The sequence below is a fragment of the Tasmannia lanceolata genome, unplaced genomic scaffold, assembly GCF_043159265.1.
Source record: "Tasmannia lanceolata isolate RefF3 unplaced genomic scaffold, GAP_Taslan_0.1 ptg000011l, whole genome shotgun sequence".
Lineage (NCBI taxonomy): Eukaryota > Viridiplantae > Streptophyta > Magnoliopsida > Canellales > Winteraceae > Tasmannia > Tasmannia lanceolata.
The window spans coordinates 14,206,374-14,350,552 of record NW_027518688.1 but is presented as its reverse complement, the minus strand read 5'-3'; the positions used below and the strand labels follow the sequence as shown (position 1 = coordinate 14,350,552).

Here is a 144,179-nt window from a genome sequence, read left to right as displayed (position 1 = left end):
GGTTTTAATGGCTGCTGTGATGGTGGTAGGGAGGTGGTGGAGGGCTATGGTAGTTGTAGAGATAGTAATGGGGAAAAAGAAGAAGAAGAAGATGATGGTGAAGAGGAAATTAGGTGGGAGTAGCGGCTGTCATGGAGGCAAGGGCGGAGTAGTGGCCGGATTCCAGCAATCCGGCCGGAGAAGATGGTGGTGCCGGTGGTTGCTGACTTCCAAACCCACAAACCTCCCTTTCTCTCTGTGATATCCAAAATGAAGAAGAACCCTTCCTCTCTCTGCTCCTCCCTCCTTGTAGCTCAAAGAGATGGAAAAATCCTCTTTTGAAAACCCTAGTTCGATCCCTTTTGTTAGGGAAATGATATATTCCACCCCCTTTTGCTCCATGGACACCCCTTATCTGGTGCATTATTACTACTGTCTTGCACTATAGGGAGGGCGGCTTGGGTAAAATAGAATCAGAGGAAATGATATATTTGACCCCATTTCTTCTCCGGACAGCCCCATCTAGTGCAATTTCACTATTTTTTTTAATCTACAGGGGGGGGGGGTACAAGTAAGAAAGAGAAAAGAGTGATACATCATTGTTCTTCTTTTGTAATGATTTTATAACAACTACACCTTGTTAATTGCACCAATTCATTTGTCTTTTCCTTTTTTCTTTTTCTTCAAATGACTTTGACAATTACACCTCTTGGCTTGTCTTTTTAAAATGAGAAGGCCATTGATATGAACACACCCTTGTCTTCCCAAATTCACCCCACCTTCTCTTTTATCTGGGAATTGACGATGGCACAAATTTAGCTTGTCTTTTCTTTCATTTTTCACAATTTTCCTTGAAAATTTGCAGGAACCCCTCTGAGAAAAGAAACAACCTTTCGAGAGCCTTACATTTCTTGAAGGGCAAAGTAAGCTAGTGAAACCTTGGGTTCTTCTCGCATTTGGATTTGGTTTCGGAAATTTGGGGATTCGATTCGGGAATTCTGTTCCGGGACTCGGATTTTGGGATTTATTCAAAAAAATTTTTTTTTTTTGGAAATTGGGGCTAGGTCAAAATGGGGTGTCTACACCCATATCTTGCACTCAAATACGGCTATCATATCAATGTAGAAATTTGTAGCAGTATCAAGGCGGTAACATATCTGTACAAATATGTGTACAAGGGCCATGATAGAGTGTTAATTGAGCATAAAAATAATCATACGGCAGCAGGCGGTGCAGATGAAATTTCACAATTTTTAAATGCAAGATGAGTGGCAGCTCCAGAAGCATGTTGGAGGATTTTTTTCTTTTGACTTAAATTCAATTTTACCATCACTCTATCGTCTTCAACTCCACCTTCCCAATGAGCATATGGTTTCATTTCGAGAAAGAAAACATTTGGATGAAGTGGTTTAAGACCCTCATAATAGCATAACCATGTTAATAGAATATTTTAAAAAGAATGCTGAAGATCCTAATGCGTGTCAAAATTTGTATCATCAATTTCCAGAGCATTATGTTTGAAACGCGAAGGAAAAAGTTTGGACTCCCCGTAAAAGAAAAGAGGTGATTGGCAGAATCTATGTTGCAAACCCTACTAAAGGAGAAAGGTACTTTCTTAGGTTGATTTTGAATCATATACATGGTGCAACTTCCTTTGCTTCTCTTAGAACTGTGAATGGAATTAAGTATCCTACATTTAGAATGACAGCAATGAAACTTGGTTTTTTGGAGCAAGATAACCACCTTTATTTAGCACTCAAAGAGGCTTCCGAAATTCATCTTCCATCAGCTCTCAGAAAGTTGTTTGCAACTATGTTAGTTTTTTGTAATGTCACTACAGTTCGTGAACTATGGGATGAATATTCAGGTGATATGGGTGAAGATTTTCAAAATCAAGGTGTTATGCAAGGCCCGATTTTGACAAATAATTTTAAAAGATATTAATGAATTTCTCTAGCAACATAATAAATCCATTGTAAACTTTGATCTCCCTGAAGTGACTGAACTTGGTTTTGAATATAGTGATGGGCAAATACCTGACCTCATTTTGAAGGAATTGAGAGTGGAAGTGCCTCAACATCACTTGGATTCCATCTCCCTCCTTAATCCTCATCAAACTGAAGCATTTGCTCTAATCATGCATCATATTGACACAAAAAGGCAGGCATTTTTTTTATTGATGGGCCTGGTGGTTCCGAAAAGATATTTTTATATTGTTGCTTATTGGCAAGAGTTAGATCTTCTCAGAGGATTGCATTGGCTACAGCTTCTTCAGGTAACTTTATGGTTTTTTTTAATAATACAGAGATCTTAAAAATATCCAAGTTGATACATTTTCTATTTTTTAGGTATTGCTGCTCTCAACTTACCTGGGGGGAAACTCATTCTGCATTTAAACTTCCTCTTCAACTTTATTCACACTCTAACTATAAAATCTCAAAGCAGTCTCATGAAGCAAAACTCTTGCGAAGTGCTTCCCTTATTTGGGATGAAGCTCCTATGATACACCGGTATGCTTTTGAAGCTCTAGATAGATGCTTGAAGGATATTATGTCAAACGATGATGCTCCTTTTGCTGGAAAGGTGGTGGTATTCGGGGGTGACTTTAGACAAATACTACCGGTTGTTAGAAAATGAGCCAGGCTTGCAATTGTGGATGCATCATTAGTCAATTCTCATTTATGGAGCTCAATTAAAGTGTTGAAGCTCACATCAAACATGAGAGCTGCCGGTGATACTCAATTCCAACACTATCTTCTTCAGTTGGGTGATGGTATTGAACCATCACATGGAAATGACTTGGTTAGAATTCCTGACAGCATGATAGTTCCATGGGCCGATATGGATTCATCAATCAGTCAACTAGTCGATCTTATATTTCCCTAACTTCAAGAAAACATTCAATCTGTGGAGTACATGATGTCTCATGTCCTTTTTGCGTTAAAAAAATGAAACAATCCATTATTTGAATGACTTGATGTTGGAAAAATTGTCTAGAAACAAAACAAAATATTGCAGTTTTGACTTAGTTCCTAAAGATATTTCTAACCTTTATCAGCCAGAGTTCCTCAACAATCTCAATATCTCTGGTTTTCCACCTCACCAACTTAATCTTAAGAAAGGTATTCCAAACATTTTGCTGAGAACCATAAATAGGAATTTAGGACTTTGTAATGGGACAAGATTAATTTGCAAAGAAACACATAGACATATAATTGAAGCTGAATTGGTATTTGGACCCCAAGCTAGAACAAGAGTTTTTATCTCAAGATTCACACTCCAATCCTCTACAGATTCTGGATTATCTTTTGTTCTCCAAAGGAAACAGTTTCCAGTCCGGCCAGCTTTTGCTTTAACTATTAACAAGGCACAAGGTCAGACAATTCCATATATTGGTCTATATCTTCAAGATCATGTTTTTTCTCATGGACAGTTATATGTTGCACTCTCAAGAAGCATTTCCAGTCAAAATACTAAAGTACTGGTGCAAAAAGGGAAACTTGAAAATAGAGCTGGTGTATGCACCAAAAATATTGTTTACAAGGAAGTCTTGAGGTTATGTGGAAGTTCTATGTAGCTATTGCATTTATGATCTCAACTCAAACAATCTCAATAATTTCTCAGGTATGACTAGCTTTTACTTTATTTTACTTTATTTTATTCTTTTGTAGCCATTGCCTTTAATTTCTTCCTTCCTCTTTACCATTTCATTTCACGATGTGTTGCTTTTACATGTCTTATGTTTCTTCTTTCTTTTTATTTTTTGTATATGCAAGTGATATCTATTATAGATAGTGATGAAATTTGTTCAAATGGAGTAATGATTCCATTATGCAGTGTCGTTAATAACATGCCCGATAATTGTATGTAAATATGGCTTAAATATATTTGATTTATGGATTGTTTCATAGAAATTTCATGATATTAAATATTGTCACACATGCTTTTCAAGAGTTCAAGGTATTGATGAGTGAAAATATTGCGTTGGACTTGATCGTGCACATTAAGAACAAAAATCACTAAAAGGAATGGACTGAAAATCATACTTGCATATAATTCATTTGTGATCACCGCTACTATGTTCATTTTTCCTACTCCTATTATTACTTTCTTCTGCAAAATAATATTTCACACATGTAACACAATGGATATGCCTTATTAATGCTTTTTACACAATGATTTTATGAATCTTGGGTTGCTCTCACCATTTTGCCACATGCTTTGATGAGGTTGGGCCTCTCACTTTTACAGCCATGCGTAGCATGGGGCGGAATACTAGTGTGTGTGTGTGTGTCTGTGTATATATATATATATATATTGATTATCTAATTCAATCAATTATCTCAATTCAATATCTCAATTCATTATTAGATTAGGGTTTACTTCTTGGTTATGTTCCTTTTCCTAATCTAATCAATTCTTTCCATTTATCCATTCTGTGGATTATCAATTAGATTATAGGATCTTTATCCATAATCTATCCCTTGATCTATTAGTCATAAAATTGATCCGTATTTTCCATCACGGATTTACATTATTAGATTAGGGCCTACTTCTTAGTTAGGTTTTCCCCCCTAATCTAATCAATTATTCATATCTATTCATTCTGTGGATTATCATCAGATTATTTGATTCCTAGATTAGGTTCTCCTCTTAGTTATGGTTCTTTATCTAATTCAATTCAATAAATCTATTCGTTTTTCAAATTATGATCAGATCGATGGTTTTCAAGTTATCATTATCATAGTCACTATCTATCCTTCGGTCTTTTGGTCGTCAATCCGACCCATTGCCAAATGACATCATCTATGGTCAGTTCTTCGTTTAATTACCTTTCTTCAGTGACCATATTCCGTTTACCGATTGTCTGCTTATCTTGCGACCTTTATTTGAGCACGAGTACCATTGCTGAAAGTCCTACATTATTGAGTTTCTATTCATTTGTCCTTATGTTGAGTTGTGGGGATCTCCTTTTATAGTCGTCATGCTGCTGGATTTTTTATAAACACCTTGAGCATGATTGCAATCCTTTCAGAATTAGTGATAAACCATGAGTTTACCTTACCACGATCCTTTTATAGAGTTGTCATGCTGCCGAATTTTACCCAAAAATATTTTCAGTGTGACCGCTATCCTTTAGGGTTATTGATAACTTATGTGTTTACCTTACCTCGACCCTTCTTACAACTGTTATTCTGCTGGTTTTTACCCAATGGGGAGATGTGTTTGTATTATCTCTGGTTTTAACTTGTGTATAACATTTCCATGAGATTGCCTTCTACTAAAATTGATGTTTGTCATTTCCATGACAGGAGTCTTTGCCATTCATTCGTTGTTGACATCAAAAGAGTCTTTATTTCTGAACATGTTGGACCTTTATTAACCTTTGAGGCTAAGTCACCATTTCTACTTCATTTGTTTCCCCTCAATCTAGATGGCCGAGCTAACTATGAACAATAAGCAATCCCTGGCTGAAATGTGGGAAATAATATCTGCTTGGAATAAAGAAGCAACTCCTATGAAAGACGAAGCTAATGAGAAACCTGTAACTTCTGAGAATTCTGTAGTCCAAAACCACCCTCCTGTGATTCCTTTTCCTGTTTCAGCCATAGTGACACCAATTGGAAATTCCAAAGGTAAGAAACATGTTGAAGAGAAGTGTCTCCCATCTCTCACTTCAGTAGGAAATGAGGAAGAACTTGCTAAAGAGGTTGAGAAGTTGCCTCCTATGATCCCTGTTTTTGTGCCAGCCATAATAGCACATATTGATGATTCTAGGAGCAAGAAACATGTTGAAGAGAAGTGTCTCCCATCTCCCACTTTAGTAGGAAATGTGAAAGAACGTGTTAAAGAGATTGAGAAGTTGAATCTTGATTACCAAAGTGTAAACAATCCAAAAAATGATAGCAAACCAGTTGCCAATTCTAGAAAGATCAGTGATCTTGAGTCATCTCATCTAGTATCTCAGGATATCGTGCATAAGTCTGATCAAGGAGAGGAGAAACCAGCACGTAAACCTAAGAAGAATATCACCCTATTACAGAGACCTACAGCGGTCATTCTCCGAAAACTTGTTAAGGATGGGCAGTTGAAACTTATGGCTTCGAAGCCACCACTCAAGGTTCTTCCAAGATTCTATAACAAGCATGAATACTGTGAATATCACCAAGGCCCTGGTCACATCATCAATCGCTGTCGCTCTCTCAGATTTACAATCCAAGACCTCATAGATAGAGACAGTTCCATTTGGCCCGGGTTTAATGCTACACAGAATCCTTTGCCTAGAAGTGTTACTATTCCTCCAGCTGTTGCTAAAGCTAACTCGACGGTTGAGCCTTTTGAAGATCCCTCCGTCATCATTCGTCCCACATTTGAACTAGGGGGATCGTTACCGATGCCAGCGAGATCGTTAATGATGCCAGTTATTGAAGATCAGCTGAATCCAAGTCAACAGGACCTACACTAGGGTTGAACCCAGGGGCGATGCCAGAAATTTTGCACAAGGGGGGCAAAAATTATAGTAATTTTTTATCTATCTTGAAATTAAGATAGAAAAAATTTCTATCTGAAATTTTGCAAGGGGGGCAAAAATTATAGTAAATTTTGCACAAAAAAGGGAGATAAAAATGGTAAAATTAAAATTTTAAACTTATTTTCTATCTTAGGGATGATTGGAAAGGGGGGCATATTTTTTAAAAAAGGGGGTAAGTATTAAAAAATAAAGGCATATTTTTTTTTTCCAAAAAAATAAGGGGGGCAATTGCCCCCCTTTCCTCTCATGTGGCATCGCCCCTGGTTGAACCCCCAGTTATGGACATCATGGAGGAAGGAGTGCTACCCATAACCTTTCAGTGCTAGTTTATTTACCATTAAAGAAGTGTCTTGTGTTTTATGTTTGTCTTTCATTGAGTGTACACCAACTTTCTTCTCTCAAAGTTGGTTAGCCTTATTGTGTCAATGTCAAAAAAAATATATGGGTGTCATGTTTGTCAGTCGTGTTCATTCAGAGTCTGTTGTTTTTGTGATGAAAAGCAAGACTCCATCAGCTTTAGACATTCAGTCAAAAGGCAAAATTCGAGAAGAGATGTGAACATCAAGCATCAAGTGAAGCTGATGAAAACGTTGAGAGAAGACTTTCAGAAAATGAAGTCATAGATTTGATCCCCAAGAAGAACATTTGGGTTGTACCTCTTGGTGGGATTTCAAGTCATTGTATTCAGAGATTAGGGACAGTTCTTATGTCCTAAAAAAGAGAATATTCAAAAGAAAGAAAAGCATGAGAGAAAGACAAGAAGGAGAAGGGAATGTTCCCCTAAGACAACTCCTTAGGAATATCAAAGACTCAAATGATGGAGTCAATGACATAGATTGAATATATGAATTGTCTCCGGCATTTGGAGACTAATAAGAGTTGTAGAGTATTGAACATAATATCAAGATCTCTGAGACGAGTATAAATTTGAGTGGAGCATTGTGCTTGAAGTCTTGCCTGTAAAAACCGCCAGACTCCTCGACAAAAACATTCAAAGTCTTGAACCTTAAGCATTCAAGAGCTTGCACGTCAAAACACCAGGAGGCCATCTTTGGACATTTGAACTTTAATAGCCAAAATCCCAACGTTTGAAAATCCATTTGTAAACCCTTTGAGCAAACTTTAAAATCAAACCATTTCCTTCTAACCATATTATAAACCAGGGGAATTTTTTTAATTTTGAGTTCGAACTATGTTATGACCTGATCACCAGCTCTTCAGGGGTACGTAGGCAGCCTGATCAATTCATGTTCGATCAATCTTTGGGAAAAAGTCAAATTATTCAATTTCAACTTTTGAAGCTAAAAGCTAAACCATTCTTTGACAAACTCTAAAAAGCGAACTATGCGGATTTGATCCTCTATTTTTGGTGTACGTAGACAATCTAGCTAGACTAGATTCAGTCGAAATCCTAAGAACCAAAGAAATATCCAACCCTTTTGAACCCATGCCCACCTAGAAAGTCCTTCTAGTGAAACAAGCAAACGTTTGAAGCAAAAAAAAAGAGATAAAAGAAAACGATAGAGTCTAAAGACCTGCTAGGCTGAAAATTCAAAAGGGAGGTCTAGGCAAAATTTAGAGCCATTCACCTGCTAAGATGACAACCAAAAAGTCAGCTTAGGCAAAAGATAAGGTATCAAGCCCGCTGGATCGAAAACCCGAAAAGGCGATCCAGGCAAAAGTTAGGGCAAACGGTCTGCCAGATTGAAAACCTAGAAAGGCGATCTGGTCAATGGCAATGACTTCCCGCAAGGAGTAAATCAATGAGACGGAGGAAGAATCTTCAGTCAGAGCAAAATCTCAGAGTCCAAGTAGTGCCGACAAACTTACTTTGACACTCATCTAAACTCGGGGCATCGAAACCGAGCAATCCGAAGGAGATAATACCATGACGAAAATACTGACAGAGGAAATTAATATCTCTTGACATGGTCTTCGAAATACTCTAAGAGTGGCTAATCCATACCCTTGAAAAATAACACATCAGATCCAAGAGTGAGTCGAGTCTCTTGAACAATAAGAATTTTCTTTGATTGAGTAATTGGAAATCGGTTCCTCCTTCATATTTGTGTTCCCTTTTCTTGCAAAGTCCAAACTGTCTGATGCTGGAAGAATTGGAGTGTGTCCTTCAAAATGCGAAGAAAATTCAGAGTAAATTATGGTGTAGGTATCAGAAGGGGCAAGAGACATCCCATGCAAACCTACTGAGACCTTAAGCCTCCAGAAGTGAGCAATGTAAGAAAGAGATTATCAGACTCAATCACCATGGTGATTGTCCTACTCCATACCAAAAAAGAAAACCTTGTGCAGCCTCAAGCCTTCATGAAAAAAGCATATTTTCTTCAACCATCATTGTTCCGCCTCCTTAAGACTCTTGTCATGGAAGCACAATACACTAGGGGCATCTTTTATGTCTTGCGTCATAAAAGATACAGACACACAAAGGCAATCAGTGCCAATGTCATTAGCAAGTTGAGATGAGAGGGGTAGGAGCACATCTCAAGCCAAACCTCTAAACTCTTCAGTTAAGTCCACTCTTCAGAAGAGTCAATTCTCCAAGAAAATCAATTTTCCCAGCGGAGTTTAGAATTTGCTCCCACAGCCTTCAAACCCCAGTAGAATTCAGTTCTCTCATAAAAAAGGGTCAGTACTCAAAACCCCAGCAAGTTATCTGAGTCAGGTCCTCAGCAAGGAACTCGTACTCCCAATTTCCTCGGCAAGAGGCAAACAATCTAAAAATAATGATAATAATCATTCAAAATCAATCAATTCCTAGTAACACCTGCTGGTTCCCAGGCTCTTCGTGGTCTACTATTTCGGTACACCATGGACCCTTGCATTCTAAGTGGCTCTTCATGATCTGTCTTTTAGGCTGTATCATGGACCCACTATGCTTATTCAATTCTTGGCTCTTCATGGTCTACCATTTCGGTACACCATGGACCCTTGCTTCCTGAGTGGCTCTTCGTGATCTGTCCTTTAAGATATATCATGGACCCACTATCCGTGCTCATTTCATTCATCTCCATTACTTTCTTGTTGGGCTCTTCGTGGCTTATTACCACGGACCCCAAATTTAGTGCTAGGCTCTTTGTGGCTTATTGCCATGGACCCTAGATTTGTGGCGTGGCTCTCATGGTTTGTCATCGTGGACCCTCGATTATTTCTTTGCTCTTCATTGCTTATGACTATGGACCCTTGATTCTCAGTTTTCTAACCCACCAATCATCCAATATCTTTCTTGCGAGGCTCTTCGTGCCTTACCACTATGGACCCTCAATTTCTGCTTGCTAGGCTCTTAGTGGCTTATTACCATGGACCCTAGATTTGTTGCGTGGCTCTTCACGGTTTGTCACTGTGGACCCTCGATTACTTCTTGGCTCTTCGTAGCTTATGGCTATGGACCCTTGATTTCCAATTTCCTAATAAATCAATCACCCCATATCTTTAAAGCGAGGCTCTTCTGGCTTACCATCATGGACCCTCGATTTCTGTTTGCGGGGCTCTTCGTGGTTTATTACTATGGACCCTCGACTCCTGTTTGCTTGGCTCTTCACGGTTTGTCGTCGTGGACCCTTGAATATTTCTTGGCTCCTTGTAGCTTATAGCTATGGACCCTCGATTTCCGTTTTCCTAAAAGATAAAAAAACAACAATATCTTTTCCGCGAGGCTCTTCATGGCTAATGCCATGGACCCTCGATTCCAGTTTGCTTGGCTCTTCATGGTTCTTCGCCATGGGCCCTAGATTTCTGCTTGCTTGGCTCTTCACAGTTTATCACCGTGGACCCTCAATTTCTGCAAGGCTCTTTGTGGCTTATCGCCATGGACCCTTGATCAAAATTTTCATTCAACTATTGTTCTTTCTTGTCTAATTTGGTGAAAAGCTGGACCGCAGCTCTATCCAGTTATTTTTTTGTTAGTAATGAAAAAGTGTAGACACCCCATTTTGATCGTGCCCTAAACCTTCCATGTTTGTTCAAAACCCCATCAAATGAAATAACTAGGGTCCCAAACTTTACCCTAAGCTAGTTAGGGTCTCACCAAGGTCCCTGCAAAATTTCGTCGAAATCCAAGTGCGTTTGCCTAGCGAACGAACCAAAGAAGTGTCCGTAGTGTAAACCAGAAAGGGGGGTGAATTTATCCTGAGCGGTGCAGATCGTGGTCCGAATGGGACACGATAGCATTGTGCGCTTATCAAAATCCGCGCATCCGTGCGCCCATCAATTCCGGTAGTGCCAATATCAACACTTTGTTATGCTTATATATACCAACTTTAACCCTCATTTTGAGGCTAATCCATTTTTCCCCAAATTAGAAAGAAAGAGAGATAGAAGACTGAAAATTCCCAAATTGCAAGACCTTAACTCCATCCGACCTTTCTTCTCCGGCAAACTTGCCTGAGTTCCGGCCTAGCTCCGATCATTATTTATTCTTCATTTTTTTGCCTGTGCTATTGTTCTTCTTCTCAAACCCTAACTCTAGCATCAAAGAAACCCTAGATCTAGCTTTTGCAAACCTTCAAACCCTAATCTCTTTTGCTCATCTTTTATTCTCCGATCACTTTCCTCAAAATTTCAGCCATTTTCCATTCGAGCATTCAGATTTCTAGACAAGAATCATTTTGAGGAAGAGTGTAAGCCCAATGGTTTCCACCTTGGCATTCCCATCTTCTTTTGATGATTCCAATATACAAGTGATTTTATATCACTAATGTATTTGAATGTCTAAGTTGTAGATCATGATTGTCTTAAGACAAGATTGCTTGGATTGAGGCCAAGAAGCACTCATTTGACCACATTTGGAAGGCCAAAGTCGTCGGAAATCCAAGACTCTAGAAGACTTGAAGCATTGCAAGTGAAGGCCATTTTAAGTCTATTTTAGTTTGTATTGATCCAATCCTAGCTTAAGTTTAAGAGACATAAATAAGTATCCACACACCCTAAATGCTTAAGTGGTTGTCCTTCTAGTGTTCCAACAATTTGGAACCCTCATAACAATCCCACTTGGTGAAGATTTGGAAGCCCAAAACAAATAAGAAACAAGAATTGAAAATCTGCTGGAAATAGGCTTCTCGGAGCTCCGAGATTTGGTCCAGTCACATTTTCTTACCTTCTGTTTCATTTCCCGGAACTCCGAGGAACTCTGAGAAAATCTCTCGGAACTCCGAGACCACTTGTTCGGGAACAAAATTATAGCCGTTGGGATTTTTGTCAGAATTACCACTATGCCCCCAAACGGTCATATTTTGGGTTTTCTATATATATGGGTATTCTAAACTTCCCAACTATTAATTCTAACACTCTAAAAACCTATTGGAATATCCTAAGAGTGAATCAAGCTTGTTTATGCCTCTCATCCTCTAGAATTAGGAATTGGATCATTAGGCTCAAATTTGTACATCTTCTTCAAACTTTGTAAACCCTTGTGAGGGATTTTTTGTTTCTTTCCTTCTTTATCAAGACGATTGTATTTGGGCGAGTGTTCGGAGAAGCGGAGCCCACTCTCCATGGTGAGGATTGCCACCAAGGTTAAAAGCAATTGGAATTGTAATTGGCACCGATCTTCGCTGAAGTTAAGAAGATCAACATAGTAAAGCCATCAACGGGTTGCTTCTCGGAACTCCGAGAGAATTCTCGGAGCTCTCCGAGAAATTCCTCGGAACTCCGAGAAAATCTCTCGGAACTCCGAGACCACTTGTTCGGGAACAAAATTATAGCCGTTGGGGTTTTTGCCAGAATTACCACTATGCCCCCAAACGGTCATATTTTGGGTTTTCTATATATATTGGTATTCTAAACTTCCCAACTATTAATTCTAACACTCTAAAAACCTATTGGAATATCCTAAGAGTGAATCAAGCTTGTTTATGCTTCTCATCCTCTAGAATTAGGAATTGGATCATTAGGCTCAAATTTGTACATCTTCTTCAAACTTTGTAAACCCTTGTGAGGGATTGTTTGTTTCTTTCCTTCTTTATCAAGACGATTGTATTTGGGCGAGTGTTCGGAGAAGCGGAGCCCACTCTCAGTGGTGAGGATTGCCACCAAGGTTAAAGGCAATTGGAATTGTAATTGGCACCGATCTTCGCCGAAGTTAAGAAGATCAACATAGTGAAGCCATCAACGGGTTTGATTGGTGAAGTGGAGTAGGCCTCGCGTTTTGAGGACCGAACCACTTTAAATCTCAGGTGCTTTCTCTCTTATCTCTTGCTTTATATTTACATTGCACTTAAGATTTAACTTGTGTGCTTAATTGCCTTTTTGATCTCTTAAATCTTCAAAATTGGGTTAGAGTTTTCAAAAGCTTAAAACTTGTTAGGAACCTAATTTTTCCTCCTCATAAGTTGCCATTAGAATAGTACTCGGGCCTACCCTTGGAATTTCACTTGGTATCAAAGCCTTAGCTCTTAAAAGATTTTCTTTTCTTAAAATCTTTGGTAAATTTTTTTTAAAATCATTTGAGGAAGATGAGTCCGCTTTCACCTTGAGTACTAAGGATCTACTCTCTTTTTCTTTCTCTTTTGGCTTCTTCTCCTCTTGTTGGCTAGTGAGGAGCATATCATTAGTGATAAGAGATCCTACAAGCTCCTCCATAGTTAGCGTCTTGAGATCCTTTGATTCTTGTATGGCGGTGACCTTTGGATCCTAATGTGGAGGAAGTGACCTAAGCAACTTACCCACAAGCTCATCAGTAGGATAAGATTTACCAAAATTAGCTAATTCATTTGATATTTTAGAAAATCGGGTATACATTTCGGAAATACTTTCATTTTGACCCATTCTAAACATTTCATATTTCCTCTTTAACAAGTTTATTTTGGAATCCTTGACTTGTGATGTTCCCTCGTGGGTAACGGCAAGAGTATCCCAAAACTTGGCGGAATCAAAAAGAGCTACTCTATTAAACTCCTCCGTAGATAAGGCGCAAAACAAAGAGTTTATAGCTTTGTAATTTAAATTTGCATGCATTTTCTCTACAACATTCCATTCTTTAAATGGTTTGGAAGACAAAGTGTATCCATTTTCAACAATATGCCAAAGCTCCACATCTATAGAGAGAAGATAGATGCGCATCCTTGTCGTCCAATGTCCATAGTTGGACCCATCAAAGAAAGGAGGTCTAGTTGTGGAATGGCCTTCCGGAAGTCCGGTTCCATTTATGTTTGCCATTTCATAATTAAAAAGTTGCCAATGATCTTATGATCTTTCCCTTGTTAAAATTTTAAAAAAAATTTACCAAAGATTTTAAGAAAAGAAAATCTTTTAAGAGCCAAGGCTCTAATACCAAGTGAAATTCCAAGGGTAGGCCCGAGTAATATTCTAATGGCAACTTATGAGGAGGGAAAATTAGGTTCCTAACAAGTTTTAAGCTTTTGAAAACTCTAACCCAATTTTGAAGATTTAAGAGATCAAAAAAGCAATTAAGCACACAAGTTAAATCCTAAGTGCAATGCAAATATAAAGCAAGAGATAAGAGAGAAAGCACCAGAGATTTAAAGTGGTTCGGTCCTCAAAACACGAGGCCTACTCCACTCCACCAACCAAACCCGTTGATGGCTTCACTATGTTGATCTTCTTAACTTCGGCGAAGATCGGTGCCAATTTACAATTCCAATTGCCTTTAACCTTGGTGGCAATCCTCACCACGGAGAGTGGGCTCCGCTTCTCCGAACACTCGCCCAAATACAATCGTCTTGATAAAGAAGGAAAAAAATAAAAAATCCCTCACAAGGGTTTATAAAGTTTGAAGAAGATGTACAAATTTGAGCCTAATGATCCAATTCCTAATTCTAGAGGATGAGAGGCATAAACAAGCACTTGGTGAAGATTTGGAAGCCCAAAACAAATAAGAAACAAGAATTGAAAATCTGCTGGAAATAGGCTTCTCGGAACTCCAAGCTCGGAACTCCGAGAAATTCCTCGGAGCTCCGAGAAATTCCTCGGAGCTCCGAGATTTGGTCCAGTAACATTTTCTTATCTTCTGTTTCATTTCCCGGAACTCCGAGAGAAATTCTCGAAACTCCGAGAAAATCGCTCGGAACTCCGAGACCACTTGTTCGGGAACAAAATTATAGCCGTTGGGGTTTTTGCCAGAATTACCACTATGCCCCCAAACGGTCATATTTTGGGTTTTCTATATATATCGGTATTCTAAACTTCCCAACTATTAATTCTAACACTCTAAAAACCTATTGGAATATCCTAAGAGTGAATCAAGCTTGTTTATGCCTCTCATCCTCTAGAATTAGGAATTGGAGCATTAGGCTCAAATTTATACATCTTCTTCAAACTTTGTAAACCCTTGTGAAGGATTTTTTATTTCTTTCCTTCATTATCAAGACGATTGTATTTGGGCGAGTGTTCGGAGAAGCGGAGCCCACTCTTCGTGTTGAGGATTGCCACCAAGGTCAAAGGCAATTGGAATTGTAATTGGCACCGATCTTCGCTGAAGTTAAGAAGATCAACATAGTGAAGCCATCAACGGGTTTGGTTGGTGGAGTGGAGTAGGCCTCGCGTTTTGAGGACCGAACCACTTTAAATCTCGGGTGCTTTCTCTCTTATCTCTTGCTTTATATTTGCATTGCACTTATGATTTAACTTGTGTGCCTAATTGCCTTTTTGATCTCTTAAATCTTCAAAATTGGGTTAGAGTTTTCAAAAGCTTAAAACTTGTTAGGAACCTAATTTTTCCTCCTCATAAGTTCCCATTAGAATAGTACTCGGGCCTACCATTGGAATTTCAAAGAGGATACAAGATCAGAAGTTTGAATTTCTAAAAAAAATAAATAAAAAAAGTCAGACATTAGAGAGATTTGCCAGCTGTTCAAGGTTTTAAAGAGATTTTTAGTCTTCATTACAGGTATTTGATATTTCTCTTTATGATTCAAAGCAGTTCTTTTATAATCCACGGCAACTTTCCTTAGATAAACTCTCATTTTTTTTAGAATCATAATTTTGTAGATAATTGATAGAAATTTTGCCGGATCTGGGAATTTTGTTTTTTAATAACATAATTAATGGTGTATAACTTTTTTTTTTTTAGGATGTGAAGATTTCTATTTGTTTGTATATGTTAGTTGAGAATATATGTGTTACCTTGTGGATTAGGCTAGAATTTTCTTCTACAGGTCAAGGAATTTGATAGTGCTTGTGATCTTTGTCATACAATTTTTTTTAAACTGATAAATTTTAATCTATCAGGTTATATGGTAAGAGTTAAGGGGAAAGTAATTGATTATAGGTTTATCTCTGAACTGGTGTTGATTAGTTTTTTTTTTTAGGACCTTACACATTATGTGTGGCTGGTTTGAGTATGAAAATGGGACTGATTCTCCCAAATCTCCATGCTAGCGTGACCAATCCCTTTAGCTTTAAATGTTTTGGCCTACATATTATACTTGTTCAGTTTATCATGATTGTTTTATCCATAGTACAAGCCCTCATATTCAGTTCTTTACCCGATGTTTAGTTTGTCATGAGATTGTTCTATCCATAGCATAAGTTCTCCTGTTCAGTCCACCACATGACTGTTTTGTTCCTAGCACAGTATGCTTGATATGTTACTTCAATTCTTTGAGCTTTAAACTTAGGAATTGCTATGGCTATAGAAAGATGCTGTCATGATTAAAGAGAAGGTAGCCAGTTCAGATTTGAGAAAGAGTGTAGTAGTATCACATTTTTTTTAAGCTTATAGCAAATTATAGGTCTCTTCATAGTGGCTGAGTGTGGGTCTTAAGAGGCATATGAATTTGGACTTTAGATTATACAAGTCTATGTCAATGTTGTGATTATGGAATAGAGATGTATGTGTTATTTTCATTTGATTATGTAATCATCCCTTTATCTCTGTGTTTATAAAAATTCAGGTTATAGCTCATGTTTGCCTAGAGGTGTACAGGTGATTTGACATTGGTATAGCCATGTTCTAGTGTTGACAAACATTCATAACATTAGCAGGGAAGAGGTTTAGTAGTTATAACCATGGGCTGAATTTTGTGGTATTCTCATAATTATATATTTGATAGACTTGCATTCACACAGAACATGGAGCATGGGTATAACTTCTAAGCTCACTAGTTATTTGTAAAATTGTCAGCAAGGAGTGCTTATAAACCATTATCTTTATTAATAGTCTTGGTAGTCATAGGAAAACCATACTAAAAAATCTACATAATAGTTTTAGTTCTAATCCAAAGGGTCTCATAACCTGTGTGATTTTTGTCACTCTTAGGCGTGAGATTCTTTAGCCTGATGTCAGTTAATACACTTGGAGAACCAAATAGCTTCTAAATTCTTAGCTTCTGATTCAATCACTTCCATGACATCAACTTAATCATATTTGATGGTCACATAATATGTGCTTGTCTTTTCGACTTCAATTGGTTCATTAGATAGTTATGGAGTATTGTAACAAGCCCAATTTTGATTCTTGTGCAACACTTGCAGTAAAAAAAAAGTCATGTCAGTAGCCATGCATAAACATTGCCCAATTTTGATTATTACAGCCAATCAACCTGTTTCTATTATCATAATTGATTTCTCATCCTCTGTTCATTTGAGAGTAGTAGTTACCCAGTAAAGAGTAAGAGGTTCTAGTACAATTTTTGGAGCATGCATGCATTATTATTTGTTCAATTCCTAGAATCTGTCACATGTTGCATGTTTCTGTGGGTTTGTTTTACTGAACTATATGATAATATCACTAGGAAAGTCAACGTTAATAGAATAAGAGAGATTATATGATTACATCCTGGTTTCAATGCTCATCTAGCTTGTCCTTGTACTCTCACAGTAATGTCCATAGCTATTGTCCTTCACTTTTATCTCTACTGCACCATTGCTCCTTACTAGCTTCTATACCACCAGCCATCAGTACTTTTGGATCTAGCAGGTCCTTATCTTTGCAGCTCCAGCCATGGAGTTCGGTGGCAATCTTTGATTCCAACTACCTAAATATCACCTTTTGCCTAATTTCTATCATTACTCCATTGACATTACTTTTACTGATCTGAAGAGGAAGAGTTCTTTGAATATTAGAGCTTCTAATATTGCAACGAACAGAGAGAAGAAGGAGAAGCAGGGGAGGATCTTTGTCATTTTATCTCTCAACCATCATTGACCATCACCCTCATTTTGCCTCTACAAGTTATTATCATTGTCTCCAGATTTTCTTTTTCATCTTTGGCACAACAGGAACTAATGTCTTTGCCATTCAAAATTTTATTGAGGAGTCGGCCATCTAGAGTTTATCATCCCTATTGAAAATAGAGCCAACACACTTCTTGGATAATGGCAGCCCACATTACTTTGATATGAGTACCCTCTCTTTTTCACTTTAATTTTGGTAGCCCTTTCTTCCACATATCTCAAGATTCGGGTTGCGACATACCTTTCTCTTCCCTGTTTTTCACAGTTGTAGACTTTGGTCGATGATGAGTATGACTTTTGAGTTCACTGTTAGGAGTTTTGAGTTCTTTCTCTCTTCGATATCCTCGCAAAAGCTGGTTCTCTCATCACTTGATTATCCTTAGACATGGATATCTAATTTCATCAAAGCTTTAGAGGTCACATCTTACAAAAAGAAAAGAACTTTGAGGTATAGATGGTGGTATTCAAGAACTCTCTGCTCTCTGCTATTAGTGGTTGGATCTTTTCATCCTTTTCTTCTTCCTTATTAAGGACTAGCTAAGTATTTTAGATAGAATTCTTTCCTCATTGCAAAGGCGATGAAGGTGATAGCCCAAGCCCATTCTTAGGAGACTTGCTCGGTCCAAGCAGCTCTCCCCTCTCTATTTATAAGACTTGCTAAGTCTTTCAGATGTGTATCCCTTAAGACCTTAGGTCCTCTTCTTCATTGCAAGGGTGACGAAGGCGTTAGTCCAAGCCTATCTTTAGGGAAGCATGTGAAATCCTTTTACCCCCTCCTTCTCTTTTCTTTAGAAGATTTTCCTAGCCTTTTAGATATGTAACCTAGAATTTTAGGTCCTTCCTTCATTGCAAGGGCAATGATAAGGATACTTGGAGCCCACCTCTGTGTCTAAGAGACTTACCTAGTTTCACTAGCACCTTTCTCTATCTCCTCTTCTTTTAGGAGACATGCCTTGTCTCATTAGCACCCCTCTTAGCGTCCTTAGTTAAAGAGTCATTCTTTAGCATAGGAGTCAGTTCTTCAGTCTTTCAGGAGTCTGTCCTATCATCATAGGGGTTAGGATTCTGTCCAACCTCTCATTAAGTCATGTGATTTTTATCTACTCCTGCAAGGTATAGGATGCTGTCCAACCCTTGCAGGGATGTGATTCCATCCAGCCCTCCCCGCAAAGCATAGGATGTTGTCCAACCTTTGCGGGATATCCAGAGTCTATCATACCCTTATGATGATAGGATTCTGTCATCTTGAGTCAAAAATATCAAAAACATCTGAAAAATCTCAAAAATCTTGAGTCATAGGAGTGTAGTTAGGAAATTCGATTCCGAGTTGCATTGGAGTCTTAGGGTTCGTCGTGTCGAGTTGTGTGTCGAGTCAAGTTTTGATGTGTGTTTTGTTGTGTTTTCTTACCTTCTTGTGCAGACCTTATGCCTTTAGCTGTAGCATGCATGTATTTGCACACCAAAACATAGACATCATTTAGGTATGACATTCATAACCTAGTTATTCTTAGGTGACACTTATTTGATTTCTTTTATGTGTGCTTATTAATCATCTCCGAGACATGCATGATTAGGTAGACGTCTTCTTGGAGATATATGTTCCCATTTCATATGACTTTCGCCCAAAACTCTTCAAAATCAATAAGTAAATGGCATAAGAGACCAGGTGTTTGCACTTGGACGGATGAGGTGCTCTTCGGACCTTTCAAGTTCGTAACCAGGCACGACCCTTTATATATCTCTGGTTATCCATTGCAACAGAGCATAGTATGGGATCCAGGGCCTTCTTCCTTGGATGACAACTCTTCTTTGTTTAAGGTACGTCTCGAATCCGGGCTAGTCCTCTAATCGAGAGGTATCTCACTTTTTCATCGCCACTCATGCTGTGAGAGGCACCTTTTGAGAGTTCCTTGGTAGAGCTCTCCTTCACGTGGATGATCTAGAGACTTTCCAGGGGCTTGTCCCCCCGCCTCTCTCGGATCGAAGTCCACAAAAAGTCAAGTCATGATCTGTCGTTCCACAGTGTACCACCACCCAAGTGCGGAGTCAGGAATACTTGTGTGACTGATGTGTTACCCGAGTTATATGTTTTGTGGTAAACTGTCTCACCAATATGTTTTGAATGCTGAGTTATGTGTCCAGCGTTTCATCAAATTAATTATAAGTCATGTTGAATGTTGAAATTTTAAAACTAAAATTCATTTTACCCTTGTGAATACTGTTTCAAAACCAAGAACCCAAAAATTTGTTTTGTTTTGACCATTTTACTAGTTTACCCTTGCGAATACCATTTTAAAATCGAAAATTCAAGATTTGCTTTACTTCATTTTTGGGTCGGCCAAAATGTGTTGTCTATTCAACTTTGCCATTCGTGTGACAAGCATACTCTTCCAAAGAGGGGCATCTGTAGACACCCCATTTTGACTAAACCCTAAACCTGTCATTTTGATTAAAAATTCTATCAAATCAGTGATTTAGAGCCCCAAATTTCTCTCTAAGGTAGTTTATGATCTCAAGTAGATGCTCGCAAAATTTCAAAAAAATTGGATAAGAATTGCCTAACAAGACGAGCTGAGTTAGAATTGTAGTGCAAAAAGGGAGTGAAATATCCTGTAAACCAGCCAGTTTCTGCACTAGAGCAGAAAGAGGGGTGTATTATCCCTGTAAATTCGCCCATGAAGAATTTTACTTGAAATTACCCTTTTTTTTAGTCAAAGCACAAAATATAATGAAGAGGGTTGTTTGGGGAACCTTAACTTATGAGGTAAAAAATTAACACATTTTTCTATAAATAGGAGATCAAGGGCCCTCATTTGGGGATCTCTCTTCTAAATCTAGGGTTTGTGCTTAAGAGAGAGAGTTTTCTAGAGAGAGAAGATTCTAGAGAGAGAGAATTCTAGAATGAGAAAGAGTTTTAGAGAGAGAAAGAAGGAGATCTAGAGAGAGAAGGAAGGAGGAGAAGAAGCTTTCAATAAGAGATCCAAGAGAAGAGCACAATGTTAGTAGATTTTGAGTTTATTTTGAGATTTCTTTAAAAAATGTAAGCCCAATGGTTCCCACCTTGGCATTCCCATCTTCTTTTGATGATTCCTATACACAAGTGATTTTATATCACTAATGTGTTTGATTGTCTAAGTTGCAAATCATGATTGTATAAAGACAAGATTGCTTGGATTGAGGCCAAGAAGCTCTCATTGGACCACATTCGGAAGGCCAAGACATCGGAGATCCAAGACGCATGAAGACTTGAAGCATCGCAATTGAAGATCGAAGTCGTTTTAGAATGTAAAGATCCAATCCTAGTTTAGGTGTTTGGAGGCATAAATAAAGTAAAACACACACCCCTAAATGTTTAAAAGATTGTCCTTGTGGTGTTGCAACACTTTGGAACCCTCATAAACAATCCCCTCTTGGTGTAGAGTTGGAAGCCTAGATGAATAAGAAACAGAATTGAAAAACCAGCTGCATATAGGCTTCTCGGAACTCCGAGAGATTCCTCAAAGCTCCGAGAAATGGTCCAGTAGCTTTTTTCCATCTTCTGTTTGTATTCCCGAAACTCCGAGAAAATCTCTCGGAACTCCGAGACCACTATTTCGGAAAGAAACTATAGCCGTTGGGGTTTTGCCAGAATTACCACTATGCCCCCAAACGGTCATATTTTGGGTTTTCTATATATATATGGGTATTCTAAACTTTCCAACTATCAATCCTAACACTCTAAAAACCTATTGGAATATCCTAAGAGTGTATTAAGCTTGTTTATGCCTCTCTTCCTCTAGAATTAGGATTTGGATCATTAGGCTCAAAATTGTACATCTTCTACATACCTTGTAAACCCTTGTGAGGGATTTTTTGTTCGTTCTTTCTTATTCAAACGATTGTATTCTGGCGAGTGTTTGGAGAAGCGGAGCCCACTCTCCGTGGTGAGGATTGCCACCAAGGTTAAAGGCAATTGAAATTGTAATCGGCACCGATCTTCGCCGAAGTTAAGAATATCAAATAGTGAAGCCATCAACAGGTTTGGTTGGTGGAGTGGAGTAGGCCTCACGTTGGAGGACCGAACCACTTTAAATCTCAGGTGCACTCTCTCTTATCTCTTGATTTTCATTTATTGCACTTAGGATTTAACTTGTGTGCTTAATTTTCATTTTTGATCTCTTAATTTTCAAAATTGGGTTAGGGTTTTCAAAAGCTTAAAACTTGTTAGGAACCTAATTTTCCCTCCTCATAGTTGCCATTAGAATAGTATTCGGGCCTACCCTTGGAATTTCACTTGGTATCAGAGCCTTTGCTCTTAAACGATTTTCTTTTTTTAAAATCTTTGGTAAATTTTTTTTAAAATTTTAACAAGGGACAGATCATAAGATCATTGGAAACTTTCTATTTGTGAAATGGCAAACATAAATAGAACCGGACTTCCGGAAGGCCATTCCACAACTAGACCTCCTTTCTTTGATGAGTCCAACTATTGACATTGGAAGACAAGGATGCGCATCTATCTTCTTTCGATAGATGTGGAGCTTTGGCATATTGTTGAAAATGGATACACTTTGCCCTCCAAGCCATTTGAAGAATGGAATGTTGTAGAGAAAATGCATGCAAATTTAAATTACAAAGCTATAAACTCTTTGTTTTGCGCCTTATCTACGGAGGAGTTTAATAGAGTAGCTCTTTTCGATTCCGCCAAGGTTATTTGGGATACTCTTGCTGTTACCCATGAGGGACCATCACAAGTCAAGGATTCAAAAATAAACTTGTTAAAGAGCAAATATGGAATGTTTAGAATGGGTCAAAATGAAAGTATTCCTGAAATGTATACCCGATTTTCTAAAATATCAAATGAATTAGCTAATCTTGGTAAATCTTATCCTACTGATGAGCTTGTGGGTAAGTTGCTTAGGTCACTTCCTCCACATTGGGATCCAAAGATCACCGCCATACAAGAATCAAAGGATCTCAAGACGCTAACTATGGAGGAGCTTGTAGGATCTCTTATCACTCATGAGATGCTCCTCAGTAGCCGACAAGAGGAGAAGAAGCCAAAAGAAAAAGAAAAAGAGAGTAGATCCTTAGCACTCAAGGTGAAAGCAGACTCATCTTCCTCAAATGAAGCGGATAGTGATGAAGAAGAAGCTTTGAGAAAATTCAAAAGCTTATGGAGAAAGAAGCACAACAAGGATAAAAAGAAGAAGAAAGAAGAAAGTGAAGTTGATGATGGTATAAGATGCTATAATTGTAAGAAGACGGGACACAAAAGACCGGAGTGCCCTCTTCTCAACTCATCTTCCTTGAAGTACAAGGGAAAGAAGAAGGATTGGAAGAAGAACAAGGGTCTTGTAGCCGCTTGGGATGCTTCTAGCACTTCGGAAAAAAGCTCAAGTGAAGGGGAAGCTAATAAGGATGATCTTTGCTTCATGGCACTCACCCATGAAGATGAGGTAAATTCTAACCCCTCTTGTAATTCATCAAGTAGTGATAGTGGAAATATATCTTACGATGAATTGTGCATTACCTTGCATTCTCAAATTTCAAAAAATAAAGTTCTTAAAAAATCTATTTCAAAATTAAAAAATGAACTTGATATTTTGAAAAATGAGTCATCTTCTTCCATATCTAAATCTCAAGCACAAATTAAAAATTTTAAACTTGAGATTAAAACCCTTAAGGATATTTTGGATAAGAAATCTTGCCAATTAGTACAATTTCATAATGTGGCAAGCTCTTTCAAATCTTATGAAGATGACACTAATGATTATTTAAATCAAATAACACATCTTCATAATGAAAATGAAAGGTTAAGATTATGTCTCCATGGATTCCTAAATGGTGATAAAATTATTGACATAATCTTGAAGAATGCTAGTCATAGATCTAATCGTGTATTTTATGATAGGACTAGTCTATCTAACCCTCATGTTAGATGCCATTATTGTGGAATCAACGGTCACTACCAATTCCAATGTGCATCTAAGATTAGGGATTGTGGTGGAACCAAGAAAGCTTGGGTTCCCAAAGCCCCCATATGATTCTCTTCATATGTGTTTTTAGATTAGGGGCTTGCACTTGAAATTGAATATCTTTTTATGGTTATTTAAATATCCCCTCTTTTGTTGAATAAAAACTCTAAATAGGGGGAGTTCTATGTTTGTCTTTTTCCTTGAAAAAGGGGGAGCTTAAAATTGTAAATTTTATCCCGTTGATTTTCTTTTGCCCCATATCTTTTTAATTGATGCCAAAGGAGGAGAAAAATCTAGTGTAAGGAAATTATATGTATGCTTTTATTGGAAAATCTCTTGTGCTTATCATCATAAAAAAGGGGGAGATTGTAAGCCCAATGGTTCCCACCTTGGCATTCCCATCTTCTTTTGATGATTCATGTACACAAGTGATTTTATATCACTAATGTGTTTGATTGTCTAAGTTGTAAATCATGATTGTGTTAAGACAAGATTGCTTGGATTGAGGCCAAGAAGCACTTAATCCAAGCATCGCAATTGAAGATCGAAGTCGTTTTAGAATGCAAAATATCCAATCCTAGTTTAGGTGTTTAGAGGCATAAATAAAGTAAAACACACACCCCTAAATGTTTAAAAGATTGTCCTTGTGGTGTTCCAATACTTTGGAACCCTCATAAACAATCCCATCTTGGTATAGAGTTGGAAGCCTAAATGAATAAGAAACAGAATTGAAAAACCAGCTGCATATAGGCTTCTCGGAACTCCGAGAATATTCTTGGAGCTCCAGCTCGGAACTCCGAGAGATTCCTCGGAGCTCCGAGAAATGGTCCAGTAGCTTTTTTCCACCTTCTGTTTGTATTCCCGGAACTCCGAGAGAAATTCTCGGAACTCCGAGACCACTATTTCGGGAAGAAATTATAGCCGTTGGGGTTTTTGCCAGAATTACCACTATGCCCCCAAACGATCATATTTTGGGTTTTCTATATATATGGGTATTCTAAACTTCTCAACTATCAATCCTAACACTCTAAAAACCTATTGGAATATCCTAAGAGTGTATTAAGCTTGTTTATGCCTCTCATCCTCTAGAATTAGGATTTGGATCATTAGGCTCAAAATTGTACATCTTCTACATACCTTGTAAACCCTTGTGAGGGATTTTTTGTTCTTTCTTTCTTATTCAAACGATTGTATTCGGGCGAGTGTTCGGAGAAGCGGAGCCCATTCTCAGTGGTGAGGATTGCCACCAAGGTTAAAGGCAATTGGAATTGTAATCGGCACCGATCTTCGCCGAAGTTAAGAAGATCAAATAGTGAAGCCATCAACGGGTTTGGTTGGTGGAGTGGAGTAGGCCTCGCGTTGGAGGACCGAACCACTTTAAATCTCGGGTACACTCTCTCTTATCTGTTGCTTTTCTTTTATTGCACTTAGGATTTAACTTGTGTGCTTAATTTTCATTTTTGATCTCTTAATCTTCAAAATTGGGTTAGGGTTTTCAAAAGCTTAAAACTTGTTAGGAACCTAATTTTCCCTCCTCACAGTTGCCATTAGAATAATACCCTGCTCTATCTCCTCTTCTTCTTGGAGACTTGCTTTAGTCTAGTTAGCACTCCCCTTAGAGGTTATAGGTTAGGAGTCAGGCAATAGACTAGGAGTCTACCCTTTAGTTAGGAGTCTGTCCCATAAATTAGAATTTGTCCTCTAGTTTTAGGAGTCAATCTTTCAGGAGTTTGTCCCACTGCCATAGAGTCATAGGAGTCTGTCCTATCGTCATAGGGAGCTAGGATTTTGTTCAACCTTTCATCAAGCCATGAAATTCTGTCCAACCCTTGCAAGTTTAAGAGTCTGTCCTACTCTTGCAGATGTTTGGAGTCTGTCCTGCCTTATTGAGTATGGGAGTCTGTCATTCTCTTCTAGGAGGCTATCCTTTATAGAGGTGTACACCCTTTAGTTCTAGGGATTTTGTCCTTAGCACTGACACTCCGTCAGGCTGTGGATCACGGGGTGTGATCATATAGGTTTCCTGTAGCGGAAAAGGTGAAAGCTTAAAATTTTGAAAACACTTTAAAACAGCAAAATCATCAAAAATAATTTTTAATGTCATGAGTCATTAGGAGAATAGTTAGGAAAATCTGTTCCTAACTACGTTGACTTGATCCCCTCCCACGGGGTACGTAGGCAGCTTGGGATCTCATCCCAAGTCCAGTCAAACTTTGTAAATAAAACTTTTGAGAACTCTTTAAAATACAACATTTGCAAACCGTTTTTGAAAAAAAATTTCTCTAGAGTTAGGAGTCTGTCCTAGATGTCTTGAGTGTTTTAGAGTTAGGAGTCAGTCCTAGCTAGAAGTTTGTCCTCACCTCTGTCCGGTCAATTGGCGATACTCTTCGCCGACTAATGACTAGATTAGGATGCGCTAGATAACCCATTATTTTCTTTAGGACATATAGCCTAGTTGCACATAGGATATAGGAACCACTTGCATTAGCTAAGACTAAAACTTGCATCTAGTTAGGACATATAGGGTGTCTTGAACTTAAATGATATCGCCCAACAAGCTTTAATCACAAGTCAAGTCCGCTCTGTAGGGCCGAGTCTAGTTGATTGAGTTTAGGATAGCGGTCCTAGATGTGTTATGCATTGTAGTTTAGAATAGGCGCGCAAGAACTACGTGGCCTTGATTCCTGTAGAGGCGGGGATACATAGGCGGCTTCGGATGAATATCAGACCATCCAAATATTCGGGCCCGAAAAACAATTAGAGTCTTAGAGTTTGTTGTTAAAGTTTTAGGGGTCTATGATCTGGTACTTGTTCGTATTTCTCATATAGTAATATGTTTGAGTGTTTACTCTCTTTAGATTTATCTCTTGTGTGATTTTGAATTTTTGGCTCATTGCTTATTGTTAACAGAGAGATTTGAGAATGAAATGTTGTGTGTTAGCCGTCTTGCCCTAACACACACATATATATTTATTATAAGAACAATATGAAAAGATTATAATTCCCTTAGGCTACATAAGCTTATTCTAACACTCCCGCTCAAGCTAGAGTATGAATGTCATACATGCCCAGCTTGTTACATAAATCACTCAATCGAACTCCATTCAACCACTTGGTAAACATGTCTACAATCTGATCATTCGTTCGAGTGAAGTTTGAAGTTGACCTGTCTGAATCCTGTGACGAATAAAGTGACAATCCACTTCTATATGCTTAGTTCGTTCGTGAAATATCAGATTCATAGCTATGTGAATGGCTGACTTGTTGTCATAGTAGAGGGACGGAGGTGAGGAGTATGAGAATCCAATCTCTGACATAAATGATCGTAGCTAAATTAATTCACAGCTGGTGTACGCCATGGCCCTGTATTCTACTTCTGCACTGGAACGAGACACAACGTCCTGCTTCTTACTCTTCCAAGAGACTAGATTTCCACCTATGAAGGTACAATAGCCATTAGTAGATAGCCAATCAGCAGAAGATTCGACCCAGTCTACATCAGAGTATCTCTCAATTCTCAAATGGTTATGCTTCCGAAAGAGAAGACCTTTCCCAGGAGTTTTCTTCAGATACTTCACTATCTGAATCACAACTGACCAATGTGATGTCCGAGATGCACTCATATACTGGCTAACAACACCAACAACATATGCAATGTCCGGACGAGTGACTGTGAGATAGATCAATCATCCTACTAACCGTCTGTATCGACCAGGATCGTCTAGTCGCCCCCCTGATCAGGTGAAAGCTTGACATTCGGATTCATAGGAGTCTGTGCAGGTTTGGCTCCCAAAAGACCTGTTTCTTCCAAAATATTAAGAGCATACTTCCTTTGGGACAAAGATAGCCCCCTTTGTGAATGTGCCACTTCAATGCCTAAAAAGTATCTCAGAACACCAAGGTCTTTTATGCTGAATTCATTCTGAAGGAAATCTTTGAGGCCTTGTATTCCTGCTTTGTCATTCCCTGCAATAACAATGTCATCAACATATACAACCAGGAGAATCAGACCATCCTTGCTTCAAGAGCTGAACACATAATGGTCTACAACACATTGTTTCATACCAAATCGTATGATGGCCTCACTGAATCTCCCAAACCAAGCACGAGGAGACTGTTTAAGACCATAAATCGCCTTTCTAAGCCTACAGACGGTATGCTACAACTCCCCATAAGTAACAAATCCTGGTGGTTGCTCCATATACACCTCCTCTTGCAAATCAACATGGAGGAACGCATTGTTGATATCCAACTGATATAGTGGCCAAGACTGATTCACGGCCAAAGAAATCAATACACGGATGGATGGAATCTTTACCACTGGAGAGAATGTCTCAACATAATCAATCCCATAAGTCTGAGTAAAGCCCTTTGCAACAAGACGGGCTTTTAACCTCTCAACAGAGCCATTAGGTAGGTATTTGACGGTGAACACCCACTTACATCCGACTACCTGAGCATCAGGAGGAAGGGAAGGCAACTGCCATGTCTGATTTTTTGCCAAAGCATCCATCTCAGCCTCCATAGCTACCCGCCATCCCGAATCAAGCATAGCCTCTTGAGCAGAGCGAGGAATAGAAATCGATGATAAAGACGATATAAATGCGGTATACGAAGGAGATAACCGAGCATAACTTACCGCATCAGAAATAGGGTGATGAGTGGTACGAGAACGAGTACAGATCGCAATGGGTGCATCAAGAGAATCATCAACCTGAGCAGCATCATCAGAGGATGAGGGTAAAGAAGGACCTGCTTGCTGAGAAGAGATGGCAGGGTATGAAAGCTCAATTGAAGTAGTAGAATGCTTGCGAGTATATACCTGGAAGGGACGCTGAATCGGATCTGGTGGCAAACTTGGAACCGGAACCGACAATGGCAACAGAGGAGGAGATACCGGTAAAGAAGAGGAAGCACGAAAGTAGGGAGTATCCTAAAAAAAGGAGACATCAGCATTGATAACTTTGCGGCAAAGTTGAGGACTGTAGAATCGGTAACCCTTCTGGGTTCGTGAATAACCCAGGAAAACACACTTGATTGCCCTTGGGGCAATTTATCAAGTCTTGGAGTGAGATCCTGAACAAAGCAAACACACCCAAACACCTTGGGAGGTAATGGAAACAGATCCCCAGAAGGGTGTAACACCGAAAAAGGGGACCGATTGCTAAGAACTGAAGAGGGTAGATGATTAGCTAGAAAGCAGGCTGTAAGCATGGCGTCAGCCCAAAAAGATTTGGGAACATGCATCTGATACAGAATGGTGCGAGCTATATCTACAAGATACCGTAGTTTTGCGCTCGGCAACACCATTCTGTTGTGAAGTGTGGGCACAAGACGACTGATGAATAATTCCACGACTAGAAAGAAACTCCTGAAAACCGTGCCGATCAGAAAAATTCTCACGGGCATTATCAGTACGTCAACATTTAAGGGAACATGAGTATTGATTTGTAATTTCAGCATAAAACAAACAAAATGTAGAAAACACCTCAGAACGATCATTTATTATATAAAGTCAGGTCATCCTGGAAAAATCATCAACAAAAATAACAAAGTACTTCCCACCAAACATAGGAGTACGACATGGACCCCAAACATCATAATGCACTAACTCAAAAGGACTACTGACACGACTGACAGAACGATACGGGTAGGAAACACAATGGTGTTTTTCATACTGACAGGACTCACAATGAAAATGACTAATAACACCATAAACAACTGAAGAATGCTGCAGACACTTAGGAGAAGGATGACCGAGCCGGCAGTGCCACATAAAGGAATCTGCTGAGGTACTAAACATCGTGGGAGTGATAGCATCATCCAGGTAGTATAGACCATCTGTCTTATGCCCTGAGCCAATCTTCTTCCCAATCGTAAAGTCCTGAAAAACACAATAAGACGGAAAGAATGTTACTGAACAATTAAGGCAATTAGTAAGCTGACTAACAGAAAGAAGATTACAGGAAAAAGTAGGAACACAGATTACAGATGATAAGGATAAGTGGGAGGTGGCTGTAACAGTCCCAGTGCCTGAAATAGGACATCGAGTCCCATTGGCCAAGGTGACCATCTTAGTAGGAGCACAAGAAGTAAAGGAACTAAGAAGTGTACTATTAACGGTCATATGATGAGAAGCACCAAAATCAATGAGCCAGGAAGCGGAGTGCCTAAGGGAGCAAGATGGGTTGCTACCTTCATTGGCAAGTTGAGCAGCTGGTTATTTTTCTTTTTCCTGTAGCCGCAAAAGTGACTCATACTCAGTCCGAGAGACGACCATGGTGTCTGAGGTAGCAGGAATAGGACAGTAGGTGTCTCAAAAGCGAAGTGGGCGGCTTGAGCGGGACGCAGCTCGGGATGGAGATCGTAACATAAATCAATAGTGTGACCCTCCATGTCACAATGACTGCAATAACGTCAGCCACAACCCCCATAAGTACAGCCTCCCCCTGAATCTCGGCCAAAGCCATGGCCCTGTCCGCGACGACCGCGACCACGACCCCTACCACGAGTGCTCCGAAAGGAACCAGACTGGGCAGCAAAGGCGGACTGGTCACCAGCAACAGAGATAGCCGGATCGATACGTATAGCGAGCTGAACACGAGAAAAGATCTCATCCAAAGATGGGAGCGTGCCTAACCCAAGGATCTGCTGCCGAAGAGGGACAAACGCAGGCCCTAAGCCATCCAAAAATCGAGTAGTACGGAGCTCATTCTTCTGTTGAGCCAAGACCTTAAGGTCGGTGGACGGTGGATGATAAATATCAATCTGCTCACAAAGACCAACAAAATCCGAATAGTACTCAGCTACGGTCTTATCTCCACCCGAGATAGAAAGAAGTCACTGTAAACATCAGTAATCCGCGTGAGATTGTTGCTACCGGAATAGAGTGTCTCAGCACGCAACCAGACTGCCCGTGATGTATACAGAAATAGCATGTGGCTCGCAATCTTTGGTTCCATACTTTGACAGTGAAGAGACTGGAGCTGGGCATTCTCCTAACTCCACTTATCATACCCAGCATCTTTCGGATTCGAAGGATCCGTCGTGAGGAAACGTAACTTGCCCTGACCTCGCAAATAGAGGTGAATAGAACGACTCCAGGCAGGGTAATTAGCACCATCCAATTTAATGGATGTCATAGAGGTCACCGACACCCGAAATGAACCGGAGGAAAAAGTGGATGGCAAGGCCATATTAAACACCAAAACTCAAATGGGATGTCGGTGAAGCAGACCAGACAAGACACACCACAACAATCACAGACACCCATAGAAAAGGGCAGCCAAATATAGGCAAGCAAATCACCACAGAAATAAACAATCAGAAGGAAAACCATAAACATCCGTCGGAAGAAGGACCCCAAAAGAACAAGCACAAAGCCTCATACTTGTGGAACTACAACGAAACATAGAGACAAAGCTTAAGTCATCAAGGAGGAATCAAAGAAAAATGTAACAAAGTGGAGCTGCGACCAAAAAGGTGAGAAATGTAACAGAAAGATGTAGGGCAGGAACACCCGACGACTAGAAGAGAAGAATGCTATCCTTATAGGTCAAAGAAGATGGGGAAAGATGTTAAAAAAAGAAGGGGGGCACGCAGGGGGCAACTTGGGTTTCCCAGGGGGCGCACAAGGGGGCGTGCAGGGGGCAACCTGGGTTTTCAGGGGGGGCGCAGGGCAAAGAGGGAAGAGGTTGGGTTTTCCAGGGGGGCAACTAGGGAAGAGGTTGGGTTTTGTACAGAGAAAAAGAGGAGGAGAAAGAAAGAAAAAAAAATGAAGAAGAAGGAGTTAGGGCATGGGCATGGACTTCAATGGAGGAAGACAAGAGGTCTTCAATGGAGGTTCATCGGGCCTTGATGAACCCTAGGGCTTTGATACCATGTTAACAGAGAGATTTGAGAATGAAATGTTGTGTGGTAGCCGTCTTGCCTAACACACACATATATATTTATTATGAGAAGAATATGAAAAGACTATAATGCCCTTAGGCTACATAAGCTTATTTTAACACTTATGTTATGTATAGGTTCATGCTAGTGTGTTTTCCTCTGACATGTTGAGTGATTACTTTCTTTAGGTGATTCACATGCTTAGTTATAGCATTTGCATGCTTATCTTTTCCAGTGCTTATTCACATGCTTAGCTATAGCTCTCACATGCTTAGATGTAGCTCTTTACTATTGTTGATTATTACTTTTGCTATCATCTACTGACATTTGTTCAGTGTGCAGGTTTGTCTCTTTAGTTGTAGATGTGCATGTATATGTTTACCGTTTACTTAGATGAGTTGAGTTAGGATTAGATGAATGTATAGAGACTGGTAACATGGTTATATGTTATTAGATCGATACTAGTCTTCTATGTCTCTTTATGAGACGGTGGATTCTAGTATTCATTCTAATAATAGATGATACTGGTACCAACTCTCTTTAGGCATAGATGTTAGATACGATGAATGGAGACATGTAGCAGGGTTATCTAATATTGGATTGACTCCAGTCTTCTCAGCCTTCCTGAGAGAAGACGGATTCTAGTGTTAATTCCAATGTCAGATAATACTGATATGGACCCTCTTTAGGACTTTAGGACTTGTGTGTTTTCCTTTCTTTTATCTATCCCCAGGACATACATGCTTAGGTGGACGTCTTCTCGGGGATATCTGTTCCCATCTCGCATGATTTTTACCCAAAATTCTTCAAAGTTAATAAAAATGGCATAAGAGACTGAGTGCGCATGGGCGAGTTGGATGCCTAACACCTTCCCAACTCGCAATCAGGCACCGACCCATATATATGGTTATCCATTGCACACAGCCTTTGTTTTTTGTTCCATGGATGGTTACTCTTTCTTATTTTAGGTACGTCTTGGTTCAGGGCTTGTCCCCGAATCAAGAGGTATCTCACATACATCGCTACTCATGCTGTGGGGGGCACTCTTTCGAGAGTTCCTTGGTAGAGCTCTCCTTCACATGTGGAGATCTTAGAGGCATGGTTTTAAATTTCGACCGAAATCCGAAATTTAGGACCGAAATTTCGAATTTCGGTGGGGACCGAAACCGAAATCTGTCGAAATTCATTATTTCCCCATTTACCAAATTTCGGCCGTAATTCCGGTCTGAAATTTCGATTATATGCCTTTTTTAATTAAAAAAAAGTGTTACAAAATTTCGGCCCGGAATTTCGAACCAAATTACCAAATTTCGGACCGAAATTTGAGATTCCGACGAAATTTTGGACCGAAATTCGTGATTTTGCCGAAATTTTCATTTTCGGTGGGGTCCGAAATGGTTACTGAAACCAAAATTTTAAACCATGCTTAGAGGCTGTTGGGGGCTCGTCCCTCACCAATCACATGATCGGGGTCCACAGGGTGCTGAGACACATTCACCAATGTAAGCAATGGAGCCAGATTTATTGATGTGAGTGCGCTACAAGTGAAAGGGGTAGAGACCATTCTCACTCCGCCCGCGGAAAAGCATCCTCCCCGTGGCTTTGTCCTTAATATAAAAACCAGATAAGTCAAAACAAATAATACAATTATTATCATTGGTGAGACGATGAACAGAGAGAAGATTGGCAGAAATATTAGGAACATGTAACATGTTGGTTAGATTAAATTTCGCATGTTGAGTATGAAGGATCTTATGCCCAATGTGAGAGATATGCAAACCCGCACCATTTCCAACAGAAACCTTATCAGTGCCTTGATATTCAGAATACAAGAAAAGGTTGCCAAGGTCCGAAGTAAGATGATTGGTTGCTCCAGTGTTGGTATAACAAGTTTGATCAAAAGCGACAGGAGAGGTAGCCATAGAAGCAAGCCTTTGGAGTGGTTGGCACCTTTGAAGCACATAAGGTAGGTTATAGCAATCCATAGCCGTGTGACCAAAACGATTGCAAAACTGGCAAGTGGGACGATTGCCGGTAGCGGGTAGGGTTGGAAGTAAACCAAAACCACGTCCTCCATGCGATGTACGTCCATGACCGCAACCACGATGGAAAGGAGATCGATTACCACCTCAGTTGGACGAAGGAGAATATGCATGGCGGTGTGTGAAAAGTGTGGTTGTTGTATGATTCAGATGATGGAGGTTGGGAATGATGACGAGCAAGCCGCATTTCCATGTTCAGAAGAAGCCCATGAACAAAGGCAATGGAAACGGGCTCTTTTTTATTTGTGGCATAGATTTGCATAACAACGGGCTCTTTTTCGTACTCTTCAAGTAGACCGTCTAAAATATGAGTTACTTGATCGGATTCATCAATCAAGTGACCAACAGTCAATAACTAATCAATAATATTATTATGTCTAAGGCGATAATATGTTATAGATAGATTGCGTTTGCAAAGATCTTGTAGTTGTCTCTTTAATTCGATGGTGTGGGCTTGAGAGAGAGAAGAAAAATGCTCTTTTATTGCTGTCCATATAGCGCGAGAGGTGTGAAGGCCTACGACTTGAGAGAGGAAGTGTTCAGCGAGAGTTGCACGCAGGCAACTTAAAAGATTTTGGTTCTGCCAGTGCCATTCAATGTAGGCAGGATTGATTTCCAATGTAGGGACTCCGTTCTTATCATGACGAGACTTTTCTGGACAGGGTTTAGAGCCATCAACGAAACCCATGAGATCGTGACTGAGGAGAAGTCGTTCAAACTGGGAGCGCCATAGCAGAAAATTATTACGATCAAGCTTAATAGAGACGAGATTGTATATATTAGAGATGATGAAGGAAGGGGAAGAAGATGATGAGGAAGAAGAGTTGTTGTTGGTTGATAGGGCCATGAGGAAGAGAAAAGAGATGTTAGCCTAGTGATAGGCTCTGTTACCATAAAAACTTTGCAAATGAAAAAGAAACGGAAGCTTCACAAGAGAAGAAGGAGATGAAGTTAGACCAATCCAAGGTGCTTTGGTCTGTGTTGTTGCTTTATTTAATAAGATATGTGATCGTTACAATGAGTTATATAATCCCTTGATTGCAGGGATGCCAAAACTATAGCGCAATAAATCCCTTGATTGAAGGGAAATTGAACATACAATAAATGTAGAAACAACAATTAATGGAATGTAAAGATTCCTTATTTACAAGGATTGTTACAATAGAGGTTGCACGTGTTAGTGAGATTTTCTTCTTTGAGAGGAGTCTCGTTAATAGGGGCCACATTTGTAATCCCGAGCTGAACTCATTGCAGCAGGATCAGTAGTGTAAATACCCAAAATACCCCCCTTTAAATTTTTGTCCCCTCTTGAATAATAAGGGGCGTTTTTGTCCGTTGGTATTTGACTCAGATTAGGGTTTTCTAATGAAGCCTATAAATAGATTAACTTGTGGCTAAATAAATCCTAAATGGTTGTACAACCCTAGAAAGAGAAATCAGATAAAGAGAATGAGAAGACAGAGGAGATGGCGATTTCAGAGTCGAAGCCGCGAGTCCAGGTAAAATCTATGAACTATGAAGGATTTGGATACTTAGAAATCCTAAAATAAGAATTGATAAGAAAAAGAAATAAGAACTTCGATTAATATGGATTAGAAAAACGAATCTTTGGGTTGATCTTGAGTATTATTGGATCTAATATTGATTTACAATTCCAACGAACTCAAAATCAATATATAAGAATTTGAATTCAGAAATTTGAGTTTTGGAGATTCAAATAAGAATCTTTAGCGATTTTTCATAAATCGTGTATTCGAATTTGGAGCTTAAAGTCGAGTTTGATGGATTCCTCTCGTCGATATGAATCCATCGGATCCAACCTCGCTCAAATTGAACCCCAAACGAAGGAGTTATGGTCGTTTTAGTGACAAAAAGGGAGAAAAATCGTGTTTCGGAAAAATCTGGGTCCGCACATGGGGCGGACGTCCGTGAGTACCAAGTTTGGCAACAGATGGATCCTCGGACGTCCGGAATTCCTAGACATCCGGCGCGACAATTTTTTCAAAACTTCAAAAATTCATAACTTATTCGTTTCTTTTCCGTTTTCGACGCTCTTGTACTCTACTGATATGCCGAAAATATCATCTTTCTGTTAAATATAGTTTCAATAAGTTTTGAAAACTTTACAATAATGATATCACCAAAATACTAAAATAGCTATAGAATGGGTTACCTTTTAGGACCCTTATTTGTTACTTATGCCTTGTTCAGATCAGGATATTGAATCGTAATCCGAATTAAGAAAGGAATCAAGCATCTATAACATACTACTTTTTGTATTTGAAAACCCTCTTCATATTGACTTTGGAAATCTGTATTGACACATTTGAACTCTTGAAGTAGCTTTGAGTCTAGCATGCCATTTTTCTTACCTATTACTACTTTAGAACCTTTGAAATAACTGTTCTGAAATATTGTTATGAACATATGTTCTGAACTCTGAACTTGTGAACTATCAGTTTGAACTTTGAATATTTTAAACCATTTGAATATGAACCTTGGACACTTTTGAACACTTCTGTAGAGGCTTGGATGATTTTCGGACCCTGCCATATGGGGCTAAAATATTTGGCAACTCTGGACCCACCGTGGTGGTAGTACACTAGAACTTCTGTCCCGTCAGTGGGATAAAACGCTGGCCCTGTCGACTTGTATCTGAACTTTGAGGAACTGGTTCCAATACCGTGGACTATCGGTGTATAAGCAATAACATGTCTTATGAACCATGTCTATGACTCTGAAGTGTATTTGAACTCGGAAACCTTTGACTTTGATCAGAACTTAGACATTGAATTGCTTTATTGCACCTTTTATTTAGAACCTTGTTCGGGATACACTATATTGACTTTGTGCCTACTGTTCAGTTGAGAATTCAGTATTCAGTTTTGACTTTGTTATCTGACTCTATTGAACCCTGTTATGTTTAGACCATACTTAGAGTAGTATTTTATTATGTACTGAGCTTTTCAGCTGACTGAGGCTATTTAACATTTTTCAGGTCTTGGCCCTCGTGATGTTAACAAGGAACAAGACACTTAGCTGGGATTTGGATTTTGGCTCAGAGACTAATTTAGTTTATTTGTTTTCAGTTCATTGGGAAGTGAGTATTTGGCATAAGATGTAAAGACCTTATTATATTAATTGTCTTGACTCGTAGGGAGAGATGGGATTTGATTTGACTCTGATGGGTCCTCTTAGATTGAATTTTGATATACATTTTAATTATCAATGCCAGGTTATTTCTGTTATCTGCTTTGTAGCCTTGTACATTTGTGGGACTTGTCTTGTAGGTGTACGGCGCTGTCATGTCCTACGCCCAGGATGGGGTTTGTGGGGTGACAAGTAGTTTGGGATCCTTCCATAGCTAACTTTTTGCCATCTTCCTTGCTGCCCAGTGCCCAGGAAATCCCAACCTTAATTGATCTAGAAGAGATGTATTGTTTCTAAGTTCAACACAAAGACGGGCAACATCAGTTCTAGACCCTGCTAAGGTTGATCCATCTATTTTTAATACTCTCCCTACGAGTCCTCCAAAAGATACTAAGAAGTCCTCATTGTAGCAGAAAAAGGCTATTCCCATTTGCCCTTCCTAAATTTTCTTCTTGTTTTTGTATCCTTTCATACTAACAACAAGAGGAGGGATGTTGAAACCCTCTATCCTTCTCAATAGGTCAGCTCTCTTTGCCTCTTGTCTAATATGAACAAACCAGGTACGTTCTTGCCTTTTCCCCTCTGAATCTCGTACCATTTCCCATTAGAATCTGAAATATCCTTCGAATCCCGAAGCATCTTTGATCTGGTTGTAAACCTGGAAAAGTAGCCATTTGAAGAAGGGTTTCATAGATGGATCTATCTACGGTTTGATTTCGATGATGCTTAGTTAGTGAACCAGTACTGAGAAATGAATTCAAGTACTCAAATCGAAACGATTAGATGAAAGGAATTCCTTGAATTTCAATTCAAATCTTGCATACGAAAAGAATCAAAGATAATTGAAGTTCAAGAAGAAGAAACTCACCCAGAACTCTCTTCTTGAGCACTTAAAATTAGTATCTTCTGTCCACTTTCAGCAGAGCAGAATTCCAGGGAAAACTCCCAGTAGGCAAGGGCCCAATCTCATATATGAATGTCTCCAGAATTCAAATTTTATTGTGAATCATTCTACACTAGAGCTAAAATGACAGAATTGTCCCTCACTTAAACCAGCTGTGAATAGACCTAGCAAAAAGTGACCCGGACCTGCTGGTCCACTCGGCCCGCCCGTACGGGCAGGGGCCGGGTCACTAAATTAGTGACCCGTGCAAGTTTGACTCTGCCCATGCGGGTCACGTCAAAACTGGGCCAGGCCGGGTGTACCCACGGGTGCCCGTAAAAACCCAAATGATCCAGATTTTATATGATGTACGTAGACCTGGCTAAAAGTGACCCGGACCCGCGGGTCCACCCGGCCCGCCCGTAAATTACTAGTCCGGGTCACCAATCAGTGACCCGTTTGAAATTGACCCGCGGGTCCACCCGGTCCGTCAAAACTAGGCCGGGCCGGGTGGACCCGCGGGTGCCCGTAGAGAAGTGCAAAAGTTTTATTTTGGCACTTTTGGCACTATTTTTTCCCTAAATGTCATAACTTTTACTTTGTCTATGTATTTTTTTCCGTCATTGTCATAACTTTGGGTTTTTCTATGTGTTTTTTTCCGTAATTGTCATATTTTAGAACATTCTTCCTTCTTTTTTTTCGTAATTTTTCTACTTCTCTTCCATTTTTCCGTAATTTCTCATTTAAAACTTAGTACCCATGATTATTATTTATTGCTATTATTTATGGCCAGCCACTTTTTCACAAATCGTACTTCTGCCAATCTTTGCAGTTTGCACCACCCGACAATAAGACAAATCTCTCAAACAGTCAACATAAATGGTTGGCGAAGGTGGCTAGCAAATCCCCATACAAATAAAAAAAATCTTAAAAAATATGTCAAAAATCCGGGTGACCCACGGGTCCAAGCTTAGTGACCCGTAAAATGTTCTGGGTCATTTTGACCCGGACCCGTACGGGCCAGGTCAAAACCTGCCCGACCCGCCCGTTTGCCAGGTCTAGGTGTAAGCCCTTATAGTCCCATATTTTTCAGAAAGTAGTGCTAACCACATCATAGGATGATCTGAACTGGCCATGTGATGGAACACACCGTAAATAGGTCACCCACCAAAAATCTTTTCCATAGGATGATTCTAACCCTCCGATCTGTAGATGTTACCATAAATAATAATATGTAATTCCTTCATAGATCAGAGGGCTAGGATCATCCTATGAAATTATTTTTTGGGCACAACCTATTTATGTTATGGCCCATCACATGGACGGTTGGATCATCCTATTATAGTGTCGGAATAAAAACAGCAGAAAAGGAAAAAAACCTGGTGACCCGCAGGTCTACCTTGCCCATATGGGTGGGGTCCAGGTTCACCAAATTGTGGCCCGTAAAATTCCGGAATGACCCACCCCATACGACCCGTTCTCGTATGGGTTTGGTGTAACCCGGCCCGGCCCTGCCCTGCCCTTTGCCAGGTCTAGCTGGGAAGCGCAAGTCTCTGGGCGGAAATGTCCAATCTTATCTTTTGTGCTTCAGCACCTTGTAGTTTGAAAAGAAAGTCATAAATACATGACGGGGCTACCTCAGGGAAGAAAGTGGAGCGAATAATATATCACCTCCGTCTTCTTTGTGTTTTAGGTAACATAGAATGATAGACCCGAGGTCCAAACCAATCCCTTCTTACTGTGCACATTTGGAACATTTTTCACGTATAGGTGTTGTCTGAAGGTTTAGGGCACGTTTGGCTACCAGGAATTTTATTTTTTTCGTGTTAAATTGGGGTCTCCAAGGTGGAGATGAGAATGAAGTTCCTAGGAGTCCGGAAACAGAATCCATTTCTAGCTGCATCTCATCCTAGAGAGACTAAGGGGCCGTTTGGATACGTGGATTTTAGAATCCAGGTTTTTAGTTTGAAAACAGTGTAAAGATGGTTCATGATCAAGCTGGTGTATGCTGTCCTTACAGCGTTTCTTGGATTTTAAGTGAGAAATTCAAGTTTTAAAAATATCTCCTGCATCCTGAGATTTCTAAAACTTGGAAATATAGGAGGATCACAACTCTCTTGCTAACAGAAAGAAGGGCGAGAAGTTAAAAACAACGGCTGGTCCGCTTCTTCTCTAGTCTCTTAGCTACAATTTCGAAGAAATCTCGGATTCTTAAATCCGCGTATCCAAATGGCTCCCAATTTTCTATATTCTATTTCCTGATTTTTAGGAAATTCACTCTAATCTCTAACTTGGAGACCAGATTTATAATGAAAAGAAATTATTGGTAGCCAAACGGGGCCTTGGAGAGGCTTTCAGAATTTTTTCATGAAAAATAAAGGCTACTGATATTTGCGCTACGGTGTTTTGATAATGACACAAACTCACCTTGTCTTTTCGTTTTTACCTTTTTTGCTAAGCTTTTTGACAGCTGATTAAATAACAAAAGACAAGGTGAGTATTGAGTGTATATCATTGCCAAAACATGATAGTGCAAATATCAGTAGCCAAAATAAAATGTTCATTTTTTGTAAACTTATTTTCTGTGGAATCTTTTTATCCAAGTAAAATTTTCCATATTTTTCAAGGAAAAGTTCAAACCAACTTAGAGGAATTGGAGTGGGACATGTAGCTCAATGGTTGAAGCTTGGTTTCTTAACCTTGAGGTCGCAGGTTTGATCCGGCTTACATACCCCAAAAAAAATAAAACTAACTAGACCATGGAATCTTATTTTTCATGGACTATTTTTCCACAAAAACATTATTTTCCGTGACTTTCTTTTCTCTATAAATTTTCTTTACTTTTTAACTTCTAGTAGTTTCGGAAGTTTTTCGATATTAAGGATAAATTGTCTCGGGAAGTGATATGTTCATCCCTCTCTTCCTATGGGCTATGGCTGCCCGCCCCCTTTAGTGTATTTATGACTACTCTTTCTACACTACAAGGGGCTTCCCGGCGATGAAAAAGGGGCAAATTTATCATTTCCCTAAATTTTCTTACAACATAGTTGATGCCTAGTTGACAATGGTAAATTAATTAAAAAGTAGATTTTAAACATTAGACAATTTTTCAGTAGAGATTGATTATTTAGTTTAGGAACTATATGCTAAATTAGTATTAGCCTAATGCCAAGTCTATGGTAATTAGGTCCGCAATATTGTGACCAGGGATTTGCTAGGGAAATTCCTAGAAAGGCATTTCAGGGCTGACTTTTGCATGAGAGAATAGCCACAGGGCTCACTTTTCAAAAGAATGTTCCTTACTCATGTAATTCATCTAAAATAGTTGTTCTATCATGCAAATGTCAGCCTTTGATATTTAAATTCTTAAATATCGAGGGTAAGAAATTCATTCACAATCATTTCCCTCGTGAAAATTACTTTTGCGAGCCTATACTTCCCTAGTCCCAAAGGACCATAGAAATCTAAGCTCTGCTATCTTGAGAATCTCAATAAAATATCGAAAAATTAGCTTTGATTTATATTAAATTTGGGAAGAGTCCCCTACGTACATGAATTGAGAGGCCAAAAAGAGACCTTCAAAACAAAACATTGAAAATCAATAGAAGCAATTTGCTGAGACCCAATTAGAAAACTTCAAAACTAAGTGTAAAAAGGAAAAACCCAATACCCATTCATCTCAAACATGGAGTTCTTAGAACCAAACAACTCTTCCCCTTATTAATCTCAACCCTCCTCTTCCTAGCAAGAGCAGCCATTGCCACCTTCTTCTGATCAAAGGATAAATGAAAATTCATGCCCATAGTACTAGTAGCCTCCAAAAAAGAGAAATTCAGGCAAGGAATACCATTATGGCTGGAGTAATTCTCCAAAGTCAAACCAACCCTTGATTTTAATGAATGTGACTTATCATCCCTACATGGGGATTGCGAATATATGATGGACGGTCTGGATGGTTGATGAATGGGGCACTTCAAATCAAGATGGTCTCTGGATTGGAGATTACCCAACTGATAAGAAAACAAAAAGGAAATAAATAAATAAGAAAAACCCAGAAAAAGGAAAGGACAAAAAAAAAATTGTTAGAGGAATACACCTTTAATTGCCTTTCTTTCATCACCAAATTCTCAGCTTTCAGTTTTTCATAGTATTCTTTCACCTTCATTACCTCCTGAATAAACCACCATCTAATTGGTCACTAACAATTAAAAGAAAAAAAAACAACTCAAAAAAACTCACATGCTTTAGCTGTTCTTGCAGGGTAGATAACATGTGTACATTATCCTTCAGCTCTTTATGAGTCTGCAAAAATCCAAACAAACCCAATAAAAAAACAGTAAAAAAACTTGGAAAAAAAAAACAGATAGAACCCATGGACCTTCTTTGGAGGTCTAATTCGAAGAAGAGGCGTAGGAGGTAGAGAAGGTGTTTCATTGAGAACTGATCGATTTCTTTTGATGCCCCACCGGAGAATCGGAATGGGTTTTGATTCCACAATGAGATGCCGGAGTTGGAGGAGGATTCCGGCGACTTTGAGTTCGTCTTCTGTAAAGGAGCAGTTTGTTTCTTGCCTTGTCTTTAGCCTCAAAATTGACATTTTTGGATGAAATAGAAGAGTGGAGAAGAGGAAGAAGAGAATGGTTTTAGAGTTTAGATTGGGAGAGAAATTAAGGGTGTGTTTGTGGGCTTGTGCCACGTGTAGGTCGGATGGAGAGGAAGGTTTCTAGGGTTTAGGCTATTAGAGAGACTAGAATGATTTCCATTTTAGTCATGAGATGTGGATTGTGGGGCCCCACAAATAAATGGTTCAGATCAATTAGATCATAGGCAACCACCAATTTAGGAGGTCATTCATATTACAAAAGATAAAAAAACAAAGGGGAAATGTTATCAGCACTACTGTATTTTGATGATGGCACTCCTCACTTTATTAAAAGTACGCTATGGCCCGCATGCACCATAGGATGATCCAAAATGTCCATTAGATGGGCCACAACCTAAATAGGTTGTACCCCAAAAATCATTTCCATAGGTTGATTCTAACCCTCTTATCTGAATGTTAGAGGGTTGATCCTAACCCTCTATAGATCGGAGGGTTAGGATCAACCTATGGAAATGATTTTTGGGGCACAACCTATTTAGGCAGTGGCCCATCTAATGGATGGTTTGGATCTTCCTATGGTACGGGCCATACTGTACTTTTAATAAAGTGAGGAGTGCCATCATGAAAATAGAGTCCCTCACTCCCTGTTCGCAGCGGATCGGTCATACGGACCCGTACCGGTTTGGTTTGATCCATGAACTTTCATGATTTTGATAATATATGCTCTTACTCAGGTGTGAGGTGAGATACTGCCTTCTATGTATGCCTTTGTGGGTGATACTAATGATCCTACAGCTCGTATAGTATAGAAAGGTCCAACCAATGAATGGTCTCATTTATTCCTCTTCTCCATAGGGGAATCGATGAGAGATGCGAACAAAGGCTGTGTAGGCACGAGTATCAAAGCTTCAGTCCCAGCGTAAACGCCCCTTATGGTTTCTACTAACTTGGTTATTTGGACAATTGTAACTTCTTGATTTGTATCGTTTCCTGTACTGACCTGCCTAGCGAGACCCCGATGGTTCTAGATTCGGGTTGATAGAAAAAGGAAGGTGAGATGATCTTATCCTCGTCGAGTCATTCGCGCCGCTCTCCTCAACCTGTTCTTTACCTCCCTAGGCGGTCATTAGAAAGCATCTGGGACTCGGCTAACCGGGATGCATTTGGCCAAAGAAGGTGATAGCCTTGTAGATTTGTTCCCATGGTTCGATCCCAGTAAAATGCGGCGTGTTTGAATTCTGATAGCTTTTACGCCAGAAAGGGGGACCACCCTCTAAGTCACGACTCTATTAGAACCTAACCCTTGCTTTACCCGACACTGATGCTGCCATTTCGGAATCAAGGAATATGGTTACGACTTGTTAGGCCGTGTGGTCGACGCGTTGGGAGTACCTATTGATGGAAGAGGGGCTCTAAGCGATCATGAACAAAGACGTGTCGAAGTAAAAGCCCTAGGGAGAGTTTGTTTCCGCGCATTATAAGATACTCGTGCCCTAGAAACTCCAACTAGTAGGGCCAATTCAGGCGTGAGTCTTGTTCCCAGCCTTGGCGCAAAGGGATGAGTGCATAAAGGGGTGTGAGTTGTTCCCCGATACCCCTGCTTAAAGGGGTGAGTGCATAAATGCCCGTTAGTAGAGCATGCTATCGATGAAGTAGGCCCGCCAAAGGGAAAGCGCAAAGGTTCCTACAGATTGAGGGCAGGGCATCGATCGTTTGTTCATGGTCAAACAAAGCGAGGGTAGCTAAAAGTTTTATTCTATTCTTTGAAGGTTCTGTCAGAGATTGAAGACCATTTTCCATGCTCGTCTATCAGCTCGACCAAGGAAAGAAAGGAGGTAGGCAGCTTGGCTGTCCAAAAACTTACTAATAGGGATGTGGATGAGGGGCCGCTTTTCATCGCTTTGAACTCCGGTTATAGGGGGACTACGTGTAGGGGCCCCCAATCACGTAATGCCCCCCCCCCCCCCCCTTACCCCTTTTAGCCCTTATTAGTATAGTACAAGTGTTGCCGAAGCGCGCTAACTAGCTAGCCTTTTTCCGTAGGCTGCTCTACTATATTATAAGTCCATCCATTCATCGTGCATGGCCAATTCGGTTCCTTCTCTTGTCGGTTCTCATCGTCTTATAGGGCCCAGTTTTTTAGAAAGATGCGGGAAAGCCAACCAATATGAAGTCCCTTTTCAATCTACTTATTTGTACTTGTTAAGGACATATACATGGGGCCTATCAATCAGAAGGCTAGGGTGAGTAGTACGGTAATGAGTTGATTCGAAAGCTTTCAGTAGAAGTCTTACTTACACTGGGGCCCGTATACAGATCGAATTGAGTCACAAAATCAAAAATTCAAGGCCAATTGGAACCATTAACTATTGTGGATTCATGAACAGTTCTGATTCGATCAAATATCTTGGATTCATGTCGGATTGGTCCATTGGGGTCAATCTATTAAGAATAGGACTACATAGTTATGGTTCATTCACATTAACAGCGAATTGAAAAAGGGACTTGTAGAATACATGGGAATGAGAAGAATTATAGAATGGATTGTTAACCATGCTTAGATCTCGGGTAAATGAAAATTTTATTGATAAGACGGGGTTACCCTTATCCTTTTTATAGTCACGAATCTTGTATGTGTTCCTAAGTATCAGTATAAATGAGCTTTCCATCTTGTTCGGCTATAGGTGAAAGCCCTGAATCAAGAGCCGCTTGGCATTTCAACTTTCTCTATTTGTTCTATTTTATTTTTTTTATCAGGATTGATAATCTTTCCTTGAGACCAGGAATATTGGGGACGCTGCTAGCCTCTTGACCGAAGCGCCAACCCCCCTCCCCTCATACTCTAAAAAATGCAATATCTATAATATGAATGACTCTTGCCCGGGGGAAAAACTACATCCAGTACCGAACCAATGATTTGAGCAATACGCCCCAGGTTTTTGCTTGTATCGCTCGCTGGTGGGGGTGTGTGATAGATATGGCGAAGTTCGAGTAGAACACTCGGCTCACTATCACTCGCTGCTTGTTACCACTCGCTGCTTGTTACCACTCGCGGATTCTTGGATTCGGTAAGCTACGTGTCCGGTGCACGGAGAACTACCTTCGGTCCCCCAGACTGACTTACTCATGGGAACCTTCCGGCCGCCCAACGACCTATAACACTAGTCACTACACCCACTAGGGTTAGGAAGTAAGCCCCGCAACCCAAAGCAGCGAAGAACAAATAGAATTTGGGGTCTTAGTGCGGCTCTACGAGTCATGTCACCTATAGGGATTGGCAGAACTATGGGTCAAGGGATTGGCCTGTGCTTTTTGATAGAGGGCTTCTGAATTCCCCGGTAAGAGTTAAACTTACACATAAAGGGAAGTGATATTTACGCCCCTTTTGATCACCAAGGACACCCAGCACCAATGTGTCAAACCCACTGGATTTTCTGACATCAGGTAAATTAGACATTATTATCTGCTAATTCTTTGGTTGTTGATATATTTGACCCTCTCTTTACTAGGGACAGTCTCCTCCAGTGTAAAAGAGAAGTCATAATACATTAGAGGGTTGTCCCGGGTAACAAAAAGGAATGAATATATCACTTCCCAATTCTTCGGGATTTCCTTCTCCTTTGAATTAGCATTTTACTTTTTAACAAGTGGCTCGTCTAAACATTCTCAAAATGGGATTCAAATATAGATGATGATGTGTAATGGCCTAAATACCATTCTAACAGGGTTAAATTTATGGGGTGGGCCGAGAGATTACTGTAGGCAAGGGTCTCAATTAGACCTGGCAAAATGGCACCCGTACCCGCGGGTACACCCAGCCCGTAGCAAAATTTGCGGGTACGGGTACCAATTTTTTTTGCCAGTCAAAACAATACCCGCACTCGGCCTGTACCCATGACCAGCGGGTGGGTCTGGGTCGGGCCATGGTGCCTACAGGTTACTCGTCAAAACTAGGGTTAGATTTTTTCTTCAGTTTTCAACTTTTCATTCACTAAACACTAAAGAATCGATTCATTGTTTTTTCTACGGTTTTCTCTCCTTCCAAACTTTCTCAAAGCATAAGTCGGGACACTGAATATAGATGCATTTTTTTGTGGTTAGTTAAGACTTGATTATTTGTCTTACATGTGGGATTGGTCTCTTGTTACCTGTTTGCTAGCAACAGTTACAAGGTGCTACTTGGTTAAAGTTAAACCTGTGTAGCGTGAGGGGTTACATTTGGAATTGGACTCTTGTTTTGTAAAATTTAATGTGTAAGAAGAAGCCCTCAGGGGTGGTAAACTTCCAGTGTACATATGAGATACTACTATTAAGTATTTGTATGACATGGGTTTGTAATACAATAGAAAATGGGATTATGAGTACAATCTCTGCCATTGATTTTCTATGGGATTATGGTCCATAGAAAATGAAATCGTCATTGCCACAAAAGGTTTTTTTTTAAAATTAAGTATGTATTTACTGGGTTACCCGGGGGTTTACCCAACCCGCGCGGGTTGGGTCTGGGTTAATGAAAAGCCAACCCGGCCCATAGAACTATGGGTATTTTTTACCCGTACCTGCTTGGTACGTACCCGCGCGGGTCGTACCCATACCCGTGCGAGTTACCCATTTGCCAGGTCTAGTCTTAATGGATCCACTTCAAATCTACTTCGGATCGGATCACTTGTGTTTCAGTCACTATCCATTCAAATCCCTTATCGGTTGGATGGAATGCGGAGTGTTCTTAGAGTGTCCCATGTCTCGATTACAATCCATTTCAAATCGTACCATCCATCAGAGTGTCCTAGTAAGTCCTACTTACGTTGTACACTTAAAATTCTCAAAAGAGGACAAGTTGCAGCATGACGATGCATCGGATTAGAGACTTAGGGGCCGTTTGGATAAGCGGATTTTAGAATCCGGGATTTCTTCAAAATTTTAAATGAGAGACAAGAGAAGAAGTGGACCAGCCGTCATTTCTTGATTTGTCGCCCTTCTTTCCGTCAGCGAGAGAGTAGCAGATCATCCCATGTTTCCAAGTTTTAGAAATCTCAAGATGCAGGAGAGATTTCTAAAACCTGGATTTCTTACTTAAAATCCAAGAAATACTGTCATAACAGCATACAACAGCTTGATCATGAACCCTCTTTTACACTATTTTGAAACTAAAACCTGAATTCTAAAATCCGCATATCCAAACGGCCCCATAAAGTCAAATTTGTTAGAGAAGGAAAAGAAGATGCTGACTCAAGACTAACATAAATGTCAAAATATTGAAAATAGAAATGTCTTAAAAATAGATATAGCTTATTTTTACTAAAATACCCTTGAAATAAAACTAAATGTTTTAAAATTTAATTGTATTTTTGTAAAATAATATAATAATATCGGATTTCGATAATTATTTCGGATTCTATGATCGAGATTTGAAACATCCATGGATTTTAGTAGCGTGTCAATGTCTTGTACATTTAACTTCGAATGCCGATAGTCCATCCGACAGTCTGGATCCATTGACACCCCTACCGGTATAGCATGGTATTACTGTTAGGAAATAATCCTAACGGTGGATGTGGCATGTGCAAGATCAACAGCCTAGATCATTTTGTTAGTTGGTTTTGTGAAAAGGCATTAAGTGAAAAGTCATAAAAGAAGGGGTGTAAATGTAAAAGACTTTTGGGGAGGGAACCAGCGTGATGATGAGTTGTGTTTCTTCCCACAAATGTCTATTTATTCTCTCATTCGGTCCCTGCTTGCATACAACAATTTCTACATCCTTCTCTTGGCAATCCACGGCAAAAAGAGAGAGGAAGTCGGTCCCCATCACTGTCTGTTGTGGAGCGAGGAGAAATACCAGAATGGAATCCTTCCGGTGATAGCAAAACGATATTCGGCTCTCAGTATGTTCCCTTTACTGTTTCAATTTCTTAATTGCGGTTTTCTCAAAGTTGGACCACCAAAGATCTGTTGCCCGTGTTCCTATTATGATGAACACTTACATGTGGTATTAGAACCACGGTTCCGGCGAGAAAATAGCATTAAAATGGTAAAAATTGAAAAAAATAGGGTTGTTTGTGTAAAAACCGTCGTGTTTTATTTGCCTCCATCAATCCACGAATCATATCGACGATTGAGTGCTACCGGAACGTTATTTGTGTTCCTACGAATCCAACGCAACAAACGGTTCGTCGATCCGATGTCAGGATTGCATTTCGTGGGCATTTAAAGTTAGAGATTTCACTTTTTGGGGAGTTTTGGACTTCGCCGGAAAATAGCGTGCCGCCGGTGACTAGCTTGTCCGACCAGATATTTTCCGGTGTGGTTACGTAGTTTATTGAGAGATGAGTCCAACGGTGTATTGTGCGCCTCAATCGGACGTCAAATGAAGTCAGAATGTTAAATCGAAATTTGTGTGTTTTTCGAATTTTTCTGCAATTTTTCCACTGTTTTAATGAAGAAGATGAACAGTGTCGGCTTTCGCGGGCTGCGCGGGCCCGACAAGGATCCGAACAGGATCCGCGCACCAGATGAGGCCTGATAAGGCCCAAAAGACCCTTCTGGGCCCACCAGAACCGGCCCAGACTCGTCCAATCACTGTTTTAGGCCTAGTTTGGCCATTTTTGGGAGTTTTTGGGCCCGTATAAGATTGCTTCTAGAGATTTTGGGCCCCTCTGAACCCGATTTTGAGGTCCGTTTTTGCATTTGAGACCCGTTTTTGAAAATGACAGTGTAATTTTTAAACTTTTTTATTTTATAAATTTGGATTTTAGTCAAAATTTTTGGGTTTTGAACTGGGTTAGACCAGTTCTTAAGGTTTTGGACCATTCTGGACCCATTTTTGGGGTCGATTTTGACGTTTGAGCACTGTTTAATGAACTTATAGTGTATTTTCAAGTCTTTTGACTTTAAAAGTTGGGTTTTGGGTGAAAGTAGGACCTCTTCTAGTGCCATAAGTGTTGTAATGCACTATTATGATGAAATTGGGTTGATTAATATGTTATTAATCAATCATTTTGGTGTAAAGCCTCACTATTGTTTCTTTTGATGTTTCTTTTGATGCGAAACCCTTGGTGGTTTCCATCTTGAGTTGGAAAACTCTAGAAGATTGAATCTCATGCCATTAAGATATTCTTGAGGACTCGAGTTTTGCTAATGGGGCAGTAATAATCAGTGATTGTTTTGAATAAATCTGTGACTGGCTAAAGTCATATAGAATGCATTGGTTTATCTTGTTGGCATGGTTTCTTTGTTTGAAACTAGTTACTTCAATAAAAGTAACTATTATAAAGTTTATATGTGTATATTTTGAAAAACCCCTAAGACAATGATCTTTGGTCTATCATGGAACCTGAAATTGGTTTTATATACACATGTTTATGCATCTTAGTATATGATTTGTTAATCAATTTTAGTTGACAAAGGAGACTTTGGATTATATCTTCTTCTGTTAGTCATTATCGGAATGAACAATTAAAGTGAAAACTCTAATTCTGTCGAGTAAACAGAATCCCTTAGGGTTAGTGGTTAAATTAATTGTGTCATATATTGTGGCACCTTATGAATTATGAAACCACATTCGGTTGCGTCTGTTTGTCCAAGAGCAACACTTAGCCCAACGGGACTGTTGCTTTACACAAATAAGTGGTGTGAGGAGGCTAGGCCTAGGTAACTCGGTTTGGGGTTATGCTTCTGCCCAACGGTGATGTGTGCCCCTAGTACTAGGTTATTTGGTTCTAGTCGGTGTCTTGGGAGAGCCAATTGTGTGTCGTGGCATGGCCCAACGGACGGCCCACGGTGACATGCCCGGTGTCTCGCCATAATCACAGTATTGTGATTGCCTGAATTAAAAATCGTTTGTCTATTGTGGCACGGCCCAACGGACGACCTACAATGACATGTCTGATGTTTCGCAAGGATCACATTTTTGTGTTTTTATGGTTCTGGGCAATCCAACTATTTTCCCTAAAGATGAATGACCGAGGATTGTATATGAGAACCAATTGTGTGCCGTAGCACGGCCCAATGGACGACCCACGGTGATACACCGGTGTCTCTTCAAAATCATGGAATCGGGTTTTCTAAAGTAAAAACCAATTGTGCATCGTGGCACGGCCCAACGGACGGCCCACGATGGCACGCCTGGTATCCAATTAGAAGCACACTTATGTGTTACCATGATTTTATACATTTTAGTCATTCTTTTTAGTTGGATTGGTTGAAATCGTGGATTGAGTTAAAATAAACTCCATTTGTGGACTGAATAGGTGTTATAAGAAGTGAGCATGTTTGGAACTGCAAGTCTGTGTCTGTGACATTAAAGTTGTTGGTATCTTAGTGTATTTTCAAGATATTGATTATGTTGAGTACTTTAGTGGGTCAGAAACCTTAGCAAGTGATGGAATAGGTCATCATAGTTCAAGGCTACAAAAGCCTAGACTAGGCATCATTGAATGACAGGCCCACTATAACACCCACATCTAAAAGATGTTTATGAATAATGGGAGTTTAATGTTGGTATCAGTCTAGTAGTAATGGAAGAGCTCCATTTCTGGATGCAATTCGTGATTTTTTTTTTAAGACTCGAAAATGCAAAGGAGTTCTTGAATGTAGTTTGTGAATATTTTTAAGATCATTCGAAACACTTGCAAATACCTTTATAATGTGTTTTGATAACCTTAAAGTATATTAACTAAAGTAGTAGTTTTGAGCACATTTTGAAAGACCTTGAATTCAAAACCTTAGTTGTGCTCATTTTACCTCTCTTGGTTATTTTAAAAGGGCAACATTAAGTAAAGTGGTCAAAAAGAGTTTTAGCAAAGGCAACATTTAGTATCCTGCAGATGTATTTGCTCAATAATTCAATTTAGAAAGATCGAACTTGATATCAAGTGTCATCCGAGTGTGTGACATATGACACATAATGTATAAATACCCTATGCTTGTAATGGCTAAAAAGTTAAGGTAATATCCTGTATTATGATTCCTATTTAGTAAGTACTCCGGAAAAGGTTGGTGGATAGATTAAGGCATTACTATTCACATTTAGAATTCTATGTGAGGTCTTCTTGCGAGTCAGGTACTTAGTAGAGAAGAATATACCATTATATCGGGAAATAGAATAAAGATGGTAGTTGAATCCATTGTTACTCGCCACTCTTTTCTGAATATTGGTTTCATATGGACTAGAAACCTTATTCTAGAAAACGTGATTCTTTAGGCTATGAATCAAGATTTGAAAGTATGATGGATTAGCTCTAATTTTTCGTTTCCATTTAGTGATTTTGGTTCTCTTCAGGGCAATCCTTATTGACTTGGATTGCACTTCTCTCAAGGTCAGACTTAGGTCACCTTGCATTAGAAGGAGATAATCAGTCATGTTAGAAATAAACAAAGTCGAGTGGACAAGAATTCATCCAATCAGTGGGTTAAGTTTTGAACCACATATCTGTTGACACCCCATTTTGACTGGACCCAGGTTCGCTATGTTTGTGCGAAGCCTCATCAAATCAGTGAGCTGGGGTCCCAAATTGAACCTTAGGGTAGCGTAAGGTCTCCCATAGGTCTCCGTAAAATTTCGTCGAGATCCGAGCGCGTTTGCTCAGTGAACGAGGCAAGAAAGTGAGCGCAATGCAGACCAAAAGAGGGGCGAATTTATCTGCACTAGGGGGTGTATTTACCGAGCCATTAAATATAAGGTGTGCAAGGGGGGTGAATTATCCTGCGATGGGCGCGCCCGGGCTGAATAGGACAAAAGTGGCGGGCGCGCCCTATCATTTTCCGCGCGCTTCATCAAATGGGGGTGCGGATATCGGCACCCTTATTTTAATATATAAAAAAATCACGAAGAACAGAGGGAGAGGATTCATCTTCGTAAAAAAAAAGCTTCAGAGAGGGAGAAGAAAAAAGAGAATTGGGGAGAATCTCAGATCCAGATCTGAGAATTAGAAAAGAAAAGAAATCTGATTCTCGTCTAGAGAGAGAGAGAGAGAGAGAGAGAGAGAGAGAGGGAGGGAGAGAAGGAGAGAAAGAGATCTGATCGATCACTTCTTCCCTCAAGCTTGCCGGAGCACCGATAATTACCTTCCTCGTGTTTCCACCTCCACCATCACCTTCTCCGACGAATCGCATCGTCGCTAACCCTCATTTCTCCATTTCCAATCCTTTCTCTGATCTTTATCTCCGATCAAGATCTGCTCAAGGGGGAGGAGATCGAAGCATTCATCATCTGCTGGAGTATTTTCTCATAAATTTTCATTCTCAATTAAGGAAAAGAGGTATTATGTCTTTTAAATTATTTTTAATTTATTCTTCGTGTTTGCTGTTCATCATAGTATATAGATCTGCTAGATTTTGAGCATTTGGATGGTTCTCATAACTTGATTGAAATATGATTGTATTTTCTGTGTGGAGTTTATGGCTATCATTTCAAGATCTGCAGTAATTTTCCTATTTAGGACTCGCTCATGAAGTTATGATCTGTTTGGATTTTTATTTTATTTATATATATATATATATATATATATATATATATTTAGTAAATCTGTTGGAATTTGGATTTTGTTCGTGAAATCCACGTTCTTAAGAGGTCTTCACTGTGTTCTAATCCAATTTGAGATGATTTGGAGAAAATCTGAGAAAAGGAAAAGAGGAGCTTTGATTATTCATTTTAATACATTAATCTGTTGGATTTATCTTCTTGATCATATTTTTTTAGTGTGGGGATTTTCATTCTATACTTTCTGACATTTGGAAAATTAGGTGGAAATCTATCATCCGAGAAATATTTTGGGAATAAAAATCAATGGATTGTGCAAGTATCATTACTTCATTGAAATTTTCATTTTTTGGACTGCTTGCGAATTTGTGTATGTACCATAGCTGGTTGCCTTTTGTATTGTAAATACTAGCCAAGTCCATAACCAAAAGTCTTCATCGATTTTATGCAGGGCTTGCATTTAGCTTTGATTTTTTTTAGTGGACAGCCCATGCTTTATCCAAAAGGGGAATTAAAAATGTTCACCTATATTATATAATTGGTTTCATTGAGCTGCAATCATCAAGAATTGCAAAAAGCACATGTAGTTTTATTTCATATCAAGATCTCATGTTTTCATTCTCATTTGTGATGATGATAGGCTGTTTACTTTTATTTTCTGTGGTCATTATTCCTATGATAATTATCAGGCATATTATATGAAAGAAATAGTATCTCATGATCACTTGGTGATAACAGATTTAAGTAGGTGGCTGTTACAGTTTTAGCTGAAGGAAAGATATGGTTTTGAACGATTTTTTAAGCAAAGGATTTTAATATCAGTATAATATTTGGGAAATTTATTTCGTTGAGTAAGTCATAGAAACTTTGAACATTTGACTTCAAATGAGAATTTTGGCTTCAATAGTGGTGATATTCATTGTGCAGCAAAGTATCAAGGGTTGTTATTATCATCTTTACCTTGTGGTTTACGTTTTAAAGAGTGGAAATGTCTGAATCGGGTTGGATGTGGTATGTGATAAAGTTTTGAGTGCATGGTATCAAGAGCATGTCTCATTTTTAGTGAGAGATTTTCATAATCATGAGTGCTGTAACCTGTTATGGAGTTCCAATACTAATATAATGCACAATTGATATTTGATACATGAAGTGAAGGGAAAATATGCTTATGTGCATCTTCTTTATATTATCCGTAGCACAAAGCTGAAAAATTGTTTGAATTCTACTGTCTTGCACACTTATTGCAGTTCTATTTGATCTTAGGACGATGAAAAACACTTCTATGCATGTTTTCTTATTGATTGCACAACACGAGGTGGAGGGTTTCATGCTATAAAATTGTACTAATCAATACATCAGATATCTATGGTATGTTATATTAGCATTGGAACTCCGTATGAGAATTTCATGATGTCTGCATTTGCATGCACTTTATAATTGTCTTTAATGCACAAGGAATATTTACCACATCGCTTGTGATGTACAGAAGTTATCCGCATGTATTTACATATGCTTCATGATGGTGTAAATGTACAAGGTTCTGACCACAAAATATGCCTTGTTTTGGGCATTAAAATCGGCCCTCATTTCAACCCTGTTTTATGCACATTGTTAAGCACGATTCAACCCCACTATGTTCAACTGACTCGACAGTTTTTTTTTTTTTTTTTTTTAAAAGAGAATCTGAATCTGTTGGATTAATCAATTCAGTTTTGATTATGGCATCGGAATTTGTTGGTTGGGTGGTAATATAATATTCTGTGTCAGCATTGATAATCTCTTAGTTTTTATACCTCCAAATTGTAACATGAAATTTCAAGTATTGTTTGATTTTCATAAATGAGATGAGAGGTAGATATCAAATCATTGATTTACACTTCATGGAGTCTCCGTTTCTTAGTGTCACTTTTTGAACAAATGAAAATGATGAAGTGTATAATACTTGGCTGTTTTTGGGGCATGCTGTGTATGAAGAGGCTTTACATAGTATTTCGGTTTAGGCAACTTTGTTAATTTATAGAAAGGAATACTTTGTTGGCTGTTATTTGAGCAATTTAAATTCAGTTTAAAATACTATATCCTATAATTTCTCACAGGTAAATGCTAGCAGGGAATAGGGCAATGAGAGAGTTATCTGGAGCCCCATTAGGAGACACCTCTCATTAAGGTGATTCTCCTTTGGAGACATGCCTTGTCATTTTAGAATCTATCCCTTAGGGAGCTTTTTTTTTAGTTTTATAGAAAATTAACCCATAGGAGACACACACTGTCTCAATAGAATTTAGTTGCATCTTTGAGGAGACAAGCTCTGTCTCACTGGAAAGTCGTACATTCTTAGGGGGACAGGCTCTGTCTCGATAGTGAGTTTCTCTTTTAGGAGGCTTATTCAGCCTCATGTTAAAGGTCCCCCTTCTTTTGGAGCGAGTCTTTGACTCGTTCATCCTTTAGCAGTATTATTAGAGAGTCTTTGACTCATTCATCTTTGACGCTTTCGTCTCTTAGTTGGTATTATTAGAGAGTCTTTGACTCGCTCGTCTCTTAGTTGGTATTATTAGAGAGTCTTTGACTCATTTGTCACTATTAGGGAGTCTTTGACTCCATTGTTTTCTGTAGTTGTATTATTAGAGAGTCTTTGATTCATTTGTTCTTATTAGGAAGTCTTTGATTCATTTTGTCCTTATTAGAGAATCTTTGACTCGCTCGTCCTTTGATAGCGGTATTAGAGAGTCTTTGACTCATTTCCCCTTTTCCTTTAGTTATTTTTAGGAGCTTCTCCTTAGTGTTGTCGTCACTCTTGTTTGTTAGGGACTAGCACAGTCTCATTAGAGCTTTACCTTTTGGGATTTTAGATCGTTGTCTTTATCCTTGATCATTAGTTTACCTTGTTTAGGGGTTTCCCCTATTTGCCCTAGGGTTTGGCCCTAGGGTTTTGCTTTGTATGTTCCCTCTGGCCTTTGACCAAAAGGATGAAATCAGAAATTTAAAATCCAAAAACAAGTTAAAACATTTAAAAATCCAAAAATATTGAAATACCTTAAAGTTCAAAAACATGTTAAAACATATAAAACTCAAAAACATTAGAAATTTAAAACATCAAAAATATTTGAAAAATATCAAAATCCTTAAATCTTTTGAGGTGTTGAGTGTTTTAAAGTAGCAATTAGGAGAGTTCGCTTCGAACTACGTTGGCTTGATCTCTTCCACGAGGTACGTAGTGCAGCTTGGGATCTATTTCCCAAGTCCAGTCAAATTTTTTTGTAAATAATATTTTAAACCTTCTTCAAAAATCTTTAAAACCCTGTTTTCAAAAGATCTTCCTCTAGAGTTAGGAGTTTCTCCTAGATAGAGAGTTTTAGAGTTAGGATTTTCTTTTGATAGGTTGTTTGATTGATTGTTTGTTGTGTGCTTGTTTTAGAGTTAGGGGTCTGTCCTAGAGTTATAGGAACGCCTCCGTCCGGTCAGTCGGCGATCCACATCGCCGAGTGATGACTAGAGTAGGATACGTTAGTCTATCCTTTGTTTTTCTTAAGAAACACAGCCTAGTTATACATAGGTTGTAGAAACCACCTGCATTAGCTTAGGGCTAATCTGCATTTAGTTAGGGCATATAGGGTGTCCTAAAATCCACAATTCACTGGAATTTAAATAATTGTACAAGAAACTTTAATAACTGGTCCGGTCTTTTAGATCGTGTCTAAGATAGAGGTCTAGGTGTCTTAGGCATCATAGCTTAAAATAGGTTCGAAGAACTACGTGACTCTGATTCTTGTGGAGGCGGGGATACGTAGGCTTCTTTGGATGAACATCAGACCATCCGAAGACTCGGGTAAATCATTTAGAGTCTTAGGATTTGTTATTGTGTGTTTTGTTATGTTTTCTTACTTTCTTGTACTGATCCTATGCCTTTAGCTGTAGCATGCATGTGTTTGCACATCAGAATTTAGACACCAGTTAGGTATGTCACTCACAACCTAGTTGTTATTAGGTGACACATCTTTTATCTTACTTTATATTGTGTGTGCTTATTATTTCATCCCCGAGTCATGCATGATTAGGTAGACGTTCACTCGGAGATATTTGTTCCCATTTCACATGATTTTTACCCAAACTTCTTTAGAGTTAATGAAAATGGCATAAGAGACCAAGTGCTTGCACTCGGACGAATTGGGGGTGCTCTTCAGACCTTCTCCATTCGTAATCAAGCACGAACCCATATATATTTTTGGTTATCCATTGCACAGAGGATTTGATTTTGGGGTTCCATGGCGTATCCATGGATGGCGACTCTGAGTTTATTTTAGGTATGTCTGGGTTTCGAGCCTTGGCTCCGAATCAAGACATATCTCTTTCTTTTTATATCGCCACTCATGCTATGCTATGAGGGTGGCATCCAGTTTGAAAGTTCCTTAGTAGAGCTTTCCATTCAAGTGGATGATCCAGAGGGTGTTAGGGACTCTTTCCCTCACCGTCCTTGGATCGGGGTCCACAATATCTGAGGATAGTTTGGTAAAAGAAGAATTCTAGATTCACTTGATTTTACTGATTCTAGTAATGGTACGGGGTACATTAAAGGAAAATATACAAATATTAATCAGTTTAGGGTGTCACCATGAGTATCAGTCCATTAAAGGTCATTCACAATGACATCTTGGATCTTTTTGATCTGGCAGTTAGTGGCGGAAGCCGTTACCCTTTTTGATAAATTTTTTAGCCATAATTACGTGTGTGTCTCTCTAATCAGAGGTAGTTGGCCCTGTCTTTGGTTGTGATGTATAAGGTAAGAGTTAAGAACTAACATGACTTAAAAGATCAAAACAATGAGGATCAATTATACAACTCTTTGTTGCCTAAGATTGTGGGTTAAAGCTTTAAAACACCTGTGCATGTTGTGATCCAAGTAATGTTGTGTCTAAGACTCCTTAAGATTTATGGGTCATAAAGGAAGCTGAAATTGAGAAACATGCAACTTTGGGTTGTTTGTATGAGGCAAAAGTTTATAACCCGTAAATTAAAGGATTGAGCCCTATGACCACAAGTTGCAATTGCATAGGTTATCTTAAAGTATTTAAGGATTTTAGGTTCTGTTGGTTGACCCATAATACGTAATGTTGCGATTAAATTTGCTAAGATTTTTAAAAGGTGGTGACCTCAGTGGGAGTGTAGTGCCTTTAGTAAAATCATCTTTGAGGAGAACCAGGTTATAGAACTGATACTGGTGATCCAAGAGAAGGTGGTGCCAATGCTCGTTGGGGCACCAGAAGGCAAATTTCGTTAACAACCCACATTATAGATGTTTTAGTGGTGACGACTACCGAACAATCTTTGGTATGGTCGCATTAAGTGAGAAGGTCAACTTTTGCTAATGACTATATGATATGGTCTTTCTAAGTGGGTAGAAATGACTAAATAATTTCATTTCTTTTAGTCAAGCCCTAATGAGTGATCAATACTCAATGGCTCGAAGCCGTGAAAGAAGAGTTTCTCTCAACGAAACTGTGCTGAAGACTTAGGAGTCAAGCCATTTGGTTGTATATGGGTCTGTATGACTATGAGAGACTCCATAGGTGGAATTGGGAGATGTAAAGAAAAATTGAATGCAAAAGGCTTCACTCGGAAAGAAACAATAAGAATACTTTCTCTCACATTTTAAGAAGATTCTTTTGGAATGGTCATGAAGTTTGTGACTCGTTGTGATCTAGAGTTACAATAAATGAATATAAAAGTAACTTTCTTAAAAGGTGACCCGTTTGAGGTTACTTATAGCCTGAAGGTTTTGAGGCTAAGGAAAGAGGCACAAAGTCTGTGGACTTGAGGGGTCTGCTTAAAGTTTAGAGCAGGCTTCCCGACAATTGTACACAAAAGTTCATTAAGTACTCTCTGTGTTAGATTTTAAGGAATTGTCACAGGATAATGGATATATCTTAAGGTCAGTGGGAGTCATATTATCTTCCTCGTGTTATGTGTTGATGTTATACTAATTGCTAGTAGTACTTGGTCATGTTCAGTGATATTCATACAAAAGAATTCAGGTGAAGCATCCTACATGATAGGAGTTTAGGTTCACCAAGTTGGGACTCGAGGATTGCTGAGATTGCAGAAAGCCTATATTGGTATGTCCTTTAAGTATTGAACATGGATAAATTACTCCATTTGTAGTTTTCCTATAAGTTAAGGATGATGTATTCAGTCAGTTCCAAGATCAATCTATCATAGGAGCAAATAAAGTGGTTCCCTAATAGTTCCGCAATTGGGGGTCAATTGAATGTTTAAATCTGCACCGATCTAGGTATAACCTATATGGTGGATAAATTTAGATTGTACCAATGTTATTTATGTATGGATCATTGGAAATTTGCCAAAAGGTTATACATTGTTTGTAAGGGACTAAAGGTTTAATGCTCACATACAGTAGATCAGATAACCCTAGTGTGATTGGTTAATCTGATTCCGACTGTTGTTGGAACACCTAGAATTCTGCTTCAGTATATTTCGCAGAAAGTCCTAAATCGTGGAAGAATGTCAAATAGACACTAAGTCGCTTCCACCTTGGGTACGGAGTTTATTGTGTATTTCAAGGCCTCGTGTTATGCCTTGTTGCGGAATTTCGTCTCAGGATTTTATCTTGTTGATAGTCAACAAGATACTAAGAATTTAATGTATTAATTCCGCTGCGGTTTTACAATTTCAAGAACGACAAATCAAGTAATGGGGTCAATGTATTGACATATTGTCGTGAGAAAGTTCAGAATCAGTGTGTATCTGTAGATTACATAAGCTCCGCACTTATGTTGGCCGATCCTTTAACTGAGGGCTTGTCACCAAAGCCCTTCAGAGAGCAAATAGCGCATAAGGTTGGTTGACATTTTGTATAGCCTATAATAGTGGGAGTCTGCATTAAGTATTGAGATACACTGAAGTGATCACATTTTATTTTATGATTCTGATATATATCATTTTCTACCGCTTCATTTTGTGCACATTATGTAAATGGATTGTTAGTAAGAGGTAGAATGTCTATAGACTGTTTTGGACCATGTTTACATCTTATGCATGTATGTGTATACATTCATGTTAGTAAGAATTACTAATAATATAATTGTGGGGTAGGCTATTGGGTAGAGTTGGTGACCCAATGGTTACATGGTTTATTAGTGGTAGTTTTTGCTGAACGGAATGTTGTGTTTATTATCTAACTAACTTAAAGATATGACCCTTATGTTTGGCTCAAAGATCTTGCTAGACATGTGGGAGAATGTTAGGAAATAATCCTAACGGTGGATGTGGCATGTGCAAGATCAACGGCCTAGATCATTTTGTTAGTTGGTTTTGTGAAAAGGCATTAAGTGAAAAGCCATAAAAGAAGGGGTGTAAATGTAAGAGACTCTTGGGAAGGGAACCAGCGTGATGAGGACTTGTGTGTCTTCCCACAAATGTCTATTTATTCTCTCTGCTTGCATACAACAATTTCTACATCCTTCTCTTGGCAATCCACGGCAAAAAGAGAGAGACAGTCGGTCCCCATCACCGTCTGTTGTGGAGCAAGGAGAAATACCGGAAGGGAATCCTTCCAATGATAGCAAAACGATATTCGGCTTTCGGTATGTTCCCTTTACTGTTGGGAAATAATCCTAACGGTGGATGTGGCATGTGCAAGATTAACGGCCTAGATCATTTTGTTAGTTGGTTTTGTGAAAAGGCATTAAGTGAAAAGCCATAAAAGAAGAGGTGTAAATGTAAGAGACTTTAGGGAGGAAACCAGCGTGATGAGGAGTTGTGTTTCTTCCCACAAATGTCTATTTATTCTCTCATCCGGTCCCTGCTTGCACACAACAATTTCTACATCCTTCTCTTGGCAATCCATGGCAAAAAGAGGGAGGAAGTCGGTCCCCATCACCGTCTGTTGTGGAGCGAGGAGAAATACCGGAATCGAATCCTTCCAGTGATAGCAAAACGATATTCGGCTTTCGGTATGTTCCCTTTACTGTTTCAATTTCTTAATTGCGTTTTTCTCAAAGTTTGACCGGCAAAGATCCGTTGCCCGTGTTCCTGATATGATGAACACTTACATGTGGTATCAGAGCCACGGTTCCGGCGAGAAAATCGCATTAAAATGGTAAAAATTGAAAGAAATAGGGTTTTTCATGTAAAAACCGTCTGTAGACACCCCCATTTTGCTCCACTTTATCCAACAAAGGATTTCATTAGTTTTCATCATGTTGGGTCGGTTTCCTGAGTACTTTCATTTTCCAAGTCATTCCTATGTGTTTCCCTTGCTTTCCATCAATGTACTTTCCCATTTCCATTCATTATCCAAAGGGCTTTTCCGTGGAAAATTTGGATTTCATACAAATGAGTTTTCGGCCAATTTGAGAGAGACCACCATTTTGTTTGAAGAATTGGATTCTATTTCGCGGAATTCGATCATCAGTGGGGCCCACTATATAAATTTTGAATTTAATTCAACAAATTTGGAATGGGGCTCGTAATATTAAATCTCGAGTTTTGGGCCCATTTATGTGGCAACCCACTAAATGTACAGTTCGGATCATTCAATGGATGCGATTTGCAGAGCACAATTAATTTACTCCGTTGCTCATCAATTGGACTGTTTGGATCGTCCTATGGAAATGATTAGCAGGAGTGCAACCACAAATTGAATGGTTCGGATCACCTTCACGGAAATAATTTAGGGGGCACAACCCATTTGTGCGGTAGCCCGTCAATTGGACAGTTAGTATCATCTCATAGAAGTGGCTTTGGGAGCACCATGCGCTTATGATATAGCCCACCATCTGGACGGTTTGGATCATCCTTTGATGCATAATAAACGTCCACCGACCATCTCTTTCTATCTCTATTAGAAAGCAGCCCATGTGCTAATTAAGAAAGTGAAGAGTGCCATTACCAAAAGAGGCAAGTCATGTTTTAGTTCTTTGGGAAACTCTCTCTCTCTCTCTCTAAAGAAAGGATATCATGATTAGATATGTCTAGAACTCTCTCATATATCTAATGTCAGCAACTTCCTCTTTTAATTGATAAAAGAATATCGCCTAATTCTCTCTTATTTTGGCAAAGACCGATCCACTAATTCTATTAATCTGGGCAATTGGAAAGCTGCTCGTTTGAGACTCTTGCTCTTATGTAAAGAAAGAAGGCCAAGTTATCATTTTTAATATTTTATTAGAAATGTGTGGCTGTCCAAGAAGGTTGCTCAAAAAAAAAAGGGAGAACATTCTAGCATCTTTTTCATATCGCCCTTGAATTGGATTCCAAAATTGATCTCAACCCTTGCTTCCCTTGGCCTAAACTTGGAAATTCGTCCCAATCCAACTCTATAAATACCACCACTCTCATCCAGGATAAGAAAAAAAACTAATGACTACGCCCACCTCTTGTAATTCGTCCCCTCTCTCCCTCCTTAGAAAATCCTCAATTATCTTCCCTAGAAAAATTGCCCAGCACCCCACCTATTTCTCCCTCTCACCGCTCTTGACCCATCTAGGTGATCATCACATCTCATCGAATAGGCTATTGCACCGTAGATCATTCAGACCTCATCTCCATCATTATTACCCCATAGCCATGCCCCATAGCTACCATGCTCCATAGCCAAAAAAAAAACAAAAAACAAAACATCATCCGAACATCCCCTCATCCACATATACTCCATCCCGGCAAACCACATTCAATTAAACCCATTGGCCACTACCCCTTGACCGAAACCTATAACCTCTACCCTCCATCACAAAAACCCAAAACTCCATATCTCCTCCCTTTTCTTCAAATTCCATAGCCGAATTCAACAATTCACTTATTCAGTTGTTAGTTGTTGGGCCACTTTGGTTGACTTAGCCGAGGTGCTTGAATTGGGAATCAATCTCATCAAATTCACCGTCGAAAGAAGCTGCGAGGATCGACACCAAACGTTGGGAAAGGTAGGCCTTTGTTGGTTTTCTTTTTTCAAATCCATATTAGGGTAGGGATCATGCTAGTAGTAGAATCCTTATAAAATTCATCGTAGTTAGAATTCATGCATGCATATATATATATATATATATATCATTCCTCATCTCTATTTCTATTTTTATTTGTCCTAAACCCACTTCCCCTTCGGCCTACCTTGTAGGACTTCTCTTGTGCACCCCAACCCTCTCCCTTAAGCCGTATCCCAAAGCCGCACCCCAACCCGCGCCCCTAAGCCGTGCCCTAAAGCCGTACCCCAACCCGCAATTCGACCACTACGTCTACCCGCACCACCATCCGCAACCCGGGCCTGCACCCAAAGCCTATTTGGACCCAAACCGTGCACTGTGTATGGTGCACACATTCGTGCCGCCCAATTCCTATGCACTGTGAACATGTACCCGAAGATGAAACCCCTCTTAGCTAGCCCCACCGCCCACTTAGCTAGCCCAACCTCACTCGCCATCTTAGCTAGACTTCACTCGCCCACTTGGCTAGATCCCAGTCGGCCATGAACCCCAACCCCCGAACCTAACCTAACCTGGCCCCTAACCCGAATCCAACTCGGACCTAACCCGAGTTAATCGAACCGGACCCAATTCTTCCCAACTTGGTCTAACCCAATCCAATCCGGATCCAACCAGGACCCGCCCGGTCTAACCCAACCTCACTTGAGCCGTACTCAGACTCAACCCAACTCAGCCACATGCCCAACCTAACCCAACTTGACCTTAACCCCATCCAACCCAATTCAATTTGACTCGCGCCCAACCTGACCCTAACCCAATCCAACTCAGCCCTTACCCAAACCCAAGGCCTATTTGGCCTCACCCCACACTCTCTGAGTTCACATCCCCATAACATTCGGCCAAACCATGGCCTACACCCACTCAGCCACGCCCATCATTGAGGTCACTCTCCCATACCCCACCCATCTCCGTACATATCTTGATTATCATAGAACCCACTACAAAGGCTCCCCTTCAACCTCATCAGTACCCGCTGTCCCATGGCCATCATATCCATAGTATATTCACCCTACCTCACCCCATGGGCTATATGCCTGTCATATCCCCATGGCCATCAGACCATAATCCTATCACAATGCATTATTTAACTAACCATCACTCACTCCCATCCATACACTACTTTCCATCCCTACCCCATCACCCATTAATTAAATATTCCACCCCATACACCATCAGCACCTTACCACCTCATCCTCATCCAATAGCCTCCATGATTATCCCACCCAATCCAACATCCATCCTATGCTCCTCCCAAATCAAATCTCATCACCATGCCCACCCCCCTTATTAAAGCAGATCCTCTCCCACAACCAAAACTAACCCAGACCCAAACCCAAACCCAAACCCAAACCAATTCGACCCTTCTCAACCTAGACCCACTCGGTCCTACCCCAACTCAACTCACTCCATCCTTCTATCTCCTCAACCAAACCTAAACACAAACCTAATCCATTTGTCCGAGTCTCATCTTTCCGCTCCTTCAATTTCATTCCCAAATGAATCTTTGTCCAACCTGTTGGTGTCAATTCTCAACTCGAAAGTCCAAAGGCCCAAAATCCAAACCTAGTCTTCTATCTAAGATCTCATCTCAAATCTCCCAATGGAACTACGTGTGGCTTGATCCCCACCACGGGGTACGTAGGCAACTTGGCACTCCCAAGTTCAGTCGCACCTTTCTGTACCTTTCTCCATCCTCCATACCCGTCTTCATCTCTTCCATTCTGCTGTTCACCCTCTCATTGCCTTTAAACCTTTTTGCATGTTAAATGTTTCTTTTTGCTGCATTGCATGATTAATTGCATAATTGTTCTTATCGTATGCTTAGAAATCACATGCTAGGCATTTTGCTTTGCTTTCTCTTGCTTTGCATGCTAGTTGATTTCTTTGCATGATTAAGGTTGTTTGTTAAATTTGGAACTCAAAAGAATTCAAAAATCTTAAAGAATCTAAGAACTCGTAATCACTTGAATTATAACATTTCAATCTCCTAAATATAAAGTTCTAAGGTTCTAAACTTAGAAATCATACTCTAGGTTCCCCAAAATAGAATTCTTGGAATCCAAACTTCTCAAATATACTGAAAATGCAACTTAGGTCCATTGCATTAGATTTAGGTTCATATAGCATAGGTCATCTTAAGTCAAATCAATTAATCAAATTAAACCAAATCTCATCAAATCCCATAAAATGTCAAATCACTCATATAGGCATCTAAGCATTCTAGCTAGGCATTAGGATCACAACTCCTGGCCCGCATGAGTCTAAACTGTGAACGGCTAAACAATTAGAATGCATTTAGGTTAATAAGATTCACATTCACCTCCTCTGTTAAACCTAAATAATTAAAGCTTTTAAAAGTTCAGCAAGGTCGGTGCTGTACACTTCGTGCGGTACACCTTCCGACTTCGTAACCAGGTAACTTGTCCAGAACTCAAAACGTAGACCAAATTAACAGAGTTAATCATGGGTCCTAGATCCCTAATCTAGGTGGCGACTCTGGTCAGTTGCTTCTTTTCTTGAAGTTAGGACTTTTATCCTAAATTTATGAAAAAAAAGCAATCATATTCAAATCCAATGGACAAAGGCGCTATCATCATCATAAAAACACACCCTCGTGGGCCACCCCCTCCGGGACGTGTGGTACCTGATCCCGCGAGAGGGGTGGGGCGCGAGCCGCCACGCTCTCTCTCTTGGTCTCCCGTACCCACGCGATTGGCGTGTGCATTTTAATGTTGATTTGAATTCGTCTTTCATGTGAACTTGGGATCACTAAGGCAATCCGAATTCCACACGAAAGAGACTGACAGAGTCGCCACCTAGATGTGGGATCTAGGACCCGAAATTAACCAGAAATCTAGACTCGCTACCTGGTTACGAGAATGGAAGGTATGGGGAGTTATCCGCCACATGCACCATTCCTGCCCGATAATCGGTCTTCGATTCCAAAAGCTAACTCTTTTAAATTTATTTTAAATGGCTCATTCAACTCTATGTTAATGTGCGAACTAAGTGACATGCATCCTATGATCTAATTTCAATGAGAATCCTAAATGTGTATCTTGATTTATTAATTTGTCTGGATTCAATCTAAGTGAAGGTTCTCCTAGAATTCTAATTTCATGGAAAGTCCTAAGTGATTTGATTAAGTATTTACAAGAAAATTAATATACAAAACACCACAATTTGTTGTGGTGCCGACTCGCGGGTGGTATGCCATCAGACATCCAAGCTGCCTACGTACCCAAGCCTCACTGGGATCAGAGTCGACGTAGTTCGGTGCACCTAAGCTAAGTTACATATGCCTAACTCAACTAAGACACCGACCTAGACGGGATTGACTGTTTCAACAGTTTTAAGAGAAGTTATTTAATTCAAGTTGAGGATTTTATTATCTTAGGATTTCATCGAAGATGCTATATGATCCTATCTAAATGCAAGTTGTCCCTTAGACTAATGCAGGTTAGCCTACATCCTAGTTTACTAGGCTTGTCCTAGGGAAAAACTGGATGACTAGTGTAACCTGACCTATGGCACGGTTGCTATACATAGCAAGCGTCCGTGATGAGGCTGGACTCCTAACTCTAGGACTCCCTAAAACTTAGGACACAACACGACACGACACCATTGTTCCTAAATTGGGCTCTAAGGGTTCTTACGACGGAAACCATAATCCAATGGTTCCGAGAGACACGAGATGAATCGAGATGATGAATAGTGTGAGGGAATGGGAAAGATAGAGAAAGGTGCGACTGAACTTGGGAGTGCCAAATTGCCTACGTACCCCGTGATGGGGATCAAGCCACACGTAGTTCCACTGGGGATGTTGCTTGGATTTTGGAAGACAGAATTGGTATTTGGATCTGGAATCGGGTTTGTATTTGAGCATAGGACTTGAGATTCAGAAACATTGATCTAGCAATGGGATTTTGGAATTGGGAATTTGCATCAAAGAATTGATCATATAGGAATCATCAAGGGTTTGAATTTTCGGAATTCAAAGTGGGCGGGCTTATGAGATTCGGCCAAATGGATTCAGACATGCGACTCGGATTGTGTTGGGATATGACTTGGTTGGATTGGGTTAATGGTTAGGGTCAAGTGAGTCGGGTCTAAGTTATGAGCAAACCCGAGACTAGCCATGGTCTAACTAGGAGGAAGCAGGGTACAAACCAGGGTGCGGACCAGGGTGCACCAGGGTGCGAACCAGCAGGGAACTAGGGTGCGAACCAGCAGGGAACCAGGGTGCGAACCAGCAGGGGAACCAGGGTGCAACCAGCAGGGAACCAGGGTGCGAACCAGCAGGGGAACCAGGGTGCAACCAGCAGGGGAACCAGGGTGCAACCAGCAGGGAACCTGGGTGCAACCAGCAGCGAACCTGGGTGCAAACCAGCAGGGAACCAGGGTGCGAACCAGCAGGGGAACCAGGGTGCAACCAGCAGGGAACCTGGGTGCAACCAGCAGCGAACCTGGGTGCAACCAGGGTCTAACCAGAGTGCGAACCAGCAGGGAACCAGGGTGCGAACCAATATCGAACCAGGGTGCGAACCAATAGGGAACCAGGGTGCAACCAGCAGGGAACCAGGGTGCAACCAGTAGGGAACCAGGGTGCAACCAGCATCGAACCTGGGTGCAACCAGCAGCGAACCTGGGTGCAACCAGGGTCTAACCAGAGGCTAACCAGGGGGAAAACAGACCCTACATGCTTCCTAACATGGTTTTTCTTTTAAAGTAAAAGATATGCATGAAAACAGACCCTACATAGAATTGAAATAAATGCCTACCTCTTTGGAAACCCACTTTGTGTTTGATTTTTCTTTGATGTTAATTCCTTGAAGATGATTCCTTGCTTGATAATGACTGCTTTTGATATATATCACCAAACGTATAAAATCACCCGATCCGGCAAGGATGGCTGAACCCTTGAAGAGATGAGGGAGAGGGATGAATTTTCTAAGAGAGGGGTTCTTCCCTTTCTTCTCCTTTTTGGATGGTGGGATGAGAGGGTATTTATAGGAGAATGGGATAGGAGGTTAGGTGAGGTTAGGTGAGGTTAGGTAAGGTTAGGTGAGGTTAGGTAAGGTTAGGTGAGGTTAGGTGAGGTTTGGGTGGTTAGGATGAGAGGAGAGGTTAGGTGAGGTTAGGTGAGGTTTGGATGGTTAGGATGAGAGGAGAGGTTAGGTGGTTTTGGATGGTGAGACCCAGGTCAAGATCTGTCATTGATCTAACGATTTACGGAAATCGGGTCTCGGAATGGAATCAGGGTCCGGGCTATGAAGTGACCCTAGCTTATTTTGTCCCGATTGATGATCCGTAAAGTCAGATCAAGATATTAATGACCTAAAACATATAAATCAATGATAGAGGGGGTTCTCACATGGATTTAACACACTAAATTCACTAATCAGGGTATTTTTCAATTTTTCGGATCTAATCATCTCACCAGGTACATCTCTTTATCATTTTGTTTTTTTCAAAAAATTTGAGGATGGATCAATATATTAGGTTATTGTTGGTTAAAGTAAAGCAAAATGTGGGTGTCTACAGATGCCCCTCTTTGGTAGAGACGACGTAGTCATCGAATACCAAAGTCAAAATGACAGAACCATTTTGCGTAGCTTTAATCGACAAAGGACCCCCTAAACACAATGCAACCTAATATAATGCAAGACCTTAGATGAAATCCTAGAATTGGAATGCAATAAAACAAACCCGCTGCGGTGCCGCTGGCAACGAGAGAAATGGGATACCATTTTCAAATGGATTTTCGGAGGGAAAGGAATATCGCTTTTGAACAGCTTCAGAGGAAATGAGACGTCATTTTCAAATGGTCTCAGAGAGAATAATGGATGACTTTTGAAAGATTCTTAATGAAAACGCAGCATCATTTTTGAATGGGCTTGGGTAAGATGAAATACCATATTTATACGGATTCCAAGGAAATGAGACATCATAGTTGTATGATGTTCAAAGGGTATAAGAGACCATAGTTGTATGGACTCGAAGAGAATGAAATACCGTATTTGTACGGATTCCAAGGAAATGAGACATCATAGTTGTATGATGTTCAAAGGGGATAAGAGACCATAGTTGTATGGACTCAGAGAGAATGAAATACCGTATTTGTACGGATTTCAAGGGAATGAGACATCATAGTAGTATGATGTTCAAAAGGGATAAGAGACCATAGTTGTATGAACTCAGAGAGAATGAAATACCGTATTTGTACGGATTCCAAGGGAATGAGACATCATAGTTGTATGATGTTCAAAAGGGATAAGAGACCATAGTTGTATGGACTCAGAGAGAATGAAATACCGTATTTGTACGGATTCCAAGGGAATGAGACATCATAGTTGTATGATGTTCAAAGGGGATAAGAGACCATAGTTGTATGGACTCGAAGAGAATGAAATACCGTATTTGTACGGATTCCAAGGGAATGAGACATCATATTTGTATGATGTTCAAAAGGGATAAGAGACCATAGTTGTATGGACTCAGAGAGAATGAAATACCGTATTTGTACGGATTCCAAGGGAATGAGACATCATATTTGTATGATGTTCAAAAGGGATAAGAGACCATAGTTGTATGGACTCGAAGAGAATGAAATACCGTATTTGTACGGATTCTAAGGGAATGAGACATCATAATTGTATGACGTTCAAAGGGGATAAGAGACCATAGTTGTACGGACTCGAAGAGAAGAGGCACCGTTCTCAAACGGGCTTGAAGAATTTAGAGATTTTTCATGAGCTTGAATTTGACGTAGAATTGGATTTTTTTTTTAATTAAGGATTTGGATTTGATAAATTTTTTTATTTTTGGAAAATGAGGTACCGTCCGCAAACGGGCTCAAGGAGAAGATGAGACCATTCACAAATGGCCTCGAGAAAAGAGGCACCGTTCACAAACGGGCTCAAAGAGGACATGAGACCATTCACAAATGGACTCAGAGAATGAGAAACCTGTTCACAAACGGGTTCAAGGAGAAGACGAGACCATTCACAAATGGCCTCGAGAAATGAGGCCCTTTTCACAAAAGGGCTCAAAGAGGACATGAGATTTTTCATGAACTTGAATTTGACGTAAGATTGGATTTGTTTGAATCAGGGATTGGATTTGATGAATTTTTATTTTTGGGAAATGATGTACCGTCAGCAAACGGGCTCAAGGAGAAGATGAGACCATTCACAAATGGCCTCGAGAACAGAGGCACCGTTCACAAACGGGCTCAAAGAGGACATTAGAGCATTCACAAATGGACTCAGAGAATGAGAAACCTGTTCACAAACGGGTTCAAGGAGAAGACGAGACCATTCACAAATGGACTCGAGAAATGAGGCACCTTTCACAAAAGGGCTCAAAGAGGACATGAGATTTGGGTACGTAGGCAGCTTGGACTCAGAGATAATGAAATACCGTATTTGTACGGATTCCAAGGAAATGAGACATCATAATTGTATGATGTTCAAAGGGGATAAGAGACCATAGTCGTATGGACTCGGAGAGAATTAAATACCGTATTTGTACGGATTCCAAGGGAATGAGACATCATAGTTGTATGATGTTCAAAGGGGATAAGAGACCATAGTCGTATGGACTCGGAGAGAATGAAATACCGTATTTGTACGGATTCCAAGGGAATGAGACATCATAGTTGTATGATGTTCAAAGGGGATAAGAGACCATAGTTGTACGGACTCGAAGAGAAGAGGCACCGTTCTCAAACGGGCTTGAAGAATTTAGAGATTTTTCATGAGCTTGAATTTGACGTAGAATTGGATTTTTTTTTTAATTAAGGATTTGGATTTGATAAATTTTTTTATTTTTGGAAAATGAGGTACCGTCCGCAAACGGGCTCAAGGAGAAGATGAGACCATTCACAAATGGCCTCGAGAAAAGAGGCACCGTTCACAAACGGGCTCAAAGAGGACATGAGACCATTCACAAATGGACTCAGAGAATGAGAAACCTGTTCACAAACGGGTTCAAGGAGAAGACGAGACCATTCACAAATGGCCTCGAGAAATGAGGCCCTTTTCACAAAAGGGCTCAAAGAGGACATGAGATTTTTCATGAACTTGAATTTGACGTAAGATTGGATTTGTTTGAATCAGGGATTGGATTTGATGAATTTTTATTTTTGGGAAATGATGTACCGTCAGCAAACGGGCTCAAGGAGAAGATGAGACCATTCACAAATGGCCTCGAGAACAGAGGCACCGTTCACAAACGGGCTCAAAGAGGACATTAGAGCATTCACAAATGGACTCAGAGAATGAGAAACCTGTTCACAAACGGGTTCAAGGAGAAGACGAGACCATTCACAAATGGACTCAAAAAAATGAGGCACCGTTCACAAACGGGCTCAAGGAGAAGACGAGACCATTCACAAATGGACTCGAGAAATGAGGCACCGTTCATAAACGGGCTCAAGGAGGACGATACCATTCACAAATGGATTCGAGAAAAGAGGCACCATTCACAAACGGGCTCAAGGATAAGACAAGACCATTCACAAATGGACTCGAGAAATGAGGCACCGTTCACAAACGGGCTCAAAGAGGACACGAGACCATTCACAAATGGACTCAGAAAATGAGGCACCGTTCACAAACGGGCTCAAGGAGAAGATGAGACCATTCACAAATGGACTCAGAGAATGAGACACCGTTCACAAACGGGTTCAAGGAGAAGACGAGACCATTCACAAATGGACTCAAAAAAATGAGGCACCGTTCACAAACGGGCTCAAGGAGAAGACGAGACCATTCACAAATGGACTCGAGAAATGAGGCACCATTCACAAACGGGCTCAAGGAGGACATGAGACCATTCACAAATGGACTCAGAAAATGAGGCACCGTTCACAAACGGGCTCAAGGAGAAGACGAGAACATTCCCAAATGGCCTCGAGAAAAGTGGCACCGTTCACAAACGGGCTCGAAGAATTTAGAGGTTTTCATGAATTTGAATTTGACGTAGAATTGGATTTGATGAATTTTGGATTTTTTTTTTTTTTTTTTGAACTCAATGAAATCGGGGACATTATAGATCGTGCCCAGTAAAGATATTGGAAACCAAGACTTTGACGAATGATGAGACGACCAACCTTATGAACGAAGAACCATTAGTAACAAGGATGGATTAGGAACACTTTTATGAAACTTCAACAAGATTTTTCTCAATGAGACTGTTGGTCTTGTCTTCTGGGGATTTTGATAACTGAAACCTTGAACAAGACAGTTGAGATTGGTAATTTAGAACAATGGCTCTCTTGGATATAATCATGGAAAAGTGGGATTTGCCTCTTGACAGGTGTTTAGATAAACATTTCTTGACCAGGATAGTATTTAACAACTGGAAGGAGATTCCGAATTTTAATGGTTCATCTTTCTGAGAAATTGGCTCAACCACCATTGCATCTGGGGCTCTTCCAAGCTTAAGGTGCCTTCCTGGGGTATGATCTTTTTACGAAAGTTGGGCTTTCTGATGTTTCTACTTCTGAACTCTTCTGAGTTGATCTTCTTTGAAATGTAGCTGTTTGACTAGATTCTCGAACTCCTTCATACGATCGCAGGGAGCTGACGAGGCTGGGCCTTCTTCACCGAGACAGTTGCATCATTTGGACACCAGGACGACGATTGACTCTTTCTAAAGAGAAAACTTAGATAAAATGCACTACTCAAAAGATTGAGCAGCTCTGAAGGAGTGAACATAGAATGACAAAGATTGACTGACTACACTGACAGACACAGTAATACTTCTGACTTAGTTAATATTTTATTTGGTAAGTCTATCCTTTCAAGGAATGTTTTTTTTCAATTGGTGCACATGGGACTTCTTCCTTGAAACAGTAATGCCTCAAGGATTTAATTACACCCCTTAAGATTGCTTAGCTTCAATGCCCCCAGTTTTGAGGATATCACTTGAATTTGCTTGAATTTCAGTTGATCTTCAGTCTTGATACCGGCTGTAGCCTTCTTATACTGATTCTCTTACCGTGACCAAGTTACCTCTTCAGGGTTTTTAACTTGGCGGACCGCGCTAGCCTTAACTTTTGCCTGAACCACCTTTCTAGGTTTTCGATCCAGCAGGCTATCCCCTTAGCTTTTGCCTAAGCCGCCCTTTCGGGTTTTCAACTTAGCAGGGAAATGATCTTAAATTTTGCCTAGACCGCCCTTTCAGGTTTTCAGTCTAGCAGATCTTCAAACTCCGTCCTTTTTTTTTTCTTTTTGTGTTTCGGGACCTAGATCATTAAATCTGAACACCGGAGGGACTTTATAGGTAGGATAGGGCTTTTCAAAGAATGGCTTAAGGTTTCAACAAAGATTTCGACCGAACCTGTGAACAGGTTGCCTACATATCAGGTTGTGTGTAGTTCAGGGCGAATGCCCCTAGTTTGAAGATAAATTGTTCGAATGTTTATTGATTTTTCTTTTTTTTTTCTGGAAAAATTGACTTCTCTTCTTTAGGAACTTGTCCCTCTTTTTTCTGAAAGGATTGAATTTCTTTTTCTTTTTTTTTTTCTTTTTTTTGGATCGACTGAATTGCTTTTCTTTTTTGAATCGACCGAACTCAGTTTAACCGAGCTGCCTACGTACCCCAGTGTAGGGATCAGGTCTCGCGTAGTTCGGGGCAGATGCCCCTAGTTTGATGGGTTTTCAAGAAAATTTCATTCAGGCTCAAAGGGTTTGCAAACAGGTATTTGTTTTGACATTGGGTTCTGATTTTGGGATTTATTCGGCCAAAGGAGGCCTTCCGATGTTCAGATTGGCTAGAGTCCGTCTGGTACTGATTATTTTTTTCTTTTTTGTTTTGTTTTTTTTTTTTACGGAGTTTGACGGCATTTCCAGGTAAGAGATAATGGATCTTCTTCTTCCAAGATTCTAAAGTGTGCTTTCGACTTTCATAGAGCGAAACTTGTTCTTTGACATCCTCCATCTATGGATTCGTTCTGATGATCACTTTTCAATGCTTGCTCTTGAACTTCTTATCTTGAATTTGTTGGCTTTATGTTATGAATTTGAGAACCAAGGTCATTAATTGGAAATATGAAAGTTGTTTCCACTCTATGCCCCTTGTATAGCATATATCTTCTCACTTTCTTCATTTTCTTTGAGCTTTCCAACTATGTCTTGCCCCTGGTATCGGTTGTAGCTTTTCTAGACAATCATCTTATTCTTGAAATAATTTTATCAATTCTTCACACTCTTCAGAGGGTAATGTATTTTCAATCGGCATTTACTGAATCAAAGTTTCAGTGCCAGCGTTTACCACTTCAATTTCATTTTTGAAAAGCTGGGATTGGCGCTCCTCCTCTTGTTCAAGTAATTGCTGTGACTCAAGTGGAGTTTCGTCAATTTTGTCCTCATTTGAGGAGGGAGTCTTATTTTAAGATCAGAAGCACACTTAAGAAACAAACACAAGTGAATTATTGGACACGACCTATCCTGAACATGCTCAGGATTCACAACTCTAAATAAAAAAGAGAGATGATTTGCCTGGACTAGGCATTGACCTTGAAATGTAAGACCGGACTCAACAATTGTACTGACCATGATGACTGATTCGCATAGGGGAATGCCCCTAGTTCAAGGATTATGATAGTGAACTCTGAAGGACTTAGCAAAATATTCTTGAAAAAGGTTGCCCTTAGAGTAAGAAAGGACTAAGGGTACAAGTAAGATTGGATCATCTGGACCAGGCATGATCAGATCATGAGATTGCATAATCGAAAGATTGTGAGATTCTGCTCCTGCCAGTTAGGGGATGGCATGAAGATACGATCGAATTGTATGACAGAAGAATGAAAGACGCACGATCAAGAGATTAGATGAGATAGCATAAGATTGCTTTCAACGGATAGATCATGAATGACTAATCCTATGAGATCTTTGAAAATGATGGGATTTATATCCTAACCCTAAAGGGAAAGTTTTTAATCTTCACACATTTTAACAGTGTTACCTGAAGGCATCAACCCTAATCCTAATCTAGCGGAGTGGAGAGAGGATCTCGACTCATGACTTTGTTCGTGTATCTAAGGACCGATCGTAGCCATTGGAAGATGGACCACGGCCTAATCTAGACACAAATGGGTAGGATATCCTAAACTAGGCTCACACACGTGATGCACATGTGTTCGTATACTACATGCATGTGTGGGTTAATCTAGGGGTAAGGCCAAGAGTTCCCTTAGCGCGAATCCCTGTTCGATATACTGTACCAGTGTCCGGCGTATCAGTACGTGAACAAGAGATCCGTTTACGTACCATAAAGGTACTAGGCTAAGGGTGGAATGCTTCTCTAGAACAGAGGCACCAGGTGATGAAATCCCAGTCAACCATGCTAGATAACACTCCGGGTTCCTAAAATAGGACTGTGTGCACGTGAGATGCAAGGGTTTAGATGCAAGTGATGTAAGTGTGTGCAATATGTTTGCGCAATCTATGATGCCTTCAGGTTTTGTTAGATTAAGTTCAAGTAAAAGGTGATGAGAAAATAAAACAAGACAAATTAATCTGACAAGTATAGAGTTTTTATGAGCCAGTTAAATTAAATTCAAATGAATTATCTTTTGGAATTTTAATGAAGTTAGGTGATCCCCAGCAGAGTCGCCAGACTGTGGTACCTGATCCCGCGAGAGGGGTGGGGCGCGAGCCGCCACGCTCTCTCTCTTGGTCTCCCGTACCCACGCGATTGGCGTGTGCATTTTAATGTTGATTTGAATTCGTCTTTCATGTGAACTTGGGATCACTAAGGCAATCCGAATTCCACACGAAAGAGACTGACAGAGTCGCCACCTAGATGTGGGATCTAGGACCCGAAATTAACCAGAAATCTAGACTCGCTACCTGGTTACGAGAATGGAAGGTATGGGGAGTTATCCGCCACATGCACCATTCCTGCCCGATAATCGGTCTTCGATTCCAAAAGCTAACTCTTTTAAATTTATTTTAAATGGCTCATTCAACTCTATGTTAATGTGCGAACTAAGTGACATGCATCCTATGATCTAATTTCAATGAGAATCCTAAATGTGTATCTTGATTTATTAATTTGTCTGGATTCAATCTAAGTGAAGGTTCTCCTAGAATTCTAATTTCATGGAAAGTCCTAAGTGATTTGATTAAGTATTTACAAGAAAATTAATATACAAAACACCACAATTTGTTGTGGTGCCGACTCGCGGGTGGTATGCCATCAGACATCCAAGCTGCCTACGTACCCAAGCCTCACTGGGATCAGAGTCGACGTAGTTCGGTGCACCTAAGCTAAGTTACATATGCCTAACTCAACTAAGACACCGACCTAGACGGGATTGACTGTTTCAACAGTTTTAAGAGAAGTTATTTAATTCAAGTTGAGGATTTTATTATCTTAGGATTTCATCGAAGATGCTATATGATCCTATCTAAATGCAAGTTGTCCCTTAGACTAATGCAGGTTAGCCTACATCCTAGTTTACTAGGCTTGTCCTAGGGAAAAACTGGATGACTAGTGTAACCTGACCTATGGCACGGTTGCTATACATAGCAAGCGTCCGTGATGAGGCTGGACTCCTAACTCTAGGACTCCCTAAAACTTAGGACACAACACGACACGACACCATTGTTCCTAAATTGGGCTCTAAGGGTTCTTACGACGGAAACCATAATCCAATGGTTCCGAGAGACACGAGATGAATCGAGATGATGAATAGTGTGAGGGAATGGGAAAGATAGAGAAAGGTGCGACTGAACTTGGGAGTGCCAAATTGCCTACGTACCCCGTGATGGGGATCAAGCCACACGTAGTTCCACTGGGGATGTTGCTTGGATTTTGGAAGACAGAATTGGTATTTGGATCTGGAATCGGGTTTGTATTTGAGCATAGGACTTGAGATTCAGAAACATTGATCTAGCAATGGGATTTTGGAATTGGGAATTTGCATCAAAGAATTGATCATATAGGAATCATCAAGGGTTTGAATTTTCGGAATTCAAAGTGGGCGGGCTTATGAGATTCGGCCAAATGGATTCAGACATGCGACTCGGATTGTGTTGGGATATGACTTGGTTGGATTGGGTTAATGGTTAGGGTCAAGTGAGTCGGGTCTAAGTTATGAGCAAACCCGAGACTAGCCATGGTCTAACTAGGAGGAAGCAGGGTACAAACCAGGGTGCGGACCAGGGTGCACCAGGGTGCGAACCAGCAGGGAACTAGGGTGCGAACCAGCAGGGAACCAGGGTGCGAACCAGCAGGGGAACCAGGGTGCAACCAGCAGGGAACCAGGGTGCGAACCAGCAGGGGAACCAGGGTGCAACCAGCAGGGGAACCAGGGTGCAACCAGCAGGGAACCTGGGTGCAACCAGCAGCGAACCTGGGTGCAAACCAGCAGGGAACCAGGGTGCGAACCAGCAGGGGAACCAGGGTGCAACCAGCAGGGAACCTGGGTGCAACCAGCAGCGAACCTGGGTGCAACCAGGGTCTAACCAGAGTGCGAACCAGCAGGGAACCAGGGTGCGAACCAATATCGAACCAGGGTGCGAACCAATAGGGAACCAGGGTGCAACCAGCAGGGAACCAGGGTGCAACCAGTAGGGAACCAGGGTGCAACCAGCATCGAACCTGGGTGCAACCAGCAGCGAACCTGGGTGCAACCAGGGTCTAACCAGAGGCTAACCAGGGGGAAAACAGACCCTACATGCTTCCTAACATGGTTTTTCTTTTAAAGTAAAAGATATGCATGAAAACAGACCCTACATAGAATTGAAATAAATGCCTACCTCTTTGGAAACCCACTTTGTGTTTGATTTTTCTTTGATGTTAATTCCTTGAAGATGATTCCTTGCTTGATAATGACTGCTTTTGATATATATCACCAAACGTATAAAATCACCCGATCCGGCAAGGATGGCTGAACCCTTGAAGAGATGAGGGAGAGGGATGAATTTTCTAAGAGAGGGGTTCTTCCCTTTCTTCTCCTTTTTGGATGGTGGGATGAGAGGGTATTTATAGGAGAATGGGATAGGAGGTTAGGTGAGGTTAGGTGAGGTTAGGTAAGGTTAGGTGAGGTTAGGTAAGGTTAGGTGAGGTTAGGTGAGGTTTGGGTGGTTAGGATGAGAGGAGAGGTTAGGTGAGGTTAGGTGAGGTTTGGATGGTTAGGATGAGAGGAGAGGTTAGGTGGTTTTGGATGGTGAGACCCAGGTCAAGATCTGTCATTGATCTAACGATTTACGGAAATCGGGTCTCGGAATGGAATCAGGGTCCGGGCTATGAAGTGACCCTAGCTTATTTTGTCCCGATTGATGATCCGTAAAGTCAGATCAAGATATTAATGACCTAAAACATATAAATCAATGATAGAGGGGGTTCTCACATGGATTTAACACACTAAATTCACTAATCAGGGTATTTTTCAATTTTTCGGATCTAATCATCTCACCAGGTACATCTCTTTATCATTTTGTTTTTTTCAAAAAATTTGAGGATGGATCAATATATTAGGTTATTGTTGGTTAAAGTAAAGCAAAATGTGGGTGTCTACAGGACGGGATCCACATCGTCGTATTTTATTTGCCTCCATCAATCCACGAATCATATCGACAATTGAGTGCTACAAGAACGTTATTTGTGTTCCTACGAATCCAACCAACACAACAAACGGTTCGTCGATCCGATGTCAGGATTGCATTTGGTGGGCATTTAAAGTTAGAGATTTCACTTTTTGGGGAGTTTTGGACTTCAGCGGAAAATAGTGTGACGCTGGTGACTAGCTTGTCCGACCAGATATTTTCCAGTGTGGTTGCGTAGTTCGTCGAGAGATGATTCCAATGGCGTATTGTGCGCCTCAATCGGACGTCAAATGAAGCCAGAATGTTAAATCGAAATTTGTGTGTTTTTCGGATTTTTCTGCAATTTTTCCACTGTTTTTATGAAGAAGATGAAAAGTGTCGGGCTTTCGCGAGCCGAACTGGGCCGCGCGGGCCCGACAAGGATCCGAAGAGGATCCGCGCACCAAATGAGGCCTGATAAGGCCCAAAAGACCCGTCTGGGCCCACCAGAACCGACCCAGACCAGCCCAATCACTGTTTTAGGCCTAGTTTGGCCATTTTTGGGAGTTTTTGGGCCCGTATAAGATTGCTTCTAGAGATTTTGGACCCCTCTAAACCCGATTTTGAGGTCTGTTTTTGCATTTGAGACCCGTTTTTGAAAATGGCAGTGTAATTTTCAAACTTTTTTATTTTATAAATTTGGATTTTAGTCAAAAATTTTGGGTTTTGAACTGGTTAGACCAATTCTTTAGGTTTTGGACCATTCTGGACCCATTTTTGGGGTCGCTTTTGACGTTTGAGCACTGTTTAATGAACTTATAGTGTATTTTCAAGTCTTTTGACTTTAAAAGTTGGGTTTTGGGTGAAAGTAGGACCCCTTCTGGTGCCCTAAGTGTTGTAATGCACTATTATGATGAAATTGGGTTGATTAATATGTTATTAATCAATCATTTCGATGTAAAGCCTCACTATTGTTTCTTTTGATGCGAAACCCTTGGTGGTTTCCAGCTTGAGTAGGAAAACTCTAGAAGATTGAATCTCATGCCATTTATTTTATTTCATCCCTGAGTCATGCATGATTAGGTAGACGTCTTCTTGGGGATATTTGTTCCCATTTCATATGATTTTTGCCCAAAACTCTTCAAGGTTAATAATAAATGGCATAAGAGACCAAGTGCTTGCACTCGGACAAATTAGGGGTGCTCTTCGGACCTTCTCCATTCGTAACCAGGCACGAGCCCATATATATTTCTGGTTATCCATTGCACAGAGGATTTGATTTTGGGGTTCCATGGCCTATCCGTGGATGTCGACTCTGAGTTATTTTAGGTACCTCTTGGTTTAGGGATTTATCCTTGGATCAAGAGGTATCTCATTCATTCTGTATCGCCACTCATGCTATGCTATGAGAGTGGCACTTATTTTGAGAGTTCCTTGGTAGAGCTCTCTTTCACATGTGGAGATCTTTGAGGATTGCAGGGGATCTCGTGTCCTCGGCACTCGTCCTTCTCAGATCGGGGTCCACAATAACATACATCGGTAAATTATAGTAGAGAGCAATTGTTGAGTGCTATTCATATTCATTCCTTTCATTTTTGAATCAATTATTTTATCTCTAATTGTTATCTGATGTGCAGCTACGAAGTGGACTTAAATCAGGATTTCGATGATCCCAATTTTAATGAGACCGACGCCACTAAGACCGAGTTTGAGACAACCCACCGAGGCCAATACGATGCGGAGTTGTCTTGGAATTTTGGAGGTGATGTTCATGCTAATGATTCGATTGGACCGAACGATGGCAGTAATAACGATGATGATGACTTCGGTGATGATGAAGAGGACTTCAGTGACGATGATGACATTGGTGATGAGCAGCCGATGGAAGCAGATGAAATGGTTGTAGGGGTTGATGAAGTAAATGAGATTGTGGGACTTGAGGAGTTCACGGTTGGGGCAATGTTCCCAAATCTTAAAGTCTTTCAGAAGAAAGTCAGAGAGTACGCAATCCGGCATCATTTTTTGTTTGTCCCACAAGAGACAAATCCCACAAAGTATGGCGTTAGATGCAAGGAGCGTAGCTGCCCATGGCGTATCACAGGGACCACTTATACAGATTATGTTAAGGTAAAAACATTTATCCCCCAGTACACATGCTCAGGCACAATGAAAGGGAACGATCATCCCATGGTCACTGCAAAATGGGCTGCTGAAATGTGTCTAGCCTTATTCCCCCGCCCAGAAGACGTCAAGGCTACTTTGATAAGAGAGTACATCAAGGTCCAGTGGGGTATAACAATGTCCTATCGAAAAGCCCACATGGCGAAGGAGCTTATACACGAAATTAAGTGCGGAAATGCTGAGGCGTCTTACCGCATCCTGCCTTCGTATACTAAGGAGTTGGTAAGAAGGAATCCTGGCACAATAGTGTGGTTGTGCCGATCCCGAGAGCTATGGCCAAGAGGAGATGATACTTTCGCCCGTTTATTTTGGTCATTTGGCCCTAGCATACGTGCGTTCAACCGACCAGTTAAGCCCCTGGCCCTAATTGACTGGATCCATTTGCGGGGGAAGTACAGGGGGACTCTACTAGCCGCAACTGGGATAGACGGCAATGTGGGTTATTCCCGCTGGCATTTGCAGTAGTCGAGGGTGAGACGTATGAAAGCTGGGTATGGTTTCTGCATTTGTTCTATCATAATTTCATTTCAGCAGGCCGAGATGTCATCATGATTGGGTCCGACCGGATGAAGGGGTTGCCTAGAGTCGTAGCTGAAGCTTTGCCCAGGTCACACCATAGCTATTGCATCCATCACCTCAGTGCCAACTTCCATTCAACCTTTAAGAATGAAAAGCTTCGGAAACTCTTTATGACATCTGCATATTCCCTAAGGGAGGGTGCTTTTAAGGATGCGATGGAGAGTATTAAAAGTCAGAGTAAAAGAGCACACCAATGGATATCGGACATTCCTAAAGAAAATTGGGCCAGCGCGTATTTTGAAGGATGCAGATATAACGTGTTGACAACTAACGCAGCTGAGTGCTTCAATGCCGTTTTAAAGGGAGCAATGGAGTTGCCAATTGCAGCACTTGTCGAACACACAAGATGGAAAGTTCGCGACTTCTTTCAGTTCCGTCAGAAGACATGTAGCGAATGGACAACTCGTTTGACACCAAAAGCGGAATCCTGATTGGCCGAAGCACGTAAAGAAGCGGGTGGCTAAACGCCGTGGCAGTGTAGTTGGACCGAATTTCAAGTAATGTCCAAGTATCACGTTGACCAGGTGGACTTAGCTAAGCAAACATGTATGTGTCGTATGTTCCAAACGATGGGAATGTCGTGCGGGCATGCGATAGCAGCCATGGGACTAAACCACCAAGATCCATACAGTTACTACCAGGATTCTTATCTGGCCAATGCGTATCGGAAGACTTATGATGGAGTAGTTTATCCCACGTTAGATCGATTGCAATGGCCGGATCCTTCCCATACTTTGCCGTTGGTATTGCCGCCAAAAGTAAGACGACAGCCAGGGCGATCCAAAAAAGTCAGAGTGGAGAGAGGACTGCAAAGAGGAGTTCATCATAAGTGCGGTACCTGCGGGCAACTTGGACATAATAAGATATCGTGCAAGAATCCTCCCATCATAAATCGTCAGCAAAACGAGGCTCCAATCGGGCCTTCCGCACCAATGGAGAACAGGTATGATCAATCTAACATGGTTTTTTTACTAATTATAGTCCTCGATACAACCCGTGTGGGCTTTAATCGATTCTTGCAAATTTTATTGCAAGCCTAGTCTATCCTGTCTGCCTCCACTTTTTCTATAAGTATGAATTGCAGGCCCGGCATTTTTTGGAATACATAAACATTTTTTGGAATAATTGTTTTGGAATACATGTATGTTTTTTGGAATAATTGTATGTTTTTTGGAGTACATGTATGTTTTCTGTAATGGGATGCTATAATTAATGAGAAAAAATATTTTACGAAGCAAAGGGGAGCACGGAGAATCTACACAAGGACAGCAAGCTGAATCTACAAGCACTGTGCATATCCTGTGACCAATTACTCCTTAATATATAAATGCTTTGGTAGAACTGGAACAAAAGAATCTCAAAATTGTATTGCAGCTCTGAAGTAAGCAGACCGTCATTTCCTTGTCAAAACCTGAAAGGCCATACATAGAATCTATCTATGAGGTGCTTGGCCAGCATACGAACTACATTATCCAAAATATCATCCAAGAAGATAAGCCTAATACATCAGATGTCAGTATATATAAAGAGTCTGAGCAAAAATGTATCCATCATCATCAGAGAACTGAAGCCATCTACTGCTCTGGGGGTGGTGGTGGAGGATATGAGGAACTGGCAGGCTGCTGACCCCACTGACCACCGGAGAGGTACAAGTAATAGGCGGTCCACTGGTCATCAATGTGTGTAGTAAGAGTCTGAAAGCGACTGGCCATCTCTGTGTCAACGTGAGTAGTGAGCGCCTGGAAGCAACTAGCCATCTCCGTGTCAACGTGAGTAGTGAGCGTCTAGAAGCGACTGGTCATCTCCGTGTCAACGTGAGTAGTGAGCTTCTAAAACTGAGAAGCCATGGATCGCTGAAGGGCCTCCTGCATAGCGGCGAAATCCTGAGATGCCCATGGTGCCTCAGGTGCCTGAGTATCCTGATTTGCCTCTTCTTCTTCTTCTTCATCTTCTTCTTCTTCTTCTTCTTCTTCTTCTTCTTCTTCTTCGTCTCCAGGTGCAACTTCAACTACTTCTTTGTTTAGAGCCATGCGCCGAAAAGACTTATCATCAAATGGAGAGGTAGGAATGATGGTCGCCTCACTATCCAGAGCAATGCCAGAGTTGCGGAAGATACACGTAAGGAGCATGTCATATGGCAAGGAGGCTCTGGACCGCTTAAGTGTTTGGCACATAAAACGGAAGATGATATAGGGTAGACAAACCTTGCGACGCTCAAGAATACAATAGATGAGGTAGGCCTCTAAGGGCCTTAGAGCATCGGTCATGCCCCTGCGAGGGGTGAAGTTGTTGAACATGAAGTTGTGAAGCATCTTAGCTTCAGGAATGAGATGGGAGGCTTTCACTATCATGTTGGGTCTATAACTTCGGTTAATCCGACCATACACAGTGTCGTGATCAAGATCATTAAGTGAATGGATCCCATTTTCAGGCCAAGTAATGCTCAAAACCATCGGGACTAATCTCAAGCATCTCAGCAAGTTCATGATAATTGAGTCGAATCGTTGTTTTCTTGACGCAAGAGTCAATTTGGAAGTACGAATGACTGATTGTGAGATTGGCATAGAAAAGACGTACCAATCTAGGATAGATAAGCTCATCAAGATGAAGAAATTGTGTCCATCCAAGAGCGTCAAACCGAGCTTGAAGGTCGAAGTGTTTGAGGACGTCGGGCTCTATGAAGCGTCCGGTTAGGATACCACGATTAGCCATTTTTGGCCATGCATTCTTGGCTTGTGCAGAGGAGAAGTAGGAATTTGGAATAAGCTCCGGTTCGGGAGCCGGAGCCCTAGCTTTCTTAGACCGCTTCCTCGAAGGTCCTTCATTGTCCTGGCCTTGGGAAGAACCTTCGATTTGGAGATTTTTGGTTCGAGGCATGTTGAGAACAGTTAAGGAAGAAGAGAAGTTGTAATGGAGAGAAGAAAATGGAAAACCCTAGATGGAAGAAAATTGAGAAGATGAAAGAAAATGGAAGAGAAATTGATTCTAATGGAAAAGATGAGGAAGAAAATGAGGAATGTGGAAGAAAAACAAGAGAAAATGGAAGGAGAAGGAGTGTTAATGGAAGAAAATGGAGAAAAGGAGGAGGAATAGAGGAATAGGAAGAGAAATTGGGGGTTTTAGCAAGGAGGACGCATTTTATGGGTTTTTTGGTAAAAAAGAGGGTTTTGGAGGAAGAAGATAATGAATTAGGGTTAGATTTTGAGGGATTTTGAGGGAAAATGGTTAATGGAGTTAGGGTTTGGAAAGGGTTTGAGAGAGAAGGGAAAAATAAGGAAAATTAGAAGGGGCAATTGAGAAAAAATCGCACGTTCGAGGGTTTAAACGCGCTTAATTTGCTGGGGAATTCTGAGAAATATTTCAAAAATTCCGAGAAATTAGAAGGGGCAATTAAGACTATATCTCGGAATTCCGAGAAATATTTTTTTTAAACCGTCAAGTTTGCTGCGGAATTCCGAGAGAAAGTCTCGGAGTTCCGAGCAAAAATTATTTGTTTTTAAAACTTAGATGTATACTGCGAAATTCCGAGAATTTTCTCGGAGTTCCGATCACGGAATTCCGAGAAAAAATCTCGGACTTCCGACAATTTCGTTTTTTTTTTAAGAACTTAGATGTGTACTGCGGAATTTCGAGAATTTTCTCAGAGTTCCGATCACGAAATTCCGAGAAAAAATCTCGGACTTCCGACAATTATTTTTAAAAAAAAAAAAAACTTATATGTTTACTGCGGAATTCCAAGAAAAAATCTAGGACTTCCCAACAATTTTTTTTTTTAAGAACTTAGATGTTTACTGCGGAATTCCGAGATTTTCCTCAGAGTTCCGTTCACGAAATTCAGAGAGAATTCTCGAAGTTCCGAGCAGTTTTTTTTTTTTTTGTAGACACATATCGATTGGTCGAACCCTTGATAAAAGAAAGAGATGTTGTGTATGAATTACTCACATATTCTTCTGAATTATATGTACCCGCAGGATTCATTTGGAAAACTGGTAGAGTTACATGTATATTTTTTTGTTTACATTAAAGATACTTCATGTTTACATTACATGTAGTATAAGACACTAGTGTAACACTACATTGATTGCAAGCCGACAATTATATTCGAATAGTGTATCTCACATCAAGCACCATATGTGAACTCATGAGCATGCACAACAACCAAATCCTAATCCCACCAATTATTAGATGCCGAGGTCTTGAAAGTTACATTCGATTTGTACCTGCATTGGAGTTGCAAAATGAAAGAGACGGTCTGATCCTTACACAATGGAGAAATTGACATACATTACAATTTGGAACTGAAGAAATGGAATAAGTGGTCTGACAAACAGCATAACACATTACAATTTACACACATTACAATTTGGAAATGATATACCTCGAGAGCGTCGACCCACCATAACCACTCGGCCTCACAATCAGCATAACAATCACTGCCCTCTAAAAGTGGAACATCAGGTGCCTAACCCTTCAATGGTTCCCTCCCTAGACAAGTAAGAGAGGAGTTGAGAAGAACAAAAAGACAAGTAACAGATCTGGGTCACCTGTAACAGCACCACCACAGCCCCTACAAGTTGACAATCGTGCCACACCTGCCATCTAAAAAATCCTCCAGTAGTTGTCTTCTCATGACCGTGATCTCTGCCTGTGTGAACTTTGGCGGAACATCACGTGCCAGGCAATCCATCTCCTTCGGCACAAACAACCCACAATCATTGCTGCAAAAGAAGAAGACATCATCGAGCAAGCTCGTGGAGCGCAAATAAGAGGCACAATGAATTTACGTTTCCTAACTGATTCTAATGAAATTTAGTACCTGTTTCTCTATATGGGCCTCTTGTCAAGTTCTTCCACTAGAAACTTACTTACATCCACCTTCCACTTTTCTAAGTATAGCCCCTCGAGGGAACCTATGAAACAATCATTACAGGGTAACAATTTTATATACTTACAAATTTAATCACGGAAGGTGAGACTCGAACTCACCAATGGTTGAACCTCTGTCCAGTACTTAACATCTTTCAAGGAGTTGTAGATGTAGAACTTTTCGTCGACCATATCAAGGACCAGAAGAATCCAATGCTGAGGGACATGCACCGGGAAGAGGACTCTTTTTAGGCTATCCGGTGGGCATTGATTCAAGCGGCAAACGTACTTCTCAACGGACTCGGGGCCGGCGTAGCCCTTGTCAATTAAACAATCCTACAGAAGCAATACAAGCAAAGTGATTCGTAAGCAAAACACATTCAAAGCTTCCTAAAAATGATTTATTCGTACATAGAGGTAGGTGCTGATGGAAACACAGGCTCTTCCTCCAAGTTTTCTATTCCGCTCCTCCCGGACGTTCAGATACTCAGCATATACATTCATAAGCTATGTAAGATAACATATAGATATTAGACACGAATATCGCTAGTGAAAGAAGTCAGTACTAGAAAAAATAACCAAAACACTTACCGGCGAAGTTAACCACGCTACGGGGTCGTTAAGAATAACCAAGTCTTCGGCACACGTGTACTCGTCATTGATCTGTATGACTCGGTAGCTGCAAAACTCCGGATTGTTTAACATTTACAAAGCCTATATAACTATATTACAGAAGAGCTTGAATCCAATTTACCTTTTGGGAAGCGCAAGAAGCGGTCCGAGCAACCTATGGTTTTGCGGCTCTGTCACCATCGGTTTATTGTTCGTCTTCTTAGACCCAAAACCCGTATACGGCGAACTAGTGTATTGAGAGGCTTTCTTCCTTCTCAAACCCAGCTTCACTGCTCTCTCAATACTCCAAAGTTTCGGAGCCACAGGTTTTGGTGGAGTGTCCTGGATGGAAATTACTACCGGCTCTATTCCCTCCCGCGGATCTTGGCTTTCAAAAACGACCAACTGCAGGTCGTCCCCTCCAACCGGACCTTCACCTTCAACCACCTCCGGTGCATCCTGGCTGTGAATGATGACCAACTGTCGATCATCCCCTCATTTCATCATCTCCCCCTCTCCTTCATCTCCAGCCTCTCCTTCGACCTCCTGCTCCCCTTCAGCCTTCATCCTCTTCAACTCAGCTACTTCATCTTCAAATTGTCTTACCCTCCTCACAAAGAAATTGAATTCAGCCCTGCTTATAGGCTTCTCTTCTCCATACACTTTCTTCTCTTCCCTATCAGCTTCTCTTTTTGTCCCTCTTCTTCTCTTAACAGCTACGTTGCTCTGAAAAATATAACTGTGAAGTTAATAACATATGATATATATATATATATATATAGTTATTGAAAATGAACTTAAAAGACCGTACCAGTAGACTCAGAGACGCTATCGTTTCTTCTTCTGAAATCCGAATGTCTTTGAGGCTATCCTCGTCTCCGACACCTTCTGTCTTATAAACCTACGAAGATTAAAGAAAATTTAGATAACTTGAATACAATGACCCTATGTAAGCAAAAGAGTGATGTTCCTTACCACTGATATCGGAGTAGAACATTCTGCGATCAAAACATTATCGACATCGTCGACATCATCTTCTATGACGGACTGCCGTTGGCCCTCTTCTCGAGGAAGAAGATGATCGTCGAGATTATCTACATCATCTGCTACGATGGATAAGAGGCTCTCTTCTTGAGGAAGAGGTAGTAGGCACTTCATAACCTGAATCGAATAGTTCATTTGGGTTAAAATAAGTGAGGACTAGATGAGTACAGAAGCTTTAGGTCTCACCTGCGTCTTCTTTAGCTTCCTATCACGGATCAGGCTAATAAGGGTTATTTGCTCCTTCATCCATGTATCGATCATCGCGGTCCACTTCAATAAGCGTAGACACGCATCTGGAACTGAAGGTTCCCACAGGGTAGTATGCTCGAATAGCCACACCTGGAATGAAGACGTACGATGATTAGAGAACAAAAAATTAACTTACATATGGCTTATATGGTATATACTATATGTACTCTTTACCTGTAGCACAATAGCACATACAGTGATATATCCCATCCCCTTCTTCGAATATGAATCCAATGACTCTATCAGGAAGTCATAGACGGGGTATGCCCAAGCAATTATTTCGATGGTCTCTGCTCCTAAGTAGGGGAAAATGCATGATTTCGTCTTGTGATCAGTGGGGTCGGCATGTGCAAAAAGCACAGAGCAGCACAAGAGTAGCAACACATGTCTCACTGTCGCCTGGATCGATAAAATCTCGTCCGACATGGACTCTGCCCTAATAACCTTCGCAATCTCAACGAATCTTGTTGTTGGACCGGCAAACCTCCAACCTTCGACCTCCTCTGTCAAATGCCAGTCTATCCATATTCTATCCCATATAAGGCTTAGACTTAATGCTAATACTACATCCCTAACCTCAAAGGGGACTACGATGCCACCTACTCTAAATGCCCTGGACTTGGGTATCCAGGAGCGCACGAGGGTGGTCAAAATTGCCTTATGCAATTTTACACCTTGTAGGTTAAGCAAGCCCGCAAATGGGCTTCTACTTAGGATATTAGTATGTACATCCCTCAACTGCAAGGACTGGAAGAAGTCGTAAAACTTGGAGGGGCAGCATCTTGACGTAACATAAGACGGCTGCAAAATAAAGCATTATCAGATATATATATATATATATATATATATATATAGCACATTAGCAGAAATACAACACTTAAAAGAATAACAGGAGGCATTACCATGATTTCACGAGATGATTACTATATGCAAAAGATGGATTCCAATCCAAATAATCAAATGGAGACCTGTTCAAACACAATGTGAGGAAACAAATTAACAAATGTCCATTTAATTTCTTAGAAGCCTATTAGGGTGTTGAGCAAATCTCTAAGGAGAATTAACCCCCTAATTTATCTATTAAAACACTGTTAACATGAAAAACTAGGGGTTTAAACACCTGATTGCTCCCAAAAGCAAACCCAATATACCAGTGAAATGTCTATTCTATTTTTTAATAACCTAGTGGGGTGCTGAGGAAATCACTAGGGAGAATAAACCCCTAATTTATCAATTATATCACTGTTAACATGGAAAAGTAGGGGTTTAAACTGATTTCTAACAAATTCAGCCCCTATAGAGCAATGACATATCCATTCATTTTATTACAAGCCTATTAGGGTGTTGAGCAAATCACTATGGAGAATAAACGCGTAATTTATCAATTAAACCACTAATTTCTCCCAAATTAGGTTTTTAAACCATCAATAGTTAGTTAAAACACCTTATTTTTCAATTAAACGACTGATTTCTCACAAATTAGGTGTTTAAACAAGTAATTTCTCAGAAATTAGGGGTTTAAACCACCTATTTCTCACAAATTAGGTGTTTAAACCACTGCTTTCTAACAAATTAGGAGATTATAACCATCAATAGTTAGTTAAAACCCCTCATTTATCAATTAAATCACTGAGATTGGTTTAAACCACTGATTTTTCAAAACCCTAACTGAGAAAACGACTAAACCACTGATTTATCAAAACCCTAAATGACAAAACGACATAGAGAGTGAGAGGGAGAGAGTGACAGTGAGAGAGATGGGTTACCAACCTGTGAGATTTGCCGGTGAGATTTGCCGAGAGAGAGAGAGAGAGAGAGAGAGAGAGACGGAGAGAGTTGCGGGAAAATTTCCGCCGGCAAGGGTATTTGCAACAAGAGAGGGAGAGTAAAAACTCTTTAAAGTAAAATGTAAAAAAAAAAAAAAAGAGTAAAACTCAACGTCTTTTACAGTGAGGCAATTTTGTCCCAAACCCATCCAAACCAATCAACATCACTTCAATTTTGTAATTTAGAAAACACCCCTCTTGCCACGTCATAATCAGTAGAAAGCCTTTTTTCGTCATTTTCCCTAGTTTTTTACTATGAGCAAAAGTACATATTACTGGGTGATAGGAGGGAGCTTTTTCTATCATAAGAGGTCCAAAGCAAGAACTCTCAAATGGACGATTGAGATCATTCAAAGGTGGGACCTAGTATACCATGGTGGTCATGCCTTTATTTAAGCATCTTTTCTAGAACTTGAATATCGATGCTCTGCCCATTATTCTTTACAACTTGCAAGCTAGTTGATCGGATGGTTGAGATTACCGGATAAGTATGTGTTTAAAAAATGGAGGAGAATGGACCTACCAGTGCATAGGTTTATTATCCAAAGCAAAATAAAGATAACCAATGGAGTTTTTTCCCTAATGGCAATGGCAATGGAGTTTTTTTCTTCAAATGGCAATGGCAATGGGTACCATTTGAAAGGCTTGGGGAAGAAGAAGATAAAAAGTGAAAAGGGTAGGTGAAATGACATTGGGATCCATGACTAAACGGTGGAGGGAAAAAGCAACAAGGGTATTCTTGGCCTAAAACATATCCGACTGTACGTGACAGCCCCTGTCTCATGATTTTCAAAAGTCTACCCTTGATTCATAATTTCAGCAAAACTTTGCATTTTTTTAATAATTTTCCCAAAAATCAATCTTTTATATTTTTTTTGGAAAATGATATCAATACAACCATGTTTTGATATTTTCACTAAGGCATTTTGTTTTTTATTATTTAAAGAGCTGTCAAAAGGTTATTACAGTTCCCAAAAAGCTCCCAAAAGGGAAGTAAAAAAGAAATTACAAGCTGGGTCTAAGCTAGTAGGGGTGCAACTCGGGTCGTGTTTGGTTTGATTCCTATTCATTTTTTAGTAAAAGCTCAACCTGACCCAAGTTGCAGTCCTACTCTAAGCCGGGTCTGTGCAATTATTAAAACATGGTTGTGCTAATATAATTTCCCTTTTTAATTTTGAAAAAATATTTTAAGACGAACCTCATTTTAGTTAAGGCATCATTTCGTTGGACGTTAAAGTTAAGGCATCATTTCGTTGGACGTTAAACCAGCATTGACACTCATTTTTTCACTTAAAAATAGGCATTAAATTTAGGGAAATAATATCAGCACAACTATACTTTAATAATTGCACAAATGCTACTTGTCTTATACTTTTAATTCGTTTGTAAGAGCTTTTTGGTAACTGGGTGATATCATTTCCCTAAATTTATCAGGCAATGATAAATTGGCCCCTCTCTCAATGTAAATATGTAGACCTCTGGCATCAACAGCCATACTTTAATAATTGCACAAATGCTGCTTGTCTTTGCATTCGTAATTACTTTGCAAGAGATTTTTGGGAACTGGTACAATCCTTGACGGTTCTTTAAATAATAAAATACAAGATGGGACAGTGCAACTATCAAAACTGTGCTGATATCATTTCCCTAAATTTATTAGGCCTTGATAAAGTGGCCCACTGGCCCACATCTCTCAATGCACATGGCCACATGTCTCTCGACGGCACACACTCACAGCAGCACAACCAGCACACACTCTCCTCTCTCTTTTAATGCCAACCCTTTGGTGGAGCCCAGCAACTGAATTATTTAGATCTTTAAATAAGGTGGGCCTACGATGTTATAATAGGAGCACAATCATACAATGCATATTTTCTGGAAAATCACTTTGACCTACCTTGTTCGAAATTCCAAGCCATTCATTTGTTCGCCCCAACATAAATAGACCTTACCCAATTATTATGTCCAAAAGACAATCCTAACTCTTTGATATATACAGAGTTATGGATTATGTGGTCTGTCTGCATATTGGATGCTTAGGGTCATCGAATAGAGATGATTTCTATGGCACACTATTTACATTTAGGCCACAAAATTGAATGGTCTGGATCCTCGAACAGGGTAGGCTATAGTGTATTTTTACAGAAGTATGTGCAGCAAACTAGGTATTCCAAACTAAATACCTAGGGTGTAATTCTTCAAGCACTCTTTGCTTGACTTAACAATCTTGAAGCATTAACAAACCCTTTTTCCAAAAGAGACTAAACCCCAATTTTGGATCATCTTCAATATAATCCAATAGAGGACGTATGCCTCTATTTCGACTTGGATTAACGTTTTTAGTTGGAGGTTCTTGGTGAAACGACCAATCCTTCCATCGTTTGAATTCTTGGTCCACTGTTGAGAATCGATTCTTTAAGCTACAGTTCTGTTGGATTCAAAGGGAAAACAAATCGTTCATCAACTCTCTCACAAGAGAGGACGTCTGGCGCTCTCTCTCTCTCTCTCTCTCTCTCTCTCTCTCTCTAAATACATCTGTCAGTTTCTTGAACCCTAGTTGGGTTTAATAATATAAAAAAGAAAAAATGAGCAAATGAAAGGGCTTTCTACTGACTATGACATTTGAAGAGGGGAGACTTGGAAATAACCAATCTATAGTGATGGTGACTGGTTTGCAAGGGTTTAGGACAAAAATACCCTCATTTTTAAAATACCGTCACCTCTCTCTCTCTCTCTCTCTCTCTCTCTCTCTCTCTCTCTCTCTCTCTCTCTCTCTCTCATGGGATGATCCCAACCATCAATTAGAGGGCCACAATTCCTCTCTCTTTCTCTCTCATGGGATGATCCCAACAGTCCATTAGAGGGCCACAATGCCCCCTCTCTCTCTCTCTCTCGTGGGATGATCCCAACCGTCCATTAGAGGGCCCCAATGCCCCCCTCTATCTCTCATGGGATGATCCCAACCGTCCATTAAAGGGCCACAATGCCCCCCTCTCTCTCATGGGATGATCCCAACCTTCCATTAGAGGGCCACAATGCCCTTCTCTCTCTCATGGGATGATCCAACCGTCCATTAGAGGGCCCCAATGCCCCCCTCTCTCTCTCATGGGATGATCCCAACCGTCCATTAAAGGGCCACAATGCCCCCCTCTCTCTCATGGGATGATCCCAACCTTCCATTAGAGGGCCACAATGTCCCTCTCTCTCTCTCATGGGATGATCCCAACCGTCCATTAGAGGGCCCCAATGCCCCGCTCTCTCTCTCTCATGGGATGATCCCAACCGTCCATTAAAGGGCCACAATGCCCCCCTCTCTCTCTCATGGGATGATCCCAACCTTCCATTAGAGGGCCACAATGCCCCTCTCTCTCTCATGGGATGATCCCAACCGTCCATTAGAGGGCCCAATGCCCCCCTCTCTCTCTCATGGAATGATCCCAACCGTCCATTAAAGGGCCACAATGCCCCCTCTCTCTCATGGGATGATCCCAACCTTCCATTAGAGGGCCACAATGCCCCTCCCTCTCTCATGGGATGATCCCAACTGTCCATTAGAGGGCCACAATGCCCTCTTTCTCTCATGGGATGATCACAACCGTCCATTAGAGGGCCAAAATGCCCTCTTTCTCTCATGGGATGATCCCAACCGTCCATTAGAGGGTCACAATGCCCCGCAGGTTCGTGCACCTCTCTCCGGTATCCTCTGATTCTGAGTGAACCTCCTCTCACATGTTGGTAGTCTCTCCCTCTTAGTTGTTTAAACCATTGGTAATCCTAAATAAACAACTTATAAACACTCTAAAACCACTGCTAAGTCTATATAAACCACTTATAAACACTCTAAACCACTGATAGGCTTATATAAACCACTTATAAACACTCTAAAACCATTGCTAAGTCTATATAAACCACTTATAAACACTCTAAACCACTGATAGGATTATATAAACCACTTATAAACACTTTAAGCCATTGATTACCCTATATTAAACACTTGTAAACACACTAAACCACTCCTAGGCTTATATAAAACACTTATAAACACTCTAAACCATTGTTTACCCTATATAAACCACTTGTAAATACTCCAAACCACTGCTTACCCTATATAAACCACTTATAAACACTCTAAACTGCTGTTAGGCTTACATGAACCACTTATAAACACTCTAAATCACTGCTTACACTGTATAAACAACTTATAAATACTCTAAACAATTGTTTACCCTATATAAACCACTTGTAAATACTCTAAACCACTGCTTACCCCTATATAAACCAGTGCTTACACTGTATAAACAACTTATAAACACTTTAAACCAATGTTTACCCTATATGAACCACTTGTAAAAACTCTAAACCACTGCTTACCCCTATATAAACCACTTACAAACACTATAAACCATTGCTTACACTGTATAAACAACTTATAAACACTATAAACCACTGTTAAGCCTATATAAACTACTTATAAACACTATAAACCACTGTTAGGCTTATATAAACAACTTATAAACACTCTAAACCACTGCTAGGCTTACATGAACCACTTATAAACACTCTAACCCAGTGCTTACACTGTATAAACAACTTATAAACACTCTAAACAACTGTTTACCCTATATAAACCACTTGTAAATACTCTAAACTACTGGTTACCCCTATATAAACCACTGCTTATACTGTATAAACAACTTATAAACACTATAAACTACTGGTAAGCCTATATAAACCAGTTATAAACAATCTAAACTACTGTTAGGGTTATATAAACAACGTATAAACACTCTAAACCATTGTTTACCATATATTATACACTTATAAATCCTCTAAACCACTGCCAGGCTTATATAAAATACTTATGAACACTCTAAACCACTGTTTACCCTGTATAAACCATGTATAAACACTATAAACCACTGTTTACCCTGTATAAACCATGTATAAACACTATAAACCACTGATAAGCCTATATAAACCACTTATAAACACTCTAAACCACTTATAGGTTTAGATAAACCACTGTTTACCCTATATAAACCACTTGTAAACACTTTAAACCACTAATAAGCCTATATAAACCACTTATAAATACTATAAACTACTTCTTATCCTGTATAAACCATGTATAAACACTCTAAACCACTGATAAACCTATATAAACCACTTATAAAAATACTCTAAATCACTGATACGCTTATATAAACCACTGTTTACCCTATATAAACCAGTTGTAAACACTCTAAACCACTGATAAACCTATATAAACCACTTATAAACACTATAAACTACTTCTTACCCTGTATAAACCATGTACAAACACTCTAAACCACTGATAAGCCTATATAAACCACTTATAAACACTCTAAATCACTAATAGGCTTATATAAACCACTGTTTACCCTATATAAACCAGTTGTAAACACTCTAAACCACTGATAAGCTTGTATAAACCACTTATAAACACTATAAACTACTGCTCACCCTGTATAAATCACTTATAAACACTTTAAACCATTGTTAATCCTTATAAACCAATTATAAACACTCTAAACCACTGGTAAGCCTTAATAAACCACTACTTAGGATTATAAACCACTACTGAGGATTCTTAACCAAAGAAGCTATATAAACCACTTATAAACACCCACTTCAGTAGTGGTTTATCGTAGTGAAATAGTAATTTAACTTAAGAAATTAGTAGTTTACAGTAAAATAACAATGATTATAAAGTGGAAAACAGTAGTTTAACATGGAAAACTTTCATTCAAGTTTATAAACATGCCTTATAACTGAAAGAGAAGGGAGAGGGCTAGAAATATACACATTTTCATTGAATGGAGGCTTTGTGCAATGGAATGATGGTTTCTAGTGAAGATTTTTGCGATTTCAAAATCTAATAACGTTTTTTTGCAATAGTTGTTGTAAATGGAGGCGTTTTCCAATGCAATGAAGGGTTAGGGAGGCTTTGACATCTTAAAATGAAGTTTTCAGCAATAGAATGGAGCTTTTGGCATCTAACAATAGAGGTTTTTGGGTTTCAAAAATGAAGGTTTTTGGGTTTTTTCATACGTACGTAGGTGGGAGGAAGAAGGAGAAAAAAAGGTGGGTTTTGGGATTTGTATTCTAAATGTAATCATTTCAAAAAGGTGATTTGATAGAGAGAGAGAGAGAATCAAGGGCATTTTAGTCATATGCATTCTTGATTGGTGATTTACAAAACACCCCTCTTCAAATGTCATAGTCAGTAGAAACCCCTTCTATTTGGTCATTTTCCCTATAAAAAAAAGGACGTTCTCTCATTCTTTCTCTTGTTGCCGCCGGTTTTATTTGAGATTCGAAGGGATTTCCTATAATTAAATAAAAAACGAGGTGAGGAAGCAGGAGAAATCAGGTTCGGGTTCGGGTTCGGGTTAATCCTCTCAAAGGATTTCCCTTGCCGTCGGCTCACTTGTGCCGACAGTCTCTCTCTCATTCTTGTCGCCGGTTCTTGGCAGTGGCAGCAAACCTTTTAAAGCCGAATTGGTGGTCCAGTCACTCGAAGTCAAGTAGATATTGGAAATCCTTGCTAGCCCATCTTTTCCAAAGTTCGTTGGCCGGATATTTGGAACCCTTTATCTTGGTGGCCGTGACCTCCTTGGGATCACAATATTGTGTCCCGAAACTCACTTGGATTCGGTTCTTGGAGCTCGGCTTTGTATTAGTTTTTGGGTTCAACTTGGATTCGGTTTTGGATTTGGTACGCGATTTGGTTCTTGGATTTGGTACGTGATTCGGTTCTCGGCTATGGTTTGCGATTCGGTTCTTGGATTTGTTTCACGTGATTTGCAATCAGGTGCACTCTTTCCAATTTTTATATCATCTAAATTATACAATGGACAAGAATACAATTCAGTTTGAAATTATCAAACTTCAATCCTTTGGTGAATCTGAATTTAATTCATGGAAGCGAAAGACTCAATTTTGTCTCAAATATTTGAATTGTTTCTACACCGTTTTGAGCTCCTTTGCTGAGACGGTTGAAGATATTGATGAATCTAAATGGCTTAGGGATGAGGATTTCTACAAAGACTACTTGTTAAATTGTCTTTCCGACCGTCTTGCAGAAACTTATAGCAAATTTAACACTGCTAAAAAATTTGGGATAATTTAGATGCTCAATTAAAAGAGGATGAATTGTCCAAGACTCATCTTGTAGACAAATTCATGAATTTCAAGTTTCAAGAGGACAAGGAAATCACTCCTCAAGTGACTGATCTTGAGAATTTAAGATCTAAATAAACCATGAAAAAATCATTGTATGTAATCATTTTCTTGTTGGTGCAATCATATATAAACTACCATTTGCATGGCACTCTTTTAAAACTGAAATGTATAGAAAAAATGTTCAAGTGGGACTGGATGATCTCAAACGATTCTGATCTCAAACGATTCATTCGATTCGAAGATGAGAATCGAGCCAGGAATTACTTGGAAATTGTTAGACAGTAACAGTCTGCTGCTAATGCGGTTACAAATCCCAAGAAATTTCCTAGAAAATCCAAGTCACCTAAAAGTGAACCCAAGTTGGAGGCCAAAAGAACTATCTCTAAGAAAAATAAGGGCAAGTGCCACAACTGTGGAAAATGGGGTCACTTTGCGGCAGATTGTAGGCTACCTAAGAAGCCTAAATCCGACACACCACAGAAGGAATCTCATATGATGGTGGGCAAGGCTGAGCCTAATAGTTTTGTTGCTATGTTGGGCAACGGTAAGGCCAGTACTTCTTCAAACTTGTGGTTAGATACAGGAGCCACGTGTCATGTTTGCAATTCCAAGAACTTACTTACAGATGTTGTTGGAGCGAAAGAGACCGTTACAGTGGCTAGTGGAGCCGATGCGGAGGTTACTCACACTGGAACTGCAGACTTGGTCCTTTCTTCAGGTAAATACTAACTTTGAAAATTGTTAAAGTAGTTCCAGCTCTTCAAAATAATTTAATTTCCATTAGTCTTTTAGACAATGCTGGTATGTGCTCTTCGTTTTTGGGTGGTAGAGTAACTTTAACTGTTAACTCTTATTATTTTTGCTGAGCATTCTTGATCGATGGTATTTATAGATTGAGTTTAGCAAATGATATAATTAGTCAGGTTAGTTCAAATCTAATTGATCCTAACTTGTTACACACTAGATTAGGACATGTGAACTATAGGAAAATGCTACAACTTGCTAAAACTCATAATATCCCTTCAGATACGTCGATTAAATTTGACAGATGTGAAGTGTGTGCACAAACTAAGATCACTAGAAAACCTTTTCGTTCGGTATCTAGAAGCACACAACTTCTTGAGCTCATACATTCTGCCCTCTGTGATTTTAAAAGTTTCACTACCAGAAGTAGTCGGAAGTATTTAATCACTTTTATAGATGATTTTTTAAGATATTGTCATATTTATTTATTAACATCAAAAGATTAAGCTTTTGTTAAATTTAAAATTTTCAAGAATCGTGTTGAAAATCAATTGAACTTGAAAATTAAAAAATTTATGAGTGATAGAGGAGGAGAATGCACTATGACAGAGTTCAAGGAATTATGTGCCTCTCCTGGCATCATACTTGAAACTACTGCTCCTTACTCGCCTCAATTTAATGGCATGGCTGAACGTAAGAACATGACGTTAACAGAAATGTTAAACTCTATGTTATTGACAGCTGGCATGCCTACTTGTTATTGGGGAGAAGCAGCTTTGACTGTAAATCACATCCTGAATAGAGTGACACACTCTAAATTGACCTCGACTCCTTATGAGTTATGGCATAATCATCGTTGTAAATATGACACTCTTAAGACTTGGGGTTGTATTGCTTATGTGAGGATACAAGACCCTAAGAGACCTAAAGTGAGATCTATAACTAATACTTCTGTGTATCTAAGTGGTGCAAAAGATAGTGCTGCTGATCGATTTTTGGATCTATCTACCAATATGGTTATAGAATCTAGAGATGCAGTATTATTTGAGAATAAATTTCTCAGAAATAATGGTTTGACCATACCGAGTGATACAGAGATGGTTACAAAATCTCATGTAGTATCTAAACATAATATTTCTGACACCCGTCCCATACTGATTTCTGAATCAGAACCTTTAAGAATATCTACAAGAGATCGAGTACCCAAGAACTTTGGTGAGGACTTTGTGACCTGCCATTTAGAGAAGTTCGTCAACCTATAAAGAAGCGGTGAGATTTAGGGACTCTTTGTTATGGGCAGAAGTCATTGATGATGAAATGAACTCTCTGTTACAAAATCAAACCTGGCAGCTAGTCGATTTGCCAAAATAGGCTAAGACTGTGGGCTATAAATGGGTTCTAAAGAAGAAACTTAATCCTGACGGATCCATAGCTCGATATAAAGCACGTTTAGTAGCTAAGGGCTATACTCAAGTGGGATAAACTACTTTGATGTTTACTCACCAGTCTGTCATTTGTCTACGATAAGAATTCTTCGTGCTTTGGTATCTATTGAGCAGTATGTTGTGCATCAAATGGATGTAAAGACGGCTTTCCTTCATGGAGATCTCACAGAGGAAATCTACATGAACCAACTTGAAGAGTTTGTTATGGAAGGTTTGGAGAACAAAATTTGTAAGTTAAACAAATCTTTGTATAGCCTTAAACAAGCACCTAAAATGTGGCATCAAGAATTCGACAAGATTGTAAAGAGCTTTCATTTTCAGACTAGTTACTCAGATAAATGCCTTTACTTTCGTTCTGTGTCGAAGAAGGTTGCAATTATTTGCTTGTATGTAAACGACTGTTGATTCTTGGTTCCGATCTATCTGTAGTGTGACGTGAAATTTATGTTGGCTAAAGAATTCGACATGAAAGATCTTGGTGTGGGAGACACCATTCTTGGTATGAAAGTAAGTTTTGATAGGCAAGTGATCACTCTTAGCGAAGCTCATTACAATGAGAAACTACTTTATACATGGGGATACAGTAAGTGTAAACCGATTGAGACACCATTTGATTATACCAAAAATCTGAGACCTAATGAAGGAGACAACGTGAATCCGTTGGATTATTCTAAATTGATTGGTAGTCTCATGTATACGATGAGTTGCACTAGACTAGACATAGCCTTTATAGTAGGCATGCTGAGTCGTTTCACTAGTAATCCTGGCCATGAGCACTGAAATGCCCTTATGAGGCTGATGAGATACCTTAAGGGTACTCTACATTATGTTCTATATTATAGTGGCCATCCTCCTATCCTGGAAGGATATTCTGATGCATCATGGGGCTCAGAATTATGAGACAGTAAATCTACCAGTGGTTACACTGGGTGGAGCAGCAGTTGCGTGAAAGTCAAAGAGACAGACTTGCATTGCTCTGTCATCTATGGAATCAGAACTTTATGCTCTAGTTTCTGCAAGAGACGACGCAAAGTGGATAAGAGATCTGGCCATGGACATTCCACTGACCCGTTTAAAGATTAACTCTTTAAGTTTATTCTGTGATAATCAAGCTACAATTACGATTGTAAAGAACTCACTCTTTAATGGTAAGAGGAGACATCTCAGGCTTAAGCATGCCACGCTGAATTATCTTACAGAACAAGGTATAATCACTTTGGTTGATGTGCGATCGAAGGATAATACGGCTGATGCTCGCACAAAGGGACTGAACAAAGATCGAATATTCAAAATTGCGAGAGAGATAGGGTTAAAGACTGTATAGACAGGTATTAACCTACATCCATGTTATTTTTAAGTTTTCAAATCTCTCTCTTTTGGCCAAGATATGCACTTAATATGTTTCAATGATGTTTACAATTGTTTTATGTCATTCCACATTTGATGACATGTCCTTTTTTTGGAAAATTGTTTCATTCCAAACTTGATGATACAACTTAACTTGAATTTGGATAAGATGATTGTAACATTCCAAATGAAAACATGGAATGGTTCTTTGCAAAAGAAACTATTTAGGTCTTGTTCTTGTATTGAAACTTGACAATGATGCTTATTGATATTTGTTTTTCAGCTATTATGAAATTGTACTAAGTTCTTCTGGTAAAACTAGATACTTTAGTATTTTACACAAATGACTGGATTCATTTTCTTGAAATTCATATTTGGTAATTTACAGGAATTGGCGAAAGTTGAGGAGCTTGCCTCGATCTGGATTTTGATGAGGATGACTTACTAGGTGAGTGAATCCTTATAGAGCAGTAGAGCTATTATTTTCTTTTTAGTTCAATAAATAGTTCACTTACATGTGAAACTGCTTTTGTTTGAGTTTACATTATTTCTAAAACTCTTGGTTATTCTTAAAAGTATTCTTGTTTTCAGTTGGATTACGGATCTTTTTTTATATAGTGATATGGATGATTTAATATTTTGTTTGGACATCACATTATCTATCTATTGGACTGTGCTATATGTAGAACATAGGAGGAGATTGTTGAGTATATAGTATAACCCTAATTATGTTTTAATATACGCCCAATAAGATAATGGACCGGTGTAGTGGGCCTACATGGGCTAGAGTCCATTAACCAGTCAATGACCCTAGTGTATCTCTATATATAGGGGCTGGAGGCAACAAACTAGGTATTCCAAACTAAATACCTAGGGTGTAATGCTTCAAGCACTCTTTGCTTGGCTTAACAAGAAACTGAATTTGGTTGCACATAATACATGGATCTATTCAAGGGCCCTTCTTTAGCCCTTGCATAAAGAAGGCCCTTGCATCAATCATTCCTCTTACTAGAAAATTCATTTAGACCTAATTTGTTCAAAGATCCGGATAACACTTGTTTTTGAATTTAAATTGGTCATGAAAGACCGAATCATTGATTGGCGACCTAGCCAGACAAGGTATAAGGAGTTACACGTCATCTGTCGATTTCTACAGGATGGAAATAAATGTCATCCTGAAACAAGGGAACGTCTGAAGAATGGTGGTTAAAGTGGGTAGTTATTAGAAGTTCCCTCTCTGAGAACGTGGGACAATGGAGGGCAGTTATAAGTGAAAAGCTATAAAAAGAACCAAACACAAACATGTCTGATCAAAATAAGGAAACATGAATTCATCTTCTGAGATGAGTTTTTCTCTTTAATTCCCTATAACTTGCATCGGTAGTTGTTTGTGTTTTATTAGTTGGTTAATCAGATGTTTTGTCGATCTTGAGAAGCGTTTGAATTCTGCGTGCATCGACGATGCCATTTTCGTTATGTGCATATCGGTGTTCCCTGCGAGTCATTTATTACATCTTGCCTGTATTGACGTGTCGTTCACATTCTGCGTGTGTCGACATCCGCAAATTTAACATCGCGTCGTACTGAAAAAAGTCCTCTCCATTTGTGCAAATGTATTAAAGCCCAAGGACGAAGTGGTGTTCTCCTCTTCTTCTCAATCACCTGAAATCAAATGTCCAATGGATGGAAAATTTCGATTGTTGACCCCCACACACACATACGAGCACATCCATACAAGTCATGCTAACCAATCTCGCCGGACGCCCTCAATCAAAAACAAATTTTTTGACATGCCCTGTGGAACAGGTGTGACAATCCAAGAGGGGGGTGAATTGGTCAATTAGAAATTTTAGGCTTAATTAAAGGAGATTAAAAATTAATCCATTTAATTAAGCACTAATTAGTTTAACCCTTGTTCAAATAGGTATATCAATAAACTCTAGGGATTAAACCTTCTAATCATGCACATTTAGCTAACCCTTGTTCAAATAGATATTATAATGCAATTTAGGGTTTAGACATTTATCTTAAGTGCATTCACTAACCCTTGTTCAATTAAAGCATAAACATAAGTAAGGTTAGAGATTACCAATCACCACACGTGCAAGAGAAGGAAATGAAGAGAGAGAAAGACAATGCACACCACAATGAGGACACCAAGATTTTATAGTGGTTCGGTCATAACTTGACCTACTCAACTCTTCCAAGTTTGGCTCCTTGGGTACTCTACTATGGTGAGATTTCAAGCCTAATCTCGAAGCTCTTACAATAAGCATTTCCATTCTCAATGGCCAAAGCGAAGCCCATCTACACGAAGCCTTCGGTGAGGGAACACACCCTCATATGCCGTCTTCACCTTTCTTGGGCCGAAGAGGAGACCCTCATCTTCACCTTTATTCACGGGCCGAAGAGAAGACCCTCTTCTTCACAATTGTTATCGGGCCGTAGAGAATACCCTCAATGAACAACAAAGAAAATGAAAACTCTCTTACCTCCTAATAGGCAGATCACAAAGTTTAAGCTCACAATCACTCCCAGAATATACAAATGTAAAGCCTTATGGAGTGCCTCTTGATAACACATAGAAATGGAAGATCAAAGAGGTTTTTAGCTTTTGAAATAAAATGTTGAAGCTCAAAGAGAAATGGGATTTGATCTTTCTCAAATGTTCAAAAGCTTGTGGAGATAGGTTTTAATCATGTATATATAAAGTATTTGAAAATATGACCGTTTGGGGTAAAACTGTAAATGTTTGGATTGAAAAAGTCAAGCAGAAAACGCCACAATAGCTAGTTTGCTCGACCGCGCTACAGCGGTCGCCCGCCCCTATCGGGCGCCCTATTCTATTTTCAAATTTCTTACCGTCGCGGTCGACCGACCACATGGAGGTCGTCAGGCGAGGGCTTACTGTTTGCTCAAAAAAATTGGCTCAAAAACCTATCTCGGTCGACCGACCCACGACGGTCGCCCGCCCAAACCATGTAGGATTGTTCTGTTTTGAAATAGACACATATTCGCAGTCGCCCGGATTAACCCGGTAGACCAGTCCAATAAAATTCGAGATGGCTTAGATTTTCAGGTTCCATCCCGCGATCACCCGGCCTAGCCCAGTCGACCGGCCCTGAGTGAAATTACATTTTAACTTTAAAATCCAGGGGCTTTTGGGCAATGGCCTTTGGGCTTAAGTCCAAGGTTTTCAAACACATTTTTGGGTGTGTTGATGGTTTTTAAAGATGTAAAATGTTATGTATAAAAACCATTTGAAAACCTTTTGAAAGTACATTTAAACATAAAATCAAGAGGACTCCAAATACATTCTAAAAATAAGAACCTTGAGTCTTCTTGGAATGTCTTGGCTCATTTGCACTTTCTTGGACTTCTTCGGCTTGGGTGAACATCTTGACCTTGTCTTGGCTCTTGTGACATCCCCCAATCTTCACTGCATGTAGTAAGGTGCATGAGGTGTCATCAATGGTATGTTCAGCTCCAAGCTCTTCTTGACACTCGCTTAGGAACTTGTGGGATCTTCATGATGAGCTTCTTTACTTGAGCATCTTCAAATGAGGATGACTCCAATGTAGGTGTAAGCTTTTGGTTCCTTTGATCCTTGATCCACAAGTCATGTGTTGTGAAGAGTTGTGTAATGGCAATTATGACATGAAAATCCTGTATACAACACAACACCTCAAAGCAACACATCAGTCCATAAATTCTAATCAATTTAGTTTGATAGCATCAAAATAAGAAGGTAAGGTGAATGATTAACCCAGGGAAACCATTGGGCTTACAACAAGAATCTAGATTTATTAATGCAATAAAAAATTAAATGAATAAAAGAGGGAGATTTATTTCAACCACAATCATATCATTTAATCATTGAATCCTGTTAGAATATAAAAAAAAATTCAACTAAATTAACCATAATCAAATTATTTCCCTGTAAATAATGGAAAGAAAAAACAATTCCAAGAAAGAAAAGTCCGTCAAAAAAATTTCTCTTGAAAATGAAAAAGGATGGAATTTTTTCCATATATTTAATAAAATTATTAAATAGATTTTTTGGGTATCTGTAATTACGATCGACGTTTTACCGTCGCTATAAAAAACTAATTTAGTGTGTAATTTTAGTGGTCGTTACATTTTAATAAATCATGTTGGATAAATTTATTGTCGCTGATTATGGTGTTTTTGGCAAAGGTATAAATTTAGTCAGGATAATTATTAAGAATGGGATTTTATACCCATTTTGATTATACTAAATGCATGATTTATAATAAGATGGACAAGAAAATAGTAGTCTCGGTAAAGATGATTGAGATGTTCACTCTAACGTCTTTCAAACTAAATATCATTACATTTACTATTTGTTTCACGATGATTCTTGACCATGGCATAAAAGATATGTACAACTACATTGTGAAGGGTTAAATATCATGAACATAAAAATTATGGAGGAGCAACTCTTAACTCCAAAGGGGTGGAGGAGCAACTGTTAACTCCAAAAGGCTTAAAAGCTAACGATTTCTGTTAGGGACGGGGGGTATCACTGCCCTTTTTTTATTCATCTTTCATCTTTCATCTTTGTTCCCATCCTACCTAACATCAACAAGGTAAATGCCGCCTTAGTGAAGACTTGTCCGTAATTGAAGGCTTGGCCACTTATTCTCGACATTAATCCTTATACTCTATATATAAAGCGTGAATAAGGGGTTAAAGTCATGCTCACTTTCTCGTTATTTCCGTTCATGTGCCACAGCCAAGCAGTACTTTTGCATTGACATTTCTTATTTTCTTTAGGGGTATTCTCGGCATTCATGTTGGGCAATAAATGTTAGGCAATAAATACCTAGCGCAAACGTCCAAAAATAATGCCCTTAACTTTTTCTTTTTCCATTAACCCCTTTGTAGAAATCTAACATCTATCACTATGAGAAATTATTTGAGGGTAAAATCGTAATCTACATACGAAAAATACCGACACATGGTACCTGTCTATGACAATTACGGCAAAAAACTACCAAGAAGAGGTAAAGTCATATGACAATGACGAAAGAACTACTTTTTATTACACATGAAGGACACTTGCAAAATATTGACGGATTCGCGCACTTGAAGAGGAACAACAATTATGGAAACCTCTATCGATCGGAGGGCTAAGATCAGCCTATATCTATTGGAGGGCTACGATCAACCTATAGAAATGATTTTACGGGCACAACCGATTGATGTTGTGTTCCATCCATAGTTTAAAATTTTGGTTTCGGTAGCCATTTCGGACCCCACCTAAAACCGAAATTTCGGTCCGAAATTTTGTAATTTGGTTTGCAATTCCGGACCGAAATTTTGAAATTTCAGACAGAACCGAAATTCCGAATTTCGAAATTTCGGCCAATATCTAACATCTATCTCTATGAGAAATTATTTGAGGGTAAAATCGTAATCTACATACGAAAAGTACCAACACATGGTACATGTCTATGACAATTATGGCAAAAAACTACCAAGAAGAGGTAAAGTCATATGACAATGACGAAAGAACTGCTTTTTATTACTCATTAAGGACACTTGCAAAATATTGACGGATTCGCGCACCTGAAAAGGAACAACAATTATGGAAACCTCTATCGATTTGAGTGCTAAGATCAGCCTATATCATTTGGAGGGCTACGATCAAAATATGGAAATGATTTTAAAGGCACAACCGATTGATGTTGTGTTCCATCCATAATTTAAAATTTTGGTTTCGGTAGCCGTTTCGGACCCCACTAAAAGCCGAAAATTTGGTCCGAAATTTGGTAATTTGGTTCAAAATTCCGAACCGAATTTTTGAAATTTCGGTCCGAAATTTGGTAATTTGGTTCGAAATTCCGGACCGAATTTTCGATATCTAACATCTATCTCTATGAGAAATTATTTGAGGGTAATCGTAATCTACATACGAAAAGTACCGACACATGGTACCTGTCTATGACAATTATGGCAAAAAACTACCAAGAAGAGGTAAAGTCATATGACAATGACGAAAGAACTACTTTTTATTACTCATGAAGGACACTTGCAAAATATTGACGGATTCGCGCACCTGAAGAGGAACAACAATTATGGAAACCTCTATCGATTGGAGGGCTATGATCAGCCTATATCGATTGGAGGGCTACGATCAACCTATGAAAATGATTTTACGGGCACAACCGATTAATGTTGTGTTCCATCCATGGTTTAAAATTTTGGTTTCGGTAACCGTTTAGGACCCCACCGAAAACCGAAATTTCGGTCCGAAATTTGGTAATTTGGTTCGAAATTCCGGACCGAATTTTCAAAATTTCAGACTGAACCTAAATTTTGAATTCCGAAATTCGGCCGAAATTTTGTAACATTTTTTTTAATGAATAATGGCATTTAATCGAAATTTCGGACCGAAATTTCATATTGAAATTTAAAACCATGGTTCTGTCACATTGACGATTTGGATCAACCTATAACCCTCTATAGATCGGAGGGTTTGGATCAACCTATGAAAATTATTTTTGGGGCACAACATATGTAGGCAGTGGCCCATCTAATGGACGGTTTGGATCATCCTATGGTATGGGCCATACCGTACTGTGGACCCCGATCCGAGGACGGCGAGGGAACGGGTCCCTACCACCCTCTCTGGATCATCCACGTGTGAATGGAGAGCTCTACCAAGGAACTCTCAAAACGGATGCCACCCTCATAGCATAGCACAAGTGGCGATATAAAAAGAAAGAGATATGTCTTGATCCGGAGCCAAGGCTCGAAACCCAGACATACCTAAAATAAACTCAGAGTCGCCATCCATGGATATGCCATGGAACCCCAAAATCAAATCCTCTGTGCAATGGATAACCAGAAATATATATGGGTTCGTGCCTGGTTACGAATGGAGAAGGTCTGAGAGCACCCCCAATTCGTCCGAGTGCAAGCACTTGGTCTCTTATGCCATTTCATTAACTCCAAAGAAGTTTGGGTAAAAATCATGTGAAATGGGAACAAATATCCCCGAGTGAACGTCTACCTAATCATGCATGACTCGGGGATGAAATAATAAGCATGCATAAAGTAAGATAAAAGATGTGCCACCTAATAACAACTAGGTTATGAGTGACATGTCTAACTTGTGTCTAAGTTCTGATGTGCAAACACATGCAAGCTATAGCTAAAAGGTATAGGATCAGTACTAGAAAGTAAGAAAACACATCAAAACATACAATAATTAAACAAATCCTAAAACTCTAAATGATTAGCCCGAGTCCTCGGATGGTCTGGTATTCATCCAAAGAAGCCTATGTATCCCCGCCTCCACGAGAATCAAGGCAACGTAGTTCTTCGCGCCTATTCTAAGCTATGATGCCTAAAACACCTAGACCGCTATCCTAGACTCGATCTAAAATACCGGACTAGTTATTAAAGTTTCTTATACAATTATTTAAATTCTAGTGAATTGTGGATTTTAAGATACCCTATATGTCATAACTAAATGCATATTAGCCCTAAGCTAATGCAGGTGATTCCTACAACCTATGTGTAACTAGGCTGCGTTTCCTAAGGAAAATAAAGGGTGGACTAGCGTATCCTATTCTAGTCATCACTCGGCGATGTGAATCGCCGACTGACCAGACGGAGGCGCTCATATAACTCTAGGACAAACCCCTAACTCTAAAACAAACACACAACAAAAGACAAAGATCAAACTCTAACTCTAAACTCTCTATCTAGGACAAAGTCCTAACTCTAAAGGAAGAGCTTTTCGAAATCAAATGTTGTTTATTCAAAAAGGTTTAAAACGCTATTTACAAAAGTTTGGCTGGACTTGGGATGGGGATCCCAAGCTGCACTACGTACCTCGAAAGAGGATCAAGCCAACGTAGTTCGAAACGAACTCTCCTAATTAGAACCTAACAATCCAAAAAATTTAAGGTTTTTAATGTTTTCAAATGTTTTAAATTTCTAATGTTTTTTTGAGTTTTTAAAATATTCAATGTTTTTGGATTTTAAAACTTTTTCCAATGTTTTTTGAATTTTAAAGAGTTTTCACCATTTTGGTTAAAGACCTAAGGGAATATACAAAGCAAAACCTTAGGGCCAAACCCTAGAGGTAACAGGGGAAACCCCTAAACCAGGTAAACTAACGTCAAAGACGGGGGAATGATCTAAGATCACAAATAAGAAAAGCTCTAATGAGACTGTGCTAGTCTCTAACAAAGAAGAACGACGACAACACTAAGGAGAAATTCCCAACTAATAACACTATCAAAAGCGAAGATAAATGAGTCAAAGACTCTTTAATAATACCAACAAAAGAACGAATGAGTCAAAGACTCTCTAATAATACTCCTAAAAGGACAAATGAGTCAAGGACTCTAAAATAATAACACTAAAAAGGATAAATGAGTCAAAGACTCTCTAATAACACCATCCAAATGACGAATGAGTCAAAGACTCATTAAAGAGTTGCTCTAATATAAGGCTGGGTAAGCCTTCTAAAAAAAGGAAACCCTCTAAATGAGACAAGGCTTTGTCTCCAAATAGGGGCTGAACTGCGGAGAAAACTGAGACTGAATTATGGGCCATCATATGTCATATAGCTTTTGACAAATCTACTGGTAACCATGACTAGTATAGTAAAATTATTACTCCAGTAAGGAATTTCCAAATCAATTCCTCAAATCAACAAATGATTATAACTTCTAACATTTATTTGATAGTGCTATTATCAATTACGATTTGAAATGCCATTATCAGTTACAGGCTTTTAGAAATGTACTATGAACATCGGGGATAATTCACAATCCATAGCAATCCCCAATGCTAAGTATTTGTGAATCTCCAAAACTAACTATGCACAATCAAAGGATTAATATATGAAAATACCAGCAACATGTATGCATGGGGGTTGGCCTTTTAATCATTATACCACTCCTCCGCTGTATATTATAGCAAGCAACCCCGATGATGAGAAATGATAGCCTAACTATGACAGAAACAAAGCCTTTATTTGCCTATCATATCAGCTAAGGCCAATGATAGAAAATGACAGTCCATAGCACAATGTAAATAAAGCCTCTCTTACATATCAAAAGTATCTCTACGATAAAATGACAGCCTAACCACAAAAGAAACAAAGCCTCTATTACATATTAGTAATATCTTATAACATAAAAATCAACTGACGCTGTCTCTGAAATTCAGTCATAGAGATGAAATTAATAACCTTGAAACTTATACCTTAAACTTTCGAAAGTAATCTGTCAAAGGGGAATTGTAATAGAATAACATGATTCTACCCTCTTAACATCTGAAATTCCTATTCACAAATTTGCAACCACTAATCACTAGGATTTTCAGACATGAAAAGAAAGGATTTCTAAATCTTTCACTGAAGATGCAAAGGGAAAACCTCGCTCCATTCCAACCAAGTACCTAAAAGATACAATCTCTGCCAATTTTCATATAATTGATATTTCTGAAATCAACACACTCATAACCAAGATCCACTAAAATTAAACCGATAAGCAAAGAAAACATATCAAAATTCCCTTCAAAATATCAACCTCTCAAAACCCAAAAAGGAAATCTACGCATAGAAATGCTGATAGGAATCAAAGGATATTCATCACCACAGACAATGAACTCAGAGCATCGATTAGTGGAAAATAAAAGGGGATTAGAGAAAGAATACCTTCTCCTGATTGCTGCAATCCTCTGATTGCTTCTTACCTTTGTATCCTCCCTTGAATCCTCGTCAACGTTTCCAATCCAGAAGGAGAGAGAAGCTCCTAAGATCTTGGCAAAGAAGACACAGGCCATGGCCGGAAAGAAGCCAAAGAAAAGGGAAGCTCCGCCCTCGAAGAAGACGGCATAAGGCAGGCACCACGAGAGGGAGAGAATGTGCATTGAATGTAGAGAGGGATCGCCCAAAACCCTAATCTCTCCTTCAAGTCTTGAAAGATTTTCATAATCTCGTCCGTTTCTCATCTGTACTGCTTGCTCGCAGATCTGAGAATGGCTATAATCGCAACCACGGTAGCCACTTTAGATAATCGCCCCAAGCTTCCCATCTTCCTCCCTTTTTTCCTACTCAACTGCAACCGATTTCTCTTCGATCATAAGGGTTTTCGAATGGAAGAAGGAGGTGGTGCCGACCGGTGGTGGTGGTAAAAATAAGCAGAGGATCGGAAGATTGGCCGGAATTCGCTTGGATCGGCCGGAGAATGATCATACGATCTGATCAGAGAAGAAGAAATAAAGAGGGTTAGAGGAATCAAATATGTAGATCCAGAGATTATCCATCGGATTTCGAGATTTCGCTGGGAAAAATGAAGATCTGAGTCGGGTTCCGATGAGGCTTCCCGGAGAAGATGACCGGAAAAGGAAATCCCCTTTTCCAATCTCTCTCTCTCTCTCTCTCTCTCTCTCTCTCTCTCTCTCTCTCTCTCTCTCTCTCTCTGCTTCAGATCTCAGATCTCAGATCTGAGATTTCTCAGTGGGATCGGAGCTCCGGCACCGTTGCCGGAGGAGAAGAAAACCCTCCCTCTCTCTGCAATCTCTCTCTCTCTCTCTCTCTCTCTCTCTCGGTTTTTCTTTCTCAGGAAAAATCCCAATCCTTTTGCAAATGGGGGTTGGATCTGGGTTCAAAGATGAGAAGGTTCTTGATGGTGGTTGTGATAGTGAATGGGCGAAAAGTGGTCGGAGATGATGGGGTAGATGGAGGTGATGTAAGAGGACGGCTAAGACGGGGAGGCCGGATCTCCGGCGAGACACGGAGAAGATGGGGATGGGCAGAGCTCTCCACCGTCTCTCTCTCTCTGCTTTTCTCTCTGTTTCAACGAGAATGAGATCCCCCCTCCTCTTCTTTTTTTTTGATTTTTTTTTTATACACATATGCTGGCTGCTGATATTAGCACTCCCCATTTTGATGAGCGCACCAAATGTGTTGGGCACGCGAAATTGGCTCGATTTTAGACGGGCTAATCCACCCCCCCCCATCATGGCTTATGTGTAAAAAAATGATATTTTAACCCCCCTCCATTTCATCTGGACAGCCCCCTTTTCAGATGAATCACCCTCCTTTTGGTCTGTAGTGCGCACATTCTCTCGGTTTGTTCACTGAGCAAACGCGCTCAGATCTCGACGAAATTTTACGGAGACCTAAGGGAGACCTTAAGCTACCCCAGGGTTCAATTTGGGATCCCTGCTCACTGATTTAATGAGGCTTCGCACAAGCAACGTGAACTTAGGTCCGGTCAAAATGGGGTGTCTACACGTACATTTGTCTCCGCTCTGCTCAATTTTGCAGGGGTATATTCATCCCGGTCACTTGCTTTGCCCCTGGAGAAAATCCAAAAGTTATCGCTTTCGTTCCCAACTTTTGCTTAAATTCTTTCTATATCCCATTTTATTTTAGGAAAAGTTCCCTGTGTATCCAATTTCTTATGGCTATTTTTGTCAATTCCAATGCCAATGACCCTTACATGTCCGTCCAAAGACTCCAAACGAAACCCTATTATCTGCCCGTTTGGCATTCTCTAGATTCCCTTCCTGAAAACTCCACTGCTCTCAACCGCCTCCTTCTCACCGCCTCTCCTCTCAAAGTCTCGTCACATGCTTTTGTTTTTGCTTCTCTTCTATGTCCTGCTCTGGGTATCATTTTCTCTTTGAATATAAATTTATTTTATTTTTATTTTTCATTCATTAATGAAGGAGACTGGTCAGAACTATATATGGATTCCGAACCGGGCTATTCTCCCTCCGGCAAATGAACTAAAGATGAGTTTTCTTGCTTCTTTTTGTTTTCCATTTTTTCCCTTTAAATGGATGGATTTTAATTAGGGATCCTGAGTTTTGTTTCGATTTTTAGGATGACCAAATTTTAGGGAATTTCTTCAAACCGGGATTATTAATTCTTTTTTTGTAGGAGGATTTTGATTGTGCGTTTTTCTCTTCTAAAAGAGGATTTCGATTTTTCGGTTCTTTTTGGCTTTTTCCTATCACAAATTTTGGTTCTAGATGTTCTTTTCTTCAGTTTTCCCGAACTGGGTCTTTTATTTAAATAGATCTCTAGAGTCTCTCATCAATTTCTTCGTTATGCCCTACCAGTTGTTACCAAGCAAAACCTAAAAAACCATATTGCAACCCTTCATCTCCTTCCCAAACCCATTTCAAGGTAATGTGAGTTAGTGTTATGAAATCCCTCATCGGATGCCTGTCAGTGTTTTATGAAATCCCTCATTGGAATGTAAACACTTGGACAACGATGATTTCAGGTTATACACCGAATCGACAGGTTAATTTTCACGAAAGCTCGTTGTTGGGGCTTTTGGATTATTGGAAATTTTTTGGAAATGAAAAATATTTATAAAAGTTATGACTTTTTGTATGCACAGAAAAGATAACTCGAACCGATCCGAATTTTTAATTAGAAAGAGTTTCAATGTATGATGATTTCCTCTAGATCAACTATAATCATATCATTTTCCTAAAAATTGTGGGAATAAAAAAGTTCTAAAAAAAAATCTCGTCGACAATGTCTTTCTTGTAATCCAAACAGGGCCAACCGCTGAACATTATGCATGCGTGCTGATATGCTTGTACGAACCGATCATATCCGTGAGACAATGGATTTAATGCTATGTTTTCTTCTCTTATGAAATTCAATATTAATGCATCTCACATCAAAATTAGTTGAAAGTTTCGATATGACAACTAAGTGTTTGAACAAAATTTATCATTTTATAGAGTGCTTAAATGATATGTTTATCCTTTTCTTTTATTATATCTTATGCTTTCGTAGTAGCATCTAGGAATTAACTTACTGGAAACAATTTTCAATAAGTAAAGGGCGTGTTCGCAACCATAATTTAAATGGCTTCTGCCCATTTTGTAAGTGCTCGAATGCAACGCAATAAAATTCAAAAAAGGTAGTTCTGCAATCTGCAAACTAGACCCGCCAAGCCCATTTCTCCAAACTCTACGTTTAACATGTATAAAGGATGACATTCAAGCCATTTTTTTCCAAATATGGATGAGAATCTGAGGCACGACTAGGACTCGCTTACTTCGATTATCATAGATCCATTTCTACCCGATTCTATAGGGGAGGATGACAAGTGTTGCCGTACACACCCAAAATCTTTTTAGCAAAGGTGATTCTTCAAAAAATGGGTGGGAAAAAATCCCCAATACCCTTCTGACATGATGACAGTAACATCAATCATTATCTTAAAGTTAGATTTAATGCATTTGATCTTAGTCGTCATTGTTTTTGTTCGTTTCAACATATGTTTGAACCCAAAAAAGTGTTGGGTTCGTTTTAATCATTGTCGTCTACAATAAGCAGAGACTGTTAGATCCTTGACAAGTGAAAGTATTTTTATGTACTTAAGATTCCGGCGACGTATTCCAGAATCCGGCGGCATACTCGATATGTTTGGAACACATATTTGAACCTAAAAAATCCGACAATGTACTTGATATGTCAACGTTGTTCTCGATATTCCATCGGCTTACTCGATACGTTCGGAACACATGTTTGAACCCAGAACATCCAACAGCGTACTTGATACTCCGACGGCGTACTCGATATTCCAGCGGCGTACTCGATACATTTGGAACACATGTTTGAACTCAGAAAATTCGACAGCGTACTTGATATTTCGACGACGTTCTCAGCCAAAAGAGACGTGAGAAATAATAAAATATTCATTAACGTAACATTCTGAGCCAAAAGAGATGTGAGAAATAATAAAATATTCATTAACGTAACATTCTGAGCCAAAAGAGATGTGAGAAATAATAAAATATTCAATAACGTCGTCGTTGCATAAACTTATTTTTTTTTGTGACTAATCACTCTGTGTGGGACATGATCCCGCGAGAGGGGCGGGGCGCGAGCCGCCGCGCCTCTCTCGTGGTCTCTCGTACCCACGCGATTGGCGTGTGCATTTTAATATTGATTTGAATTCATCTTTCCTGTGGACTTGGGATCACTAAGGCAATCCGAATTCCACACGAAAGAGACTGACAGAGTCGCCACCTAGATGTGGGATCTAGGACCCATAATTAACCAGAAATCTAGACTCGCTACCTGGTTACGAGAATGGAAGGTATGGGGAGTTATCCGCCACATGCACCATTCCTGCCCGATAATCGGTCTTCGATTCCAAAAGTTAACTCTTTTAAATTTATTTTAAATGGCTCATTCAACTCTATGTTAATGTGCGAACTAAGTGACATGCATCCTAGAATCTAATTTCAATGTGAATCCTAGATGTGTATCTTGATTTATTAATTTGTCTGGATTCATTCTAAGTGAAAGTTCTCCTAGAATTCTAATTTCATGGAAAACCCTAACTGATTTGATTAAGTATTTACAAGAAAATTAATATACAAAACACCACAATTTGTTGTGGTGCCGACTCGCGGGTGGTATGCCGTCAGACATCCAAGCTGCCTACGTACCCAAGCCTCACTGGGATCAGAGTCGACGTAGTTCGGTGCACCTAAGCTAAGCTACTTATGCCTAACTCAACTAGGACACCGACCTAGACGGGATTGACTGTTTCAACAGTTTTAGGAGAAGTTATTTAATTCAAGTTGAGGATTTTATTATCTTAGGATTTCATCTAAGATGCTATATGATTCTTATCTGAATGCAAGTTGTCCCTTAGACTAATGCAGGTTTGCCTACATCCTAGTTTACTAGGCTTGTCTTAAGGAAAGATTGGGTGACTAGTGTAACTAGACCTATGGTACGGTTGCTATACATAGCAAGCGTCCGTGATGAGGCTGGACTCCTAACTCTAGGACTTCTTGACACTTAAGACTCCCTAAAACTTAGGACACGACACGACACGACACCAGTGTTCCTAAATTGGGCTCTAAGGGTTCCTAAAGGAATTTTGAATCCAAAGCTCAGGAATTTCCAATTCTTCTGGATTGGTTGAGTCTTTTAAAGTTTTTCTCGAAGGCTTTTAGTTATCTTGAGGCCTTTAATGTGTGTTGTGTCTTTTGAGTTGTTTATTTAGAAGGTTTTGGTTTAACTTGAAACTTTTAGTGGTGTTTCGGTTAATGACTTTTAACAGATTTAGATTAGTATATTTATTTTTATTTATTTTTATTTTATTTTTTAAGTGAGCGAATTTTAGGTTCGTGACTTTTAAGTTAGGTGCATTTTAGATTAACAGATTTTAGGTTTGGTTTGTTTTAGATTAGTGACTTTTAAGATTGGTGTATTTTAGATTAATAGATTTTAATTTTTGTTTGGAAAAGGACATTAATACAAACATGTTTTGACAATTTCACATATTCGACAAAACATTGACCATTAAAAGATCTAACAAACGCAGCCCACTAAAACAGTCATAACTCTTTAACCGCTTGGCCAAATTGAATGTACAAACATGCGTTGGAAAGATAATTTATATGGCTACAACTTTGTAATTTATCATTTTCTATGAATCTGTGGTCTAGAGGTTCGAAATCTGGTCACAAAATGGGCAGCCAGCACTATAGCGGGAATGATATTGGCACCACGACGTTTTGTCCTATTATTTCTTGTTCTCAATTTTGTCATTTTATGTTGTGCCTATGGGTTTTCGTCTCATTATGTTGTGTTTGATTTTTCTTTCTTAATTGTTAATTTTGTTTTATTTTGGTTTATATGCTATTTTTTAGATTTTTGTATGTGCTTCAATTTTTATCTTAATTAATTTTTTATGTTTCAGTTGAGATAGGTTTGAGGGATTCGGATGAGGGTATTAAATGGGATGCATGGCTTAATGGATCATGGAGTGGCTGAGAATATCAATCGAAAAGGCGGGATATTGTTATCAAATAAAATGAGGGGCAGTTGATATCAAAGGAATTGAGCTTTATTTATCAATTTGCAATGGGGCTGTGGTTATCAAAGTGGAAGGGGCTGTGATTATCATTTGTACAAGATGGGTTGTAGATTTTAATTTAAAAAAAGGGTTGTGGTTATCAATTAAAGAGGTGGGTAGTGTGACAAATTGAAGTGGGCTGTGATTATCAAGCAAAAACATGAGCTGTTGATGTCAATTGGAAGTTGGGCTTTATTATTATTTTTTTCAATTGGGAGTGGGGCATTGATTATCAATTCGGAAGAGGCCCCAAAATTGGGTTTCGGATGGCTGTGGAATTGGATGCTTAAGTTGCAGAGATTCAATGGTTTCGAAAATTATTTTTTTTTTAGTGTTCTTTATTTAATTATTACTAGCCCCAAAAGAATTAGAATTGGCAAGAGCTTATGGAATTCAAAATCCATTAGATGTTTTGATTCTAAAGAGTAAGAACAGAGGACATGCTTTGTAATTAAGAAAGAAAGAAACACAAAACTCAATGAATAAATAATTGCAATGAAAAAATCAGGAAACATGCAAATCAGAAATCAAAGCTTAAGTATAATGAATACTTACTTGGAGAAGAGAGAACACCTGGGATCAGCCAAGAGCCAAGGATAATTCAACAAGGAGAGAGAGAGGCCATTGTTGAGGAGGGGAGAGATGAGCTAAAAGGGTGAGAGAGCTTGTTCGGTCCCCCCCAACTGTGAGAAGGTTACCCCCCGTCCTTCCTTTTTTTTTCTTTTCTTTACAGCAAAAGCCTATGGGGTATTTATTCTTCAACATTGAAAAGAAAGCCAATTTTTTATTTTAGCAAATGTGATGCACTCATCACTACACTCTTTTCTATATTAAAAAACTGTGTGGCTCCATGTGAGGGAAGAGAGAAAATCAAATGCTATCATTTCAACCACAACAAGCTTCTCTGTTCTTTCTTTCTTTTTGTTTTTTTTAATTGTTATTTTAAACAACACCGCACCCTCTCCCATGTTAAAAACCGTATGGACTCATTCAAATTTTCTTTTTTTTATTTAGCTTTACTAAACTACCCCTCCATGAAGTGTTGTATGTGCAATCATTTTGCCATATTTCAAATGAGAGGAGAAGCTAAAGTCCAACAATGTTTCTCTTTATATTATAAGGGTGACGGTTGGTGACCTCCTTTTCTCATTGGATCCCCTCAAAATAATTTTTCTAATAAAGAAAGAGAGCTCAAGAGACTTTGCTCATTTAGCCGTTTCACAAACAATTTTAATAAGCTTTCTTTTATTTGTCTTATTCTTGGTGGGACCCACAAAAGATGCCTTTACAATGCGCGGGCCCCCTGTTTGATCCAAATCTAAACAAATGCTCATGGTGGGCCCACCAAACGGATCCAAATTCTCTCTTGCTCGGATTTTCATGAATAACCCTTCTCACCCTTAGCGAGAAAATGCGAAACACAGCAGAAATGATCGGAAAGATTGAGAAAGCGTAAGGGACAGACACGGGAATGGAAAACACTGGAAAATACTGATAACAAGAACACTAACTTCTTTGTTGATTAAGGCGGAGCAAAATGGGGTGTCTACAGATGCCCCTCTTTGGTAGAGATGACGTAGTTATTGAATACCAAAGTCAAAATGACAGAACCATTTTGCGTAGCTTTAATCGACAAAAGACTCTACACAAAACGGAACCTAGACGCAAACATTTACTACCTAATGCAAGACCCAAAACGAAGTCCTAGAATTGGAATGCAATAAAAAAATCCCGCTGCGGTGCCGCTCGACATCACATTTATATGATGTTCAAAGAGAAGAGACCATTTTTGAATGGACTCAGAATGAAATACCATATTTTTACGGCTTCCAAGAAAATGAGACATCACATTTGTATGATACTCAAAGAGAGTAAGAGAACATTTTTGAATGGACTCAAAAGGGAATGGAATACCGTATTTTTACGGAGTTCCAAGGAAATGAGGTATCATATTTGTATGATGCTCAAAGAGAATAAGAGAACATTTTTTAATGGACTCAGAAGAGAATGGAATACCGTATTTTTACGGAGTTCCAAAGAAATGAGGTATCATATTTGTATGATGCTCACAGAGAATAAGAGAACATTTTTTAACGGACTCAAAAGAGAATGGAATACCGTATTTTTACGGAGTTCCAAAGAAATGAGGTATCATATTTGTATGATGCTCAAAGAGAATAAGAGAACATTTTTGAATGGACTCAGAAGAGAATGGAATACCGTATTTTTACGGAGTTCCAAGGAAATGAGCTCTCATATTTGTATGATGCTCAAAGAGAATAAGAGAACATTTTTGAATGGACTCAGAAGAGATTGGAATACCGTATTTTTATGGAGTTCCAAGGAAATGAGCTATCATATTTGTATGATGCTCAAAGAGAATAAGAGAACATTTTTGAATGGACTCAGAAGAGAATGGAATACCGTATTTTTACGGAGTTCCAAGGAAATGAGCTATCATATTTGTATGATGCTCAAAGGGAATAAGAGAACATTTTGAATGGACTCGGAAGAGAATGGAATACCGTATTTTTACGGAGTTCCAAAGAAATGAGGTATCATATTTGTATGATGTTCAAAGAGAATAAGAGAACATTTTTGAATGGACTCAGAAGAGAATGGAATACCGTATTTTTACGGAGTTCCAAGGAAATGAGGTATCATATTTGTATGATGCTCAAAGAGAGTAAGAGACCATAGTTGTATGGACTCAGAAGAGAATGGAATACCGTATTTTTACGGAGTTCCAAGGAAATGAGGTATCATATTTGTATGATGCTCAAAGGGAATAAGAGAACATTTTGAATGGACTCAGAATGAAATACCGTATTTTTACGGCTTCAACTTCGGTTGAGATGAATTAATGAATTTGACAATGAAGAATTTGGAGATTTTTCATGAATTTGAATTTGACGTAGGATAGGGTTTGATGAATGATGTACCGTTCACAAACGGCCTCAAGGAGGTTAAGAGACCATTCACAAATGGACTCGGAAAATGAGACACCGTTCACAAACGGGCTCAAGGAGGACATGAGACTATTCACAAATGGACTCAGAAAATGAGACACCGCTCACAAACGGGTTCCAGGAGAAAACGAGACCATTCACAAATGGACTCGAGAAATGAGGCGCCGCTCACAAACGGGTTCCAGGAGAAAACGAGACCATTCACAAATGGACTCGAGAAATGAGGCGCCGTTCACAAACGGGCTCAAGGAAACAAGATAGCTTTGATTGATGAATTCAACACCGAAGAATTTAGAGATTTTTAATGAACTTGAATTTGACGTAAAATTGGATTTGATGAATTTTGGATTTTTTTATTTTTTTATTTTTTTATTTTTTTGATAAATTTTGGATTTTTCATGAATTTGACGTAGAATTGGATTTGATGAATTTGGATTTTTTTTTTTGATAAATTTTGGATTTTTCATGAATTTGACGTAGAATTGGATTTGATGAATTTGGATTTTTTTTTATTTTTTTTTTTTTTTTGAACTCAATGAAATCGGGGATATTATAGATCGTGCCCGGTAAAGATATTGGAAACCAAGACTTTGACGTATGATGAGACGGCAAATCTTAGGAACGAAGAACCATTACTAACCAGAATGGATTAGGAACACTTTTATGAAACTTCAACAAGATTTTTCTCAAAGGGACAGCTGGTCCTGTCTTTGGGGATTTGGATAACTGAAACCTTGAACAAGACACTTGAAATTGGTAATCTAGAACAACGGCTCTCTTGGATATAATCATGGAAAAGTGGGACTTGCCTCTTGATAAACATTTCTTGACCAGGATAGTATTTAACTAACTGGAAGGAAATTCTGAATTTTAACGGTTCATCTTTCTGAGAAATTGGCTCGACCATCATTGCATTTGAGGCTCTTCCAAGCTTAAGATGCCTTCCTGGGGTATGATCTTTTTACGGAAGCTGGGCTTTCTGATGTTTCTACTTCTGAATTCTTCTGGGTTAATCATCTTTGAACTGAAGCTGTTTGACTGGATTCTCGAGCTCTTTCAGGTACAATCGCAATGAGCTGACGAGGCCGGGCCTCCTTCACCGAGACAGTTGCATTAGTTTGGACACAAGGACGACGATTGACTCTTTTTAAAGAGAAAACTTAGATAAAAGGAACTACTCAAAGGATTGAGGAGCTTTGAATGAGTGAACTTAGAATAACAAAGATTGACTGACTGCACTGACAGACACAGTAATGCTTCTGACTTAGTTAACGCTTTGTTCGATAAGTCTATCTTTTCAAAGAGTAGTTTCTCAATTAATAAACACTGGACTTTTTCTTTAAAACAGTAATGCCCCAAGGATTTAATTACCACTCCTAAGATTGCTTAGCTTCTATGCCCCCAGTTTTGAGGATGTCACTTGAATTTGCTTGAACTTCAGTTGATCTTCAGTCTTGATACCGGCTGTAGCCTTCTTATATCGATTCTCTTACCGTGACCAAGTCACCTCTTCAGGGTTTTTGACTTGGCGGACCGCGCTAGCCTTAACTTTTGCCTGAACCACCTTTCTAGGTTTTTGATCCAGCAGGCTATCCCCTTAGCTTTTGCCTAAGCCGCCCTTTCGGGTTTTCAACTTAGCAGGGGAATGATCTTAAATTTTGCCTAGACCGCCCTTTCAGGTTTTCAGTCTAGCAGATCTTCAAACTCCGTTCTTTTTCTTATTCATCATCATTTCATTTTTTTTTTTTGTCTCGGGACCTAGCTCATTAGTTCTGAACACCAGAAGGACTTTTATAGGTAGGATAGGGCTTTTCAAAGAATGGCTTAAGGCTCAACAAAGATTTCGACCGAACCTGTGAACAGGTTGCCTACATATCCCAAGGTAGGAATTAGGTCGTGTGTAGTTCAGGGCGAATGCCCCTAGTTTGAAGATAAATTGTTTGAAGGTTAATTGATTTTTTCCTTTTTTTTTCTTTCTTTCTGGAATGATTGACCTCTCTTCTTTTGGAACTGGTCCCTCTTTTTTTTTTGGAACGATTACATTTCTTTTCCTTTTTTCTTTTTTTTGAATCGACCGAACTCAGTTTAACCGAGCTGCCTACGTACCCCAGTGTAGGGATCAGGTCTCGCGTAGTTCGGGGCGAATGCCCCTAGTTTGATGGGTTTTCAAGAAAATTTCATTCAGGCTCAAAGGGTTTGCAAACAGGTATTTGTTTTGACATTGGGTTCCGATTTTGGGATTTTTTTCGGCCAAAGAAGGCCTTCCGATGTTCAGATTGGGAGTCGATCTAGTTTACTAGAGTCCCTCTGGTACTGATTATTTATTTTTATTTTTTTCTTCTTCTTTTTTTTTTTTTTTTTTTTACGGAGTTTGACGGCATTTCCAGGTAAGAGATAATAGATCTTCTTCTTTCAAGATTCTAATACGCGCCTTCGACTTTCATAGAGCGAAACTTGTTCTTCGACATCCTCCATCTATGGATTTGTAACTCTTGATATCTGATGATCACTTTTCAATGCTTGCTCTTGAACTTCTTATCTCGAATTTGATGGCTTCATGTTATGGATTTAAGAACCAAGGTCATTGATTGGAAATATGAAAGTTGTTTCCACTCCATGCCCCTTGCATAGCATATGATATTCACTTCATTCTTTCTTGAACCTTCTATCTGGGTCTTTCTCTTGGCATTAATGGTAACGCTTACCGGACCATCTTTTTATCCTCAAAATGGGTTTACCAATTCTTTACACTCTTCAGAGGGTAATGTATTTTCAATCGGCATTTACTGGATCAAGGTTTCAGTGCCAGTGTTTACCACTTCAATTTCATCTTTGAAAGGCTGAGATTGGCGCTCCTCCTCTTGTTCAAGTAATCGTTGTGACTCAAGTGGAGTTTCGTCAATTTTGTCCTCATTCGAGGAGGGAGTCTTATTTTAAGATCAGAAGCACGCTTAAGAAACGGACACAAGTGAATTATTGGGACTTCCAATTTCATTTAAAGAGAAAGCTCTTACATCTGACAACCTATTCTGAACATGCTCAGGATTCACGACCCTAAAATAGAAAAATCAAAAGATAACTTGCCTGGACTAGGCATTGACCTTTAATTGTAAGACCGGACTCAACAATTGTACTGACCATGGTGACTGACTCAACATAAAATAATAAATGACTAAAACTTTAACTGCTGCAACTGTCTAGCTTCGGAGGCTCGGCGAAAGCTGGTTCACAAGTAGTTGGGACAATAGAATGAATCCTAAAGGACCAAGACATGACAATGATGACAGATTCGCATAGGGGAATGCCCTTAGTTCAAGGATTATGAGAGTAAACTCTGAAGGATTTAGCAGAAATATTCTTGAAAAAGGTTGCCCTTAGAGGAGGAAGAGACCAAGGGTACAGGCAAGATTGGATCATCAAGATTGCACGATCAAATGATTGAGACACAATTTCCGCCAATGAAGACACAATCGAATCCCACAAGAGACAAATGATAGACACATGATCAAAATGTGAGATTGCATAGGACTATTTTCAACGGATAGATCATGAATGACTAATCCTATGAGATCTTTGAAAATGATGGGATTTATATCCTAACCCCAAAGGGAAATTTTTTTAATCTTCACACATTTTATCAGTGTTACCTGAAGGCATCAACCTTACTCCTAATCTAGCGGAGTGGAGAGAGGATCTCGACTCATGACTTTGTTCGTGTATCTAAGGACCGATCGTAGCCATTGGAAAATGGACTACGGCCTAATCTAGACACAAATGGGTAAGATATCCTAAACTAGGCTTACACACGTGATGCACATGTGTTCGTAGACTACATGCATGTGTGGGTTAATCTAGGGGTAAGGCCAAGAGTTCCCTTAGCGCGAATCCCTGTTCGATATACTGTACCAGTGTCCGGCGTATCAGTACGTGAACAAGAGATCCGTTTACGTACCATAAAGGTACTAGGCTAAGGGTGGAATGCTTCTCTAGCACAGAGGCACCAGGTGATGAAATCCCAGTCAACCATGCTAGATAACACTCCGGGTTCCTAAAATAGGATGTGTGTGCATGTGAGATGCAGGGTTTAGATGCAAGTGATGTAAGTGTGTGCAATAAGTTCGCGCAATCTATGATGCCTTCAGGTTTTATTAAATTAAGTTCGAGTAAAATGTGATGAGAAAATAAAATAAGACAAACTAATCTAACAAGCATAAAAGAGATAGAGTTTTCATGAGCCAGTTAAAATAGATTCAAATGAGTTATCCTTTGGAATTGTAATGAAGTTAGGTGGTCCCCAGCAGAGTCGCCAGACTGTGGGACATGATCCCGCGAGAGGGGCGGGGCGCGAGCCGCCGCGCCTCTCTCGTGGTCTCTCGTACCCACGCGATTGGCGTGTGCATTTTAATATTGATTTGAATTCATCTTTCCTGTGGACTTGGGATCACTAAGGCAATCCGAATTCCACACGAAAGAGACTGACAGAGTCGCCACCTAGATGTGGGATCTAGGACCCATAATTAACCAGAAATCTAGACTCGCTACCTGGTTACGAGAATGGAAGGTATGGGGAGTTATCCGCCACATGCACCATTCCTGCCCGATAATCGGTCTTCGATTCCAAAAGTTAACTCTTTTAAATTTATTTTAAATGGCTCATTCAACTCTATGTTAATGTGCGAACTAAGTGACATGCATCCTAGAATCTAATTTCAATGTGAATCCTAGATGTGTATCTTGATTTATTAATTTGTCTGGATTCATTCTAAGTGAAAGTTCTCCTAGAATTCTAATTTCATGGAAAACCCTAACTGATTTGATTAAGTATTTACAAGAAAATTAATATACAAAACACCACAATTTGTTGTGGTGCCGACTCGCGGGTGGTATGCCGTCAGACATCCAAGCTGCCTACGTACCCAAGCCTCACTGGGATCAGAGTCGACGTAGTTCGGTGCACCTAAGCTAAGCTACTTATGCCTAACTCAACTAGGACACCGACCTAGACGGGATTGACTGTTTCAACAGTTTTAGGAGAAGTTATTTAATTCAAGTTGAGGATTTTATTATCTTAGGATTTCATCTAAGATGCTATATGATTCTTATCTGAATGCAAGTTGTCCCTTAGACTAATGCAGGTTTGCCTACATCCTAGTTTACTAGGCTTGTCTTAAGGAAAGATTGGGTGACTAGTGTAACTAGACCTATGGTACGGTTGCTATACATAGCAAGCGTCCGTGATGAGGCTGGACTCCTAACTCTAGGACTTCTTGACACTTAAGACTCCCTAAAACTTAGGACACGACACGACACGACACCAGTGTTCCTAAATTGGGCTCTAAGGGTTCCTAAAGGAATTTTGAATCCAAAGCTCAGGAATTTCCAATTCTTCTGGATTGGTTGAGTCTTTTAAAGTTTTTCTCGAAGGCTTTTAGTTATCTTGAGGCCTTTAATGTGTGTTGTGTCTTTTGAGTTGTTTATTTAGAAGGTTTTGGTTTAACTTGAAACTTTTAGTGGTGTTTCGGTTAATGACTTTTAACAGATTTAGATTAGTATATTTATTTTTATTTATTTTTATTTTATTTTTTAAGTGAGCGAATTTTAGGTTCGTGACTTTTAAGTTAGGTGCATTTTAGATTAACAGATTTTAGGTTTGGTTTGTTTTAGATTAGTGACTTTTAAGATTGGTGTATTTTAGATTAATAGATTTTAATTTTTGTTTGGAAAAGGACATTAATACAAACATGTTTTGACAATTTCACATATTCGACAAAACATTGACCATTAAAAGATCTAACAAACGCAGCCCACTAAAACAGTCATAACTCTTTAACCGCTTGGCCAAATTGAATGTACAAACATGCGTTGGAAAGATAATTTATATGGCTACAACTTTGTAATTTATCATTTTCTATGAATCTGTGGTCTAGAGGTTCGAAATCTGGTCACAAAATGGGCAGCCAGCACTATAGCGGGAATGATATTGGCACCACGACGTTTTGTCCTATTATTTCTTGTTCTCAATTTTGTCATTTTATGTTGTGCCTATGGGTTTTCGTCTCATTATGTTGTGTTTGATTTTTCTTTCTTAATTGTTAATTTTGTTTTATTTTGGTTTATATGCTATTTTTTAGATTTTTGTATGTGCTTCAATTTTTATCTTAATTAATTTTTTATGTTTCAGTTGAGATAGGTTTGAGGGATTCGGATGAGGGTATTAAATGGGATGCATGGCTTAATGGATCATGGAGTGGCTGAGAATATCAATCGAAAAGGCGGGATATTGTTATCAAATAAAATGAGGGGCAGTTGATATCAAAGGAATTGAGCTTTATTTATCAATTTGCAATGGGGCTGTGGTTATCAAAGTGGAAGGGGCTGTGATTATCATTTGTACAAGATGGGTTGTAGATTTTAATTTAAAAAAAGGGTTGTGGTTATCAATTAAAGAGGTGGGTAGTGTGACAAATTGAAGTGGGCTGTGATTATCAAGCAAAAACATGAGCTGTTGATGTCAATTGGAAGTTGGGCTTTATTATTATTTTTTTCAATTGGGAGTGGGGCATTGATTATCAATTCGGAAGAGGCCCCAAAATTGGGTTTCGGATGGCTGTGGAATTGGATGCTTAAGTTGCAGAGATTCAATGGTTTCGAAAATTATTTTTTTTTTAGTGTTCTTTATTTAATTATTACTAGCCCCAAAAGAATTAGAATTGGCAAGAGCTTATGGAATTCAAAATCCATTAGATGTTTTGATTCTAAAGAGTAAGAACAGAGGACATGCTTTGTAATTAAGAAAGAAAGAAACACAAAACTCAATGAATAAATAATTGCAATGAAAAAATCAGGAAACATGCGAATCAGAAATCAAAGCTTAAGTATAATGAATACTTACTTGGAGAAGAGAGAACACCTGGGATCAGCCAAGAGCCAAGGATAATTCAACAAGGAGAGAGAGAGGCCATTGTTGAGGAGGGGAGAGATGAGCTAAAAGGGTGAGAGAGCTTGTTCGGTCCCCCCCAACTGTGAGAAGGTTACCCCCCGTCCTTCCTTTTTTTTTCTTTTCTTTACAGCAAAAGCCTATGGGGTATTTATTCTTCAACATTGAAAAGAAAGCCAATTTTTTATTTTAGCAAATGTGATGCACTCATCACTACACTCTTTTCTATATTAAAAAACTGTGTGGCTCCATGTGAGGGAAGAGAGAAAATCAAATGCTATCATTTCAACCACAACAAGCTTCTCTGTTCTTTCTTTCTTTTTGTTTTTTTTAATTGTTATTTTAAACAACACCGCACCCTCTCCCATGTTAAAAACCGTATGGACTCATTCAAATTTTCTTTTTTTTATTTAGCTTTACTAAACTACCCCTCCATGAAGTGTTGTATGTGCAATCATTTTGCCATATTTCAAATGAGAGGAGAAGCTAAAGTCCAACAATGTTTCTCTTTATATTATAAGGGTGACGGTTGGTGACCTCCTTTTCTCATTGGATCCCCTCAAAATAATTTTTCTAATAAAGAAAGAGAGCTCAAGAGACTTTGCTCATTTAGCCGTTTCACAAACAATTTTAATAAGCTTTCTTTTATTTGTCTTATTCTTGGTGGGACCCACAAAAGATGCCTTTACAATGCGCGGGCCCCCTGTTTGATCCAAATCTAAACAAATGCTCATGGTGGGCCCACCAAACGGATCCAAATTCTCTCTTGCTCGGATTTTCATGAATAACCCTTCTCACCCTTAGCGAGAAAATGCGAAACACAGCAGAAATGATCGGAAAGATTGAGAAAGCGTAAGGGACAGACACGGGAATGGAAAACACTGGAAAATACTGATAACAAGAACACTAACTTCTTTGTTGATTAAGGCGGAGCAAAATGGGGTGTCTACACTCTGTCTATTTCTTCTACATGAGAACCTATTTTTGTTCTTAAAATATTTCATCACCTAAACTTAGCTTACATTTTACTCTCTCTTATTTTTTGAATGCACATATTTTAGATGTAGACTTTAATAGCACTGCCTTATGTTTGTTTTGTTAAGATCAAAGAGGAATGCTAGCGTCAAGCGGAAGCTTCTCCCAAAGGCGTTTTAAGTGCAGTTTTCTCGATGTGTTTATTTCATCAATGACATAGCAGAAATCAAAAGCTTTGACGACAGACAAGGATGCTTCATGAGTAGGAAAAACTCGCAATAATGAAAATTGGTAATTCTCAGACCAATTTCAAACCAATATAAAGATTTTGTAATAAATCTTCAGTTCTCCTTTAAAAATGAAATCCTATTAGGGCCCGTTTGGATGCCGAGAAGATTTTTATTTGGATTTCTCACATTTACAGCCCTTTTTTGCATTGTAATTTGGATTTCTCACATTTCTAATTCAACATCTGATAGTGAAAAAAAATCAGATTTCTTTACAGTGAAAATAAGAAATTGGAAATATATTATTTTTTGAAAAACACATTGTCCAATAAAATTCAGTGGGTTGCCTTAATCAACTCTTTTTTCGCTGAACACCTGAAGCAGTGAATAAATTGTTTTTAAAAAAATACATTGTCCAGTAAAATTCTGACTATTTTGAAGCGGCTCACAACCAATTGACGTACCATTCCTCAAACTTGAAATATTTATACAGAAATGAATCACCGCTGGAATCTTTTGATATTCCACGAAAGCTTCTTGTCTTTTAGTATTTACTATTTAAATGGCTGTCAAAGGTTATTACAGTTCCCAAAAAGCTCTAACAAGCCCTTTAAATACTAAAGGACAATCTAAATGGCTCTCACGTGGAACGCACGTGCATTTTTACTAGTTAAGAAAAAAGTTGGAAAAATCTTGGAGTGAATTGGCCATTATTGCTTGTACAAGCAAATTTATGCAGTCTGATGACACAACTTCATGAAAGTAGATATTATTAGCTAGCGTCCATCGCAGAAGGCATTTCGCGGATGCTCTGTTGCATGTGAGAGAAGCCACGCAAGCTCACTTTTCAACAGATTTTGTCTTCATGAAGTGGCAGCGCTCACAAGCAACAGACCATCCACAAAATGCCTTCCGCAATGGACGCTAGCAAATCCATTTCTTATATTTATTAATGATAACACCCAAATGGTTTGGATTTATTTTCTAAAGGAAAACACAAACTCTCCAAATATTTTAGCTATGTCAAAATATAAAGCAGTTCTCTTGAAACAGCAAGCTCAAGATTTGTTGAAAATATGCCATATGTTGGATTGTAATTCTGCAACAACACTCATGAACACTATTGAGAAAATCCGCGAGGCAATCCGATCCGATTATGCACAGATGAAACGAAAAAGTAAAAGTAATAAATCAAGCCACGAGATGTACACCAAGATTTTGCGTGGTTCAGCCAAGCCCACTACACGGGCGAGAAACACTATCTTCCACAATGAGAAAAACAATATACAATGATTACCATGGATTAAACCAAAACACACAAACCCGCAACCCTTTCCTTGCTTCTCAAACCCGAGACCATACACCGAGAGTAACCCAAGAGAAAACCCACGAGAGAATACCCGAGAAAAAGCCCCAAGAGAATACCCAAGAAGAAACCCAATCTCTCTCTCTCTCTCTCTCTCTCTCTCTCTCTCTCTCTCTCTCGTTTTTGTCTCTCCCAACGAGAGAATAAAAACATCTCTCGTTTATATCACTTGAGTTTTAGAAAAACCTAAAAATATTGCCCTTTTTGCATTCCCATCGAGTGGTGGGAAATTAGGCAACTTTCCCAACAATCTCCCCTTGGCTTATTTCCTAGCCACCTGAAAATTTACTGTTGATGTCTCCACCGGTCCGCTATTACCATAAACCACCATTGGCCTTCCGAAATACTAGCTACACACCTTCGAATGACCTTAGTTCAGACTCCTCCCGATTCGATCAATACGGCCACAATGCACATGTGTAGTTGCCAACCCGTTGACTCACCCAGTCAAAACCTTAGAGAGGGATCTCGAACCATCTTCCCAAACACAGGTACTGTCATCCTATCACCATCGTCTGCAACCTGGAAACCTGTCTCTCAGCAACTGCAAAAGAGACCCTACGCGTGCACGCGCTACCACTCTGTTTCCAACTAATCATCTAAATTTTAGAAACACTAGTTACTATGTCCCCGACCAGACGATACAACCCACCACATTTCTCTCCTTTCATCAAAACCAAACAGCGTCGTGTGATTTTTATGGCTCCACCTGCAACTGAAATCTTGCAACCTCTGAAGTCCAACCGGCTAAGAGACATTAGATTCCTACGCATCTTTTGGATATACACCACACCACCCAAAGTACGAACCACTCCATCGAACATCTTGATCTTCAATGTCCCAACTCCCATGACGTCACAAAGGAGACCCGTCACCCAAGGACACTACACCCGCCCTTGTCTCATTCCATGTATCAAAATATTCCCTCAAGGAGCATATATGAACAGAGCACCCGAATCTAAAATCCACTCATTATGAGAAGTGTGATTGCTTGTGGAGACTGTGAGAGCACATCTCCAAACTCTTCGCTCTGTTCATCTATCACCGCCATATTCATCGCACCCTTATTCACCTGGTCAGCTCGCTTTGGACAATCCTGCTTGATATGACCATATTCCTTGCAACTGTAACATTGCACGCCCTTTCCGCTGACCCTGAATCTTAACCTGCCTTTACCAGATCCCCTATCAAACGACCTTCCTCTTTTATTCCCACCATGAAAAACCAACCCATGCTCTTCCCTTTCACCAAGAACAGGTTTCTTTCGCATCTTATTCGATAAGAGCGACACCGTGACTTCCTCCATCTTTATCGTATCATTACCATACAATAAAGTCATCACCAAATTTTCATACGAATCAGGAAGAGAAGTAAGAAGTAAATGGGCCTTGTCTTCTTCCTTCAACTTTCATCAACCTTGTGGAGCTGATCCACAAGCCCGTTGAACCGTGATATGTTCCAGAAGATCTCTGCCTTCCTGCATCTTCAGCCCGTACAATTGCCGCTTCAGATACAGCCGGTTGGCCAAGCTTTTTGACATATAAAGCTTTTCCAACTTCTCCCATAATTTAAGCGTATCTTCTTCTTTCATAACGTTAAACATAACGCTATCTGCCAGACATAGTCAAATCATGCTGACCGCCTTCGACTCTATGTCCTCCCACTCAGCACCCGTCATCTTCTCCAGCTTCCCATCCTTTCCTTTCAACGCCTTCGCTAAGCCCTGCTGAACTAGGATGTCATTCACCCTCATCTTCCATAGCGTGAAACTGTCCTTTCTGTCAAATCTATCGATGTTGAACTGAGTAGAACTTGATTTTACCGCCATCTCAGATTACTCCACACTTCACGGTGTAGCGACCCACCTCGAACAAGAATCTTTCCTGAACAATCTTTCTACTTCCAAAGATCATTCTAGCACTGATCCAACCACAACACCCACGATCACTCCTCCCGGCCTCGACAATCGCTCCAACCTCGGCTCTAATACCACTTGTTGAGAAAATCCGCCAAGCAATCTGATCCGATCGTGCACATATTAAACGAAAAAGTAAAAGTAAAAATCAAGCCACAAGATGAACACCAAGATTTTACGTAGTTTGGCCAAGCCTAGTCCACGAGCAAGACACACAATCTTCTACTATGAAAAAAAAACAATATACAAGAATTACAATGGACTAAATCAAAACCCATAAACCCGCAACCCTTTTCTTGCTTCTTAAACCCGAGACCGTACACCGTAAGCAACCCAAGAGAAAACCCACAAGCGAATACCTGAGGTTTTAGAAAAACCTAAAAACATTGCCGTTTTTGCATTGTTTTTGCATTCCCATCGAGTGGTGCAAAATTAGGGAACTTTCCAAAGAAACACTAATGAAAAGCTCACACTAGATGATGGGGTTGAGAAAACAGATGCACAAGAAATCAAAACCATGACCAGCTTATATATTTAATTCATACAAGTCATGATGTAATGTTTGTTAAGGTTTGTTGCAAGCTTTCTTACAATATTTATGCATGGTTTTCAAGTAAACATCACGTTGAACATCAAAAAAGAGTTTTAAACTTTTAAGAAGCGTCTGAATAACAATGAATTATGGGATCAGTTATAGTCAAGTTAATGACTTTAAACTTGCTACTTAGTCAAGTTAATGACTTTAAACTTGTTACTTATATCATTAGTTATCGGACAAGATGCACTTGTTACTTAATTTGTTAGTGATTGGACTAGATGTGCAGCTCATGAGAAAAACACTACACCTTTTGCATTAGGTCTTTGTTTTACGTATGTTATCATGGACAACAGAAAGATAAAAGTGTGTTGTTCTATAAGTGCAGAAACTGAAATCACGCCAGGGCCAGGTGCAATATGGCAAACACTACGGGTACGGAGAATGTTATTTGATTTAAAAGAAAAACGAGATAGAGCTTTGGCAATATATTGCGATACTAGATCACTTATTGCAAGTTTGCAACAATAAAAAATTTGTGTCAAAAGAAGAAATATACCATTGCAACAATTTCCCTCCTAATGAGGTAAGGAGAGATATAGCATTGCAACACAACACAGAAGATCAAAATCCCAGAGAGCAAAGGTATTCCAAAATAGAAGTTTTGCAAAGTAAATGACTTACTCTGCCTTGAAGTGAAATTCGTTTGAATCAAACGAAGTTCAATCCTGTCCAAATGCTTCAAAAATTCCTACTTTTTTGGCAACCAAACACGCATGTTCCTGCTTTCTCTGTTATCACTCCCTGAAGAGAAGGGATAATAAGTACATATCTGCTTTACTTTTGTTCTTAGTTGCTGAATCAAAGAAAGTGAACCCAACAAATCCCCTCTACCCGGATACTTCAACCATGCAAAACCCACTCAAGTGGTCTAAAAGCAATCTAGGCAAGTAGAAATGCAGGAAAAAGGAGGTGGAAATATCATTTTTCGACAATTCGATCACATTTATTCACATTCATTCTTTCATTCCATAGAGTAAGAGAAAGGTATGAAACCTCTAAATCCAACACCTTCCATAAAAGCTTCAATCCAACTACATTTATCTATACATATACATATCACATGAAAAAAACACTTATAACATCATCTCTTCCTTCTTCCAACACTCCATATACACAACACTAACAACATACGTCTATTTTTTTCATTTACACAAAATATTAAGGTCCCAAAGTTTCCCAAGCGTACGGGATTGATAAGGACAGGAACCATTACGATAAGGGGTGTAACATTCAGGAAGAAATTCCTCAGACTCGCATGCAAAATTAGACTTCTCGAAGTGTTTTTCCAGTGCATCTCTACCCTGATTTTCAAATAAAAGAAAAGTACAATATGAGGGCTTATCAGCTTTAAAGACATGTGAATTATTCATCTACAAAGACCCATCAAAAACTACTAATATTAACTTTTTTTATAGCCTAATCGTACCTGAATTCTTGCGTACGAGATCTCACAGATTTTCTTGGATCCGAGAACGGCCCATTTATGGTGATGGAGAACTCGACGTAACAGTATTGTGGCTCTAGGATCCGTGAAGTTGACAAATGCATAGCCTAGATTACACCCACTCCTACAAAACCCTTATCATATTTAGAGAGAGAGAGAGAGATGTTAGATAAAAAATCATATGGGAAAATCATACCGGAAATCGATAGGTAGATAAACGAAATCATATGCAGAGAAGAAATCTTTCTTTGCTTCTTCTTCTTCTTCTATATTCATTATCTTGTTGTTCTCTTCTAGGCAGTGCTGGTCTAGAAAGTCCACCAACATTTCCTTGCTATAAAAAAACAGAAAAAAAAAAAAAAAAAAAAAGGATAAGAAACATAGGGAAAAGCCAAAATTTGATTGATAGAGAGACCCAAAATTATGTGTTCCATATTAGAGAGAAAGGAGGAAAAAAAAATTAGTGAGAGAGAGAACCAAGAAAGAGGAGAAAACAATAACCCACAAAAAAAAAAAAAAAAAAAAAAAAGAGAGAGAGAGAAAGTTGAGTGTTTGTGTAAGAACATCAATAGAGAGAGGGCAAAACCCACGTATATTTGTTAGGGATATTCTTTATCATAAGGGTAGTCATCCCATCTCCAAACCCTAAAGATTGTGCTTGTATTTTTTGGTCGGAATTCCCTCCTTTTCCTTCCTTAGCCTTCCAAATCTTCTTCCCCTTAGTTTCATGCCCTTGATCATTCCCTTCTTCTCTACGCTTTACACGTCTACGACCTCTAACCCTAACTCCATCTCCTTCTTGCTCTTCTACCTCAGGAATTACATTCCTTTCCACCTGAGAAGAGGAAGATTCAAGTGCTAAAACATTGTCACACAATCCATAGAATTGGGTTTTATTTGGTTGCTCAAACCAAGGAAGACCCACATAGACAAACAAGTTATTGTTGTAAATAGAAAGAGGTTGAGGGGTTTCCATAAGAGGAAACCCAGAAAAAGTATGCAAAGGATGAGGTGAAAAATAAGGGTTTTGAGTAGTTAAAGGGAGGTAAGAATCTGTAAAGGAGGTGGTTTGAGGGGTGAATATTTGAGCTTCCGGGTTTAAGGGTAAAGAAGCTGCCATGAATGGAAGAAAGTGATTGAACTGGGTTTTGGAAGAGGACAAGGAGGTGAGGATTTTGTTGCTTGTTTTATATCATTTTATAGTGAGAAATAGAGGGTGAAAGAGAGATGTGAGGGGGCAGAGTAGATAGGAAGATTTCATCATTACCTTACACCTGTAATTTAATGCATGGATTTCGTTGGAGAATGAGACAAGTACCCAATGATAGCGTATATTTGCTTTCATTAAATGCTTGAGAGACATGCTCTCAAGAACTTTGCTAATATACATGGGAAATCTGTATATACACCTCATTTCTTTATAACAAGTAGATGTGTATTTTCTCATGGCAATGTATGTAGAGATTACGTACCACAAAATATGATTATCCAAACCGTCCATGTGGTGATGGAAAACAAGGTAAATAGGTTGTGCCCCGAAAATCATTTCCATTGATGATCCTAGCCCTCTGGTCATTTCCATAGGATGATCCTACACCATGTAAAATTGTAAATGGGACATTTCAAAAGCCGTAAGCCCGTAAAGTCCATTATTTTTCAAAAAGGGATGTACAGCCCACACCATAGCATGATGATCCAGACCGTTCATTTGATGGGCCGGCCACAACGTAAATAGTTTGTGCTCCAAAATTCATTTCCATAGGATAATCCTAACCCTCCTACTGTAGTTTCCATAATTTGCAGCCTCTTAGTAGAAAATCTATAGGATAATCCTAACCCTCTCAATTTATATTGTGGACCAACAAATGGACAGTTCTGATCATCCTATGGAGTGGGCTGTACAATACTTTTAGAAAAATATTGGAATAAATACGGCACACCATATAAAATTCCAGAAAACGAAAATGTAACAAATGAGATTTTACATTGTGTAAGCCATTATAGTCCACTCTTTTTCAGAAAGAACTGGATGGCTTACACCATAGGATGATCCAAACCGTCCATGTGATCGGCCACGTCGTAAATAAGTTGTGCCTCAAAAATTATTCCAATAAGATGATCCTAGCCCTCCGATTTATAGAAGAACTACGCATTGTGGAAACATCTATACATAGGAGGGTTGGGGTCATCCTATGAAAACGATTTTCGGGGCACAACCTACTTAATTATGCCGTGGCCCATCAAATGAACGGTTTGGATCATCCTATGGGGTAAGCCGTACTGTTCTTTTTGGAAAAAATACTGGACCATACGGACTATACGGAGTTACACAATATTTGGTTGTAATGATTAAATTGTAAATTTCAAGAAGGAAAATGGAGAACTTGGTAGGGAAAAGATGGAGTGGTGCTACTAAAATGAGTGGGATTTTCTTGTTTAGTGAAATATCGGCGAGTTATAGATTTTGGAGATCTTCCGTGACTGAACACGTTCGCCGTCTGTAACTGTTATCAGCATGGGGCCGGTTTGAGTGAGCTTTGATTGCATTGGAACTTCGCGTACATCGATTGCTTTCAAAAACGTGTGATGAAAATGAAACTGATTTTATATGGTGTAAGCCTGTATATTGTCCAGTATTTTTATATAAGTACCGTACAGGATGATCTAAACCGTCCATCGCTTCAGTAGGTTGTGACAAAAAAAAATTCATTTCCATTGGATGATCTCCTAACCCTGCAATCTCTAGCTAGGTTTCCATAATATCCAGTTCCTCCGAGGCATAGGATCATCGGAACTTTTTTTTTCCAACCCGAACACGACCCGACCTGACCCGAGGAACCCCTTTTACCAACCCTAACCTAACAAGACCCGAGTTCAACCCGACCCGAATTTTAAGCGTACAAACAAAATTGATAAGGTTTTACTCAGGTCGGGTTGCCCAAACCCTCAACCCGAACCTGACATGAACTCAACCCAACCCGAGTTGCACCCCTGTATGATTTTCTGGGCACAACCTATTGAAGTTGGGGCCCATCAAATGGACGGTTTGGATCATCCTATATGGTTTGTGTGTGTGTGTGATAGACAATACATTTCACAAAGTACTGTGGCACCCACTTCTTCTGATGATCCAAAGCGTTCATTTGTTGGGCCACAGTGTAAATTGGTTGTGCTCCAATAATCTTCTCCATAGGATGATCCTAACCTTCCCCTCTATAGAGGGGAAGGTTAGGATCATCTTATGGAGATGATTAATGATGTACAGCCTACTTTTGTTGTGGCCCAACAAATGAAGGGTTTGGATCATATTATGAAGTGGGGCACACAGTATAAGCACTCATGAATAGACTTAGAATAATGCAATGTATCACAGATAAAAGAATAAAAATTTTGGACAATCCAATCATACAAATGGCTCCAGCTCTTCACTTGCAGTTCAAAGAGGGCCCAAATGGTCTGAGATAAGACCCAAAGGCATTTGATCAAGAGCTACAACAGTAAACGTACCGGATCGGCTCTGGATCGACTCTGATGGCCATGTGCATCAAGAATTGCACCAAGGCATCAAATCTCCTATGTTTTTTCTTGATTCAATGCGGCCATTTTTAGCCACCATGAAAAATTATTCCATGGAATATTTGTAGATCCAACAAAGTGAGAGGGGCTGAGAAGGAAAGACATGGAGAGAATTGATTGGGCCTGAGAAGAGATGGCATAAAAAATCCTTAAAAATTAGCATAAAGAAAATAGCTATTAAGAATTGTTTTTTGTTTTCTGAGCCTTACATGCTCCCCTTACTTAGGGTGTCAACAGATCCACTTCAAATAGGATCCAACCATGCCTCAGTCATGATCAATTCAAACATCTTATTGGTCAGATTGGAAATGGAGTGTTCATCGGATCCTACTTGCTGTGTCTTGGTCATGATCCAGTTCAAATCGGACTCTCCATCAAAGTTACTCTGGGAGCTGTAGTCTACCATATCTGGGCCGAGAGGAATAGCCGTATCCACGGCCAAACCTTAAATCATAAATAGACTAGTCTATCACACATTCTATCGGTGATCATACTCAAGGTGCCCTAAAATGCAATTTCGTCCAACACTTGAGGGTAGTTTTGGAAGATATTATTGTTATTAATATTTTATTATTTAAATAAAAAATAACTTGGTCCATATCTTTCTTGGATCTTTTTTGGAGAATAAAAAGAAAGAAGTTTCCTGCAAAGAGAGAAAGAGACTAAAAGATAATCAAGTGAGATCGTTCGGGAGATCTTTTTGCAACCAAAAAAAGCAACCCACAACTTCCAAAGCTTCGGCGAGCTATAACGTCTAAGTTTTCTTTAAAATGGAATCCCCACTTTATTGGCTTCCTATTTGAAAAAGGAAGAAAATTAGTTTTAGATAATATCTAAGTGAGATATTATAAGTTTTTAAAAGGCAAATCAAACACAAACACTAAATATATAAAAAGGGATCGACGTTTGTTTTTTTTTTTTTTTTGTAGAAATATTACTTTTGGAATACCTCCCATAAGTGAGAAACGTCCTCTCTCTCCATTACTTCTAGTTCTTAACCATTAAACAATTAAGATAATATCATCCATTAGATCTGATTTAGATCATATCTGTAAATGATCACATCTGATCAACTTGCGGCGTCCGCAGCGAAAAGTTCGTTCTTGGCGATTCGGGGAGTAGATCAAGCAGACGATCTTCTTCATAGTAATTTCTACGAAGGTATGTTTTTTATCTGTTTATTTTATCACCAAAATATAATATAGTCCTTAGAAATCCTGAGATAAGGGCAAATTTTGAAAGATTATTATTATATTAAGCAATTAGCTTCCGCTGTGCATAGCGATTTTGCCCAGGGGTTATACGACCCTTCTAACAGTATCATCTTCCTGCAACTAGAAGAAGAAGATAACTTCCGGGGTAAACAAGTTGCTCTTAACTTCAGACTCCCCCTTTTCAAATCCATTACACTGCAGCTCTCCTGATCATGGCAAAAACCTGAAGAGGGATTCATGAAACTCAATACGGATGCGTCGCCAGCTATTGATGGGGCTGCAATTGGTGGCCTCCTTCGCAATCCCAGTGGCGATGTTATTGGCTTGTTTTTTACTAACGTGCCTAAAGCCCCAATTCATGAGCTTGAAATTGATGTGATTGTGAAGGGTGTAAAGTTGGCCCTCCAACACTAAGCCTCTAGACTCTAGATCGAGGTTGATTCCATGGTGGCAGTCAAAGTCAAAGTTATTACTGGGGCTATCATGTGCCCATGGCGCAAAATCCCCGCTACTGCTAAGCTTAAAGACAAATGTATGGCAACCTAAAAGAGTGGAAGACAACTCATTCATGGCGCGAGGCAAACGGAGCAACGAATTACCTTTCAAAAATTGACTGCCCAATTAAAGGGTTTGATGCTGATATTGAAGCTATCCCTTCCCACCCCCCGAGAGTAATGTAAATAATGATAGAGATAGATTTTGTTATACTCGTTTGTAATTCTTTTTCTTAAATATATTTCTGGTAGGGGTCTGGCCTAACCCCAGCTTGCCCATCAAAAAAAAAGGAGTGCCTTAGTAAGTCTTACTTACATTTTACAAAGTTAAAACTCTCACAAGAGGGCGAAGGAGAGGGCGAGCATGAGCACAATCGGTAGTTTGCCCATCAAAGAAAAGAAAAAGAGTGTCTCAGTAGGTCTTACTTACATTTTAGAAAGTTAAAATTCTAGAGGGCGAAGGAGAGGGCTAGCATGAGCATGATCGGTAGCTGCGAGGATGAGCCAAAGCATTGGTGATGCAGTGGGCTAAGCATTGGTGATGCAGTGTGCTAGAGACTTAGGGTCAATGGTTAGAGAATGAAGAGGATAAGAGGAACTCGATACTCGAGAGAGATGAATATATGAAAAATACAAAAATATGATACTAAAAAATGCATTGGCTTATATTTATTAGCATACCCATGAAATTAGAGCATACTTTTGTAAAATAGTATAATAAAATCAGATTTAAGACTATCCCACGTGTAGAAAATCGACGGACAATGGTCCGATCAAAATCCACGATCTAAAGCAAGATATAACAAACCACAATTGCAACCCACAAAGAACACACAATTTTACGTGGTTCGGCAAAGCCTACGTCCACGGGCGATCCAAGAGAAATATTCCACTAATCAAGAAAGATACAAAGATTACTCTAGATTCTTCAATCGATCCAACACTTGATCGATTCACAAACCCTTCCCTTGTAACCCTTTCAAAACCCCTTCTTAACTTCCTCTCTTGTAGAAAATACAAGAGAATATAAAGCTTTGTCTTTCCTCTCGTACACACGAGAAATCCGTTGCCTTTCTTCCCTTCTCTTCCAAGCTAGAGCACCATGAAGAAAATTCACCTTCCTCTCTATTTTTGCCCTAAGAAGGATGATGCCTTGCCTCCATTCTGTCTTTTTCTTTTCTTGCCCCAAAGAAGAACCGAACATACCTTTTTCTTTGCTTGTAGAGATTGAATATTAAAGACACTTTCTATTTTGGGTTTTTGCACAAACCACACGGTATTGCTATATATGATAATAGCATGCCTTGTGAAACAAGGCAACTTTCTAACAATCTCCACCTTTGACTTGCTTTACAGCCACATGAAGATTAATGTACCATCTACTGTGCACCTAAAGAACACAGCTCCGCACCTCCTGTGCATGAGGTGCCCACCCTACTCGTTGGGGTGCCCTTCCAATCATCAATGTCTGGTGATGTTGGCCAAGTCCAAGCAATGCTTGAACTTAGTCACTGTAACTGGCTTAGTCAACATATCTGATGCATTGTCATTTGTATGTACTTTCTTCAAGTGAATACTTTCATCTGCCACCCACTCTCTTATCTTGTGGTGTCTCACATGAATGTGCTTAGTCCTGGCATGATACACTTGATTCTTTGCTAAATAAATAGCACTCTAACTGTCACAATGCAACAACACACTTCCTTGCTTCAGTCCCATCTGGCGAAAAAGACCACCCAACCAAATGGCCTCCTTAGCTGCCTCACCTGCTGCCATATATTCTGCTTCTGTCGCAGACAAAGCAATCATAGTCTGAAGTGTCGCCTTCCATGAAATGGGTCCATCAGCTAATGTAAACATATAACCTGTAGTAGACATCCTCTCATCTAAATCACCTGCATAATCGGCATCCACATATCCTACTAACTGTGTAGAAGTACAATGCCCATCAAACATGATACCAAGATCCGCCATTCCTTTCAAGTATCTGAGAATCCACTTTACCGCATTCCAATGCTCTTTTCCTGGATTGCTCATATACTTACTAACCACACTGACTGCCTGTGATAAATCTGGCCTACTGCATACCATAGCATACATGAGGCTCCCCACTGCGCTGGCATATGGAACTCGAGACATGTAGTCCAATTCCTCATCTGTAGTAGGACATTGCTCTGCAGACAACCTGAAGTGATTCGCTAGTGGAGTGCTAACTGGCTTAGCATTTGACATGTTGAACCTCTCCAATACTTTCTCCACATACTTCTTCTGCATTACCCATAGCTTCTTTGCTTTCCTGTCTCATGGATCTCCATCCCAAGGATCCGTTTTGCATCCCCTAGGTCCTTCATATCAAACTCCTCGCTCAACTTAGACTTCAGAGAAATAATGTCATGTTTGTTCTTGGCAGCAATCAACAAATCATCGACATATAATATCAAGAGAATAAAAGAACCATCATTAGTAGCTCTAAAATAAACACAACAATCATACTCACAACGTGTAGCCAATCCGCAACATGTAGGAATCAAAGCGCTTGTACCATTACCTGGGAGATTGCTTTAATCCCTGTGGTTGCTCCATATATATTTCCTCCTCCAACTCACCGTGAAGGAATGTTGTCTTAACATCGAGCTGCTCTAGCTCTAAATCCGACAGAACTATCGCCAATAAAACACGTATGGATGTGTGTTTCACTACCGGAGAGAATATCTCATTATAATCGACCCCCTCTTCCTGTGCATAGCCTTTAGCTACCAACCGAGCTTTAAATTTCTCTTCTTCCTTCTCTGATATAGCTTTTTTCTTTCAAAATATCCACTTGCACCCGATCACTTTCCTGTTCTTGGGCTTTTCAACAAGCTCCCAAGTGTTGTTCTTCTGGAGTGATTCCATCTCTTCCAGCATAGCTGTCATCCACCTATCATGCTGCACACTGCTAATAGCATCCTGAAAAGTAGAAGGGTAACCCGTACCAACAACTAAAGCAAAAGATAACATATCTTCAAAACCATACTTGGCCGGTGCTTTGGTATTTCTCTTTGGTTTGCCTGTGGCAAGACTCTCATGCTGCCTCTGTGGCTCCTGGCTACTGCCAGATTGAGGTGTTACAACACCCTCAATTTGCTTAGGATCTGCATCTGTATCTCTAAGCTCCACCTCTATCGAGGTTCCATCTGCATGAACTGTCTGTTGCTGAGATTCTTCACCACTGTTTCCTTTCACCATTTGGCTTTCATCAAATACCACATCTCTACTAATGACTAGCTTTTGAGCAACTGGATCCCAAAGCTTATAGCCTTTAACTCCATCTTCATAACCGAGAAATATACACGGCTTGGACTTTGGATCCAACTTTGACCGTTGCTCACTCTGAATGTGAACATATACTGAACAACCAAATATCCTCAATGTAGAATAGTCAATTGTCCTCCCTGTCGACACTTCTTCTAGAATCTTAAAGTCAATAGGTGTATATGGTGATCTGGTCACTAGAAATCATGCCATATTAACTGCCTCAGCCCAAAAATGCTTTGGAAGATCTGCATTCAATCTCATGCATCTAGCTCTTTCCGAAAATGTCTTGTTCATGCGCTCAGCTACACCATTCTGTCGTGGACTGTAATGTTCCTTTTTCATAACATTGATAGAGTATCATGGACCGGATGGAAATGCAAGGATTGTGCTGTTTGGGGCATCTTTTGTGTGATTGGACATCATTCGTGGGGTCGCATCATGTGGAGGTGGCCCACTTGTGAGGCCAATGGAGTGGGAGTCCCTCTATGGGGCGTGGGACCAAGAGCCATATAGCATTCAAAGACGATATTGTATGGACACACTTTGGACTGTTTCACAATGGTACGGAGATGATAGGGGCACCCCTTGTGTGTGGATTGGGCAAAAGCCACTCTCTTGGACATTTTTGCTTGGGTATTGATTTGATATGGACACCTTGTTTTGTATTGGTTATAAGTAGATTGGATAGGTAAGGAAAGGGATTATGCTTGCTTATTATCTCCTTATCTCGAAATGAAGTTGGCTAGTGTAGCCGATCAGCCGTGGTAGTGAGATAGTGCATCTCCTACATGGTGAAGGTGCAGTGAGCACCCCATCTATCCTCCATCCCCCATCCTCCTCGCAGCAGTGAGCACTTTGAGATCACCCATCTTCCACAATCATTCAAGAGAACACCCCCTCCATGAGCAGTGCGCCCTTGGATGCGGCAACCATCTATCCTTCCCCATCTACTCTTCTCCTTCCCTACATATTCTCCACAACATCCCTCCATGTAATGCCCCCAATCTTTTGTATGTGACTGAATTGATACATGAAGGGATTAACTTTAGATTGCCCATCTTCCACCTATCTTTATATTGTGTTTTTGCATATGGTATATTAAATGGAGTGCTGCCATTAGTGCTATATGAATGCAATGCAATCTTTTTCTTGAGTGTTTAATGTTCTTTATAGAGGTTGAAGAAAAGGGTCATTACATAATATTCCCTTTTAGAAACATTGATCTAGTGTTTGTGGATCGAATGGATGAGCCGTATGGGACAGATTTTTGTGTGATTGAACATCATTCATGGGGCCGGATCATGCGGAGGTGGCCTACTTATGAGGCAAATGGAGTGGGAGTCACTCTATAGGGCATGGCGCCAAGGGCCATATAGCATTCAAAGAGGATATGATATGATACTTTGGAGTGTTTCAGAGTGGTACTGAAATGATAGGGGCACCCCTTCTGTGTGCATTGGGCAAAAGCCACTCTCTTTGACATTTTTGCTTAGGCATTGATTTGATATGGGCACCTTGTTTTGTATTGGTTATAAGTGGGTTGGATAGGTAAGGAAAGGGCTTATGCTTGCTTATTATCTCCTTGTCTCGAAATGAAGTTGGCTAGTGTAGCCGATCAGCCGTGGTAGTGAGATAGTGCATCTCCTACATGGTGAAGGTGCACTGACCACCCCATCTATCCTCCATCCCCCATCCTCCTCGCAGCAGTGTGCACTTGGAGATCGCCCATCTTCCACAATCATTCAAGAGAACACCCCCTCCATGAGTAGTGCGCCCTTGGATGCGGCAACCATCTATCCTTCCCCATCTACTCTTCTCCTTCCCTACATATTCTCCACAACATCCCTCCATGTAATGCCCCCAATCTTTTGTATGTGACTGAATTTATACATGAAGAGATTAACTTCAGATTGCCCATCTTCCACCTATCTTTATATTGTGTTTTTGCATATGGTATATTAAATGGAGTGCTGCCATTAGTGCTATATGAATGCAATGCAGTCTTTTTCTTGAGTGTTCAATGTTCTTTATAGAGGTTGAAGAAAATGGTCATTACAAGTGCTATCAAAGCATCATCCTTCCAGCCTCGGTGGCCAAGGGAACTCACAAAGGCGCTGTGAGAGTATTGGTCCACGTCTGGACTGCATTTAGCTTCTAGATTGCTCCATCCACGAAGCCCACTAGGTGTTTGTGGAAAGTTCCAAGTGAAGGTCACGGTTTTGGGCAGTCTTGAACTGTAGAAATGCACTTGCAGCTGCACCCACAAACTGTTTGTAGAAAAGCTGAAGAGAAGCACATAGTTCTGACCACTTTTGGGCTGCTGAAATGCCAAGGCAAGGACGCCCCTAGATGTTCGATGAAATGCTCCAATGAGACTTGCTGGCTTTTGGTTGTAATAGCTTCCATCCATGGCGCTCTAGGTGTTTGAAGAAATTTCCAGTGAGTCTGACCAGCTATTGTTATTGGGATGATCAAGCTGTGGCGCACCTAGCTGTTTGAGGAAAGGCCTAAGAGAAATACACGGTTCTGGCGGGTTTTGGCGTTTAGAAACACCCTGTCAACTACGCCCCTAAGCTGTTCGACGAAATGCGGCAGTGAGACTGGCCAGCTGTTGTTTTGCAAAAGCTTTCCCAACCCCAATTGTTCGACAAAATGTACTAGTGATACTGGCTACTTGAGGTCTGTAGAGACAACCAACCATGTTTCCCCCAGGTGTTTGATGAAAAGCCTACATAAAGAATATTACAAATTGGCCTAGTTTTAGTATACGTCTCAATCAACACACTAAACTTGCTCAAAATTGCTCGCCAATTGTTTGTTTGGTGCTTTGTGAAACGACAAAGGAGTTTGCACAACCATTGCTTATTGGGAAGCTTTTGTGAGGCATCAAGCATTGATCCATGAAATTTTGATTGTGTGGGCTAGATTCTAAACTACAAGGAGGAATCAAAGTTTTTTTATATGCATACCA

At 39.6% G+C, this 144,179-nt stretch overlaps 2 protein-coding genes and 1 long non-coding RNA gene across 3 annotated transcripts; 1 reads left to right on the top strand and 2 right to left on the bottom strand.

Moving 5' to 3' along the window:
• Nucleotides 1-41,078: 41,078 nt before the first annotated feature.
• LOC143886165 (uncharacterized) lies at nucleotides 41,079-42,566 on the bottom strand. The gene is made up of 4 exons (XM_077390120.1): nucleotides 41,960-42,566; nucleotides 41,821-41,883; nucleotides 41,678-41,752; nucleotides 41,079-41,591 (listed from the first exon to the last, which is right to left on the bottom strand). Exons 1-4 carry the CDS (start codon nucleotides 42,176-42,178, stop codon nucleotides 41,256-41,258), a joined length of 693 nt encoding a protein of 230 aa, XP_077246235.1. The 5' UTR covers nucleotides 42,179-42,566; the 3' UTR covers nucleotides 41,079-41,255.
• Nucleotides 42,567-62,042: 19,476 nt separating this feature from the next.
• On the top strand, nucleotides 62,043-127,533 carry LOC143886164 (uncharacterized). The gene is made up of 3 exons (XR_013253692.1): nucleotides 62,043-62,596; nucleotides 100,683-100,742; nucleotides 127,206-127,533. It is a non-coding gene; the product is annotated as an uncharacterized LOC143886164 (long non-coding RNA).
• A 4,649-nt stretch (nucleotides 127,534-132,182) lies between these two features.
• Nucleotides 132,183-133,767, bottom strand: LOC143886163 (uncharacterized). The gene is made up of 4 exons (XM_077390119.1): nucleotides 133,218-133,767; nucleotides 132,824-132,961; nucleotides 132,610-132,751; nucleotides 132,183-132,484 (listed from the first exon to the last, which is right to left on the bottom strand). Exons 1-4 carry the CDS (start codon nucleotides 133,745-133,747, stop codon nucleotides 132,326-132,328), a joined length of 969 nt encoding a protein of 322 aa, XP_077246234.1. The 5' UTR covers nucleotides 133,748-133,767; the 3' UTR covers nucleotides 132,183-132,325.
• Between the last annotated feature and the right edge of the window lie 10,412 nt (nucleotides 133,768-144,179).

Excerpts from the sequence above, each read along its gene's own strand:
- LOC143886165 (XM_077390120.1), bottom strand. The coding sequence starts at position 42,178 with ATGTCAATTTTGAGGCTAAAGACAAGGCAAGAAACAAACTGCTCCTTT. Across the intron at positions 41,884-41,959 it reads GAATTAGACCTCCAAAGAAG|ACTCATAAAGAGCTGAAGGA; the intron begins GTCCATGGGTTC and ends GGATTTTTGCAG. Across the intron at positions 41,753-41,820 it reads TGCAAGAACAGCTAAAGCAT|GAGGTAATGAAGGTGAAAGA; the intron begins GTGAGTTTTTTT and ends TGGTTTATTCAG.
- LOC143886163 (XM_077390119.1), bottom strand. The coding sequence starts at position 133,747 with ATGGCAGCTTCTTTACCCTTAAACCCGGAAGCTCAAATATTCACCCCT. Across the intron at positions 132,962-133,217 it reads AATATCCCTAACAAATATAC|CAAGGAAATGTTGGTGGACT; the intron begins GTGGGTTTTGCC and ends GTTTTTTTATAG. Across the intron at positions 132,752-132,823 it reads TATCTACCTATCGATTTCCG|GAGTGGGTGTAATCTAGGCT; the intron begins GTATGATTTTCC and ends AGGGTTTTGTAG.